This window comes from Camellia sinensis, chromosome 1, assembly GCF_055761805.1.
Source record: "Camellia sinensis isolate YWXY chromosome 1, ASM5576180v1, whole genome shotgun sequence".
Lineage (NCBI taxonomy): Eukaryota > Viridiplantae > Streptophyta > Magnoliopsida > Ericales > Theaceae > Camellia > Camellia sinensis.
Window position 1 is genome coordinate 139652052 of NC_138961.1, and position 144179 is coordinate 139796230.

The 144179-nt window shown below is 40.4% G+C and overlaps 1 protein-coding gene and 3 long non-coding RNA genes across 12 annotated transcripts; all 4 read right to left on the minus strand.

Moving 5' to 3' along the window:
* Positions 1-3081: 3081 nt before the first annotated feature.
* On the minus strand, positions 3082-8039 carry LOC114303196 (uncharacterized). 5 transcript variants are annotated; one of them, XR_014339157.1, is made up of 10 exons: positions 7459-8039; positions 7165-7257; positions 7022-7090; positions 6621-6656; positions 5957-6532; positions 5770-5850; positions 5120-5239; positions 4899-4986; positions 3770-3928; positions 3082-3415 (listed from the first exon to the last, which is right to left on the minus strand). It is a non-coding gene; the product is annotated as an uncharacterized LOC114303196 (long non-coding RNA). The 5 variants fall into 5 exon arrangements; XR_014339158.1 differs by lacking the exon at positions 3770-3928 and having other exon boundaries at positions 3083-3415; positions 7459-8036; XR_014339160.1 differs by lacking the exons at positions 3082-3415; positions 3770-3928 and adding an exon at positions 3953-4287 and having other exon boundaries at positions 7459-8038.
* Positions 8040-20356: 12317 nt separating this feature from the next.
* LOC114266185 (WAT1-related protein At3g30340-like) lies at positions 20357-84433 on the minus strand. 5 transcript variants are annotated; one of them, XM_082885349.1, is made up of 7 exons: positions 84103-84415; positions 83883-83945; positions 48515-48631; positions 29126-29357; positions 27168-27326; positions 20828-20979; positions 20375-20681 (listed from the first exon to the last, which is right to left on the minus strand). In XM_082885349.1, exons 1-7 carry the CDS (start codon positions 84303-84305, stop codon positions 20435-20437), a joined length of 1173 nt encoding a protein of 390 aa, XP_082741475.1. In that variant the 5' UTR covers positions 84306-84415; the 3' UTR covers positions 20375-20434. The 5 variants fall into 5 exon arrangements, with proteins under 5 accessions (XP_082741480.1, XP_082741475.1, XP_082741483.1 ...); XM_082885357.1 differs by having other exon boundaries at positions 20430-20652; positions 84103-84413; XM_082885354.1 differs by lacking the exon at positions 27168-27326 and having other exon boundaries at positions 20357-20681; positions 84103-84433.
* A 1005-nt stretch (positions 84434-85438) lies between these two features.
* On the minus strand, positions 85439-87247 carry LOC145797917 (uncharacterized). The gene is made up of 3 exons (XR_014339161.1): positions 87124-87247; positions 86916-86972; positions 85439-85831 (listed from the first exon to the last, which is right to left on the minus strand). It is a non-coding gene; the product is annotated as an uncharacterized LOC145797917 (long non-coding RNA).
* Positions 87248-90170: 2923 nt separating this feature from the next.
* Positions 90171-91917, minus strand: LOC145790009 (uncharacterized). The gene is made up of 3 exons (XR_014328563.1): positions 91425-91917; positions 90913-91009; positions 90171-90794 (listed from the first exon to the last, which is right to left on the minus strand). It is a non-coding gene; the product is annotated as an uncharacterized LOC145790009 (long non-coding RNA).
* Between the last annotated feature and the right edge of the window lie 52262 nt (positions 91918-144179).

Sequence of the window (144179 nt, forward strand, 5' to 3'; positions counted from 1 at the left end):
GAGAGAGAAAGAGAGAGAGAGATCGATCTGTGCGTATGGATTAAGGGTTGAGAGAGATATCGATCTGTGCGTATGATAGCTCTGATTCAAAATAAGGTTTCGGAGGCGCGTGTTCTTGTTCCAAAAAAAAAAAAGAGGCGTGTGTGGCTACCGCATTCGGAGGCATTTTTCAACGCCTCCCATTGTAACACGGTGTCGTTTTGTTTAATAGAATATGTGGCGTTTTATAAAATGCCGTTAAATACTAATAACAGTGACGTTTAAAAAAACGTTGTTAAAAAAACGCCACCAAATCCCCCTTTTCCTGTAGTGTTAATAAAAATGTGATCAAAATTGTCTCTATTACCAAAATAAGGGAGATATCCATTACACAATTAATGGTTGTGAAAAAGACATCAACAAATTTCTATTTCAAATTTAAAATCTTAGTGTTTAATTTCTAAAATTTTTTGGGGGTGATTTTAAATTGTTCAACAAAATGGGGCCATAACAGAAGAGGGAGGTATGGATGGCAATTTCATCATTTGGTAGAAGGAAGAGGAAGGAGAAAATGAGTTTTTAAATACATATTTTAAATTTCACTCCACACTTTTTAAAATCCTGTACATTTAAGAAAAACAGTAGTACTAGTAACACAAAATGGATTGCAGAATAGTTTACAAAAAATTGTAATTGATGGTTGGAATTAAACACAATTATGATGAGATTTACACAATAAAAATAAATAAATAAATAAATAAAAAATGATGAGATTTACGTTTAAAATAAATTTTAATTATTCAATACACTTTTTATGATACATTATATATTTTTATTTTATGTTCTTAGTGTCAATATATATATATATATATATAAAGAGAAATTAAATGTGTATTTGGAAGCACCCAGAGAAAAACAAAGAGGGAGAGGAATTGATTGCCAATCTCGTCCCATGGTACCTGCAAAAGAAGCAGAGCATTTAAACAAATATTTTATTTTGCTTTATTCTTGTAACGTTTTGTTTCTCTTCATTTTTGTTTTATTATATTCTTTGAACCCAAAGATCAATTCAAGACTCTTCTTGACGAGCCAAAAGGGACAGAACATGAAATATCCCAACCATCTAGAGGACATGTTCAGATTATTACATACAAGTTTTGAGTAATGTTGTTGTACAAACAAGCATTATTCACTACATGAAAAATGGCCTACTGCAATGTTTTTTTTATGGCATTTTGGGAAACGCCATTATAGATGAATGAAAGACAACGTTTTCAAAACGTTGTCTTTAAGCTCAGTTGAACGGCGTCGTATTGGGTGTATATATTGACACCGTCCATACTCCGTCTCTCACTTTCTATGTGTCTCTTCCATAGCTCAGTCTCTTTCTCTCTCGTTCTCTCTCTTCCAAAGCCCTCAACTAATATTCATCGAACCAGATCAAAGACACACACACACTCTCTCTCTCGCTCGCTTGGTTGCTGATTTGGCATTGTATATTCGTTGAACTCTCGATCTCTGTTGCTTTTCATCGATCTGTTGCTGGAGAGCTTTGATCAGTCTTTTCATCGAACTCGAACTCAAACTCGATCTGTTCTTCATCAAATTGTAGATGCAAAATCGATATCATTCTCGAACCAGATCGATCGGTGTTCGAGTTTGAACCAGATCGATCTCTGTTGCTCTACTTTCTCATTGTCAAATCTGCTGATTAACTCTCTAATTTTTTTCATTCTTAGATTAGATCAGATCAGATTGTTGAACCTGATCTATCAAATCTGCTGGTTGTTTTGTTTGTTTTTCATTACTTTGTTTGTTTTTCAAATCAATTAACTCTCTAATTTGCAAGACAGTTTGGGATTAGATAGCTCATACTATAGATGGTCTCATGATCTCAGAATGACAATGTATGAGAGTACTTGGATGTTTGCAATTGATTATGTGTTTGGTAAGTGGGCTTGGTCTATATTTTTTGTGCTTATAATTTTCATTAGCATCTTCATTAGAGAATCTTCATCTTTGATGGATTAGCATGAAACATTGTTTATTAAAGTTTGGGTTATTTTCGTGTTTAGTGAAATTTTTTTGATGATATCGTAACTTATTGTATAGCTAAAAAAAGGAATTATACGTGAAGCTAAATTCTTGATGATATCTATCAGCATTCGTACGTTCGTTCTTTTAAAATATTCAATAATGTAATTTGTAATGTGGTTGATGACAGGGTCTGTGTACTGGGTCTGTGATTTTGCTTACAAGTGGGGGAAGAAGCTCACATGTTTTAGTCTTCAGTGAAGATCTTTTCTTTATATATCTTCTTCCACCCATTATATTCAATGCTAGGTAAATTCTGTTCCTTTCAAACTTTGCTCTCACTACAAGAATTAACAATTTTGGCAACAAAAAAATTGGTCGCTAAAAGTCAATTTTTGGTCGGCAAAAGTTATCCGCGACCAATTTTTTTGGTCGCTACTTTGGTCGCCAATTGAGGGTCGGCAAAAGTAATTCGCGACCAAAATTGTGGTTGGTCGGCAAAAGTTGGATTTCGCGACTAAATTTTTGGTCGCTAAATATTTAATTACCGCGACTAATTTATTTTGTCGCCAAAACACTTTGGTCGCGAAAAGTGATATTTTCCCGACTAAAAAGTTTGGTCGCCAATTGTGACATTCCGCGACCAAAAATTTTGGTCACCAATCGTGACATTCCGCGACCAAAATTTGTTTGGTCGCCAATTGTGACATTTCGCGACCAAAAAATTTGGTCGTCAATTGTGACATTCTGCAACCAAAATTTGTTTGGTCGCCAATTGTGACATTTCGCGACTAATCAATTGGTCGCCAATTGTGACATTCTGCGACCAAAATTTATTTAGTCGCCAATTGTGACATTTCACAACTAATCAATTGGTCGCCAAAACTATAAAAACAAAACCAGATTTTGGTCGCCAATATCCAACAAAATAAACCTGTAATTTATAATAATTCATCCATTTTATTCAATATAATCTGTAAAAAGAAGAAATCATTCAAACCGACAAATAAATTGAGAAGTCAACAATCAACAAAATACATATATCAACCATTTCTGAACCTGTTTAATTAAAATTAGCATCTATTATAAGTTTACATCCACAAATAATTCGAAACTACATATTTCATCTAGCAAAAAAATTTAACACATAACAAATACTTGTTATTATGTTTTAAATTTTTATCCATGTACATCAACCCAAAAATATAACTAGTAGTCTACCAAATATTTTCTATACACACCCATCCAAAAATATAACTAGAGTAGCGTATCCAAAAATATAACTACTAGTCTACCCTAATATTTTCCATATACATCTATACAAAAATATATAATCCTTCCAAAAATACAAAAAGTGCCAATTTGTCCTGTACAATTTAGCTTTGTGCACGAGTTCATCCATCTGTACCAAAAAAAAAGAGAAATAATGTCACTTAAAATTGGACAAATAATGAAAAATGTCCATGAAAAGCAAAGGTCACATTAGCAAATTAAAATGACTACCATTATCAAATTGTAAATAAAACAATAGCATTCTTATGTCTATAGAATAAATTGGATGAGCCACCATTCCAGATCCAATATAGTGCCACACAGCAGAAACCAAACACGGCAACTGAAATTGATCCATATTGTCAATAACTCCTGTCTTCCTCAATGAACCTTTCATGTGAATTAAATTAAACTCCTATTTTGGCAACCTATATATCTAGATTTATAAATAATGAATGAATGGATGATGAACAGGTTTCATTACATGGCAATATCGGAGCAGATGCAAAGGGAGATGCCAATGCCGGAAGATCGGATGAGTGTGGCACTTGACTACCCAGAGGCTGTTCGATTGATTAACCCAACCAATTCACTCCTCAAAGGGGAGGTAGGTAGTCTACTTGTAAAACGGAACTTTTTATACCTGGAAAAAAGTTAAGTTTGTGACTATTGGGTAGTTTTATTTCTAATCGTTTTTATTTAGAGATAAGTATTAGAAAAAGCAAATACTAATATATTACTTTATATTTATCATGCATGTATTGATCAGTGATATAAAAAAATGTTTAAAACAAAAAATAATATATAGCAGCTCTCTAATAAATTTGATACATCGATGATTAATAGTTTGTATTTATAGTTGACTGTCACCTATAAATAATAATTTCGCTTAATTTATCAAACGTAATTTGAGCAAGAACCTCGACTACATCAACAGAATTCTTGCACAACAAAAAGGTCCAGAGATCCAAATATCAGTCTCAAGTTAAAATTTGAAGCTACCTGTGACAAAAACATACAATTGAGAGACGTAACACTCAATAGCACTTGATTCAACAATGTGATGGCATAATAAAGCATTATCAGCCAGCTAATTCATTAACACTACACAAATTGGTTCCACTACTACCAATATCGTCTAACATTATCCTCCAAAAAAGCTAAGATAACCTCAAACCCCATTGGCCTGGTTGTAATTATGTCAAATCCTCAATTTCACTTTCGGTTTTCATTTCAAATACTTCAAGAACAAAAACTACCACAGTTTCAACAAAGTGCCATTTTCAGGCCATGTTCACTAGGTAATGGACTCGAGGTCATGAAAAATGCAGAAAACTAGATGGGCCATTTCAGCAAACCCTACAAAGCGATTAGGATCACCTTGCCTGTGAGGGACTAAGAGCAACAACTTAGTTGTATATAGAAAAAAACAGTTGTGTCTGATCCTTAGTTGTATATATATAAAGCTTACGCAGCCTCTGATTACTAATAACACCACCAACATATTTGATTCTATCATGACAACATACAACACCCACAAGCATGTGAACTACGGTAGTACAGTTAAACTTGAAAAATATATGCATAACTGTTTCCAGGATGTTAAAGATTACCTTCATTTCTCTATAAGAAATCTCATTCATTGGGCACTCAGCTGCAAATTCATGCTTTAGTGACAAAAACAACTCCAACAATCGCTTCCTGAGATATTATTATCAGAAATTATTTTCTTCAAAGAATAAGAAGATGATGAGATGACAACGGTGATGATGATTATACAAATTGTGTTATGCCTTCAGCAAATAAATTATTGGTAGCATGCTTGTTGGCTTACTTGCATAAAGATGATTCAGTAGAAGGGTATATTGCCCCTTTTGCAGAGGTGCCTTGCTTTCTTCCAGTAGTTCCAAGAATGACTTCATGCAAGCCAGACTTGTTCCAGCATATTGAATACCTGTGAATGAATGCATAGCCAGTCTAACGAAAAAGATACAGTCCCAAAATAATTTCTACACCTTGATCTGGTGAAATGAAACAAACTTACCCACATGTTAAAGTTGCCATCCCTATTGGTCAGTTTCTAATTATTGATGGCCACTAATTATTGATGGCCACTACGGAATGTGTGTTTGTGCCTGTGTCTCTGTGTGTGTGTGTGTGTGTGTGTGTGAGAGAGAGAGAGAGAGAGAGAGAGAGAGAAAGAATGAGAGAGAAACACTAATAAATTCTCAGCATTTGCATGATAGGGACCTAAAATCATTGTGTGAGAATTTTGGATTCTATGATTCTGAATGGGACAACAACTAACTACTAAGTAATATATATTCAAATGAAAGCTCTCTGTTAGACTATTACTAGGTGGATCAATGCATGATAGGGACCTAGGATTCTAGGACTCTCTTTGCTATTGTTTACTATTGAATGAATAAAAGAGGCCTCAAAAAAACAGGGGCAAAAAAAAAACAAGGGCTGGGCTGAAGTCACCTTCTTGTTGCTGCAAAAAACAGATGAAATCAACTTCAACAAAAGGGAGGAAATCGACTTCGAGTGGCTCTTCTTGCTACACTGCAAAAAAGAAGAAAAAAAAAATGTAAAAAACCAAGAAGAAGAATCAAAGAAAAAATGAAGAATAAAAACGATGAAGAAGAAGAATCGAACAAAGGACACTCACCGGAATTTACTCAATGTGTAGCATTTTGGGCTTGGTTGTAAGAGTAACTAGGTTAGGTTTGTTATTTTGAAGTGTGTGTTTGAAGATTGGCTTGTGCAAGTTGTTCCATTACACAAAGGCAAAACTGCAAATGTGCCTGAAAGATTGAAAATTTGAAAAGTCATTTGAAATTCTAAATTTGCTTTCCTCCTAACAGAAGAGTTTCAAGCTGTCAACTTTCACTTTCTATAAATATAGTTTATAAAAAGGCATTCAGCTTTCTCAAACATCATGCGTTGTGTTCCCAAAAAAAAAAATCATGTGTTGTGGCAAAAATTGTTCCCTACTGAAACTCTACTTCAGTAACACAATTTACTGTTGTATCTATCAATAAGTGCTCTTTTGACATAAAAATCTATAATTACTCTGACATTAAAAAAAAAATTCAAGAATCACAACTAAACACTGCATTGAATTCCAGCCGGATCTTGGTTCCTTGTCCTCACAGAATGATATCCTCCTGTACACTAACATTAAGGGTCTTGTTTGGGAGCACGATGCTTTTAGTCACCACGACTTTATCTTCAACTGTCACAGCTTCTCTTGCATCAGAGAGAAAAACCCATTATTATGAGATGGCATTCTGCTTCGGACACACGAGACATGAGAAGGATAGGGTGATTACCAAGGATGGTGATTCCAAGCTTGGCATTGTAGTCTCCTTCAGATTGAACCACAAAATCAAAAGTAGGGTCAGTTGTAAAAACTAGAAAGAATGCACAAAGATTTGATCACACCAAGTATCAATACGTTTTTTAGCTTCAGTTGTCACAACAGATCGCCACTAGTGGACTTGGGAAATCTTTTAAAATGCCCGGGATGATAGAATCATTAAAATTTACAAGTGGCAACAAATTATTGACAGAGAGACAAAAAAATCTAGCATGTCAAGAGCTTCAACATATTGACATGTCAAAGACATTTAGAAGCTTTAACTTAATACCACACTGATAAAAAAGGCGAATCAATTGGCACTTTTAGGAATATCAAATGCTTTCAGAACAGTGAAAATGTGATCAAGCTTACCTGGGCACGCGACCATTTCCCAATAGATGATTTCCTTCCAACAATAGCATGCATAACTACTGCATTTTCCTGTCAGGAGATTATTAACATATTAATCTCAGGTCTTAGGTGTAACTGTTCTATAATGTTTTTCAACTCCTTACCTTTATTTAAATATCATCTAAGATGATGCAACTTATAAGCCTTACACCTGCTGCTATACGAACATTTGCTGAGATTGAAACATTAGGGCCAATCTGTTTAAATGAAAATGAACAAATTTAAATATACAAAATGGGAAAGAAAGGCTGAAAATCATGGAAAATATCCAATTTAGGATTCAAAACTAGTTTCAACATTCGGCATGGGTTTCAAAAATACTTGAAAAAGCACAGAAAGATAACCAATACTGTTGAGCAATGTGAAACAACTATTGGAAAGAGATGAGACAAAATTACCTTAGCAGTTGGATGTATTTTTGCAGATGGACGAACATAAACATCACCTTAATTAATTTCCTACTAGCAGCCAAAAACTTCAATTTCACTGACAATGATCGTCTGAAGTTTGGAGGAGCCCAGTATTGTTCCTACGAAGGAAAAAACAATAATCACTATTGGAATGAATATAGAAAAAAGAGGTGAAGGTCAAATCTTATATTAAAACAATGTCTTAGAAAGTATTGGCATGATTAAAAATAGCCCTTGGCAGAGTAGAATGACAAAAAAATATTCATGTATCCGACACAAGGCTTAGTTTGGTTTGGTTTGGTTTATCAGGTACGTGTGCACAGGGTAGAGGCATGCAAACACAAGGTGTTACCCTAAGAAGCATGGACACTTCTAAAAAGGTAACGTATCATGTTTGATACCAACATGACATGACACTCATCAGATACTTCCTAACACTATATACATGAACACAATACAAGTTTGAATGAAATAGCTTGGAATCCAATAATAAAAACAAAAGCAATGTAAATTTATACTTATTTTCCTTCTTTAAACTCTAAAAACTATTATCTTTGACTTAAATGTATTCATATACATGCCGTATAATAATTATTTATCCTAATAATAAATATGTGTTACTTTCTCTCTTAGCCAAAAGTATGACATGCCAAAATCTTGAACTCAGACCAACTTTGTACCTGAATGGTGAGATAGATGGTAGAAAAATAAAAATAAGCACGTGTGAAAAAGTCTAAGAGTAACCAGAGATATGGACAAATAATAACACATCAACTGAGATCAGCCAGTGTAACTTGGAAAAGCTGCAGTTAATTGCTGTAAGTCAAAAGGTCGTTTGGATCATAATCAAAGATAAATGCATTAACACATGGCATTTCACCACTTTAAGAAATGTGAAAAAGATGATCATTATGATGATTTGATGATGATGATGATGATGATGACGACAAAAATGAAAGGAGAAAGGAGGGAACAGGATGCTAAACAAACATGGGTTATGGCTGTGAGAAAGGAAGACAACAGAAGAGAGGACTTCAATTAGAGTTGACTGTATAATTTGTTTTATGACCATTATACCAATTAGTGTGAATTCAATTAATATAGAGCTAACTAGGAGGAGAGAGCAAATTGAATGGAGGCAGTAAGAAGCTGTCAGTTATGCTGTTTAACCCAGAGCCTCCCATCAAACCATCAATAAAATCGTTTGGCCTCCAACTCAATCAACCTTGTTGCTAGATCTTATATATTTCAATTCTCCAGTCTGAAACTAGGGAAAGTGGGGCCGGTTTAAGTTGGGAAAACCACCTGTAATATTGCTCATACTCTGAACCTAGTCTAAAGCCCTTCAATAAATGGATCACCGCGGCCAAAACCCATACGGGAAAGGCTACCATGTGCACCCCAGAAAGGGTGCATATGGTATGCGCCTGATGTAAAAAGTGCAACTTTTATCATAAAATGTATAACTTTTATCACAAAAAGTATAACTTTTTTCTTCACAAAAATTGTAACTTTTTGCTTCTCGCAAAAAGTAGAACTTAAATCACAAAAACATAACTTTAACTTTTAGGGTGCACATCATAACTTCACCATTTATAGCTTTCATTACAAAAATCATAACTTCCATCACAAAAATTCATGACTTCTATCACAAAATCGTAATTTTTCTTACAATGTGCAAGTGCACATTGTAGCATTTCCTGCCTACTTAGAAATGAGTTGGAATGGGCTTAATCAAACAAACCCATTTATAACATGAAAAAGAAACCCAACCAAACTCAAACCCTTAAAATCACTGTCTGATCAAAACAACCATTAAAATCAATGGAAGATTCCACAGGCCAGGTCAATAAATTGCGAACTCTATCCGTTACATTAGTGTGTCAGATCTCAATGCTCAATACTTTTTTAGCAATGTAACATAAATCATGGCCTAGCTAAGTACAAACTACAAAGGGTGAACTAGTCACAATGAAATGAGCTAATGCTAAGTAAGAAGGCCAGTGGAGCACGAAAAGTCTGCCCAGGGTTTTCAAGATGAAGCATTGTTTAGCAATTACAGTTTAAAGAACAATTACGAAGAATAATCTCCACATCTGATGATAAAACACAACAGTCAACAATTTATGTATCTAGTGATTGGTAGGTTGAGCAAGCTATTGATGGGAGAGCCACTTTAGCATGATTCTCTAACCAGAAGGAACCTCTCACATTAATGATCAACTTGAAGGAGACAAAGATGTTAAGGCAGTGCTTTGTTTTTTTTTTTTTTTTTTTCGTTACCATATTACTAAATGCAGTGATATTCAAAAGCAAGATTTTGAGTAACAAATAATAGAATTACAGAGAAATCAATAATTCCTAACAAGAATGCAAACAAACCGTATCACAGCATGAAAATGATTACTTTTTAGTGAGCAAAAATACTCATTTGTTGGATATATTTCTATGTGGATCATTCTATCAAAATACAGCCATAAGCATGCATACATAGTACATAAAAAATATTCAATCAAAGATATCATCCAAACTTTTCAAAAAAAATTACCCAAAAGCATCTTGAGCAAGAAGAAGCCCATAAGCAGCAATTGCTGCAACCAACTTTTCCTGATATTTCCCAACTGACTTATCAATGCATCGATTCAGAACACAACATCCATGCTGATGAGTTGTAATATCAACACAGAACTTTGCAGCAGCATCAAATATAAACTGCCAAAGATTAAAAAACAGAGAAGACAAAGCAGGTAATGAGAATCAAATTAAAGGAATAATTATGTAATCACAGTACAGACTAAAATTAAACCATTTAGGAATGAAGACATATCTGGTCGAAGGCTTTCCACAGGCTCACGCAAATTACAGTTTAAAGGTTAGAACATGTGAAAGAAACCATGTTGTTAACACAAATTACCTAGAATGAAATATTCTATTTTGCTGGATTACTATCAAACTTATATGTTCTCAATTAATATTCCAACTCAGACATAGTAATCCAGTTTATACCACACAACTTTGGCACTGGGGGGCAATTCAATAATAAAAATTAAAAAATTAAAAAAGACAGCAGTCCTTACCTGAGAAATCTTGAGAGTAACAGAAAAAATGGTTGTATGAGTAGAGACGGCAACAGAATGAGTCAATTGTTTCATGCTCCAGCCCTTGGGATATGTTTGAGCCTTACATAACCAGGTGCAAGTTTATTTTATCCTCATTTATTTGCCTGATATTAATTATATATGTTTGTCTCCATATTAGGTACAGAACAATACTTATTTCATTATCTCATCCAATCCCACCCCATGCCAATGCATCATTTTGGGGAAATATTTAAACCTAAATTGGTATTGGATTGGAACAGAAGGGGAAAACCAGCGGGTTTGGCCTGTATTGTTCCAAATCTCTACATTGCCATTACTGAATATAACTAACTATATGCTACAGATGAGATGCAATATCTAAGAGTTCATGCTTCGGTCAAGCATCATTATCCATTCAAGCATCAGATTGCAAATACATTCAAGTTCTTCTCTGATTTTCTTTAATTTTCTTCAAATAGTGAGCAAAATGAAGAAAATAATTAGCCCCAAATCGAAGGAGACAGAGAGGAAGACAGAGACACACACCCACACACATAGAGAGAAAGAGAGAGAGGGTGAAATAAAGGACATACCTACCCGAGACAAAGCGATGGTAGTGCTAACCCTTACGGTGTGCTCGTCTAACCCTTGCGGTGATGCTCCAGTAACAGAGAGGAGGGCAGCGTGAGGCGTGAGAGAGAAGAGACACAGAGGCGTGAGGCGTGAGGCGTGAGGCGTGAGAGAAGAGAAAGGGGGAGGTGATCACCATGTAGATCCAAGAGAGACTCCGAATGATTGATTCAATGTGCCTAGGGTTCGAATCGAACGCAAAGACGAGAGAGAGAGAGTGGTTCGGTGTTGTTTGTTCCCTTGTCTCGCACCTATTTCAAAGAGAGATGAAAGAGGAGAAAATGAGAAAGTGTGAGCTAACAGATTCTAAGATAAAAAATTTCAATTCCCGCCCCACGTTTCAAAATTTCCTCCCAAATTTTTGGCGACCAAAATACCAGATTAGTCGCAGAAAATGTATCATTTGCCGACAAATTTTTTTAGTTGCCAAATCTCAATCAACGGTGACTAAAATATTAGTCGCTAAAAGTGCTAATTTGGCGACTAATTTTTTTTGGTTGCTGAAAATAAGTTTTTGGCGACCAAAATTTTGGTCGCCAAAAAAAATGTGACTTTTCGCGACTAAATTTATAGTTGGTCGGCAAAAGCATACCACTTTCTGCGACCAACTTATTTTTTGGTCGCCAAAATATATTCTTTTGCGACCAATAATATTTGGTCGCCAAAAATAATGATCATTCGCGACTAATTAATATTTGGTCGTCAAATGCCATTTTTTTGCGACCAAAATTTTTTTGGTCGGCAAAAGTGGTCGCCAAATGTGTAAATCCTTGTAGTGTCTTTACTGAGATCTTTGTAATAGCTTATATACCTGTAACCTGATTATAGATTATTGAGTGGGCTTCTCATTATGTTTGTAAGTTGTACCTAATTAGAAGTGTGTTTCTACTTCTGGTTTTGTGGTTGTCATTGATTTAAATTTCTCACTCACATTGCCTCTTTCGTTATTTACAGCTGTTATGTTTACCATTACACTGGCTTAAAAGAGTTTTGTTTTTTTTTTTTTTTTTTTTGGTGTTTTATTACATCTTATCCAGTAATATTCTGCTTTTTAGATCATAATTAATTTACATCTTATCCATTAGATACGCTGAGTAGTTGTGTCAGACAACTCATATATTTGGTGAACTGTAAGAGTGTTACACTTGTATGAATCCACTACTAATAAAATTCTACCCAGGATACCAGGACTACCATAAAATGATAATGAAAAACTGGTATGTTTATGTATCCAGGATTAAATTGCAGTAATATCTTATGATATTGACTAAGATTTAAGGCATCACAAAACTATATTGCGAATAATTGTCAGATCACCAAATGAAGTGTCAATAGATCAATTTTTTTTTTCAAGGAAAGATAGAGGACACTGATTTTAAAACTACTCTAACACAAGCCCTGCATTAGGTACAAGAACATGACTCTAAATATCTGAAGTCTGTCTCTTGTCTATGTGTGCACTCGTGCATGTGGTGTGTTGTCATTTTATAGCATTTATTTTTAGCTTACCAATTACCATTTACCTTCCCTTGGTCTGCTTTATCTATAAACAAACAACATTTAGTGTCGTCCTCCCTAGTCCCTAGTCCCTAGTCCCTACTTTTCAAAGCATACCATGCCATCTCTCTGAAGACTAATCATATGTTTAGTAAATGTCATCAAAATAAAAATTGAGGTTTATCTTCATCTCTAAAATTTTCTTCCTTTGCCTATAAAAATAGCTTTGACCTATATGCTATTACTCTTTTTTTCACATGCTTTTGATTGTGCTCATTAGGTCTGGAAATTTCAATCACCTTTTGATATAGCCCTGTTAGAAACCAAATTGTTTAAAGATGAACACACATGTCAATTGAATATCAGTGCTTGTTTCATGGTCCTCTACATTTCATTCATCTGTGACACTGATTGTAGCTTCTGTTTTGTGCAATCAGGTATCAGCCTTGGCTCATTACTTTCGGAATTTGGTCGAAATCTCATGATGTTCTTGGAGTTGTGGATGATACCAATATACTTTATTTTATAAAAGCGAATGGTGAAGAGATAACCAGAATCACAAAAAAAACATTTAAAAGTGTCTTTACCAATAATGGGCTTGATAGTGCACGATAGCTCTGATATGAACAAATCTTGCTTGTAAGTTTTCATATGACTGTCAGTAGCCCCTGCATAAAAATATGTTGCGCTAAAAGTTTTTGTTTATAAATATTTATTTTCATATCTTAGTTTAATTAATTCTTAAACAGCTCCTTTTTGAGTAGATAGAATCCTTTTACAGGTGTAGCTTTGATGTTCTTACATCAGATGGTTCTCTTCATGAAGTTGAGATCAGTCAGGATCCAAGTGCGTCTGTTTTCTTTGCACACACATCAAATAACAACTCAACTTTAAAGGAGTTCCTGGAGAATATCTTCTTCTTGAATTACCATCCGGAAACTTCTTTGCTTACAATAGTTGGTGGTGCTGTTAGTGCTCCAGTGACCTCTAGTGGTAACACTGGTACCCTTTTTCACTTTATTCATTTTTGTTTTCTTTCTCTAGCATGACTTTACAACAATCTTCTTTTTTGGAAGTCTTGAACTTGGATGGACCACTATCTTACTGAAATCATATCCTGTATAGATGCAATTACTAGTTCAGAACCAGAAAATAAATGGTCCCACCAACAATTTCTATTTAGTAACATCACAAAATGATCAAATATCTTCTGATCATTGATTTTGCTTTTCTTTTAAATAGGTAAATTACTTCCAGAAAGTGCGTCAATATCAGTTCAGTCATTAGGTTGTCCTCAATATCAGTGCTGGGGTCCGAAGTTCTATGCATATGAATTGGATGCAGACTTTTAGATCTGTGTTTCAGGTCTTGGGCTCAGTTCCTAAATGTTCAACTATTTTTTTTTTCTTCATTTTAGTGGAAATTTTTCTTTAGATATTCAATCTGGTATAGAAACACATGAAGAGGAGGATGGTTACATATTATTAGAAAGCTAAAGCCTGTTTTTTTAAATACACATGATTGTTTCGTCAAAAAAAGATATCTTTATAAAGCTATTAAACAGTTGTTCAATTTTTTTTCCCAGGAACCTACAGCCTTTCTCTTTGGCATCGAACCAAGAACCTAGGCTTGGAGCCAGGGTTTTCTACGCAGTTTGAAGGCTTATATTCCAAACCCAAAGGTTATGTAGGGCGATTGACATACCCCAAGGTGATAATCTCACCACAGGGTAAGTTTGTTGCCACTCTCGATTTGAGAGGATGCTTGGTCATTTTTAAGCTGGATAATGAACAATTTTCTCTTTCAAATCTTTCTTGTGGAGACACATTTGACACACAAGTGGCTAGTAATATGTCAACTAGGGGGAGGGAATCATTGAATGATATAGTGGATTTTACTTGGTGGTCTGATTATATCCTTGTTCTTGTAAAAAGAAGTGGCATTGCCACCATGATTGACATTCTTAGTGGTATTAAACTACTGGAGAAAGATCCTTTATACTCTATACCTATCTTGGAAAGAGTACAATAGTTCCCAGGGAACTTGCTTCTTTTAGAAAGTACATCATCTGAGGAGAGCCATGATTCATCCAATAAGAAGGCTGCAACTGACTTGCAACATGTGGATCTGGTCACTGAAGATGAGTATAATCAATTTGACGTTGCTAAACTGTGCTGGAGCTTGATATCGTTCTCAAAGAGGTCTGTTTCTGAAATGTATGACATATTAATTAGTGATCAAGAGTATCAGGCCACTCTGGAGTTTGCTAATCATCATAGATTTGATAAAGATGAAGTGCTAAAGTCACAGTGGTTGTGCTTTGCCCGAGGAATAAATGAAATAAAAATATTTCTTTCAGTTATCAAGGATCAAGCTTTTGTGCTTTCCGAATGTGTGGATGGAGTTAGACCAACAGAAGATGCAGTGAGGGCTTCAATTGCACGTGGTCTCCGCCTCACAAACCAGTATAGATTCTCTGAAACCGAAGTTGATGAAAATAGTCAAATTTGGGAATTTCGTTTGGCAAGACTTAAATTGTTGCAATTCATAGACAAGCTGGAGACATTTCTTGGGATAAATATGGGCAGGTAATACTTAATAGCTCTATCAAGAATTTATTTTTCTCTTGTGCAAAGGTAGCATAATCACCTACTTTTAACCTCTACTCTATTTATATATTTCAGTTTAGGGTTCCATGGAGCCACGTGGTTTCTTGATGTTACAGTAATCAAAAGTTTTGATATGACTATCCACTTATATGTAAAAAACTATGTTTGCAAGTTTATTTATTATTGTTTTTGCTCCCTTTAAGTGGTCTAACTTTTAGAACAAAGTGAATTCCCATGTGTATGCCTGTATGCAATTATCTATTGTGTTGTACTACATGTATTGTTGCACACGATGATCTTTGAATTTGATGGCCAGGTTCTCTCCATATGTTCTTGACATGGATAAGAAGAAATATTTTGTTTGACATGTAATTGTATGGATTTTTTAATGTACAGGGTTGGCACCTTTAAGGTACTTTTGTAATTAAAAAAATCAATGTGTGTGTGCGAAAACGCTGTTTTTTTTTTTTTAATATTCTGCTTTTGATTTAATGAATAATATGGTCTTGGTCTCTGTCAAATAGTTGAATTGGTGTTGAATTATGTCTATGATGTCTCTTAATAATAGTTGAAAATAGATCATTCTTCATCCAATTCTGTCCCTGAACATTAAAGAGTCCCAGGGTGCAACAAGGGCATCCTATGTCGAGGTTTCCTGTCCTGCCATTGCTCCCTAAGGCGTAGGCATTCTAAAATGGCAATAACTTTAGTTACCAGAGAAAATTGTTTTATTTTTTTAATTATGAACCTATTGACTAGCTTGGAAAAGTCTACTGCATCAGTTATTTCCATCTCCAATTTCATCCTTTCAAGCTTAATCTACAATTTGAATTGGAAGTTGACCAGCAAGAGCTTGTTCTTAACAGTTCCTTTGTATCTTTGTGTAGTTGGAGGGTTGGGCCAAGGAAAGAGAAGTTGCTGGATTGAGGGCTAGCTTGAATACATTGATGTCTGAGGTTTGGGCCAAGGAAGGAAGCTGGAGATTCTTTGAGAAAGAAGTGGAAAAAGATTGAAGAATTTGATGGCTGCAGATCTGAACTTGAGTCCATATATAATGCTCTACTTAAGGATTTCTTCTGAACTTGAGTCCATATATAATGCATTGTACAATCATGGTCTTGACTAACTAATGATATCACTGTTGTAGTGAATTTGACTTGTTTTTTTGATGTTTGCCTACTAGATGTTTGTATTGATAATTGAATTGAAGAAGTGCCAAGAGACACATGATCACTAGCTTTATACATTGCTTAAGCACAAATTTCACTGGTTGGATTTTAGCCCAACTTTTTGAACTGGTTGGTCAATGCAGATGACCAGAAAAAAGGCAAAGAAATGAAAATTTTGGGTTCCTAGTTGCTTATAAATCTAGCAATAGGGTTGCATAGAGCAAACATGAGATCCCAAATTGTGAAGCCAGTTTAGCAGCAGCAGCACAGAGAAATATTAGGCCCCCAACCCAAAAAAAAAAAAAGGAATAACGCCACTAAAATGACGTCATTGTACACATTAATTTCCACCACCAGCAGCAGCAACAGCAGCAGGGGGGCAAATAATATTTATAATAAAAAAAAAGGTGGCGTTTTGAAAAAAACGCCACTAAATGACGTCATTGTAACATCACAAGTTAATTTGAGACGGTTTGAGACGGAAGGTGGGACGGATGTTAAAGATTTTACGGCGTTTTAAAAAACGCCATCTAATATTTTTAGCGACGTTTTTTAAACGTTGGAAAGCTATTACAGCGGCCGTATCCGCGACGAAAATATTAAACGTCGCTATAAGATATTACAGCGTTTTTTAGGCTTTTCGCGGCGTTTTAAAAACGCCGCTAAAAAACGAATTTCCTGTAGTGATTACATAAAAATTCATATAAAATAATGTGATATTTTTGTAATTTACACATTTTAAAAATACTACTAACAGTGTGGTTCCATCTATGTAGTTCGATATGATATTTGTATTTGGGTTTATTTTGATCGAGTTTACATCTCTTATAATCTTTGTATATATTGGATTATTTTTGGATTCTGAGATTTATAATGAAGGAATATAGTGTCGATAGAGCTAAGTCATCGTAATTTCATTATTTATGATTAAAATTATTTGTTGTTAATCCTTTGCATGCTAATTTGTTAGTTGGTTTTATTTTTATTTTTTTGTCATAAAATGACTGAGCTTGTGAACGGCCCAATTCGGGTTCATCAGCCTACCATGGGCCTTATTTTGATAATTTAAATTGTAACTCGTTTAAGTTTCAATATAGATAGACTATTCACAAAAAATCAAATTGATTAAATAATTACAAGAATATGGTTTTTTTACATTTATTTGCAACAAAATAGATGATAACTATAATTTTATAAACAAATTATTTTTTTTAAAGGTAAATGTGATTACAATGATCAGATTAGATCAATCTTTTTTCACTTATCAATAAATAATATAATAAATTGAATTATTAAAATAAAATCCGTTTAATAGACTGCCCCATGTCCGAACTGAACTGTCCAATTCTCTTAAGAGGATTGGATAGAAGCTGTAGGCATAAAAAGGACCATTGAACATGAATTTTCATTTTCATGGAGTACATGAATGTTGTCACAAGAAGGCAGGGCAACAACTTTAATGGGTGGCTTTCAATTGACTTTATTGGCTCTCATCACTCCCTGCATTTCCATCTACCTCCTCCTCCACAAAAAATTATCTAATAGGTCACGAAAATTACGTGTTTATGTACCCAACCAACGTTATGTTGTCCTTTGTCTGTCATTTCTTTATTATTAAGCTATATATTCAATTAAACTCTTGCTATTGATTGGACACAACCACCATAAAATTCTTGAGAGAGACGACATAATGGTCCAGACGACATCCCACGTTTATACTCCAAAAATTTATCCCAGCCCAACTCCTTCGACATTTAAAACTCTCCAAATCTTGTGAATCTTCAAAGATTTAGCATTTCTTGAAGAAGCTATGGAGCTTTCTGATCAACAACCCGATCACAACGAGAAGAGGAAGACAAAGAAGAAGAAGAATTTGGAGAAGTGGAGTACTAGAATTAGCTTCTCAGCTGCGTTGCCTGACGAGATTTCTGGTTCTTTTGCTGATAGTATTTGCTTAGTTAAGTACTCGACTGACCCTTTTTCGGACATAAGAGAGTCGATTCTAGAGATAATTCGGAGTGCGGGAGTTCAAGATTGGAAAGAGATGGAGGACTTGGTTTACTGTTACATTGCTGTCAACCCAGCTGAAGTTCATGAGTTCATTGAAGATGCTTTTCTCAGTTTGTGTGTTGGTGATATTTTGTTTGTCGAACAGATCGATTAAATTTTATGGCATTTTCTTGAACTCAAAATGGAGTGATTTGTAATCAGCTTTTCTTGTTCTATGTATGTGTTTTCTTTAACTTCTGGTATGTTGGAGTTCATTTTTAATTTCTTTCCTTTTGCTTATTTGCTGATATACTTGCAAAACAGGAGCACATGGCTCTCTCTCTCTCTCTCTCTGTCTCTGAGACACCATAGCAATTTATTTATTTATTTTTGAATTTGTTATTCAACCAAGGTTTCAGAGAATCGCCTAGAGGATCCAGACTCTTCAAAAAAACATTGTCCTGACGATTCTCGAGAATATGGAGATCATAGCAAAAAATTTTGTGAAATAATTTTGTTTTTTTGGGAGGTGACTTTTTTTTTTTAACTAAATTATTATTTTTTAAATTTGAGTAAATTATATAAATGGTGCTTATAATTTATACGATGTATCAATTTGATCCTTTTTATTTGAATTTGCTCGATTTTGCCTCTTAATTTAACATATTCTGCCATTTTAGTCCAATAAATAACGGTTGTTAAGCTTGGTGGACAGAAAGTCTACACAATGTGTCAATTTGGTCTTTATTGTTTTAATTTGCTCGATTTTAACAAGGACCAAATTGACACATTGTGTAAACTACATGGATCAAATTGACACATAGTTTGATTTTTCGTCCACCAAACTTAACAACCGTTATTTATTGGACTAAAATGACGCAATCCGTTAAATTAAGGGGCAAAATCAAGCAAATTGAAACAACATGGACCAAATTGACATATCGTATAAACCACAGAGACTATTTGTATAATTTACCCTTTAAATTATGTCAAATTTATTTACTTGTTAAATTTTTTTGGGACTTACGCATATGTCTTAATAGATAAACTTATTATCCAATAGATCATGTAATAATTAATGACATTTTTCATCAAATACTATTAAAAAATATCATTAATTGTTAATTTTTACTGATAGTTTAAAAAATCTGTCACAAAAAAGTCACAAATTTTTAATTTTCTGCCACAATTTGAAAAAATCATCACATAAAAAGTCATTACTTATAAGTTTTAGTGATAATTTACAATAATCGTGACAAAAAAAGTCACTAATTGTTAATTTTTAATTTTTAGCGACATGCAGAAAAAGTCACAAAAAATTATTTTTAGCAACGATTTTGCTATGACTAACTCTCAATAGGACTTAATGAGAATTAAATCCAACCATTAGGATCTATTGGTAATTTATCCTAAATTTTTCTCGACTAGGTGATAGTAAACATTTTTAACAATCGATAAATAATAATAAAAAGTCTTGAAAAAATAAAAATAAACCAATTTTCTAAGTTTTTTTTTTTCTTTTTTTGATAAAAAAAATTGACTTGTTTTAGTATTTAGTGATTTTTTTTCTTCAAAATTACGCCCCCCCCCCCCCCCCTCCTTTTAGACCGACCAAAAATGTTTTAAAAATATATATAACTCAAAAGCTAAAAAAATTGCAAAAATATAAAAAAAAAAAAGTCCAAAAAATAGGTTGGCCTTTTAGTTTTAGCCAAATGATTTGTATCAGTATCGATCACAATAAATTTCTTAACTTTTTGATGCATCAAGAAGTCGAATTCACTATTAATTGTTACTAAAAAATCTTATTTTTTATTTGTTAGAGGCATTTTTATAAATAAAAAAAAAAATGTCACTAATTATTAATTTTTAGCGACAGTTAAAAAATTCATCAACAAAAAAAGTTACTAATTATTGACAAATTTAAAAAATCACCACAAAAAACTTATCATAACTTGGAACGAATAGGTCGACTATATCACACGACTAACTATACTCCATGTACTTCCCCGTGGTTTGGGTCAGCACCATCTTCGGCATCAATGGTGCTGATACTGGTAGAAGCACTTGGCATTACTACACCTGTCGATTGCTTCACTACAGATTGATCAGGAACAACAACTACTAGTGATGTTTCATCGAATATTGCTTTTGGTAAAACCATGATTTTTGATTCCTTGTTCTTTCCCCACAAGAACGAGTACAGACCTGATACGATCAACAGCATTCCTAACAAGCTGCAATCATGTCGTAAATTACGGAGAATGAGTTTACACAATTATTGAAAAATGGCTTTGATTTCATAAAGATTTTGATTGTTGAATTAGTCACTTTATTCGAGTTGGTATAATATCAGGTAAAAATTGTTGACTTTAGTAGTTACCTTCCGACAGTGATGGGTTCATCAAGAAAGAGAGTTTCGGCTATAGCTATAAAAATGAGGGCCAAGGGGTTGAACATGGAGGGATAGGTTGGTCCTCGGTGCCTAATTGTCCATGAAATTAAGCAAAATGATGCAGCCGTAGCTAATGCCCCCTGTTAAAAAAAAAAAAAAAAAAAAAAAAAGACTCCAAAATCATACACGCTTCTCTCCGGTTCGAAATCAAATTGGAGGAGGTTGTTGGGCTTCTATGGACTCACCAAAGAGCTCATATCGATGATCTGAATCGTTCAATGTGTAGGGCTACTCAAATATTTTATTTCTGCAAAAAAATATTTTGATCGGTTATCAATAATTACTTGATTCGAACACATTTTGTGTCAACAATAAGTATGATTTTAAAAATAAATTATTAATACAAATATACTCCAATTAAGTACCTATTGATATCCGATTAAAATAATTTTTTTCAAGATAAAATATTTGACAATTCCTACACAATTAATGATTTGAATTATCAGTGTGGGCTCTGTAGTGGGCCATGTACGCCTAACATCATAATTAATTTCATGATTCATATGTGTGTGTATATATATGTTAGAAGTTGAACTCAGGCAATGTGTGTGCAAAAATTATCTTAAAAAAAAAAAAGAAAAACATATAGTTGAACAATTACACAAGGTCAAGGACAATTTAAAATCGAACATCTGAACAATTACACAAGGTCAAGAATTTGATAGTTGTATTTGGAGAGTTTAGTTCTTAATTAAAAAGTCAAAATTATTATAACACTGCAGTTGTGGGAATATATTTTCTGAGTACCAATACGTGGCCAAGGTGACGCCGACATGTCAGCCGAGGTGCCACGTGTCCTGATTGTTATGCCGAGGTCATCTTGGATAGGCCGAGGTTACCTCTGAAGATATAGGAATCCGAGATAAGCGGATGAGGGGCAAGAGTCCTAGAATGAGAGAAGACTTCAGTTTGTATTAAGATAAGACTCTTAGAGAGTTTATCCTAATCGTACTGGGAGTCCAAGATTAGCAGTAATCCTGAGTCCATAGAAGTTAGGCTTCTATTGGGACTAGGTTTATGTTGGCTATACAAGAGAGGCACCTCCATGGGTCTAAGGTATGCTTTTGATACTCAAGCTTGTGAGTTTAGCACTTAATTTATCTTTGAGAGATATACTGACTTGATTGTCGGAGTGCCCCTGGGTGGACGAACCACCGCCGGAGTCTTCTCTTTCTGTTGCAGGTTAGTCAGGTGCCATCTATTCTGCCGGTGCTCTCTAGCTAGATACTAAGATTGCAGTGTGGTCAGAAAATCACCCACACAATTTGGCGCCGTCTGTGGGAAAGAAAGAAGAATAGATGGCCAATGAAAGAAAGAAGAATAGATGGCCAATGACAAACAGAAGGATCAGATTGGAGACAACGCTCCTGCTGGGAGTAGGAGACCTATCAACCTCGACGTTGAAGGGAACGACCGCAACACAGAAACTCGTGACCAGAGTCACGGAGTGAAAGACGTCGGCCAGAAAGGTGACGCACCAAAAACAATAGATCGAAACGGATACTACAACAAAGATGACCTCCAGGTGTGGAAGGATAGAAACCTGCGGAGGAACGAAGACCCTTCCAGAAGGGATGCAAAGACAGGGGGCATGAGCGCTCCCAAGGAGATAACATTCAAGTATAGAAGAACTCATCTTAAGTGAGCAGATCCCGGATTCCAGACCCTGGATCTCAGATCCTAGAAGACATGATCTCGGCCTAGATGAGTAGGTCCGAGAAGATAAGAGCTGAACCTGAGTGAGCAGATCCAAGATTCTAGCAGACAAGATCTCGGCACTTAAGTCCGAGAAGAGAAGAACTCAGTGAGCAGATCTCAGATCCCAGAAGATGAAAAAAGAAAACACGCAAGTTTGGACTGCAGTTAGCCAGGTTGAAGACCTTTTATAAGGTTCGCAAAGGAGTATGTAGAAGTCATGCAGGGGGCAGAGAGAAGAAGAATATGTTTACCACTTGTTAAAATTCTATGTGAATTTACAAGTTAAGTTAAACCAAAATCATTATTTAACACTTGTTGAAATTTGTGTACAATTTACAAGTTAAGTTAAACCAAAATCATTGTTTAACATTTATTGAAATTTGTGGACAATTTACAAGTTGAAGTTAAACCGAAATCATTGTTTAACACTTGTTGAAATTTGTGGACAATTTACAAGTCTTAAACCGAAATCATTGTTTACCACTTGTTGAAATTTTGTATGAATTTATAAGTTGAAGTTAAACGAAGGTCATATTTAACACTTGTTGAAATTCTGTGTAAATTTACAAGTTGAACTTAAACCGAGATGATATTTAACACTTGTTGAAATTCTGTGTGAATCTACAAGTTGAAGTTAAACCGAGATGGTGTTTAACACTTGTTGAAATTCTGTGGGAATTTACAAGTTGAAGTTAAACCGAGATGATATTTAACACTTGTTGTGTGAATTTACAAGTTGAAGTTAAACCGAGATGGTGTTTAACACTTGTGGAAATTTTGTGTGAATTTACAAGTTGAAGTTAAACCGAGGTCATATTTAACACTTGCTGAAATTCTGTGTGAATTTACAAGTTGAAGTTAAACCGAGATGGTGTTTAACACTTGTTGAAATTCTGTGTGAATTTACAAGTTGAAGTTAAACCGAGATGATATTTAACACTTGTTGAAATTCTGTGTGAATTTACAAGTTGAAGTTAAACCGAGATGGTGTTTAACACTTGTTGAAATTCTGTGGGAATTTACAAGTTGAAGTTAAACCGAGATGATATTTAACACTTGTTGAAATTCTGTGTGAATTTACAAGTTGAAATTAAACCGAGATGGTGTTTAACACTTGTTGAAATTTTGTGTGAATTTATAAGTTGAAGTTAAACCGAGGTCATATTTAACACTTGCTGAAATTCTGTGTGAATTTACAAGTTGAAGTTAAACCGAGATGGTGTTTAACACTTGTTGAAATTCTGTGTGAATTTACAAGTTGAAGTTAAACCGCGGTCATATTTAACACTTGTTGAAATTCTGTGTGAATTTACAAGCTGAAGTTAAACCGCGGTCATATTTAACACATGTTGAAATTCTGTGTGAATTTACAAGTTGAAGTTAAACCGATGTGATATTTAACACTTATTGAAATTCTGTGTGAATTTACAAGTTGAAGTTAAACTGAGATGATGTTTAACACTTGTTAAAATTCTGTGTGAATTTACAAGTTGAAGTTAAACCGAGGTCATATTTAACACTTGTTGAAATTCTGTGTAAATTTACAAGTTGAAGTTAAACCGAGATCGTATCGGAAGTAGATTGGTTTAAACACTTGTTGAAATTCTTTGTGAATTTACAAGTTATAGTTAAACCGAGGTCGTATCGAAAGGAAGATGGTTAAACACTTGTTGAAATGTTGAGAATAATTTACAAGCTGAAGTTAAGCCGAGGTTATGATAAAGGATGATGGTTAAAACACTTATTGAAATTTTTGAGAAAAATTTACAAGTTAAAGTCAAGCTCAAGCAATATCTGCGTACTTGCCAAGACTACCAGGTTGTCAAAACTTGAAATATGGAAAACTGAAGTCTTGATAGAAGACATTGAGAAAGTGACAAGTTCTAAGCAACACTTGTGAAAATATTTGTTACAATATTTTCAAGTGTTAGGACAAGGCCGAGATAAGCAAGATTAGAAGTTGAGACAGAGGTATTTTACCCGAAAAGATTGCACAGTCAAGGTGTACTTCGAAGACATGCAAATTATTCTAAGTGTAGAATCATACAAGAGCATAAAAAAGAAGACATTCATTCAAAAGAAGAAATTATAGAAATGCATTTAAAGAAGAAAGAAGGCACTTCGGCCTGAATATTGAAAAATAAATTATTCAGACTACAAAAATGGCACGTCGGCCAGATTAAAAGCATACAGAGAAGGACAAAGTACAAGGTACAAGGAGTAAAAGAAGGAAACAAAACTACTCGGCATCAATGGCAGGATATAGAAGACAGTTGGGAAGACTTCTCAGCAGCCTTCTCGGCCTCGAGCTCAGCATCGATCTCCCGAAGAGTTTAATCAAAGCTCTTCTCGGCGATTGGCACCTCGGAGTTTGAAGGCAAGGATTGAAAACAAGAATCTGGAAAAAGACACAGAAAACAGAAACAAGAATGTAATTCGTAATCAAGAATTGTGATGAAGCTATCAGGAAATCAAGACAAAAAGATTGCACAGGTGTGTCAAGCCAAGAACAGTGGCAGAAATCAACAGATGTGTGAACAGTGTGTATTCAAGAAGATGATTTGGAAACAACGGGTAAAACAGCAATGGTGATTAACAATGAAGCAGAGCTTCTTGGAAAGCAACAAGAAATAAAACCAAGAGGAACAGTGGCTTACCAGAAAGATGGAAGCTAGAATGAGAATTGCCGAAGTCTGACGACGGATGCGAAAATGACAGAATGACGTAAGCTTCACCGGAGGAGAAGAACGAAAACAGTTGCAGAGCTTGAAAGCTTGGAACAATGACAGATTTAAGCAAAAGAACTAGAAAGAGAAAAAGCCAGAGGATTGAATGAAAAAAGAGAAAAATCAGAGTCAAGAAGACGACAAAGTTCAAGAATAAAGCCAAGTGCACATGCACTAAGTAAGTATGTGAAGAACAAGAAAGTAATGACCCAGACACGATGCTAACAACAGAAAGCGGATATGACAAGAACAGTGCCAGACGTTCAAACAATTCAAAACTTGAAAACAGACGAAAATAAAAGACAACAGAGGGCAAGTAAACGGATTCAGAAGAGTTATGGAAGATTGAGCTTAATAAAAGAGTTTTTGAACCTACCAAGAGAAATGAACGCCGATATGAAGATCGCCAGAGTCAAATAGATGACTGGAAGTCGGGAACCCACCGAAGAATGTGAGTGGAGCAGTTGCAAAGCTCTTGGAGTTTACGAATTAATGGAACAAGAACCTCGGCTAGGAGGTGTGATCTCAAGAAGCTTGGAAAGCATGAAGCTTGATACTTGACAGAAGTGGACAGTAAAGTCCAGGGAACTTTGAGGTCGGCAAGTTTGATCTCGGACAGAGGGGCACAGATGAACGAACAGTATAGGTTCCATCACCTCAGAATGCCGAGGTAATAGAACCTAGGGGGCAGTTGTAAGGATATATTTTCTGAGTACCAACACGTGGCCAAGGTGACGCCGACATGTCAGCCGAGGTGCCACGTGTCCTGGTTGTTATGCCGAGGTCATCTCGGATAGGCCGAGGTTACCTCCGAAGATATCGAAATCCGAGATAAGCAGATGAGGGGCAAGAGTCCTAGAATGAGAGAAGACTTTAATTTGTATTAAGATAAAACTCATAGAGAGTTTATCCTAATCTTACTGGGAGTCTAAGATTAGCAGTAATCCTGAGTCCATAGAAGTTAGGCTTCTATTGGGACTAGGTTTATGTTTAGCACTTGATTTATCTTTGAGAGATATACTGACTTGATCGTCGGAGTGCTCCCGGGTGGACGAACCACCGCCGGAGTCTTCTCTTTCTATTGCAGGTTAGTCAGGTGCCATCTATTCTGCCGGTGCTCTCCAGCTAGATACTAAGATTGCAGTGTGGTCAGAAAATCACCCACACAAACACTATTTTTATTAAATTAGTTAAAATTTTGTTATATTTTGACTTGAAAGTTATTTTTTTCTATTTTGGCTATACATCATTTTAAATATATTGTCCAACAAATTCTATATTCTTTCTCCATATTATTTATATATTATTCTTATTCATTTTAATTTAGAATTATTTTTTATAAACTCAATACAATTATTTTCAAAATATGAAAAGTAAATTTTTTTGAATATTTGATTATGTGAAATCACTAGTTATATTTGTTGAGTCAAAATCACAAAAACTAAAAGGACTTACTTGATAGCTAGTTTGATAGAGGTGAAATTTAATGAAGATGCTCTAAGTTACCAAATCACTTTTTTAATTTTTTTTTTTAAATTTTTCATATCTTTCTATAAAAAATAAAAAGACCAATTAAAATAACCAACTTTCAAAGAGGACCTTATTTCTTCGTGGTTTGTCTAGCAATGATTGTTGACTTTTTAATTATTACTATTTTTGTTATTTATTAATTTCTTTATGTATAACCGATAAACTTCATAGAACTTGAAATTATCAAACAAAATCACAAACGTGATTGGATAATTTAAAAAGAATTATTTTTGCAACTGAACAAACAGTAATTAAAAAAAAAAAAAAAAGTTTGAATATGAGAACTATGAGTAAAAATAAAAACACAAACTTACGGAATAAATGATGGTAATGAGTTGGATATTCCATCCCAAGCTCCAGGAAGCCTTGCTTTTACCCAACCATAAGCCAATCACCGTTGATTGCATGAATCCTATTATGCACGTTAACATTGTTGCCCAATATTTATATGGAAATTCTTTAAATAGCTTCGCCTGTAAATGATGGTTACAAAAAGCCAAAACCATATTCCTTATAAATAAATATATAAAAAAAATACACGGTTATTCACTTTCAAAGGAAAATTATACATTTGTCTACTCAAAAGTATATCAAATTTTTTTTTTTTTTTTTCCACACAATAAACATCAACGTATACACATGATGATTATTGTTTGTATGTCCAAATAGAAAAATTAAGGCTATGTTTGGTCTGATCTTAGAAATTTGTTTCAGAATGTTTAAAAAAAAAAAAAAATTTAATTTAGTGCAAGAAAAAAAAGAATCAAAGAACACTTCTTATTTTTATATAATTTTATCTTTTTTGATATGTCAGATATAATTTTAAAATTAAAAAAAAAATCTTTTGAATATTTATTTTTTTCAAATTAATTATTATTTTTTTAAAAAAAAAAAAAAAAAAGCAAACCAAACATAACCTCGGTGTATAGCTTCTGTCCGTCGGGGTGGGAGAGAAGATTGGACTGTGTTATTGAATTCGTGAGAGCCCACCACTAGGAATCAGTTTATTTTTAAGACTTTTATATGTAAATTATCAATAAAAAATAAAAAAACTAAAAAAATATTTTGATTTAATAATTGTAATCATATGATTTTATCACATTTAAAATTAATGATTTATTTTTAAAATTACGTGATTATTATTATTATTATTATTATTATTATTATTATTATTATTATTATTATTATTATTATTATTTTGTGTGTGTGAATACAAGAGATAAATTACATGTTCACAATTATTAAATTAACTATTTTTTTTTTAATAAACAATCTACGTGCAGGAAGCCCACAAGTGCTCGACGGTCCAGTATTTTATGTCAAATGGGAGAAAAAAATTAGTGAAATTCATGTGATGATATATATAGCAACTTTCAAGTTGAGAGCCTCTCTCTCTCTCTCTCTCTATATATATATATATATATATTTTTTTTTTCTCATCCTAAGTTTTCTAGTTAAAGTGGATACTGGGGTAGGGGTAGGGGTAGGGGTAGGGGTAGGGGTGGGGGTGGGGTCTTCGGCAACCTCCGGCCTCCTCTCCCCTCCTCCTAACTCCTTCATTCCCTTCGTTTTTTGTTTTTGTAGTCCAATAACTTGCAAGGTATGGCTTTCCACCTTAGTGAGGTGTTTCTTCTCCTCTTCGCTTCAACACTGGCTATGGCCCTCACTAGATCCGTCACTTCTCCTCTTCTCTATCTGACATCGCCTCCATCTTCTTCCTTGCTCACCATCTTGCTCTGCTAGTTTCTTCGTCTCTCTCCCCAGATTTGTCGCTTGCACCATCTCTTGCTATGCTGAATTTGCTGCCTTCACTACCATCGGATCTATTGCCGCCGCTGCTAGATGTTGTTTGGTTAGTGGGTTTGTGTCTTTATTCTCTGTTTTTTGATTTTTTTGGTTCTTGATTGTGTCTTGTTTTGCTATTGTGTGTGTGAGAGTTCATCAAGGGTGTTATTTTTATGTTTACCCTCTCTGTGGTTGGAATTTATGATTTATCTCAGACATGCTCTATTGTCAAATTCTTATGATCGGCTCTACTTCACAGTACGAGCACAAACACATAATGTGTGTCTAAATATTTTCATAGCTTCTTTCCTGTGTGATTCTTGCTATATTTCTACTTTGTTTGGTGTAAGTTTTAGTTTAGATGGACTCTTATATCTGTCCTTTGGCTTTAATTAATGAAATTTCCTTCGAATTAAAAAAAAAATTCAAATTACATTTGTTAGCCGTTGGATGAATGGAATTGGATTGGGTATATGTATGAATATACCTGGACAACGAACCACGTAGCATAGGATAGAACACTAAACCCCAGGAATAGAGAGCCACGTGTCCAATGATGATTAGCTTTATGGGAGATGATCTGATGATGGGTTGTATGATGTCCAATGTAAAATGATTTACCCTTATAGAGACTAATAGTCAGTGCTCCTGCGAGGCACATGATTGCACCCCCAGTCTTGACCTTTCCAGCCTTTGTACAGAGTCGCAGCTTCTCCATTCTACAATACAACCATCCAACACAAAACAATGTTTTTAAATAGAGAAAATTGGTGAAAAGTCTAATTTAAAAAGGATATAAACTATTAGATTTAATGTAAAATTTTATTTGGCGATAAGGATATGCTAAAAAAATTTGTGGGCACCAAAAAAGTTGTTGGTTGTGACGACCGGCGATAGTAGATGGTGGTGGTAAAGTAGATAAATATGTGATATTCAACATATATGGTATTGAATTAGTGGCATATGTCATATTTCAATAGATAGGTATCTTGGTAAATTTCAACAGATAAAAAAATAGGTTTGGTAAATTTTAACAAATAAACGAATTGGGTGATTTCAATAGATAGGGTGATTGCAACAGACAATTATTTTTTTGGACAAATTGTGTCCTTCTGACCCAAAGAGATTAGAGTTTGGACCTAATGGCCCAAAAGATTCAGAAATAGACTTATGGCTTGAGTGCTCTTTTAAACATATATTACTAGTAGTCCACTTGTGCTATGCATGGAATTGCAAAAAAGAAATCATATCCATCCCACAATAGCTCTCATATCATTGTTATCATTGACCTAAATTACATGCTCAATTTGTATATAATTTATAAATTATGAATGTTGAGAGGGAGATTTGTGTTGAGATGATTGGGTCGGGCCAAATCAGGCTCGTTTTGGGTTAGTCTATGGGTTGCAAGGTTTCAGATGAGCTATCGACATTTAGGCGAGCAAACAACAGACATCGCCAAACTGGGTAATCGTCTCTGCATGTTTGGCCATGCAAAATTAGTTTAGATAGCTTGTTAGAGTGCCGAGGTAAGTCCGCGTGAGGTGAAGAGGCACGCCGAGCTAGGTTAGCTTGGTATGGTGCTTGTTCTTAGAAGCAGCCAGACTCAGTTGACTGCACATTGGGTAAGTGACTGGACTAATGATTTGCCCAGTTACTAACCAAGGAGTTGTGACTTTATTTAGTGATGAGGGCATTAAATGATGGGCATTATCCTTTATGAAGATGATTCCTAGTAGGATTCTACGATGGGGAATTAGAATCCTAATATGATTTTGCCAAGCGAAAATTATAAAAACTCATAGATAACTTAAAAGAAGGTAACACAATTCTATTCACAAGATTCAATAGAGCTTCTATCCATATTGATCTTGAGTACTAACTTAAGCATGAAAGAGGTTTTCCGGCACACACCTGCCGATAACGTATTCTTCTGGTTTTAGGCCATATGACATTGTTTCGAGGAGCGTAAGCTTGATTACCAGGATTATATAAGCGACAATTATTTCGTACTCGTACAATTGGCGTCGTCTTTGGGAAATACAGAGAACAAGCCTTTTGATCAAGCTCCTTTAAAAGATTTTAATAGCAAACAATAAACATCCTCCGTTCTCCACCGTCGATGGCCAGACTCCTAAGGCTAATAGGAGGCACAGAGATTTGCCGTTTGTTGATCCAATGCAAGATCTAGGCACTCAGCCTAGAAGAGGGCCTCATAGTGACGTGTGCGACAAGCGCCTTCATTCTTCTCAATGTTCTCCAACCCTATAAGAACATCAATGACGAAGAATGTCCAATGCCTAAGGCTTGGATAATAGAGTTAGGGAGTGTAATGAGATAATAAGGAAGATAGTGGCGGATATGGAGCTTCTGAAGTGCTAGGTGAGGGGAAAAGGTGTCGTTCGGGATAAAATCCGTGATGACTGCACTCAATCTCATCTTTCTAGGGACCAGATTATACATCCTACGCTACTGCTTTCTGGTAGTAGAAGAAACCATAGGATAGGTGACTCTTAATCACGATCTCTGAGGTCACGTTCGTATCACGCAAGGTCTGAGAGATCTAGGATAGAGATCCTATTCACAAGAGAGTAGCCATCGCCCCTCACATTCTCATTAGATATCGTCTTATTATTCAGAGTTTGCAAGATCAGAAGACTTGAGGACTGTTCTTGATAAAAGGGTTCGAATAAGGGAAATAGACCAAGTGAACCATCCTTAAAGGATGTCATCTTTGTAGAGGTTGACTCCCAAGACGCATAGCATCAAGGTGGCAATGTCAATGCCACGTGTTGTTTATGTGCTAGCGGACAGGGATCTGACAAGATTGTAGAGCACAACATTCTCACCGGAGATCAAGAGCGCACCTCTTCTGTAGGCTTCTACCAACTGAAGTTTTCAATCTATGATGGGAAGTCAGATCCTTAGATGTACCTTAGTCATTTTTGACAAGTCATGGTTATTTATAAAAGGAACGATGTGTTGATGTGGATCTTGTTTTCATCAAGCCTAGGGGATTTAGATTTGGCTTGGTTGGAAAAATTGCCTGAGGGCAGCATTGCCACTTGGGCATAGCTTGTAGAGGCATTCGTTACCAAACTCAAAACAAACACCAAGACGCCCAAGAAGGTTGATCATTTGCTGGCTATTGATATAGGGCCTCAGGAGACTTTGAAGTCATATAACAACAGATATTGGGAGACATTCAATGAAATTGACAAATGTCCTTCTAACCTAGCTATTGCCCAATAAGTGAGGTTTGTCAATCGAACATGGATTGCGAGACTCACTAACAATGACATCTCCCCTGACCATGGAGGCTATAATGGAAATGGTTTACTAGCACATAAGGGTTAAAGAAGATTTTGCTCATGCAAAGCAAAGATCGCCACAGCACTGGCAGACAAAAATTTAGCTAAAGTTAACATGGTTGGGAAAAATGAAAAGCAAGGCAGAAACTATAACAATAAGAATTGCAACAATAATAACCGGGCTAATCCACTTTTGAACAATGAAGAGGAGAAAGCAAGGAAGTTGAAAGCTAGCACTGTTATCACTATGGTATTCAAGAAGCCCATCTACCTTATCATTAGTGAAATTTGAGACAAGTCGTACGTTCGATGGCCAACCAAGTTAGGCGAGGCACAGAAGGGCTATGATGAAAAGTAGCGTTGCACATATCATGATGAAAAAGGGCATCGAATTGAAGATTGTCTACCACTTAAACAACACTTAGAAAAGCTGGTTGCAGTAGGACACTTAAACCGCTTCATCAAAAGTGAAGCTAGGGAAGCCTTCCAAAATCAAGACATGTCGAATGGAATGCCCTTTGACGCCCCTTCTCAAGGAGTTATCAATGTGATCCATGGTATGATTGACCTTGAGCAAGTTTGTAAGAGGTATGATTAAGAAGGCTGCACACATGAGGGAAGTACTCAATGTCCAGTTGACCTTCAAGAAGGGGAAGATAGAGATCTTTCTTTGATAGAGATTTGGCGAGACTACAAAATCCTTACAACGATGAACTAGTGGTAAATTTGTGCATCAGAAATTATGACATCAAGAGGATCTTAATCGACCAGGGTAGCTCGTTTAAGATCATGTACTATGATGCTTTTAAACAACTCAAGTTAGACGAAAGAGGCTTGGCACCTGCCACGTCTCCCTTGGTCGGCTTCAATTCAATGCTCGAATGGCCAGTTGGTAAGATCATACTATCGGTCAAAGTGGGTTCGGTGGTCAAACAAGTGGAGTTTTAGATGTTGAAGGTCCTATCCACTTATAATATTATTCTGGGAAGAGCATGGTTGCATGCCATGCAAGCCATATCATCAACGCACCACCTGGTTCCCAATGCACAAGAGAGGATTGAAGAGGTCCTGGGAGATCAAATTATGTTAAAGCAATGTTTTCCCATTGTAAAAAGGTAGCCAAGTTGCCAAAGGATTTGTTCAGATGATCGAAGAGCCGGAAGACGGGGAGGTTCTTGAAGATGCTAGTAATGAAGCCGAAGAGAAAGTCGTTGAAGAGCTTGTGGAAGTAAGGATTGATGAGAATGATTCGAAAAATTTCTTTTTGTTAGGCTCATCCTTGTTTAGTAATGAAATGAAGGAAATCATGGGCTTTCTAATTTCTAACATTGAAGTGTTTGCTTGGACGCCTTACAATATGCCTAGCATTGATCCAAGCTTGATCTGCCACTAACTCAATGTCAACCTAGATACTAGACCAGTCATTCAGAAAACTCACAGGTCGGCAATGCACTATGCAGAGGTAGTGGCCGAAGAAGTAGAAAACTTATTGGAGGCAATGGTAATTAGAGAAGTCCATTACCCTAAGTGGATTTTAAGCACTATTGTTGTGCTGAAGAAAAATGATTAGTGTTGCATTTGTGTTAATTACAAAACGGTCAACAAAGTGTGCCGAAAAGATAATTTCCCATTGTTAAGGATTGATCAGTTGATAGATTCTACAGTAGGTCATAACTGCCTAAGTTTTCTAGATACATATCGTGGATATCATCAAATCACTATGTACAAGCCAAACCAAGAGATCACTTCTTTCACAACTCGAAGAATGCAGAGGCAACCTTTCAGAGGATGATCACCAAGATATTCACCCCTCTGCTTAGCAAGTCAATGGAGGCATACATTGATGACATGGTGATAAAAAAAGCAAGAACAAGTTCGACCATCTCAACAACCTTTTTGAGATGTTTCATATTTTAAAGACTGATAAACTACGTTCAAATGCATCCAAGTGTGCGTTTGGTGTGAGATTAGGTAAATTCTTAGGCTTCTTAGTGACCAACCATGGAACAGAAGTAGACCCCTCACAAATCAAAGCGATTAAAGAGTTAAAAAGACCAAACACTCCAAAGGAAGTATAATATCTTGCAGGATTGGTAGCCGTGCTGAACAGATTTATTGACTGGTCTTTAGACCATTGTAGATGATTTTTCTAGGTGATAAAATCAAAGTTCAACTAGGATAAAGAATGTGACCGCGCTCTGGAGGATTTAAAGCCGTATTTGTCCTTATTTCCACTTCTAGTGACCCCAAAGCCTGGGGAAGAACTTTATTTGTACCTTGCAGTTTTTTCAGCATGTTGTCAGCGTAGTGCTTGGTCGTACAGAAGGAATACAACACTTGCGAACTTTCTTTGTGAGTAAAACTCTGCTCGGTGCTCAGACAAGGTATCTACCATTAGCGAACCTCACCTTAGTTTTGATGATGGCATCCAGAAAGTTAGTACATTACTTTCATGCATATACGATCATGGTGTTAATTGAATTACCATTGAAATCCTTATTTGGAAGGGCAAATTTTTTTGGAAGGATTTTGAAGTGAGTGGTTGAGTTAGGACAATTCGACATCAAATTCTAAACTAGAACTGCGATAAAGGATTAAGCTTTGCAGACTTTGTTGTTGAGTTCTCCCCAAGAACTCATTCAGTTTGCCCGGTCAACTTGACTAAAGAAACTGTGCAAAGGGGTGTAAGTATCACGAGAATTGCGCATCTAACAACCGCTTTGCAACAAGTTGAAGCCTTGTCACCAACAGAGCAGCCTAACAGTGTGCCACTGAGTTTGGAACTAGTGGAGCAACCTTCTGGACCCAACAACACACTGCTAGGGGAGGAAGAGGTAATCTAAGTAGTAGAAGATCTGATTTGCGATGAAGTGCCTGAAAGGAATATTGTAGGGTCGCCGAGCAAAGAAATCGTTGAACAACCTATCGTAATCCAAGAACCACCGGGTGTTAAGGTCGAAGAAGTAATAGTTATCCCAGACTTAAAGAAATCTTTAAATCCTTCTGAATGCTGGAAGTTGTTCGTTGGGGAGATGTAGAAACTATTATTTGATGGAGCTTCCAACAGACATGAAGTCGGGTCAGGAGTTGTCCTTATTTCACCAGACAGCCTAATTGCAGAGTAAGCAATCAGACTTGGATTCCTAACTTTCAATAATGAAGCCAAGTACGAAGCACTTTCAGCCAGTCTGAAATTAGTCCTCCGCATAAAGGAAACCAAGCTAATGGTGTACAGTGAATCCAAACTAGTGGTCAACTAAATTTCCAGTGAATATGAAGCAAAAGATGACAAAATGGCCAAATATCAAATGCTGGTTAGAGAAGAAATCAAAAAGTTTAATGCAATAAGGGTAGAATAGAATGGAAAAGATGAAAACAACAGTGCCGATGAGTTAGCCCACTTTGTCTCCATGCCTAACACAACAATTCCTAACCATCTATTAATTGAATTCTTGTTAAGACCCAGCATGGAAGAGCGTAAAGCAGCATAAGTGTTATGCATTGAGTTGGGACTATTATGGATGAATCTCATCATCACCTTTTTATAAGACAAGATTTTACCCTCCAACAAGAAGAAAGCACATAAAATCTTAGCAAAACTAGAATAGTTTTGGCTATCTCCATCTAGAGTGTTGTACAAGAAGTCTTTCACTTGTCCATATTTGAAATGTGTTCATCCTAGCAAGGTTGAAGCCTTCTTGTTTGAAATACATGAATAAATGTGTGGAAGTCATATTGCGGGAGATCGCTGGGTTACCGAGCTATTTCTCAAGGCTATTGGTGGCTGTATATGCAAGCCGACGCGTAAAAATACATTAGAAAATGTAAGAAGTGCTAGAAGTTTGCATATAAAATCCATCAACTGGCTAGAGAATTTCTACCTCTGACAAGTCCTTGCCTTTTTGCTTTATGGGGTTTGGATATTATGGGACCTCTTCCAGCAGCACTGGGTAACAGGAAATTCTTTATTGCAGTGACAAACTACTTTACCAAATGTGTTGAAGTAGAAGCACTTGCATCTATCAAAGAAAAAGATGTGGAAAAATTTGTGTAGCGGAATATTATTACCAGATTTGGAGTTTCCAAAGATTTGATCTCTGATAATGGTACTCAATTTGACGGAAAGATTTTCAGAGGATTTTGTGAAGAATTGAAGATTGAGTTCTATAACTCCATATCGGCCTATCCTCAGTCAAATGGGCAGGCGGAAGCTTTAAACAAGGTCATTCTTGATGGACTGAAGAAACTTAAGAAAACTAAGGGAAAGTGGCTTAAAGAATTACCTCATGTCTTGTAGGCAAACCAAACAACTCACAGAAGAAACTCCTTTTGCTTTGGCCCATGGCGTAGAGGCTATCATCCCCCTAGAGATTGGTTTGTCAACCATTAGAAGTGAAAACTTCGATCCTGACTTGAATGGAGAAGCAATTTCTTTGGAGTTGGACCTTGCAGAAAAGAGAAGAAAGAAGGCACTAGTTTACAAAGTTGCCTACGAACCAGAGTTCTCTAGAAAATAAAACAAAACCTTGCATTCAAGACAATTCAAGGTAGGAGACTGGGTTTTGAGTAAAGTCACAAGCAACACTCTGGTGTCTGATAAAGGAAAATTGGGCGCTAATCGAGAAGGACTTTATAAGATTGTGGGTTTTATTGGAAAAGGGGCATACAATTTGGAGGATTTGGATGGTCATGCTATTCCTAGGCTGTGGAACATTGCCAATTTAAAGTTATTTTGTTTCTAACTTTAATTCTTGCACTTTTCAATTTTTATCGTTAATAAATCAGGTAGACAATATTTCGTTTTAGCACTTTGCAATGTTTATTACTATCTTCGGTTGTAATTGATTTAGTACGATTAAGGGGCAATAGATTTGGCTGCCCTTTGCTTAATTGAGAATTTTTGTCGAGCTAGTTTTTTCTAGACGAAGTAGGTTGGAAGATGTTTTAAACTTCAAAACTCTTTGCCAAGCTGGTTTTGCTCGATGAGGTAGGTTGGAGGATGTTTCCAACTTTGAAAATCTTTATTGAACTAGTTTTTGTTCGGCGTAGTAGGTTGGAAGATGTTTTCAACTTCAAAACTTTTTGCCGAGCTAATTTTTTCTTATTGAAACAGGTTGGAGGATGTTTTCAACTGTGAAAATCTTTACTGAGCAGGTTTTTTCTCGGCAAAGTAGGTTGGAGGATGTTTCCAACTTCGAAAGTCTTTGCCGAGTTGATTTTTGCTTGACGAAATAGGTTGGAGGATTTTCCCAACTTTGAAAATTTTTGCCGAGTTGGTTTTTTCTTTTGGTTGGAAGATGTTTTCAACTTTGAAAATCTTTGCTGAGCTGGTTTCTACTCACCAAAGTAGGTTGGAGGATGTTTTCAACTTTGAAAATCTTTACTGAGGTGGTTTCTACTAGCCAAAGTAGGTTGGAGGATGTTTCCAACTTTGAAAATCTTTGTCGAGCTGAAGTTTGCTCGGCGAAGTAAGTCGGAAAATGTTTCCAACTTAAAAACTCTTTGCTAAGCTAGTTTCAACTCGGCAAAGTAAGTTAGAGGGTGTTTTCAACTTTGAAAATATTTCCAAGCTTGTTTTTGCTTGGCAAAGTATGTTGGAGGATGTTTCCAAGTTTGAGAATCTTTGCCGAGCTGGTTTTTGCTTGGCGAAGTAAGTTGGAGGATGTTTCCAACTTCAAAACTCTTTGTCGAGTTGGGTTTTGCTCTGCAAAGTAAGTTGGTGGTTTTTTCCAACTTTGAAAATCTTTGTTGAGCTAGTTTTTGCTGGCGAAGTAAGTTAGAGGTCTTTTCCAACTTTGAAAGGCTCTGTCGAGTTGGATTTTGATCGGCGAAGTAAGTTGGAGGTTTTTCCCAAATTTGAAAACCTTTACCTAACTGGTTTTGCTCAACGTAGTAATGTAAAAGTTTAATTCAACTTAAGGGCTATTTGTCAAGCTGATTTTGCTCGGCAAGGAAGTGAGTTATGTTCTATTTCGTTCGTTAGAAAGCAAATAAGTCAATGGTGTGGCAATATTTGCAAAATATTGAGACTTCCATTCATGTTCAAAAGGTTACAAAATGAAGGGCCTTCTACCCCGTTACATCATTTCCTCTTCAACACTACTTTCAGTGTTTCCACTAGGTTGATTTTCCTTAGTGCTATCCTTACTATCACCTTCTTCTTTGCCATTCGATGCCCGAGTTTTGAATACCCCATTAGTATAGGCTTCCATGTAGTCTGGCAAGAAATAGGTGGGAGGAGTGGTGAATACGTCGGTGTCGAGGCCATGGCCAAGTTTTTCGTAAGCTGCCTTTTAGCCAAATTGAAAGAAGACATCCTTTGTGGCATCAACTTGTTTGCTATAGGTCTCCTTAGCCTCATGAAAGCCTTTATTTTTCAGCAGCTTTGAGTACAACATCCGTAGTAAGCTCTTGTGCGGCTGCTTCTTCATTCAGTTTCTTCAGCTTAGCCAGAGCTCTATCCCTCACCTTTTCAACAATGGCAAGTTGACCAAAAATTTGTGCATTGTTAGCATTGGCTATCTCCAGTGAAGCCTGCGATCGCCTACCTCAGTTTCGATGACAGCAGCATAGTTGGTGTTGTCCTTCAGACTTTGCTTTGCTTTAACCAGCCACTCCATAGTGACATGGGATTTTTGGATGGCCTATAATAAATGCAAAAATTAGCAATCAAAATTGAGCAAAAAATTAGCAATTAAAACTGAGTAGAAAACTAAAAGAATGCTCAATTGAAGAATTACCTTGGCTATGGACTTGATCGTGAATTTGATAAGCTACGTATCAAGATAATGGTTGCACTTCTTCATGTCAGCAGTCATGAGGAAGGCTTTTGAAAAATTGTATCCAAGCAAATGCTCATTGTCCTCAGCAATGGAGTCCGCAGTTATGATAATTTTGCCCCGGTGGGTCAATGATGGTTTCCAAGCTGGGGCAGGAATGGCCTGCTCGACCGGTTGCTTGGTGCTTAGCTCGGTAGTTAATTCCATAGATGGATCAAAGGCGCGCGCCCTCTTTGAAGCATGGTGGGATTTCATGATAACCTGGGGAAGCCAAGACTAGCACAATTCTAGTAGTTTGCTATGTGATTTGAGCTGGTGGAGTGGTGGAAGTGATTGCTTTATCTTTGGAGGAAGTGATTATCCAGTTTTTTATACCTCTACGTTTGGCCATGTCTTTTTCATCAACCAAGCGGATCAAGGGGATTTCTGGTAGAGTTGGGTCTGGAGAAGGAGAGGGTTCAGAAAAAAAAATCAAAACTTTACTCTTAAGCGGTGTAGAGTACCGGTAGTTTGGTTCATAGTTAAGGAGTATGTAGCAGTCGCATTGTTTGTATTTCAGCACGAACCTGATTGCATCTTCATTGGGGAAAGATTAATTCAACTTGAGGTGGTTGAGGTCTACAAAATATCACACATGTTAGTTCAATGGAATGATGAGAGAAAAGTAGAAGCGATCGAGCTATTCATATTACTTGTTGAACCTTTCTTATAATTTATGTATCAACTGGGCACATTGGCCATTTCATAATTGTCAGATACCTAGAGAAATTCATCGTCATGTCCTTGTCCAGACTACTTGTTACCAGGCATTCGCGGTTCTTTTAAGTACCAACGCCACTCATCGTCAGTTCAGCGAAGGGTGTATTAGTGGAATATCTCGGCAAGACCAAGGTTTAGATTTAATCAACAATTGAGCTCCGCTAATACATTTATTATTTTGCATCTGTTAGTGGAGACTTGTGTGGGGCAAAGTCTAGTTTGCCTTAGCAATTTACATATCAAGGGTTGCACATGGAAGTGGAGCCCCCTTTACAATAGATATCACGGTGAAGGGACAAACACCTTCTTGGTCCTAGGGAAGGGTTCCCTCTTTAGCCAACTCGATATGAACATCAACTGGTATGTTGTAGTCTTCACGAAACTCATTTATTGCTCTAGGAGAAACCACTTTGAAAAGGTACTGGCCTACTAAGCTCCGTCCAATTTAATAACTTAAAATAGAGCTGATTACGTGCTTTTTGCTCAGCTGCATAATGTCGTCTAGCTGTGTGTGGTGTCTGCTCGATCTTTGAGAGTCACACAGTGTGTTGGTGTTCCTAGTCAAGCCTAGTATTCTGTACGGTGAAAGTAATGATCTATCACTTTTTCAGGTTGATCAATGGTGTGAGTTGGGTTTTTAGCTCAGTCAAACAAGTGAGTTGGTTTTTAGCTCAGTTCGATTCGTGATATTACTTCCACTCAGTTATAAGTGAAAAGCCTAGTAGTTTACCCTGGTCTGTAGTCCTAAAGTTGAAATTTAGCTTGGTTGGTTTATGGGGCACATAGGTCCTTATGGTTAGTCAGAAACATAGAGTTTGCTTTATCGGTTTACGTTTTGATATCAAAATCAAGGTTTTTGCCCAATTTTTCCCAAATTTTTTAGTGTACATATATCTTAATCTGGGTTATGTGGATTAGAAAGGATAGATTAAGGGTTGTTTTGCCCTCATAATGGTTTAAACTTTCATTTTATCCAGTTTCTATTTGTTATTTGGGTTCCAAGCAGAGTTTAGTATGAGATTTGGAAGTTAAAGCTCAAGAATATTAAGAACTTCAGAAATATGGAACTATAATTTGAAGAAATTACAAAAAATCACTGTTGAACACAGGGATTTGGTTTCTAATTGGTAGAAATGCTCTAACAATGGTGACGATTTGAATGCTGTGTAAAAAATACCCAATTCTTGGTTTGAAAAACAAGAAAACGGTGAAGAACTCTGGCTTTAGGGTTTGTCGTTGGGAAGAAGATGAATAGTAAGGGATTTGGGTTATATGTATTGCTTGTATATATAGAGGAGCCAAAAAGGCGCAATGATTCAAATTTTTGGAAAAAGTACATGACGACTGTAATAGGTGCATGGAACCAGTATCGGTGTGCCACATGTCTTAAACAGGACTTGGTGTCAGAGCTCATATGAAGCACCAATTGGTTTCACCAGATGGTTGTTTAGACTAAGCTGGATTTTCGCCTAGTTGAATAGTGTTAGACTTATTTATTTTGATGATTTAATTGATTCTGTTTTTGATTTATTTGGAAGAGAAAAATATATTGAAATCTTATGTTATATACCATTATATTTTCTTTCCTAATCATATTTTTGGAGTGTAAAAATATGCTTAATCAGGTGTTAATTTTAGCCCAAAACAGAGTCCAAAACAACACCTAAACAGCCTAACACAGCAGCAACCGAAGCAGTCCAGCCCAAAGGGGGGCTGGACGTCCTGGTGGACATCTGGCCGGACATCTAGCTGGACGACCGACCAACGGTTCTTGGCCCAGCTTTGCTCCAGTTCAATTTTGCTGCTCATCGGCTATTAAACCAACAATATCCTCGACAATTGTGGAAGTCATCCTTGACGATCGAAACCCCATTGGACATCCACGAGGACAATCTGACAGACCTCCCTCAAGAACAAAATTGCATTTTGGACATCCAGGTGGACGACCACTCTGTACTTCAATGACTCTTTTTCTAATATAGTTGTCATCAATCAGACCCATCCTTCAACTTCTTCAAGATCTAATCATTTATGGGGAATGCAAATTAGAGTAGAGTAGATTTAACCAAAATCTTATTCAATCTTTTCAACACATGCAACAAACAATGTTCGATGATCTTCTCTTTGATAAAAGGCAAAGCTTCTACTGAACAAAAAAATAAAAATAAAATACAAGCAACAACACAAGCAAGAAAACATTCTCTGATCAATTATCACTCTCATCTTTCTCTATTATCTAAAGTGTTCTTCATATGATTTTTGTTTTCCCTTCATAAATTTCAGTGATTTTTAGCTTTAAGCATATATACCTGTGAGAGTTTTATTTTCCCTGATATAAACTTAGAGCTTCAATCTTTGTAATATTTCTTCAGAGAGTTTCATTTCAAGCATTTTGTGAAAGCAAAACCTATCATTCAAAGATTGTAAGAGTGCGGTACACTCAGGTTTCTTGACTCTTTAAGTGTGATTGAGAATCAGCTAAAGAGGGCAAGGTTTTAGACTTGGTATAGTCTTTGTAAAATATGTGGAGGATTGCTTTATTTGTGAAATTGTTGCTAGCACCCAGTGAAGCTTGAGGAGTGGATGTAGGCTTTGTTAAAGTTGAACCACTCTAAATCTGTTTGTCTCTTCTTCCTTAATCTCTTTACTTAACTATTATAACTATTTACCGTGTTTTCATACTTCATTGTTAAATTTCTTCGTTAAGCATTGTCATCAACAGATATTGATCTACTACTTGGAATTACTTATCTGTTGTCCAAGTTATAATTTTGATTGGGGTATTATTATTTTTATTTATAAAAAACCTAATTCACCCCCCTTCTAAGGTTGTCTTTTGGGTAACAAACAGAGTAATCGCAATTATCCCGAAGCAGACGGAATTAAAGGGGCAAATTGAGAAGTAGACATCGCCAAACTGGGCAATCATTTTCGCATGTTTGGCTAAGCAAAATTAGTCTAGATGGCTTGTTAGAGCGCTGAGCTAAGTCAATGCGAGGTGAAAAGGCACGCCGAGCTAGGTTAGCTCAGCATAGTGCTTGTTTTTAGAAGCAACTACGGATGTGCATGGGTCAATTTGGTTTGGGTTTACCCTTAATCCACCAGTCAAATCGACTCAATCGGGTTACCAAAAAATTCAACCATTATTGATTGATTTATGGTTTGAAATCGATCGAGTCAAATCACTCAGTTTCACAGTTTGGTTGGTCGATTTCGAATCTCTATTAGAGGAGGAAGATAGAGGAAAAAATTGACAAAAAAAATGAGATTTGAATTTTAAATATCAAAATCTTAAAACTCATACAAAGATAAAGATTTGCGAGAGAGATAGTGAGAAGAAAAAATGATGAAAAAGGGGAGACAAAAGATTCACCATACAACTGTCGTTGCACATTGTTGTCTCCAACTCCTACCGTCATCGTCATCTCCAACTTCTTGTCATTAGAGAACCAATATCAAAAGGATTTTTGAAGAATCAAGCAAATAAAACTTATGCTTTTAGCCAATAAAGGACAAGGAAAAGAGAAGATTGAAGAATTGAATTGAAGGAAAGAGATTGAGGAGAGGTTTAGGGTTTCACTGGTCATGATTTGGGGTTTCAATCATTTAGAGAAAAAAACGAAGAAAAGGCAATAAGAGAAAACAAGAGAGAGAATAGATGATTGAATTGATTCTTGGAAATAAAAATTAAAGAAACAGGAAATTTATGAGAGGTTTCAATAAAGGAGATAAGGCGTTTCTGAGGGGAATAGATAAGGGAGAAGAGGGGTTTCTAGGAAGAAAATGAGGAAAAGAGGGGTGGGTTTCTAGGAAGAAGAGAGGTTTCTATCTAGGGGAGAGGTGAAAAGTAACATTGATTAGAGAGAGAGAGAGAGAGAGAGAGAGAGAGTTGAGAGAAAACTCTCTGGAAATAAGGAGTCTTTCTTGGAATATTGTTATATTCTGTAACTTTCTATTTTTTTTATTTGTATATACTTAGTTGGGTCGGTTTCGACGGGTGGTTGAAATAAAAAATTAGTGCTGACTGTGAATCTGAAATATTGCTGTGCATGGAACCACTACTGATCATTCCTTAATTCGAAATCAATCGCTGACTATCGAGTTCGGACAGGTCAGCTGGTGGGTCAGATTCTATTGTTTGATGCACATCCCTTGAAGCAGTAAGGTTCAGTTGATTGCACGTTAGGTAAGTGACTGGGATGGTGATTTGCTCGGTTGTCGGTCTAGGAGTTGTGCTATTTCACCTTCTTTAGTGATGAGGGTGTTAAAGGATGGAATTATCCTTTAGGAAGATGATTCCTGATAGGATTCTACGATGAGGAATTAGAATCCTAATAGGATTCTGCCAAGTAAAAATTATAAAAACTCATAGATAACCTAAAATGAGGTAACACAATTCTATTCACAAGATTCAATAGAGCTTTTTTCAATATTGATCTTAAGTATTGACTTAAGCATCAGAGGGGTTTTCTGGCACACATCCATTGGTAAGCTCATGTGTTCTTGTAATTTCAGGCCATACGACATCGTTTGGAGGAGCGCCAGCTTGATTACTAGGATTATACAAGCAACGATTATTTCGTACTCGTACAAATATAATGAATTACTTAAAAGATTTTTGCACTAGAGGTAGTTTGATAATCTAATTGATAATCAAAATTTATATTACTTAAGGGTAAATTGCAAATATACTCCCTGAGATTTATTTAAAATACAAATTGCTTCCCTTGTTAGAATTTCAATTTTTTTTTCAACTCTATTAAATGAGATTTTTAACTCCTAAATAATGGGTTTTGTTTTATAGATTTGTCTTTTTATTATTGTCAAACGTTAGTAAGAGTGATTCAAACAATTTGATTATATTGATTAGAACAGTATAAGTTTCTGTAAATAACTTATAACATTGCAAATATAATAACATAATTTAAAGGACAAATTGGAAATTTAAACTAAAGAGAAAAACAAATTCAACCAATCATTGCTAGACATATTGACATGTGGAATTCATAATAATTTAAATACTTTAAAATTTGAGAAAAAAATGATTGATAGTTTCAATCTCAAAGGCGTAATAATGTTTTGCTCATATAATAGTATAGATTAATATTAATATATTAGTTTTATTGAGTTTATATCAATTTATCAATGATATGTATCATATGATTTTCAAAACATTAGTACTCAAATTAAGTCACCATAACATTTTTTATGGTAGAAATAATTTGCAATTTTCTTAAATTCAATAAAATTTAGTTATGAGAAACAAAATATTGCAACGAAAAAAGAATGAAAATAATTATTTGGTTTACTAATCAATGAGGTAGAGGTCATGTATATATAATATGTTCATGATACAATTTAGGAAACAATACACACAAAGTAAGATTCCTATAATCAAAATAATTCCTATTCTAATTTCCATATTCAAACATAATATCTTGATTTCTATGTTCAACACTCATCCTCAAGCTGGTTTGAAGATATTCAACAAATGTAGCTTGTCAATGGAAGACTGGGGCAAAGTTGGTCCCATAGATTTTTTGAACATCTCTGCCAACTGTTGAGAAAAAGAGACAAACGATGGACGCACATTGGTAGTCCGAACCTTTCCTCGAATGAAATGTATGTCAACCTCGATATGCTAGGTATGCTCATGATGTACATAATCAGAGGATAACATAATGGTAGATTTGTTGTCGCAAAATAAAGAGGAAGGAACAGTCTCCTCAAAACCCAACTCTGCCCGAATAGAGCGGATCCAAAGAATCTCACGTGTCCCATGTGCCATAGCCCAATACTCAGCCTCTGCAGAAGACCTAGAAATCACTGCTTGCTTTTTTAATTTTCCATGAGATAAGATGATCACCATAAAAAGTACAGAAGCTAGAAGTGGAACTCCGATCAGTCCTAGATCCTGCATAGTCTGCATCGGTGAAACAGGAGAGCCCAGATTGGAGACCAACGGTAAAGAATAATACCAAGCCAGGAGAATTTTTTAAATACCTCAAAATATGATGAACCCTATCAAGGTGCTCATTATGAGGTGCATGCATGAACTAACTCACAACACTAACTGCAAATAGGTCTAATGTTGGTCAAATAAATGAGGCATCCAACAAGACGGTGATACATGCTTGGGTCATCCAGTAATTTAACAAACTCTGATATGAGTTTGACATTAGGATCTAGTATCCTGAAGCAAGTCAAGGTTTCTTCTTTTGAAATAAGGAGATGCCCTCTCTTGAGCAAGCCACCTCAATTCCCAAAAAATATTTGAGACATCCCAAATCCTTAATATCAAAATTTTGGCCCAAGTCCTTCCTTACTTGACCAATGTCGATAGAGTCATCACATGTGAGAATAATATCATCTACATAAACTAACAGGACTATGCACTAACCTGCAGAATTCCAATGAATGAAACAAGTGTGATCGGAGTGGCATTGAACAAAGCACATAGATATAATAACAGAACTGAAATGACCAAACCATGCTCGTGGAGATTGTTTCAGACCATACAAGGATTTGCGTAACCGACACACTTTTTCTGAATACTCCCCCTCAACCCAAAAATCAGGTGGAGGAGCCATGTAAACTGTCTCAAGAAGATCGTCATGGAGAAATGCATTCTTGACATCAAGCAAATGAAGATGCCAGGAATGAGATGCTGCAAGGGAGATAAGGAGATGTACAAAAGTAAGCTTGGTGATAGGGGCAAAAGTGGCACCAAAATCCTTGCTAGGAATCTGTGTGAAACTTTTGGCCACCAAGCGGGCTTTGTAATGGTCAACTGAGCCATCAACAAGGTACTTTATAGTAAACACCCATTTGCAACCAACTGTGCTTTGCCCAGGAGGTAAAGGTACAAGATCCCAAGTGTGATTCTGTTCTAAGGTCACCATCTCAGTCTGCATAGCCGCTACCCATTTGGGATTTTGAAAGGCCTCAGATACAGAACGATGAATGGACTCTGACTCAAGCTTGCCAAGAAAAGAATGGTAAGAAGAGGAAACCTTGTCATAGGAAAGATACTGGGAAATAGGATGATAAGTACTACTCAAATAACTCAAACGATTTGGAGGATGTCTATCTCAACGTGGGTTATAATGAGGAGGTGGAGGAGAAGCTAAAGTAGAAGAGTTACCTGACTCAGAGATCGGAAGAAGAAAGGGGGACAAAGTACGTAGGTAACGGGAGTATACTTGCAATGGAGGAGGAGACAAAAGGTTGAGAAGGAGGAAGGGGGATAACTTCATTCTCAACTTCGTCCAAAATGGTCACCAGGGTAACAGTGGAAGTAATAAGAGGAGAAGCATGTAAAGAAGGGTTAGTACCAAAGAAAGAAAGATCCTCACAAAATGTAACATCCAAAGTGTGGTGAAAGTGACGAGACACAGGGTCATAACACCTATACCCTTTAGGCATGGAAGAATACCCTAAGAAGATACAACGAATAGATTTGTCATCTAACTTTGTGCGAGTAGGACTCTAATTTTGAAAAAAACAAGTACACCCAAAGATACGAGGTGAGAGTGGAAACATAGTGGTGGTGGGCATAAGGGTATGAAACGGAGTGAGTCTATACAACACACGACTAAGGGTCCTATAAATGAGGTAAACAGCAATAAGGACAACCATATGCCAATAAGACTTGGGAACACCCATATCTCAAAGAAGACACCATACAACAGACATAATATGACGATTTTTGCGTTTATTAACACCATTTTGTTCAGGGGTCTAAGGACATGTAAGTTGTTGAATACCGGTTTGTTTAAAATGGGAACGAAATGGATTAGAAATATATTCCCCACCATTATGAGAACAGATAGTCCTAACAACTGCATGAAAATGAGTTTTAACCGTCTATAAAAATTAGACAAAAATGGGAAAGACGTCAGACTTACGACGAATTAGATAAACCCAAGTGCACCTAGTGTGATCATCAATAAAAGTCACATAATATCTTTGACCAGAAAAAAGCAGTGACAAGGGAAAGGTCCTAGACATCAGAATGTATAAGATAAAAAGCACTCAGAGCACAAGTCATAAGGGGGATATAGCTAGCACGGGTATACTTAGACAACTCATAAACCACACAATGAGTTCTTGTACCACGAGGGTGAGAGGAACATTGCCTCAACTCAAGACGAAGTTTGAAGCAATGAGCCTTAACATGACCAAAAAAAAAAAAAAAAACCTAGTTGGAACAGGCTTAATGGATATATTAGCAAAGGATGGATCAATCATGGTGGAAGAAGAGAGGCTAAGAAACACACAAAGATAATAACACAGTCCAAGAAAAAATAAGAAGCCAGAAAAAAACTCAATGGCTTATCTAAATAGATGTTACTGAATAAACCCCGTAGCCCAAAAGAATAAAAGGACAGACAAAGGGGCTTAATATATCAATCCAATCACCCCAAGAAAGGGAGAAAAAAAAAAAGCCACAGACCACCTAAAAAGACAGTCAAAGTACGTAAGACCAGAACAAAGTCTGGTTGGTAGCAACTAGAGCCTCGGTAAGGATATAGAAGGCCTACTGAGGTGAAGATAAGGAAGGAGAGGGGCTGCAAAGGCTGGGTTGAGGCTAGGCTGAGGCTGTTGGAGGGAGAAAAGGAGTTGGAAAGGGTTGTCAGAGGCTAGAGAGGAGAAAAAAGGTAGTTGGTGGTGATGGGTGATTGAGAGAGATGACTAGGAAGGCTCTAATACCAAAAAGAATTAAACAGATTATTTGCCTAACCAATCAATGAGGTAGAGGCCATGTATATATAATATATTCATGATACAATTTAAGAAATAATATACACAAGGTAAGATTTCTATAATTAAAATAATTCCTATTCTAATTTCCATATTTAAACATAATATTTTGATTTTTATATTCAACAACGAATGTTAATGTTAAAAAAAACCTAACAATATTTAAATAATAATAATAATATTCTGTGTGCATAAAAAATTGACAAATAAATTTCAAGAAATTAATTAATGTAGTTAGATCAGACTGTGAAGATGTTATCATACCTGGCTATGATGGAGAAGACAAAAGTGGCAACAGGAATGAGGTTGAGAAAGTTTGTAGCGTATGTCGCTGTAGTGTCTCTTAACCCATAGTAAAATAACCCCATAGCCATTTTTATCCTGCATCATGTACATTAACACATACAAAAAATGAAGAGCTAATGCTTTGTTTATTTCAGCAAAAAATATTTATTTATAGGAAACACGTTTTCATATTTTTAGCAATAACCTTAAAACCAAGATACTGATATTAGCATTAGTGGTGATATTTGATGAAAGGGTTAATCAAGAACTAGAGAGAGAGAGGAGAGAGATATTAGAGAGAAATTCTCAATTCAATTCAATATATCCAAGTCAGTTACAAATGATGTGATACTCATCTATTTATATGATACACTATCTAACACTTGTTATGCACACGACACTACATCATACTCCCTCTCTTAAGAAAAGACATGTCCTCAAGTGAAGACAACAAAATAAAACCAATACTAGACATGAAAGACACAAAAAACCAAAGTACAAGATGACAACTTTTCAAGGAACTAGTCTACAAAGATAGAGGCATCATGAATGGAAGAGGCATCCGGAAAGTAGGGTACAAGGTGTTGGACGTTAAAGGTGTTAGAGAAGCCTAAATGAGGTGGTATATTGACTTTATAAGCATTGTCGTTGATCTTGCTCAACACCTCACAAGGTCCCACATTCTTGTCACTCAACTTAGTGTAGGTTCCATGGGGTATCTCTCTTTGCTCAATGCCACCCACACAAGATTCCCTACTTCAAACACCACTCTTCGTCTATGCACATCACCGGCCACCTTATACCTCACATTAGACCTTTCAATTTGGGCCCTCACTTGAGAATGAATGCTTTTCATAAATGTGGCCATTTCCTCCGCCTTAACGCTTCCTCTCCGTGAGAGTGGCAAAGGTACCAAATCAACCACACTTGAAGGCCTTGTCCCATAAACTACTTCAAATGGAGAAGTATTTATGGTGTGGTTGATAGATGAATTGTAAGCAAATTCAACCAAAGGAAGGATGTCATCCTAACTGTTGGGGTGATCCTCCACAAGGCACCGTAACAAGTTGCCAAGGCTACGGTTCACGACCTCCATTTGACTGTCAGTTTGCGGTTGGAATGTAGTACTAAAATTTAAGTCCGTGCCAATTTTCCTCCACAAAGTTCTCCAAAAGTGAGCAAGGAACTTAGCATCTCTATCGGACACAATAGAAGTAGGCACCCCATATAACTTGTAGACTTCTTTGAAGAAAAGATTAGCAATGTTTATAGCATCGATGGTCTTCTTACAAGGTATGAAATGTACCATCTTAGAGAAACGATCCGCCACTACCATGATAGAATCACTCCGCCTTTGAGTAGGAGGGAGGCCCAACACAAAGTTCATACTAATGCACCGCTAAGGAGCATCCAGCATCAGTAAAGGTAGATATAGCCCCGCATTAATGGCAGTCCCCTTGTTTCTTTGACAAATTTGACAACACTTCACATGACTTTACACATCCTTGGTCATGCCCGGCCAATAATAAACATCTTGAAGCAACCCAAGGGTCTTGTCCTTATCAAAATGCTCCATCTTATGATGCTCAACCAACAAATGTGCCCTCAAGGAACAACTAGGAACACACAGCTTAAGGCCATGGAAGAGGAATCCATCCCTTATCATGTAACTTGGATAAGCCATCCCATCCCCTCTTTGCAAAGCATCAAAGATCTTGGAAAAGTAAGGATCACTTGCATAGAATGTGCGAAATTCATCAAAACCCACAACTTCATTTTTCATTTCAATCAAGAGAGTCATTCGCCTACTCAACCCATCAGTCACCTTATTAAGAACCGCCGATTTATGGCACAAAGAGAATGTGACTTGTTGCAAGTAGGCCACCCATTTGGCATGGCACTTGTTAAGTTGGGATTGACTATTGATGTACTTGAGAGCTTCATGATCAGTGTTGAACACAAACTCTTTGTATGCAAGATAGTAGCTCCAATGCTTGATGGCTTGGATAATGGCATAAAATTCCAAGTCATAAGTGGAATACTTGAGCTCAGCCCCATTTAACTTTTCACTAAAGAATGCAATGAGCCATCCTTCTTGGCTAAGAATGCCTCCAATACCCAATCCCGATGCATCACAATCAAGTTCAAAGGTCATGTCAAAATCCGATAATGCCAAAATTGGAGCCTCGGTAAGCAGCTTCTTCAAAAGATGGAAGCTATCGGCGGTTTCCTTGCTCCACTCAAAAGGTTTAAGCTTGAGAATGTTGGTCAAAGGGGCAGCGATGGTACTAAAGTTGCGGATAAATTGCTAATAGAAAGTGGCCAAACCATGAAAACTCTGTACTTCTTGGATACTAGAAGGAATGGGCCATTCCACAATTTCTTTGACCTTCTCCACATCCATAAGCACCCCACGAGAAGACACAACATATCCCAAGAAGATGACTTGGTCCACGGCAAAGGTGCACTTCTTAGTGTTGCCAAAGAACTTGTCTTGCCTCAAAAGCTCAAAGACTTGCTGAAGCTGGCACAAATGCTCTTCCAAACTTCGGCTATAGATTAAGATATCATCAAAGTAGACCACGACACACACTTTCAAAAGTGGTTGCAACATTTGTGTCATCACTCTCATAAAAGTACTCGGAGCATTGGTAAGCCCAAATGGCATCACAAGCCACTCAAATAGGCCATGAGGCGTTTTAAAGGCCGTTTTCCACTCATCATCGGGCTTGATGCGGATTTGATGATAGCCACTTCTAAGATCAATCTTAGAAAACACCTTTGATCAGGCAAGGCAATCCAACATATCATCCAATCTTGGAATTGAAAAGCGGTACTTGATTATTGATTGCACAGCTATCCATACACATACACCAAGAGCCATCTTTCTTAGGTGTCAAGAGTGCCAGAACACCACAAGGGCTAAGGCTAGGCCAGATATACCCTTTAACCAAAAGTACTTTTACTTGCCGTTACAACTCCTCTTTTCCTTTGGAGACATACGATAGGCCAGTTTGTTTGGAAGCACAGACCCGGGTACCAAATCAATACGATGTTGAATGTCCTGTATAGGAGGCAAATCGGGAGGAAGTTCTTGGGGAAAGGCATCAGAATGCTCTTCTAAAAGAGTAGCCACCTCAACCTTTTGTGTAGAAGCACCCGTGTGTACAACCAGAACCAACACCAATACAATCCCAAAATCCCGACTCTTTTCCATAAACTCCTTGGAAGCAAGCAACGTAGTGGCACTAGTAGATGATTTGGAAACATCCTTGGAAGTAACCTTTTCCTTCATGGAAAGCAAGGTAAACCGGATATCATTCTTGACAACGGTGTAGGTGTTCCATTTGCTATCATGCAAAGATTGCCGATCATATTGCCAAGGTCACCCAAGTAGAATGTGACAAGAATCCATAGTCACTATATCACACCATGCCTCATCAAAGTAATTTTTCCAGATAGAAAATGAAACCAAGCACCGTTTGCTAACCTTGATCTCATTGCCTTTCTTGAACCAAGATAGAGAATAAGGATGGGGATGTTCCTCCACCGGAAGATTAAGGTTGTCCACCATTTCTTGAGAAACTACATTCTTACAACTTCCACTATCAATGATCATATTACAAACACGGCCACCAATGTTACAAGTGGAATAAAAGATATTGGTACGCAACCAATCTTCTTAGCTCTCTAGTTTTGGTGAGAGAAGAGTCTTCTTCAAAATAAGAGTAAGACCCTCTTCTTCATCACTATCTCCACCAATTGTCACATTACCTGAAAGATCAAAGATTGGAGCATCTTTAAAGTCACCATGCTTCTCAACGTCTTCAATGAGAAGTGCCTTGTTCCAGTTATTACCCATTTTCTTGCGGCAACCAGAAATCTATGCCCTGGTTCACCACATCGAAAGCATTTGAATGTCCCACCTTGTGGTGTATGTTGGTTTTCGGAAGCACCATTAAAGCGAGGAGCTTGAGAGGAGGAAGCACTCTTATCCACAAACTTGGAATAAGGATTAACTTTGGCAAAGCTAGGAATGGAAGGACCAGGTCTAAAACCACCTCGGAACCCTCCTTGGGAATATTGTCCTATTTGGGAAGCACGACGACTTTGTTGCTTCTCCACGGCGAAGGCCCGATTAGAAGCTTCGGAAACACTATATAATGTGTGCAAGGCAAGAACATCTTGGATGGAAGATTTCAAGCCGCTCACATAGCGGGCCACCCGTTGCTCCTCACTTTCACTTTCACTTTCACTTAAGTCAACCTGTGCAATGAGTTGATATGAGGCTTTCATGTAGTCATTCACACTAGCATCTTGCTTGAGAACGTGAAGGCGTTGATAAACACTTTAGAGGTAGTTGAATGGTAGAAAATGGCCCATTAACTTCTTTTTCATTTTCTCCCAATCATGGATTTTTTCATTTCCACATCGGTGACGGTTGAGTTGAAGTTGTTCCCACCAAGCGGAAGCTCTCCCCTGCATCCGAATAGCCACAAGTTTAACTTTCTTTTCAACGGAGACCTCTCCATAGTCAAAGATCCGCTCAATGGTGTTGAGCCAATCGATGAACTCATTGGGATTGAGGCTTCCATGAAATTTGGGAAGTTCAATCTTAATATTGTTCTCCCATTTGTGTTCCATCCTACCCACATCCGTTCGACGCCATCGTAGGGCCCAAAAGATATTACCAAAAGAATGATGAGTACCACCTTCGGTTTCATCTGAACTATCACTACCCTCGGTACGAGGTAGGAGACGTTGCACCGTCTCGGTTAACGCGGCAATTCGCTGTCTCATCTCGACCATCTCATTTCTTGGATACGGAATCCCATTACCCCTAACATGATCACCCAAATCCGGGACATAAGCCCTACCACAGCCACCCCAACGACCTCAACCTCGATTAGCCATAACAACAACCCAATATGTTCCCAAAATAGTCCAGATATACAAATTTTGGATAGCTCAATGCCAAACCCAATTCACATATTAGTATAACTCAGTGTAACTATCAACTCACAGCAATGTGAAGTCTCAAATATTCAAGAATCAACAAGACTATAATATCAAGAATTGATTCAAACAGTAACCCAATCTGTATACGGAATTTGAATAGCCCAAGAATTGAAACAAAAATTGAAAATACCTGTGTAGAACCAGAGTACAGAATTACAGATTAAGAATTGAAAAGCATCCCAGTTGCAAGCCACAATGAGCCTTGAATCCAAGAAGTCGCACTGTGGCACTAGATTGAATCACGAAATCGACTGTATCGATGTCAAATCGAAATCGATCTGCCCACCAAGGTTCTTGAGACGACTCCCAGCGAAGAACCCAGGCGAAGATTCAATTAGTGAACTTGAATCGAAAGTTCCAGCGCTGGATCGACAGTGAATCAGCGAAGCCAAATTCATAGTCGAACCCACAACTCAAATCACAATGGTGAATTGTGATGATGGATTGAAATCTGGACTGGATATCGATTTCAGATTTTGAATGAACTCAGGCTCTACGACCGAGAGCCAACTCCAATTACAATTCCATTTGAAGCAAAAATGAACCAGTTTCAAAATCGCCAATCAAATTAGGGCTTCAATTTGATCTATAATGATGATCCCACCAAATTGAGGTTTCGAAGATCAGGCTAGTTTTGAGGTAATGGTCTGTGATAATCAGTAGGTTAGGATCTAAATCTTGATGCTCTGATACCAAAATGATGAAAGGGTTAATCAAGAACTAGAGAGAGAGGAACTTAGAGAGAGATCTAAGAGAGAAATTCTCAATTCAATTCAATATATCCAAGTTAGTTACAAATGATGTGATACTCATCTATTTATAGGATACACTGTTTAACACATGCTATGCACATGACACTACATCAATATTAACTTGTGAGATAAACTTAAAGCTTGCCAAGGTATAATTGCCCACATACTATACTACCAATCATAGAGGCAGAGATTTCGACTATCCACTGTGGCCTTACTATAATTCTTGAGAAAAGCTGGATGGATATGGAAATTGAACTGGACTGCACCGAGGCAATCTAGCTAATTCAAAATGAAGTTCAACAGAACTGCTATTTCAAAGCACTCATTGAAGATGCCAAATTTCTACTTGGACAAACAAATTGTGTTCTTAAGCATATCCATCGCGAGACTAACAGATGAGAGGATGCCTTAGCAAAAACCCATCTGAAGCACTTAGGCCCCTCCTTGTAGCAGATATGGTGGGAACTGTGTATGAGAGGATATAGTCTCTCTTGATTGTTTATTTCTTTGTTGTAAAACTCTGTTTATTTCAATTCCAAAGCAACAATATATATACGCGGACAAATATATATATGCATGACTAGATATATAATTTTTATGCATAAATTACAAAATGAGAGGTTCAATCCATGTTAACTTGTGAGATAAACAAATCAAACAATATACTCGAACATTTTTATGCATAAACGTAAACTTTTAGTCAAAACAAGGAAGACAAATGTTATGTATTAGCTTCAAAAAGGCATACAATATACTCGATTATTTGAGAAAAAGGCCAAATCCGTCTCCATCCCCTATTTCAAACCACCTCTCTGTCTCTCTTGCCTCCCAGAAAATGATGCTGAGCAGAATAGTTCAACTTGTGACCCACTGTGATGGAACCTTTCCAAGAATATGGACCTTCCAAACTATTGGTTTGTAAAGAGATGTAATTGTATCAAATGTTAAAGAATTTTAACACACCCACATCCAAAATGTACTAGGTCACACCAAATTGTTCTGGCTCTTTCAGTAGCCAATCATGTTATGGAATAGATACGTATAATGTCACTGGACCACAAGGGTTTCGATTGTTACTGCTCTCAAAAATTAGTTGAATTTTACATATACGTGTGCATGAATGGAGCCACAAACATTCGAGTGAAGTCTCTTCCATTCGAAATTTCAAACATTTTACTCTTAGCTGAAATGAAAGTCCTCCAAATTTTCCAAGTTCATTTTTAAAAAATAAAACATTAACCAACCAAATCTTTATTGAAACTAAAGAAATTGTTCAAACTTCTTGTACCAATTTAAATGTAATACAAAAGTTTAATGAAACACAAATCATATTTAGAAGAAAATTTAGAACAATTTTTATTTTTTTAGTAATTTGTTAAAACTTTAAGTATATAGTATAATTTTGTCAATTTGTTATGAATGTCTTATTGTGACATATGGTCATCATCTGCTGAATTCTATATAAGCCCAAAAAAAAAAAAAAAAAAAAAAGTTGTGGAAAATAGAAAAAAATTATTTGATAATTTAAAAGAAAAAAATTAAAAGAACTCATTATTTTCATATCATTGTATCTTTTCCATAACCAAGGTTTTGGATTGGAGGGTATTGTTCGGACCCGTGGGATCCACCACGGGTCTTATTTTGATAATTCGAACCGTTCATTTTGTCGAACACTTTGTATATTTCATCCATGCAAAAAATTAGGTCTATCCATAACTATAACTTGTTTAATTTATTGCGTTTGTCATCAAAAAAAAATATATGATTTATTTTTAAAAATATAATTGTCGTTTATTTTTTTTTCTTTTTTGTGTGAAAAACACGGTAAATTAAATATGTTACGATTGTCAGATGACCTAATTTTTTGTATGAATAAAATACACAGAGCACTTAACAATATGAATGGTTTAGATCATCAAAACAAGGCTCGTGGTGGGCTCCACGGGCCCAAACAAGGTCCTCCAGTCTAGATTTTGAGCTAGAGTGGATCTACCTCCATTTTTTAAAATTCAAAAATATTTTGATGTTTATTTTTAATAAACTAGATTATATTTTTTCACAAAAAAAGAAAAAGAAAAAGAAAACAAACAGATGAACATTTATTAAAATACATTTTTGGGGAAATTAAAAAAAGTATCCAAAATTTGACCCTGGTAATAAAATAAATCATGAATTTTTAATTTTTTTAATTTAAACCTTAATCATTTGATTTATTTTCAATTTAAACCATTCAATTTTTTTTATTAATGGTATTTTAATTATTAAGCTTAATAAAGTGTACATAAAATATCTAAAATATAATTTTTTGTTAACTTTAGAAATAAATCAAAATATTAAAGTTTAAAGTTCAAATTAACAAAATTCAAAATTCAAATTTTTTTTTGAGGCACTTTTTCATAAATCTCTTTTCACTTACTTATGTTCCATTTAATCCATATTATTTTCTTATATTCTAATAATCCTTATGAGTGACATAGTTACCAAAATACCCCTAATAATATTCATATTTGCAGTATGAATGTTCCGTGATGTGAATGTTCACACTATCAATATGAATGTTCACACCATCAATGTGAATGTTAACATGTCATGTGAATGTTCACACTATCAATGTGAATATTCACACATCAATGCGAATATTCACATTGTAAAATATGAATGTTCACGTCACTAAATTGTTAATTGTTCAAAAAATATTTGTAAAGGTGTAACAAGCCCGCGGGGGACCTCGCTACAGCTCGGACTCGATTTGTAGTCACGGTTCTAAGTCTGAACCAAAGAGTCCAAATCTGGCAAATCGTTTTGAGAAAACAGATTTTTGAAAGAAGTGCCAAACATGGACTGCTTTGCCAGATACAGAGTCGCCACCTAAATATTTTATTTTGGGAAATTTAGGAAACCCTAACTCGGTGCCAAAAGGCCACGTGTCCGTCATCACCAAAGTTGCCTCGGCTTGGGAACTTGGGTACGATTAGGGAAGGTCACTTCGTGAGCACCCCCGCTCGCCCGATCAAAGATCGGCCTCTACTAACCATGATATCTATTTTTGAAAACATTGTGTGTTCTTATTCCGGTTATTAGCCTAGGTTACTATGTGATGCGTACAGCATACAAGTATAGACTGGATCGCCTGAATTGGAACAAAAACATTTCATGTTCGCTTTTTGAAAATGGTTTGCTACCCGCAGGTAAGCTTGAAACATTTGATGATTTATTCCGATTCAAGTAACCCAACCTTCACCCACAGGCATTTAGGCAGTTATATCACATAAGCAATTAGCCTCATAGTAAGCATGCTATTTATGGCAGTCACTCACACGCATGCAAGGATGTTAAAGCATAAAACTTACCGAGTACTCCAAGCCAAAATAGAAACTCATTAGAAATCATGCATGACCCTAAGTATACAGAAATGCCTAATGCAACACATGCAAAAATGCAAACTATAGCAGGCTCGGCTAACCCTAAAATGGCATATGGAATGCTACAGCTAACATGTATTCAATTTGGAATTGAAAATACAATGCAGTTTGTATGATGCACCGAGCCCGGTGTATGCAAAACAGATGAATGAATGCAAACATGCTATCATATTGTGTGCTAATTGAAATATGCTCTAATCTAACCATCATAAGCAGGTAAATAAAAAGGGAGAAAGACGTGGGGTTGGAAGACATACAACACACACACGCACACTTATTACAGTTTTGCCCCCGCGCAGAGGGTCCGAATAAATATACAGTCCCGAATAAAAGAATATTACAGTCCAAATATTACAGTCCGAATAATGTACAAATTCCTAATTAATTAACAAATTAACTAAGAAAATAAATAAAACTGGCATGCAAGCCAGGGACTGCCTTGCTTCTGATGGGTGATGCATGTCCGGGTTGTCTTGCGCGGAAATCCACCGGGATGCCCCAATTAGCCTCTGTTTAGCAGTTATTCTTGAAACGCGTGCCAAGTCTCAAAAAGTTGCTGATTCTTCATTTTGCTGCAACAGAGAGCAGGAAAGGGGCATAGCAATGTATTTTCACAAATATATGCATGCCTCGATCCTCGTGCCACCAATCACGCATACCGATGCATGCTGGCCGAGGAGTCGAATTGCACAATTCAATATAGGATGAATGCACATGTAAACACAACAAGAACCTAACTCCATCATGGGTAATCCGGAGTGTCGGTGACTAGGGAATTGAGATACATTCCGTCACTCGGAGTACGAAATGCACCTCGTTTCCCGTGCCCGAGCTAACTCCTATTCCGAACACGATGCAATATGCATGACATGCATGAAATGCAACTAAGATACAATTCTAACATACACAATGTTATGAAATGAGATGCCTCGAAATGCGTGCACGCGGGCACGCAAACCGAGGAAATTCATGAATGCGATATAAGATACAACCTAGTATGCACTATGCTGTAAAAATGAGATGTCTCGAAATGCGTGCACACGGGCACGCGAACCGAGGCGATGGTATATGTAATGCAAGTGACATGGAAATATGATATGGGCTTATACCAACATGAGTGAGCCTCAACCACACTCACATAGGATACCGAAGGATGAAAATGAAGTGCCTCGAAATGCGTGCACACGGGCACGCAAACCGAGGCGATGATATATGCAATGCAAATGACATGAAAACATGATATGGGCTTATACCAACATGAGTGAGCCTCAGCCACACTCACATAGGATGCCGAAGGATGAAAATGAAGTGCCTCGAAATGTGTGCACACGGGCACGCAAACCGAGGCAATGATATATGCAATGCAAATGACATGAAAACACGATATGGGCTTATACCAACATGAGTGAGCCTCAGCCACACTCACATAGGATGCCGAAGGATGAAAATGAAGTGCCTCAAAATGCGTGCACACGGGCACGCAAATCGAGGCGATGATATATGCAATGCAAATGACATAGAAATGGAAAGAAATCATTCTAATGGAATTTCAGCACTAAAATATGGGGGAAAACAGTCCCGAAATGAGGCGAAATGACACCAAATACATGGAATAGTCCCGAAATGCGAATTTAGACACCCGAAATGGCCTATAGCTATGCCAAATATGCACGATATGGACATGTAATGCAAAGACAGAAGCTAGGCAGTCCCAGAAAAGGCACTTTCACAGTTATAAACATGGCCAAACAGCAAGCATAGGTAGGGCAAAAATGGCATGCAAAAATAGGGGCCAAGAGAGGGGTAATGAAGCAAGTGATATAAGAAAAATCCAAACTGAAAAATTTCCTTCTACAACATTGAAGAGGGACCAAAAATATGAATGTTTACAGTATATGGAAAGCCTCAAATCAATATACAAACATGCTAAAAAAACGGCACAAGATTGAGGCTCAAAAGGTGCTATGACATGAAGTATACAAAATAATCACCAAACAGAAAAAAAATGTTAATGAAACATGAAGTATAGGCCAAAATAAGGCCACTTTCAGTTCTGTGAAAAAGCCAAAAACAGAAGCAAGGGGGGCTGCCAATTTATGCAAAAATGGGGGCCAAATAAGGGATATAACTACAAGTGGCACATGGAGGCATCAAATGGTGAGGGGTACTTCAACAATGTTGAATAAGGGCCCAAAATAAGCATATTCACAGATTAGATCATGCTCAAAAACAGATTACTCATGGGCCAAAAATAGCATGCAAGGTTATGACATATAAGAGGATCAATGAAGCAAGTGCATCATGGAGGGATCAAACAGGGTTGATTCCTTAATGAAAAGTGAAAATGAGCTCAAAATAAGGTCACTTTCAGTTAGGGCCGGAGCTTGAAGCAATAAGCATATAGGGCTTACAAATGGATCAAGAAAAAGGGTCAAAAGAGGAGAAATGTCACTTACCCTTGAAGACCAAAGCTTTTGCTGCTTCTTGGACCAAATTTGTTGCCTTTTAGCTGCTGGAATTCCTCCTCTTGCTGCCGAAATGGAGTGGTGGTGGTAGAGCTTGGTGGTGATGAAGAAAACAAGGTGTAGGACTTAGGGATTTTTAGGAAAATGAGAGAGATGGAGGGAGCTTTGTGTCTTGAGGCTTAAAGAACAAAATTTCTAACCCCAAAATATGATATGGCTTGCTGGTTATAAGGACCAAAAAGGGGGTGTAAAGGTGGGGGAAAAGGAGGCCAACTTTCCCCCACAAAATATCTCCCGGATATTGATATTTTCTAGGGGATAAAGCTATACAGCTGTAAAGTGAACAGTGTGAGGATCTCGGCCGGCCAGTTATTTTGGTTGCAGGTGGCCGGCCGGCCACACCCCCTAGCCGGCCGGCTAGGGGTCAAAAGGGTCAAGCTGATTTAGTGGCCGGCCACCAACTGATGGTGTCCTCCCATGTGTGTACATCACAAATATGTGGTTCAAAGTTCAAGAAAGTGGCCCCAAGGTGTTCAACATTAGCCCGGAAGGAGGGGTTCAAAAGGGTCAAATGGAATTACTGGCCGGCCACCAACTATTAGGATCCTCCCAAGTGTGTATATCACAAATATGTGGTTCAAAGTTCAAGAAAGTGGCCCCAAGGTGTTCAACATTAGCCCGGAATGAGGGGTTCAAAAGGGTCAAATGGAATTACTGGCCGGCCACCAACTTTTAGGATCCTCCCAAGTGTGTACATCACAAATATGTGGTTCAAAGTTCAAGAAAGTGGCCCCAAGGTGTTCAACATTAGCCCGGAAGTGTGAAAAACGGGCGCCGGAGGGCGTCGGAGGATGTATAACTGGTTGCTGCAACAATTACTGGCCTCCCACCCTTCAGTGACCTCCCCGGTGATAAAACAGAGGTACCTGCCAAAAATTAACGAAAACCGTTGCAAAACGAATGTTCGGGGGCCAAAACGCGCAGTTCGAGGTCCCGAAAATGGGCTGTTAAGCACCGAAAGTGACATTCGGCCACGAAGTGGGTTTCTCAGAACCCAGTGTCCCTCAAAAGGGAGTAAATAGGAAGTATGCCAAAAATCAGAACAAATGGAGATGGTTAGGCGGTCCCGAACCGAGGCACACGGCCAACGATCCCGAAAACCGGGAACCGGACTCCGAAATGGGCAAAATGGCCTGCGGCCACAAAATGTAGCCTACGGACATTGAGAGATGGTCTACGGGACCTCTCCCTTCCCTCAGGAAAAGAAACCAAGAAAATCGAGCCTGGTTCGCAAACCGAGGCAAGGTACAAAAGAGGGTTCGGAAGTTCGGAGGCAGGGCTCACGGCCGCAACTCTGAAACTTCTGAATGAGCACATTATGCAACATCACCAAGCGCTCAATCAGTGACGTCTGAGTCTTAAGGTCGGTCAAAAATGGGGTGTCTACAGTTGCCCCTCTTTGACAGAACTCGAAAGTCACAAGTGACGAGAGTGAATGTCAAAGCCCAGAGACGACCCATTTTTGACAAGGCCGAAAACTTAGACAAACGTACAAAGTAAGCTGAGATGTGCCCGCAGGCAGGGAGGGCAAAATGCAAAGCGATATGCAAGAAGCCGAACATAACTCAATGATCATGCAAATGCAGCAAGCTGTAATGAAGCAAGTATTCGCAAATAGATGCAACAGTTTTAAGCAAGAATGCAAGGCAACAACTACATTTCATGCAGTTAAGAATGCGGAGGATTATTCAATCCCCGCCACGTCTCACTCGGAGAAGATACGATACCTGCGCGATTCGTCTGGTCGCACCAGCCTCAATTGAACCGTACATACAATATCGTGCCTATAAAAGAGAGAAATTACAACAAGTACAATATACTACCAACATATATTTAATGTGATTCCGGAAGTTTGACACACGCAGTGCCGGTGAGTGAATGCATCGCAATGCAAGAGTGGAACATGCGTGACAACGCATGCTCAAGCACAGAAGTATGGTTAACATCAAGGAATGTGCATAATAATGCAAGTATGCGCACGAGAATGCAAGTTATGTGCATGATAGTGCAAAGTAAGCATAAATCAACGTGCCCGTTTGTTACGAAACAACGAGCAATGGGAACGCGTGTTTCGGCGAAGGCAACTCGATCACGGCCTCCGATCCGCTTCCCGGAATGGCTACAACACATTCAAAAAGGATACACCTCGATTTCGATGAACGATGATGAGACATATGTCAGAACTTGAAGCCGAAGTCCCGGCGGATCATTTCGCGACAGAAAGTGCACTTTTCTTGAATTTTTTCAGGTCCCGGGAACTCCAATCTTCCTCAAAATTTGCAGAGAGCTAGGTGGGCATGTGGGGGACACCACCAGCCGTTTATCTTCCCAAGGGGAGGCCACCGGCCACTTTTGCAAAAAGGAATTAGCTGGCCGGCCGGTTTTCCAAAAAGCAAATGGCTGGCCAGCTAGAAAAGGTGGCCGGCCGGCCATATGCCCAAATCCGAGGGCATTTTGGTATTTTCACCTCCTTTCTTCATGCTACTTCATTCCAAGACTTGGAGCCTATATAATGCAGCCGAGATCTTCTCCTCTCTTGCCTCCTACAACATTTTCTTCTCCAGATTTGAGTTCCATACGCGTTTTCCAACGCCCCACGCAAGTTGTTTTCGCAAAAATATTCAGTTTTAAACACTTTGAAGTGATTAGATTTCGGTTTCGGAGCTTCTTTTCTCATTTTCGCCACTTGAGGTAAGTTTGTCTCAATATTTGGAAGATTTTCTCGGGAGTTGACTTTTGTTGACTTTTTCATTTCCCGAGAGTTGACTTTTGTTGACTTTTTCCAATTTTGGCTCATTTTCGCTCATTTTTGCTCCTTTTGCAGATTCTTTGAAAATGGCGGGTAATTCTCCCCACGGCGGAGGCTTTCCAGGTGCCGGAGACGATTTTGATCCCATGACTCTACCCCCGAGGGTCCGCCCTTTTATTCCCGGGAGGTATAATCCGCCAGCACATGTCCTCCCTCGTGCCGTCTTCCGTCACTTCACTAGCTTTGACGAGCGAGCACCTGGGGATCTGCTTCTCCGAGAGCCAGAGCATCACCTCTCTCATGAGGCCCGAGAGGTATTTACTTCATTTTCTGCATTTTTCGTACATTTCGCACCTTTGCCATGCTTGAACACGCAGTTTAGCTTATGACATAGTACTTTGCTTGCATCCTGAACACGTAGTTTAAACACCCGAATTTCTGAACACTTGGCTCATTAATTAATTGCGAACACACAGTACACATTAGTTAAGAGGTGAACACACGGTTCAAACACTGATTTGTCGAACACACAGCCCGAATTCGAAAGTGAACACACGGCCCACACTTTAAATTTTCTGAACACGCGGCCCATATTAGAATAGTGAACACACAGCCCACACTGATAGAAAGTTGAACACACAGCCCAAACTTTAAATTTTCTGAACACGCAGCCCAGATTAAATAGTGAACACGCAGCCCACACTGATTGAAAGTTGAACACGCAGCCCAAACTTTAAATTTTCTGAACACGCAGCCTAGATTAGATAGTGAACACGCAGCCCACAGTAGTTGAAAGTTGAACACGCAGCCCAAACTTTAAATTTTCTAAACACGCAGCCCAGATTAAATAGTGAACACGCAGCCCACACTGATAGAAAGTTGAATACGCAGCCCAAACTTTAAATTTTCTGAACACGCATCCCAGGTTAAAATAGTGAACACGCAGCCCATAGTAGTTGAAAGTTGAACACGCAGCCCAAACTTTAAATTTTCTGAACACGCAGCCCATATTAAATAGTGAACACGCAGCCCACACTGATAGAAAGTTGAACACGCAGCCCAAACTTTAAATTTTCTGAACACGCAGCCCAGATTAAATAGTGAACACGCAGCCCACACTGATAGAAAGTTGAACACGCAGCCCAAACTTTAAATTTTCTGAACACGCAGCCCACACTGATAGAAAGTTGAACATGCAGCCCAAACTTTAAATTTTCTGAACACGCAGCCCAGATTAGATAGTGAACACGCAGCCCACACTGATAGAAAGTTGAACACGCAGTCCAAACTTAAATTTTCTGAACACGCAGCCCATTTCATTTCATCGGCACATAGCCCATTTCACTTCATCGGCACACAGCCCATTTCATTTCATCGGCACACAGCCCATTTCATTTTATTAGCACGCAGCCTAGATTTTCCATTATTGACACATGTATTCATTCTGAATGCAGGTTGGTTCTCGCAGTGTGCGGGGATATGGTTCCACCGCCGCGCGGGACTGGTACGCTGAGCTCCCGGAGGGTGTCCGAGATTTAGTAGACTTGGCAGGATTCGGGGCTTTCTGCATTGGGTTGTCACGTTGTTCTACCAGGAGGACTTTGATGGCAGCCTTGGTAGAGAGATGGTGGGACACCACTAACTCCTTTCATTTCTCTGCTACCGGGGGCATGAGCATGACGCCTCTAGACTTCGCTGTGTTGACTGGCTTGGACATAGGAGGTTGGCCCATCCCCTATGATGAGGATATGGGCGAGTGGGAGGCCGCTTGGACATACCTATTGGGGGCTCGCCCGCCTGTTGACAGGGTTTCTGGGAGAGTCCGATACACTTGGTTCTCTTCCCACTTCCGACGGGCGGAGATGGTGCCCGAGACTCCTGAGGAGACGGAGCAGTACGCCCGTGGTTTCCTTATGTTCCTCTTCGGGACTACCCTGTTCGCCGATAGAGGGAACACCGTCGGGCTATACCTGCTGAGTGCTCTGGTTCACCTATCACAGGTCCGTCGATATGACTGGGGTGGCGCCGGCCTGGCTACCCTTTACTTTTATATGAGCGCGACCTCCCGTGGGCGGGGAGATTTACTTGGCGGCTACTGGAGAGCCTGGGAGGTACTTTTCTGTCCCCTTGATTTACATTTCTGCTCTTCATTACTTGTACATTGCACACACAGCGCACTTTTACAGTCTGTATTTTGCTCTCAGCATTTCGCACTTACATTCTGCACTGCTTTTCTCAGCTATGGGTCTATGTATACTTCCCAGTATTAGCCCCAGAGTTAGAGGTGGCAGGGCTTCCCATGACCCCATATTCACTAGTGTTCGAGGGCCCGCACCGGCCGAGACCCCGAGAGACCCTCATTTACTTGCGACAGTATTTTGACACTGTGCGGCATTCGGAGGTACTTCAGAACTTTCAGTTCCTTTCATTTTCATCTTTGATTTGCTCTGTATATTCCCGATTTCTGATTGGTTTATGCATTTATCATCCGCAGATCTCATGGCAGCCTTGGGCGCCCCTGGGTGATGGTCTCCGACTTCAGTATACCGGAGGGTCGGACATCTCCCAGTATAGGGTCCTGCTCGAAGGGCCGGTTGGCAGGGCATGGTTCCTGGGGGAACGCTTTCTGCGTCAGGTATGGGGGTATCTTTCTCAGGATGCTCCCGCAGTACCCCCAGTCAGTATGCGGACTGCTGACAGGCTCTCTTTCTCGGAGGTAGTCGGCGCTATGCTGGGTAGCAATGCTTTACTATATCTTGAGGAGGGGGACTATGCCACTTACCGTCACATATATTTGATGCCTCCATTGACGGGAGCTCGCACCCCGATGACGAGGCCTGCCGGTATGTCATCCTCGGGCCAGGCCCGAGCTCGGGCTGCAGACGCCCCTTCTACTAGTAGGGCTGGTACATCTAGAGGTGGGGGTAGACCGGTTCCTCCGATTCCGTCGACTTATCCTCATCCTGGATGGCCAGATATGCCGGCTGAGTTGATGGCGTGGCAGTATGGGGCTACCTCTCCGACTCCGATCCCACTAGAGCCTCCGATGCCCAGTGATCGATACACCATTGATCCTGACTCACCGCTGGTATGCTCCACTGTTTTTTTCATTCATTATTCAGATGTTTAGACATTCTTTTGTTCACTGATGATTATGAGCTCATATTTGCAGCCACCGCGAGGGTACATGGAGGAGGTGGTTGGACTGGTGGCCACACTCGAGGACATGGTCCTGCGTAGGGAGGCACAGTTGTCTGTCGCGGGCATTCAGGTACCCTTCAGTTTTCTGGCATTTACCATACTTCTGATGACATGCTGATTTCTACTGCATCGATAGACTACTTGTGTAGAGCACATCTGACACACACCCCACTTGTACACTGCATTTACATGCACCCACTTCACGTAGCCTTTGCTTGTATCTGCATCTGATGTATATATTTGAACTGATGTATTTGAATTGAACTTTTTGTTTTCAGATGCCTTCATGGTCCGGTCAGCCGCAGGCCAGGCCACCTGGGCCTCCTTGGGGAGCTGGGCCATCTGGGCCTTTTCAGGGAGTTGGGTCGTCCGGGCCTTTTCAGGGGGCTGGGCCATCCCGGCCTTTCCGAGGAGCCGGGCCATCTAGGCCTTTTCGAGGAGCTCGAGGAGGGCCTGTCCGCAGACGCAGGGCTCACGTTGTGGAGGCGGAGCCTGATGATGAGGAGGAGGATGTTGAGGAGGAGGAGGAGGCTACCGACCGCCAGTCAGAGACATCTGCTGAGGAAGGGGGCTCCGGTCTGGGTTCGGGGAATAGAGGCGAGGCTGAGGGGGATCCTGAGGATGACAGCTCCGACTCAGATGATGATGATGGTGCAGAGGTTGTCCCGCAAAAGAGGATGAGGAGTGCTTCTCATTCCCGCTCCCGAGGACATTGATGCTGCTGTTTCCTGCTTTATTTTTCTTTTTGCTAGTAGTTTGTAGCACTTTGCACATTGTTAGGCAGTTTTATTTTTTGTAAAACTTGTACCTTTGTTTGTTGTAAAGCATGATGGAATGAAACAGCTTTTGAAAGGGTGTTTGTATTTTAAACTTTAGCATCGTATCGCATCATTTTATTTTGCACAAAAATGAAATTGAATGGGAATGCGCATTGTGTAATCGCCAAGTCAGGTAGTGAACCGACGCAACAAACTAAACAACTCAACTTACTAAGATATAACAGAACCTTTAGCAAGTTTACAACTCGATAAACAAAATGCAATAACGTTGACAACGCAAATAAACAAGACTTAAACAAAGATTGCTTGAACAGAGCGCAATGACTCAAAAACACGAAACACGTCCGCTCGACAAACAACTCGATAAGCAAAACAACAACTCGATAATCAAAACAACAACTCGATAAACAAAACTTGGCAACAACAGAGTGTACTTCGGACGATCTGGGCATCGGAACGCATCCGAAACAGAGGGAAATGAAGGCCTTTGACTCTCCCGTTGCATGGAAATGCTTGAAACTTTCCCTCGAAGGGTAAAACAGGGCCAAGGGGATACACTGCAGCATTGCCGGCCACCTTTGGGAGCCGGCCGGCCAATTTTGTGGAGAGAGGGAGCCGGCCGGCCACTTATGTAAAAAGTAAATGGCTGGCCAGCCAAAAAAGGTGGCCGGCCGGCCACTTATTCCTGCAGACGCCTAGTTTTTGACACGTGTCCCTGTGAATAGTGTTTTTCCCTCTATAAAAGCCTCAACTTCGGGAACATTCATTTCATCTTAGTTTTACACAAAGATGGAGGCGTTTCTCGCGGAAAATCTCATATCTTGGATCTCTTCTCTAGATGGCTCGGAAAAGCTGAACTTCCGGGGTTTCGGTTTGAATGCACTATTCACGCTGAGCCGTACTCCACTGCATCTCCCTTTTCTCCATGCCGCGGCAAGGTTTTGGAACCCAGTGACGCACGTTTTTAGCTTTGGCGGCCAAGAGATGTGTCCCACTTTCGAAGATTTTCAGGTTTTGATGGAGTCTGAATGTTCTGAAGTGATCTTGCCCCAGCTCCGTTTTGGCCATGCCCAGGCTTTAGGGTGGATGTGTGGGCTCACGGCGCCTGATGCTCGATCTCTAATCTGCAGTGGGGAACTGGACATCCTCGGCTTGATCCATCGTTTTTCCGATGCCGGTGACCGCAGCAACCATTATTGGCAGGGTTTCTGGCAACACGCCCTCTGCTTGTATTTGTTGTCTCACTTTCTGCTTTCCTCGGGCTTCGGCGGGGCTAGCATTCGCCTGATTGAAGTCGCCCAAGGCTTGAGAGAAGGAAAGAGCTGTATTGCCATGACCTTGGCCGAGACACTGATGGGCTTAGATTCTGTCTATCGCCGGGAGGCGACTAGGTTTGCTGGGAGTCCACTGCTGCTGCAGGTAATGTTTCCCACCCGACCTTACATATATATTTGCTCACATCACTCGACCCTCAGGCTCGGTTTTTCTCACAAAACCCTTGTCTTACTTTTCTCTCATCGTACATCTCTCTTTTCTTTATTCTCTCATTTTCCATTCCCCCCATAGGTATGGTTAATGGACAAGTTGCAGGTTGTGGACTCTTGCTCTGCCTATTCAGCTCGAGGCTACTTCTTTCGGCAGCGCCTATTCAATGCTCTTGACGAGAGGTGGTGGTTCGATTGGATGTGCAATTTGTTCGCAGATGGCATTGCTTGGCATTGTCCTTGGCTCAACCTCCCGGCAATGAGCTATAGTATGTCTCGGCTGATTGGGATCCAATTGATTGGCCTAACTCACTGCGTATTCTATTTTCCGTTCCGGTTCCTGCGTCAGTTTGGTCATGATCAGACCTGCCCACCGGAGGGGATTGAGTACCCAGCCGCTTTCCCGATCCGGGGTGCACAGCTTGCCCGATATGCCACAGCATGGAGGACTAGAGAGCTCCTGGCCCCTGCTTCCACTTTCAGTTGCACTTTGTCCGATGAGTGCTTGGATTGGCTCAACGAGGAGGCACAGGTTGGGCCTAGCTTGGCTTCAGATGCTTCGTCCAGCTCTGGAAGGGGACGCAGAGATACTTGATTCAACTATGCCCAAAATTTATTGCTTTATTAGTATTTTCAAGTTTTCTTTATGAATGTACTAAAAGAGCAACCTCGATTGTATGCAAGAGCAGGAGAACTCTTTTTTGAAATCAATGAAATTGAAGGTTATGGTACTGAAAATTTTCCGCTTTGGTCCAAAAATGGTCTTAGTCGTAAAAAGATTACTTTGAACAAAGTCAACTTTTATTAAAACTTTTCAAAACTATTTTCGATGTGGATCAGAACTGGACACGTCGAAAATCTGTCACTGAGATGCACAACCCCAGATCCTTGCAACTGGAAAGTTGCCCCTAGTCTGAAGAACAATGCGGCACTTCATAGCAACGGAAAGTTGCCCCTAGTCTGAGTAACTTTGCACCGTCGCGGCAACGGAAAGTTGCCCCTAGTCTGAACAGCACTGTACCGGAGATCGCGATAAATGCTGATGGATAAAGATGACTGAGATGATCAAAATGGACAGAGTTGATCGGGGAAAAGTTTATGGCTGATCTTCAAGGTGAAGTTGCCTACGTATCCCAAAGATGGGAATCAAGCCTTACGTAGTTCAGGCCGAGGTTCACTCGAGTATTTTCACTCTCCTTTTGCGCTCTAACTTTTGCCAAGGCCGCCCTTTGCGGGTTTTGAACCTTGCGAGCTCAGTTTTTATATTTTCTAATTTTTTGTGCTCTGACTTTTGCCTAGGTCGCCCTTTCGGGTTTTCGGCCTAGCGAGCCTCTCAAGGATAATATTTCTTCAATTTGTCCATATTGATCGGTTGTGAGAACTCCAAGCCATCTAGATCCATCAGAACCACAGCTCCACCTGACCAGATAGCTTTGATGATGTAAGGACCAGTCCAATTGGGTTTGAACTTGCCCCTTGGGTCGTGGATGGGAGCTCGGTTGTCTTTGAGCACCAAATCTCCTTCTTTCAGATTCCTGGACTTAACCTTCTTGTTGAAAGCCCGGGCAATTCTGCGTTGATAGCCTTGGATGTGGTACAGTGCTTTCAGTCTTCTTTCATCAAAGAGCATGAGTTCTTCGAATCTGCTTTGCTGCCAATCTGCTTCGGCTATTTGGCACTCAGCCAATACTCGTAATGACGGAACCTCAATCTCAATGGGTAGAACAGCCTCCATTCCATAGACCAATGAATATGGAGTTGCTCCAGTAGAAGTTCTGATTGAAGTCCTGTAGCCCCACAGAGCAAATGGCAGCTTGTCTGGCCAATCCCGATAGGTTCCCACCATCTTCTGCAGTATATGCTTGATATTCTTGTTGGCGGCCTCAACCGCTCCGTTGGTCTGCGGCCGGTATGTAGATGACTTATGGAAAGCCACATTGTATTTTTCCAACAAGTCTATCACTTCTTTCTTGAAGTGGGAACCATTATCTGAAATTATCTCGTTTGGCACCCCGTAGCGACAGATGATGTTGTTTCTGATGAACTTTGCGACGTGCGACGCCTTCAACACTGCGTATGATTGGGCCTCGACCCACTTTGTGAAATAATCTATCGCTACTAGGATAAACTCATGCCCGTTTGACCCTTTCGGGGTAACAGCTCCGATCACATCAATTTCCCAAACCGAAAAAGGCCATGGTGAAGTCATGTTATACAGCTTTGACGGCGGGATGTTCATGCGGTTTGCATGAATTTGACACTTGTGGCATCGCCGAACAAAACTAATACAATCCTCCTCCATGGTTGACCAGTAGTAGCCCTGTCTGAGGATCTTTCTGGCCAGCATTACTCCATTCATGTGTGCACCGCACTCCCCCCCATGGATGGCCTCCATCAGGCGCTTCGACTCTTCAGCTTCTACACAGAGCTTATGCATTCCCAGATGACCCCTTTTGTACAGCTTACCCCCGCAGATAATGAACTAAGCAGCCATTCTTCTGATGGCCCTCTTATCCTTGGCATTTGCCCCTAGTGGAAATGTCTCCTTTTCCAAGAAGTTCCAAATGTCGTAATACCAGGGGTTGCCGTCTTGAACCTCATCTATGGCGGAAATCGACTCGTATGCTGGCGCAAACTTTTGATCAATAATGACTGGACGCATCCGGACTCCGGACGGGATGTCTATCATAGAAGATAGAGTTGCTAGTGAATCTGCGAACCTGTTGTTCTCTCTTACGAGGTGGGTGAAATTTAGCTTCTCAAACCGAGGAATTAACAAATCCAAGGTTTGGTGGTAAATTATCATCCTTTCCTCCTTGACTTTCCAATCTCCTTTTGCTTAAGACACAACAAGGTTCGAGTCCCCAATGACGTCCAACCGTCTTGCCCCTAGTTCTAGGGCTGCTTTCAGACCAGCAGTACATGCCTCATACTCTGCCTCATTGTTCGAGACTTTGAACCGGAGCTTGAATGCTAAAGGGATACGGGAATCGTCAGGCGCTATCAGCAACACCCCTATCCCATACCCATACTGGTTTAACGCTCCGTCAAAGTACATCGTCCAAGTTTCATCTTCGACGTGCAGAATGGCTTCATCTGGGAATAGATACTCAACCGCTTCATCCCCCTCAACCGGGTGGTCGGCAAGGAACTCCGCTACCGCTCTTCCTTTTACTGACTTGCGCGTTACATACTTTAAATCAAATCCGGAGAGCAACAGCAGCCAACGAGCTAGCCTACCCGTAAGTGCTGGTTTCTCGAAAAGATATTTGATGGGATCCAAACGCGAAACCAACATTACAGAGTGAGCTAACAGGTAGTGCCGCAGCTTCCTGGTTGCCCATACCAAGGCCAAACAAGCCTTCTCCAGCGGTGTATAGCGGGTCTCGTAATCCAGCATCTTTTTGCTCAGATAGTAGATGGCTCTTTCCACTTTGTCTTCTGACTCTTGCGCGAGCATGCAGCCCATGGTAGTCTCAGTGACCGAAAGGTACAATATCAACAGTCTCCCCGGCTCTGGTGGTGACAACACGGGCGGGTTCTGTAGATACTCTTTGATCTGCTCAAAAGCTGTTTGACATCGGCCGTCCCATTGGAATTTCTTTCCTTTCTTCAGGAGACCAAAAAGTGGTTCACAAGTCAAGGTTAATTTAGAAATAAACCGTCTTATGAATTGCACTTTACCCAGAAAGCCTCGCACCTCCTTTTCAGTCCTTGGTGGTGGCATTTCTAAGATGGCCTTGATTTTGGAAGGGTCGACCTCGATGCCCCTTTGTGTAATCAGAAACCCTAGCATCTTCCCTGCTGTAACACCAAACGTGCATTTCTGGGGATTCAGTCGCAGTCGAAACTCCCTGATCCTTTGAAAGAATTTTTGTAAGGCGGTGTAGTGGCCCTCTCTTTCTTTGGACTTGACAATCATGTCGTCCACATACACCTCGACCTCTTTATGGATCATATCATGCAATATTGTAGTTGCTGCCCGTTGATACGTAGCTCCAGCATTTTTCAACCCGAATGGCATCACTCTATAACAATATGTACCCCACGGGGTAGTGAACGCAGTCTTCTCCCGGTCTTCGGGTGCCATTACTATCTGATTATAGCCTGAGAAACCATCCATAAACGAAAGCAAGGCGTGTCCTGCCGTGAAATCCACCAATTCATCAATGTGTGGCAAGGGAAAGTCGTCCTTCGGACTGGCCCTGTTCAAATCTCTGAAGTCTACACAGACCCGAATTCTGCCGTCCTTCTTTGGCACCGGAACAATGTTGGCCAACCAAGTTGGGTATTCAGATACTAGCAGGAACCCTGCGTCAATTTGCTTGGTGACCTCTTCCTTAATTTTGAGAGCCCAGTCCGGGCGGATCCTTCTGAGTTTCTGTTTGACAGGGCGGGCCTCGGGATCAAGAGGGATCCGGTGCTGTACAATCTCTGGATCGATTCCAGGCATGTCTTCGTAGGACCACGCGAAAACATCTTTGAAATCTTTTAATAAAGCGACTAAGCGCTCGCGCTCCTCCGAAGACAACGTGGACCCGATCTGGACCAGCCGCGGGTCCTTCTCAGTACCAACATTCACAGTAGTGATTTCATCCATTAAAGGTTTAACAAATCTTTCCTACTCTTGATCAATTAACCGTTGCAAAACTGGGGAAATTTCTCCCTCGTTGTTTTCATCAAAATTTTGAAAATCCTGATTTAAGCAATAAATCAAAGGCACAGAAAAATACTCAGAAACCACATCCACATCATTCCCATTAAATATTTCCAAGCCGTCAGATTCCTCTGTTACAACAGACTCAAAAGAAAATGAAAATGACGACCTAGACAGGACTGTGGCATCCGGGTTATCACCCCCAGGAATACCGGACTCAGACTCAGTCGAGCTGGAATCCGATTCCGACACACAAGATTCAGTGGAATCAGATTCCGGCTCACTACCTGACCCGGAGCTGCCAGATAAAAAGCCTTCTTCATATTGCCAGATGAGAGAAGGTGCGATAGATGCATCCAAGATCGGCGCTGGAAAGCCCGCAGCTATTTCATCTCCAATCATAGAAACCGAAGAGTTATCCCCCAAGCACTCTTGGTCGATCGGAGGATCTAAAAGTAGACTCGCCAGTGCTACCCCCATTTCAAGCTCCGTGCTCTCAGGATCCACTGCTCTACACTGCTCAACCTCAGTTGGTGGGTCTGTCTGCGCTTCAGCAACGTCATCCCCAAATAATTGTATGTCGAAGAAGATTTCAAAACCAGGCACGCGCTTCTTCTCCGTGTTCAGCCATGGCTCTGGGAAGCCGCAGAATGGAAAATCTTCCCCCTCCTGGACGAAGCGTCCGTTTAGGGTACCCCAGATGGGCCTATGCATTAACTCAAATGGCTTCCCAACCTTCTTTGCCCTGGCTCTTCCGGCCATTTCTTTTCCTTTCCTCACCCAGTCCTCTTTGGTGGGCAGATAACCCAGTCCAAAGGTGTGAGGGTTGTGTGGCACTTCGGCCGATACCGCGACACCCTTCCGGCCGCTTCTCCCTAATCCCATCCCGGGGGTATGTTTTAGCTTGTTCATGAGGTAGATAGATTAAGCACTAACGTACATACCCTCATTCACAGCCATGACATTCTGCACCACTTGAGCCTCGGCCAAAGTGAACCCCGATAAAAACACATCCTCCGTGCCGTGCTCGATCTCCAAGACAGGTGTGGACACTTCCGGCGGCGGATGGATTGATGAATTCCCAAAAAAGATCGCTACCCCTTTCCCGTGAGGGTACTTTAGCATCTGATGTAGAGTGGAAGAGACTGCTTTGACCTGGTGCAACCACGGTCGCCCCAAAAGTAGGTTAAAGGTTGCGGGAACGTCCAAGATATGAAATTCAATGCTGTGTTGTCCTGGACCAACCTTGGTTTGAATTTTAACAGTCCCCATCACTTCTCTGCTGGTATTGTCGTATGCTCTGATCACTTGAGTAGTTGGGACGAAGTCCACGGGCTTCAACCCGATTGCATATGCCGTTCTGGTCGGGCAGACATTAATCGCAGACCCGGTATCAACAAGTACCACCGGTATCCACTTATCTCTACATTCCACAGAAATATAGAGAGGTTTGTTATGATTTGTGCCCTCATGCGGTAGCTCCTTGTCCGAAAAGGTTAATGCCGGGGAACCTCCTCCCGGAAAAACCAGCCCAACCAGCTGTTCAGGCGTGGTGTCTATGGAGAGTTTGGACTTGTCCATGGCAGATAGGACAGCTTCTCTATGTACTCGTGATGCCATTAGCAGTCCCCAGATGGAGATGTCTGCTTGTATCTTTTTTAACTGTTTCAGCACAGCTTCATCTTCAATCTGCTTCTCCTTCTGTTTCTCCGCTTCTCTATCCTTCCCGGATGCCTCGGGTTGGTCCAGGTGTGGGGGTTTGAAGTACCGCCCACTTCTCGTCATATGGTCAACCTCATCGAGGTACCAAGTGTTATCCGGTTGATTATTTCCCCAGTCTTCATCCGTGTGGGCAAGACATAAGTCATCGTCTTCCCACCACATTCCGTCGGCAGCCAACAGACACCTATCTGGCTCCGGTTTAGTTGCACTCGCAGTATTCCCTGTCCACATGCTCGCAGCATTCTCCATCTTCGTGCACACAGCACTTTCAGTCCCCTCAGGGCCTTTAGCTTTCCTAATTCTCTCAGCCTCCTCAAACTTTTCTCGTTCCAGCTGCATTAGTACAGCTGTTTGTTCAACAATTCCCGTATCCATAATGCCCATGTCTCGAGCGAAATTCTTAGCACCGGCGCTCTCCGGCGATATAACTTGACTTTCGGCCATTCCGGCCACAGCTGATACCTCTGCCCCTGCCAGGCTCTGTTCTGGTTGGGCTTCCCCCACTTCATCTGGTTGATCCTCGAGCCATCCAGTGGCCTCCGCTGATCCCTCATAATCGTACCAGTTGATTGACGCATCCCCCGGTTCATGGTCATCGAAAAATTGCAAGTTGGCAAAGTCCTCCTCTACGGTTGTCAGATCATCTGCCCATAGCCCAGATTCATCCCCCCGGATCATGCATAGCTCTCCTGTCTCTGGCAATTCTGTACCTAGCCCAATTCGGCTCGTTGATAGGATGTACTCGCTTGGATCATAAGCTCCCCCAGCAAAACTCTGTCCAGTCCCAGATTCAACAATCTCATTCTTTCCCAAAATCTGCCCTGCCCTATCTTCGACGGTCACCACCATCGGTTCTGGTTGGGTTTTGGAGATGTCCACCATGCACAAGAAGTCAGTGCAATCGGGGAGGAGCACCTCCGGCTTGGGTAGGTGGGTGGGCGTAATATAGATGCTAGGATCGTAAGATGCGACCCCAGTATGGATAAAATTGATTCTATTGGGAGGAGGAGCTTGGTTATGTGGTAGGAGAGGGTTGGTTGTGACATTGGGTTTATCAGGAGGCGCGATCACCTGCTTGTCAATAAGATCCTGGATCTCATGACGCAATCTGTAACAACGGTCGGTGTCATGACCGTGTTGTTGGTGATACGCACAGTATTTTGCTGGGTCATAAGAGGGGGGGAGTGGATTCGGTAATGGCTTTGGCTCCAGGGGTTTCAAATGCTTTTTCTTGATTAATATTCCCAGAACTTTGGTCAGGGGCATATATAGTGGGGTAAAGGTTCTTTGGCCTCGCGGTTGGAATCTGTTGGTTTGTGTGTTGCTTCCGGACGCGCTAGAGAAGGGTGTGGCAGCCATGGGCCTTGGAGGGGGAGGGGGACTGGTGGTGACCATACTAACTTCCGAGGCTCTCGTATTTGCAGCGCCACTCGGGCCCGCATTGTTGTTACGGTTGAAAGTCCTCCTCGGTTGTTCTCTGTCGTGGTCAAACAGACCTTGTTTCATTGCATCTTCGATTTGCACCCCCATCTCATGTAAATCTACGAAAGTAGGAAAGGGGACGACAATCATTCTCTGCATCAACTTTGGGTGGAGATTGCGCACAATCATCCGGATTTGATCTTTGTCAGTGGGCCTTAAAGTCATCATTGATGCCTTTGCCCTCCATCGGATTACAAAGTCCGAGAAAGTTTCCTTGGGCTCTTGCCTTGTTGTTTCGAGATCACGGGTTGTGATCTCGATCTGAGTGTTGTACGAATATTGCGCGACAAAGGCCTCAGCCATTTCATCCCAATTCCTTTTCACTTCATCTTGTAACTTTGCATACCAGTGGGCGGCCACACCCGACAGGGTTCGGCCGAATAGTGAAAGCTTCTGTGGTCGTGTTAGGCCCATTGGCCGCAAGATGTCTGCAAACAGTAGGAGATGGACCATGGGGTCGCCGGACCCGTCAAAGTGGTCGATTTGTGGCATTTTGAACCTATCGGGGAGTGTTACGGCCTCCTCGGTATATCCGTCTTCGATATCCGGCATAGCCTTGACCCCTTGGGATTTCTTGAAGAGTTTCTCAAGTTTGCTCAATTTTAGAGCTGTATGATCAACCTCGAACTCGAAGGGAGAGTCGGGGCGATTGGGTGCATGGACCTTGGACAGTTGTGGTGGAAGCGGGGGCGGAGCTGGCCCCGTTGGAAGATTCGTGTCCTCTTGTAAGTTTTGGACATTCGGCAGGGTATTCTGGGCATTTGGTGGGGCGTTCTGAACAGTAGGTGCCTGCTCAGGTAATGGAGCCCCTGCCGGAGGAGGAATTTGGTGTGAAGCAGATGCAGCATTCTGCTGTTGCAATCGAGTAATTAGCTCAGCCTGCTGGGTCATAATCTCGGCCTGCTGCTTGGCGAGTTCATCTCGGCGAACGGCATCCTGCTGCATGGCCCGCATGGTTTCTTGCATTTGGCGCACCATCTCCTCAACTCCTGTTGGCGTTGCCATACTGTTTTGATCTATCTGAACTACTGGCAAATCTGTCTCAATGGGGATCTCAATCCGACTGTCCACTGATGGGGGAAACCACTGTTCTGGTGATCTCTGTTCAGATACACTGCGCTTTTTCTTCTTTCTTCTGGTAACAGGGGGTAGAGAATGGAACACTGGCTGTCCGTCGATTAGATCCTCAGATCGATTGAGTCGACGACCTCGTGTCCAAAGTGCTTGGGGAATGCCTGCTGGGTTGGAAGCAATTGTGCTAGAACTGACCTAGCAAAAGATAAATAAAGCGAAAAGGAAATAAATAAACAGATAAACGGACAGCATAACAGCTTAAAATAAAATGCATGACACACAGCCGGGCATAACAACACACAGTTGATAAGCTGAATACACACTGTCCTCAAACACTGATCATTATCCCTGTATCACTGTTCCCTAAAACAGAATCTGATACCCGCAGATAGCTGATTCTCAAATACTAGCTGATGCCCGCAGGCCTGATACCCATAATACTGAACTGATGCCCGCAGGCTTGATACCCAAACTCATATACTGAACTGATGCCCGCAGGCCTGATACTGACAATACTGAACTGATGCCCGCAGGCCTGATACCCAAACTCATATACTGATACATGCATTCCTGTAGAGACGCATTCTAAAGCACATAACAGATAAGTGAGAGCCAAAACACCCCTATGTTGGGGTAGGGTTTCCCTGTCCTATTTTGTCAGGAACTAGGGTTTCACTACGCACAGAGCGGTTTTAAGCAACCTATAAACGGGTAAGCAACCTGTCCTAATTTGGAATGGTCACTATGGATCCGAATATGCACTAGGTCGAAAGGTCAAAGAGGGTGCCCCGGTAAAACCGGGGTTTGTGTTCCCATACTGGCAGAGCCCACAACCGGTCAGCCTTATGGTCATGCCTTGACAAGACAAGCCTCCGGCAAACCGTTCAGGAATAGCAGATGGCAAACACGGTGTCCTAGGCGCACCAATGCAAATGCAATGCAAAGAAACACACAAGTGTAGTCAAAAACAAATATCATGAGTTCGAGTCAAGTTCTCTAAATCCCCAGCAGAGTCGCCAGAAACTGTAACAAGCCCGCGGGGGACCTCGCTACAGCTCGGACTCGATTTGTAGTCACGGTTCTGAGTCTGAACCAAAGAGTCCAAATCCGGCAAATCGTTTTGAGAAAACAGATTTTTGAAAGAAGTGCCAAACATGGACTGCTTTGCCAGATACAGAGTCGCCACCTAAATATTTTATTTTGGGAAATTTAGGAAACCCTGACTCGGTGCCAAAAGGCCACGTGTCCGTCATCACCAAAGTTGCCTCGGCTCGGGAACTTGGGTACGATTAGGGAAGGTCACTTCGTGAGCACCCCCGCTCGCCCGATCAAAGATCGGCCTCTACTAACCATGATATCTATTTTTGAAAACATTGTGTGTTCTTATTCCGGTTATTAGCCTAGGTTACTATGTGATGCGTACAACATACAAGTATAGACTGGATCGCCTGAATTGGAACAAAAACATTTCATGTTCGCTTTTTGAAAATGGTTTGCTACCCGCAGGTAGGCTTGAAACATTTGATGATTTATTCCGATTCAAGTAACCCAACCTTCACCCACAGGCATTTAGGCAGTTATATCACATAAGCAATTAGCCTCATAGTAAGCATGCTATTTATGGCAGTCACTCACACGCATGCAAGGATGTTAAAGCATAAAACTTACCGAGTACTCCAAGCCAAAATAGAAACTCATTAGAAATCATGCATGACCCTAAGTATACAGAAATGCCTAATGCAACACATGCAAAAATGCAAACTATAGCAGGCTCGGCTAACCCTAAAATGGCATATGGAATGCTACAGCTAACATGTATTCAATTTGGAATTGAAAATACAATGCAGTTTGTATGATGCACCGAGCCCGGTGTATGCAAAACAGATGAATGAATGCAAACATGCTATCATATTGTGTGCTAATTGAAATATGCTCTAATCTAACCATCATAAGCAGGTAAATAAAAAGGGAGAAAGACGTGGGGTTGGAAGACATACAACACACACACGCACACTTATTACAGTTTTGCCCCCGCGCAGAGGGTCCGAATAAATATACAGTCCCGAATAAAAGAATATTACAGTCCAAATATTACAGTCCGAATAATGTACAAATTCCTAATTAATTAACAAATTAACTAAGAAAATAAATAAAACTGGCATGCAAGCCAGGGACTGCCTTGCTTCTGATGGGTGATGCATGTCCGGGTTGTCTTGCGCGGAAATCCACCGGGATGCCCCAATTAGCCTCTGTTTAGCAGTTATTCTTGAAACGCGTGCCAAGTCCCGAAAAGTTGCTGATTCTTCATTTTGCTGCAACAGAGAGCAGGAAAGGGGCATAGCAATGTATTTTCACAAATATATGCATGCCTCGATCCTCGTGCCACCAATCACGCATACCGATGCATGCTGGCCGAGGAGTCGAATTGCACAATTCAATATAGGATGAATGCACATGAAAACACAACAAGAACCTAACTCCATCATGGGTAATCCGGAGTGTCGGTGACTAGGGAATTGAGATACATTCCGTCACTCGGAGTACGAAATGCACCTCGTTTTCCGTGCCCGAGCTAACTCCTATTCCGAACACGATGCAATATGCATGACATGCATGAAATGCAACTAAGATACAATTCTAACATACACAATGTTATGAAATGAGATGCCTCGAAATGCGTGCACGCGGGCACACAAACCGAGAAAATGCATGAATGCGATATAAGATACAACCTAGTATGCACTATGCTGTAAAAATGAGATGCCTCGAAATGCGTGCACACGGGCACGCGAACCGAGGCGATGGTATATGTAATGCAAGTGACATGGAAATATGATATGGGCTTATACCAACATGAGTGAGCCTCAGCCACACTTACATAGGATGCCGAAGGATGAAAATGAAGTGCCTCGAAATGCGTGCACACGGGCACGCAAACCGAGGCGATGATATATGCAATGCAAATGACATGAAAACATGATATGGGCTTATACCAACATGAGTGAGCCTCAGCCACACTCACATAGGATGCCGAAGGATGAAAATGAAGTGCCTCGAATTGCGTGCACACGGGCACGCAAACCGAGACAATGATATATGCAATGCAAATGACATGAAAACACGATATGGGCTTATACCAACATGAGTGAGCCTCAGCCACACTCACATAGGATGCCGAAGGATGAAAATGAAGTGCCTCGAAATGCGTGCACACGGGCACGCAAATCGAGGCGATGATATATGCAATGCAAATGACATAGAAATGGAAAGCAATCATTCTAATGGAATTTCAGCACTAAAATATGGGGGAAAACAGTCCCGAAATGAGGCGAAATGACACCAAATACATGGAATAGTCCCGAAATGCGAATTTAGACACCCGAAATGGCCTATAGCTATGCCAAATATGCACGATATGGACATGTAATGCAAAGATAGAAGCTAGGCAGTCCCATAAAAGGCACTTTCACAGTTATAAACATGGCCAAACAGCAAGCATAGGTAGGGCAAAAATGGCATGCAAGAATAGGGGCCAAGAGAGGGGTAATGAAGCAAGTGATATAAGCAAAATCCAAACTGAAAAATTTCCTTCTACAACATTGAAGAGGGACCAAAAATATGAATGTTTACAGTATATGGAAAGCCTCAAATCAATATACAAACATGCTAAAAAAACGGCACAAGATTGAGGCTCAAAAGGTGCTATGACATGAAGTATACAAAATAATCACCAAACAGAAAAAAAATGTTAATGAAACATGAAGTATAGGCCAAAATAAGGCCACTTTCAGTTCTGTGAAAAAGCCAAAAACAGAAGCAAGGGGGGCTGCCAATTTATGCAAAAATGGGGGCCAAATAAGGGATATAACTACAAGTGGCACATGGAGGCATCAAATGGTGAGGGGTCCTTCAACAATGTTGAAGAAGGACCCAAAATAAGCACATTCACAGATTACATCATGCTCAAAAACAGATTACTCATGGGCCAAAAATAGCATGCAAGGTTATGACATATAAGAGGATCAATGAAGCAAGTGCATCATGGAGGGCTCAAACAGGGTTGAGTCCTCAATGAAAAGTGAAAATGAGCTCAAAAGAAGGCCACGTTTAGTTAGGGCCGGAGCTTGAAGCAATAAGCATATAGGGCTTACAAATGGATCAAGAAAAAGGGTCAAAAGAGGAGAAATGTCACTTACCCTTGAAGACCAAAGCTTTTGTTGCTTCTTGGACCAAATTTGTTGCCTTTTAGCTGCTGGAATTCCTCCTCTTGCTGCCGAAATGGAGTGGTGGTGGTAGAGCTTGGTGGTGATGAAGAAAACAAGGTGTAGGACTTAGGGATTTTTAGGAAAATGAGAGAGATGGAGGGAGCTTTGTGTCTTGAGGCTTGAAGAACAAAATTTCTAACCCCAAAATATGATATGGCTTGCTGGTTATAAGGACCAAAAAGGGGGTGTAAAAAACTTTCCTCCACAAAATATCCCCCGGATATTGATATTTTCTGGGGGATAAAGCTATACAGCTGTAAAGTGAACAGTGTGAGGATCTCGGCCGGCCAGTTATTTTGGTTGCAGGTGGCCGGCCGGCCACACCCCCTAGCCGGCCGGCTAGGGGTCAAAAGGGTCAAGCTGATTTAGTGGCCGGCCACCAACTGATGGTGTCCTCCCATGTGTGTACATCACAAATATGTGGTTCAAAGTTCAAGAAAGTGGCCCCAAGGTGTTCAACATTAGCCCCGAAGGAGGGGTTCAAAAGGGTCAAATGGAATTACTGGCCGGCCACCAACTTTTAGGATCCTCCCAAGTGTGTATATCACAAATATGTGGTTCAAAGTTCAAGAAAATGGCCCCAAGGTGTTCAACATTAGCCCGGAAGGAGGGGTTCAAAAGGGTCAAATGGAATTACTGGCCGGCCACCAACTTTTAGGATCCTCCCAAGTGTGTACATCACAAATATGTGGTTCAAAGTTCAAGAAAATGGCCCCAAGGTGTTCAACATTAGCCCGGAAGTGTGAAAAACGGGCTCCGGAGGGCGTCGGAGGATGTATAACTGGTTGCTGCAACAATTACTGGCCTCCCACCCTTCAGTGACCTCCCCGGTGATAAAACAGAGGTACCTGCCAAAAATGAACGAAAACCGTTGCAAAATGAATGTTCGGGGGCCAAAACGCGCAGTTCGGGGTCCCGAAAATGGGCTGTTAAGCACCGAAAGTGACATTCGGCCACGAAGTGGGTTTCTCAGACCCCAGTGTCCCTCAAAAGGGAGTAAATAGGAAGTATGCCAAAAATCAGAACAAATGGAGATGGTTAGGCAGTCCCGAACCGAGGCACACGGCCAACGATCCCGAAAACCGGGAACCGGACTCCGAAATGGGCAAAATGGCCTGCGGCCACAAAATGTAGCCTATGGACATTGAGAGATGATCTACGGGACCTCCCCCTTCCTTCAGGAAAAGAAACCGAGAAAATCGAGCCTGGTTCGCAAACTGAGGCAAGGTACAAAAGAGGGTTCGAAAGTTCGGAGGCAGGGTTCACGGCCGCAACTCTGAAACTTCTGAACGAGCACATTATGCAACATCACCAAGCGCTCAATCAGTGACGTCTGAGTCTTAAGGTCGGTCAAAAATGGGGTGTCTACAAAAGGTAAAAAGGTCCATAAAATACTTTAAATATGAGAATTACGATTTGGCAGATCAAATGTTCAAATAATAAGACTTATTAGAATACAAGAATATCTTATGGATTAATTGGAATACAAACACTTGAAAAAGATTTTCAAATAAATTTCTCATTTTTTTTTTTTTTAAATTACAAAAACACTTTTAAGATGTGTGAGAGAAAACAAGATGACATGAAAGCCGAAAGATTCAAATGCTTAAATTTAATACAAAAGAGCAGGAATGTTGGACATGGAGTAACCAACGTTGATTCTTAAAAAAATTGACACCAAATTATTAGTTAGTACCTCTTCATCGTGTATGATAATTAGTCTTATAGCATGAACCCCCAGTGCCCCAAAATCATTAAATTTTTCTGTATCTTGAGAATATTTAGCTAGGTCTGTGGGAACATGTTGATTCATTAGTACAAGTGGATCTCCACAAAATTTTATCACGTTTCTATTTTGAAAAAAAAAAAGAAGCCCAAATCCTTGCATATTTTCCAAACTGCCATAAACATTCATCTAAACTTAAAATAAATAGATAAATAACAAAAAAATAAAAAAAATAAAAAAATCCCACCATGCAGTAATCCAAGCCCATTAATTATTTTATACGAGATTTAAGCGTTGTTCAAGTGATTATATTTCGAAGTTTGCAGAACAAAATTTAATATTTGAAAACATGTTGAAGGCTGGAGTGTATTACTTACTGACTTGTAACATCTTAGTGCACGCACACGAAAAAAACAAAACAAAAAAACAATTTTATTTAGAGATAAATAGTAATAAATAAATAAACAAACAAACAAATATGGCTTACCCGGTTAATGCATTCATGAAAAGCCAGAAGGCAATTTTCCCAGTCAATTTCTTTTCTTTGCCTCTGCAATCAGGGCACCATTCTTAATTAATTTAATTATCAACATCTACAATATTAATTAATGAACACACAGAATTAATTAAAATGTAATCATGATGAGAAATTATTATTACTATTACTATATTACGAACAAAACAAAATAAAAAAGAATTAAGCAAACCTTTCACAGAAGAAAGCGAAAGGAACAACACAGATAGCACCCACGACATGGCGGTAGGACATGAGAGCAAAAATGAAGGTGCCCTCGATGAGAATAACCCTAGATAACAGTTGGAGTCCCGTGGCGAACACTTGCACCATTAGCATTCTCAACACTTCTCTTGAATCCCATACCCATTTCTTCACTTCACCACTACCAAACATCTTCCTGTTTCTGTGTCTCAAGAAGAGAAGAAGACGCCGATCAAAAAAGAAGATAAGACTCAGAAACTCTCAAGTCTGCAAAATAGACAATTTTGTATTGTGAGAAAGAGAAGACTGTTTTGATTAATTGACAGCCCTGTTTGGCAAATGGCTTTGGGATATTTTTTTGGTTAAAATTTACAAAAGATAAAAGTTGGTTAAAATAATTAATAAAATAAAATGTCACATTAAATTTATAATTTTTTTTTCTTATAAACATTACATTTAATTATAAAAAAATCTAATCATCTTTCTAAACATAAAAATTTTAACTTATTAAAATAATCAAAAACTAAAATAATATACTAAAATAACAACTTTTCAAACAACCACGCTGTAAAATGCAAGTGAGCGTGTGCGTGTGATGAGATGTGGGAATTTGTACATCTCATGAGACACAGAGACGGTTACAGCTACTATATAACTGTATCTAGTACTGATCAAGTACGGATGAAACACAAAATTAACTATTCAAAAATTATTAGTTCAACATATATTCTTCATTGAAAAATTATCTTGTCTTCTATAAATTTATGTGTCTTTTCAATTTTATTAGTTTCTTTATGCAATATATAAGAAAAAAAAATAATAAGTATATAATCAATAGAATTATAAAGACATACTACGTAACATATGTGACAAATCAATAAAATAATTTTTCGTACTTCACACTATACAAATTTAATATATACAACACAACTACTCACACTGCTGGAAATTCTGGTTTTAGAGGCGTTTAAAAAATGCCGCAATAGGTCTTAAAAACGCCGTTAAATATTTTTGTGGCGTTTAGCACCAAACGTCGAAGATGCGGCCGTCGCTATAACTCTGTGGCGCTTTATAAACGTTGCTATATGCCAATAGGCGGCGTTTTCTAAAAACGCCACTAAAAGTTCTGCCAACGGTAACATGACGTCATCATGCTATTTAGCGGCGTTTTTAAAACGCCGTCGTATAGCTGATGCTATTTAACGACGTTTTTAGAAACGCCGTGATAGCCCCTTTTTTTCTTTTTTTAATTGTGCTAATTTTAGGTTATTTGAACCCAAAAAAAACCTATAATAAAACTGAAAAATAACATTAATATGAAATAATAACTCCCATTCACATAGTAAAATCTTATCAAATGAATTACATTAAGGAGTCACCAAAAAAAAAAAAAAAACATTCACACACAAATCGTTTGAATTACATTAAGGAGTCACCAAGATTGGATGTCCCTCTATTTGAGCCAAAATAGGAATCTGAGTTCACCAAAATACAAATCTGGACATTTGAGCCAACTTGATATTCATATTCTCATTCACAATAACCACATTCACACACATCATTTTCCTACCATATCAACCTAGTTCACCACAATTGGATGCCCCTCTCTATGCATTGCGTCTCTGCAATTATATTCGGAATCTGAGTTTTGTTAACTTGTAATCCAGCCTCTCCATCATTGTCTCCAATGCACTTTTTCCATTTATCGCTGTTGTTCCCTGAACTTAAAAACATGAATACAATTTTTTTTTGGGGGGGGGGGGAGAGAGAGAGAGAGAGAGAGAGAGAGAGAGAGAGAGAGAAGTTGATATCAGTAATCATAAATAATAGAAAATGCATCTAACCGTTGATAGCAATTCCAAAATCTAACAATCTGCCAAGACTGGTACTAAATTTGGCACCAATATTAGCAATGTCAACATGCAACAACTTTAATGGCATCTCCATTAGAGCATTGTGCACTTCATAATTGATGCATATATATTATCATCATGTGTACTTTTAATAACTTTAGTTTCGTTTTTACTTCAGTTGTCAAGCATGTCATCTTTGCTAATATATAAAAGTAGAACACTAATTTTGTGTATATTTTTCATTTCCCTAAACTATCCAAAGAAAATTAAATTATGCATTATTAAAATCCTTTTACTTCTATATTCATTTGAGGGTAAATGTTCAAGTAAACACATTATTCTAAAGAACTCCCCACAACTGCCTAGAACTCCCAGTTAGTTTTAAAAATTCTCTTTCCTAATTAAGAGGCTACTTAGTACACCTCTTTCTCTCTCTCTATGCACTATTGTTAAAAAATTGGCTGACTTAGTGGTTCTTTGTGGCACTTGCACTCATGTAATGAGTGCCACCCCACTAGTTTCTGTAATATTTCTATGCATTTGATGGGGGTCAAATCCTTTTGATGTTATAGGAGTGGCAGCATATCAAGAGGTTTTAGAGGAGAGTTCAGGCATTGGCAAATTATGCTGATGTAGTAAGAGACAAGCAGTTGCAAAAGTAAGAGAGGGAGTGGGGGTGGTTTGAGACAAGCTGTCAATTTGTCATGATAAGATTCCTTCGTAATTGAACAAAACAATGAACACATCGCACAATGGCACAAGGAGATCAATCACCAAAAATAATATAAAATCATATTTAATGATTAATCATTGTAAACTGAGGCCAACAATAAAATTCTCTGTAATTGATCAAACAAATAAACAAATAAACTGTGATAGTCATGTCCATTTGATTTCAATTGAAGTATACTATACAAATACTACTAAAAAGTCAAAAACTTATACGTACCAGTTGAAACTGAGCCATGTGATGTATTACCGCTACATGATGTGGTAGGAAGACTGCCTGATGGATGCCATGATAACAATAAGGGACTTAGGCACAATTGAAAGTACAATAGGCATCCATGAAGTAACTAGTTAGTCTCTATCAATTCATCCTAATTGAAACTATTATAATACTTTTGTTTTTCTCTACTGGTACTCCTGACATTTACCTTGATGAAATTCCGACTACAGATTCTGCTTATATGCTAGTTCCAATAGTAAACCCCACAAATATCAACAAAATCCTAAAAGAACTCTATCCCACTCTTCCCCCCTTTTTTCCTCCCCGACCAGACCATCTTATCATTAGTATCAACCAAATCCTCACCCTCCCTTCGGCTCTGCATTCCCCCTCGGATCTGCACTTCCCTCTCTTCCCTTTGTGTCATTTTAAATGCTAAATCCAATTGGAATGATGTCAGCTTGTGTCACTTTCATATGAACTGCAGGGCAAAATAAAAATCATTAAAATGGGTCCAGCTAAATGTGACTGGAGGAAGCAGGAGGCATATCTATTACATAAGGACTGATCTCTGAACTGCCCATTTTATCATGAAATATGTGTGTTATTTCTCATGGTATAAGTTTCCTTGAACTTACAATACATGCATCTATACTATTTATATTATTATATAATATAATGTGAACACATATTTTAAGGTCTGTCACGCTACCTCTTTGTCCAGAAAAACCATGCCATATGTCTGTGCTTTTCATCATAAAAGGGATAAACATGTAAATATCAAGTTGCCACCGAAGTTCAGAGAAAAATCATGACAGTTTCAACTGCCTACCCTCAACCATATCTCTATTTAAACAGAAATAGAAATTCATATTATGAATTTTACAACAAAAAAAAAGAGGACCAAAATGAATTGCTACGCATTGCATGGGCCCAAATGCTAATATATATATATGTATACACAAGTACATATTTCTTTTAACAAGGTATACTAATTAGGCATTTACATATTTAACATGATATGTACACACAAGTGCAGAATTCAATTAAAGAGAAAGATGATGATGATGAAAGTGAGAAAATGGGTTGACCATGGGGTTTAACATATGGCTAGTTACTGTTCGAGAAAGCTCATGCCCATAGGTGAGAATTATTTTTCTCCAACCACAGAGACAGAGAGCAAGGAAGGTACCCTGAATGAAACAGAAAAGGAATAGATGTAAAAATGAAACTGAACTTACCATTAAATTTCACATTTGGCTGGACAAACTCTGGCCAGGTCATAGCAAATTGGATCAGTTAATAATACACATATTAACTGAACCTAGATCTGGCTTAGACCCAAAATAATTAGGTTCTTTTCTCAGTATCTCAGCTTCTCTAGCTACCTGGATATCTGAAGGCCAAAAATTTTAATGTATAACTTTCCAAATAAAGCGAGGGAGTAATGCTAAGACTATTATAACCAAGACGGAAAGCCAATATGCAGGTGACTTTGCCAGATGGTATATTGTCCTGATGAAGACAAAAAAACATATTAGCTCCACATTGTGAAATGGACAAAATATGCAGTGGTCCTATTTGAATCAAAACACTAACCCGTAATTGGGGAAGATGGGTATAGAATCCAATACCACCACACAGGCATAAGTAATGATTATTGATCCCCAAACTGAAGAATGAGTAAGTAGCAACCACCGCTTAATGTCCATTGCCAAGTGCATATTAACTAGGATAACAACTGCAATCGTCCACAAACTTCCCATGCTCCATATGTCAATAGTGCTCTCCCTATAGGTGAATAAAAGTACATAGAAGAGAACAAGGCTCTGCCCTAGTGTGTCAATCATTGTGATCCAGAAGAGGTACATATTGTAACTCTCCTGTCTATGGCCTACACCATAGAGTTTTGGAAGCTAAAGTAGTGTCTTACCACTCAAGTCCTTGTATAATGTATCTGTGTAGCCAGTCAATATTCCCACACATATAATCAACGACGATCCTTGACCTGAAGCACACATTACTAGTCAGAAACATGAAAAACGATGCACCTCATTATAGGTGCTTTTATAAACAGTATTAATAAAAATATTCTCACTTTTTTTCTTCTCCTTTCTTTACTTTTCTTTTCTTTTCTTTTTTCATCTTCTTTTGGGAAATGAGGGAATTAGATGTTTGTGATCCATAACATCAGCCAATAAAATTAGATGTCAGAAAAACCTCCAAGCTATCCCTGAGAAATTTAGATTTCTATTTTTTGTTTCTTAGAGTTGTAAAAAATTGCACTAATTGAAGAACATGTCTAATAGCCTTGAAATATGTAAATGCATCTTTCAGGTAAATCTTTGTAGGCATGTAGCTAATAAGACCACAACAGTAATCCACCTCCCAGCTCTTTCTTTTCATATGTCAAGGAAGAAAGAACTATTTCGAGGTGTGGTACGCATTCTTGGAAGAGGTGCACTACTATACAAAAACAAATAAAGATAGGTAAAGCTAATAACTTGTGGTCTGAAATACGCTTTTCAGCTTTTGAAGCAGAGTTAGCAAGCGATTCTGATAAAAATTTTAATTTATCAACCTGCATATTAATCAAACACAGTGAAAATGAGAAATGATGAAGTATGTTTTTAAATAAGCATAGAATATAAACAAATCTAATCATTGCCCAACTGCACAATCAACTTTGAGAAATGATGAAGTATGTTTTATGAAAAGATAACACAATGTCCAAATCACATATGCCTGGCAGATGGGATGCTTACGTCAACAAGACAAACCACATTTCTTAAGACGGGCAGACTTACTTGCGGAACCCAAGAAAACACTGTCATCAAGAGGAAAACCATACCTTTTTTGCATGAATCTCTGGAGAATCCCCGTTGTTTAAGAGTTTCTTCTTTAGTAAAAGTTCCTCCAGCCTGGAACACAGTTGAACTTGTTCAAAGGCTTCTTTCAAAGCCTACAGGAAAAACAAAAAACCCATTTGGTTTTATGAGTTTTACCATTTTCCCTAATTCAAAAGGCGTATATAATATATACACACACAAACATAAACTTAGTAAACCTAAAACTCATTCAAAATGAACCTAATGATCAACAATAGAACTCTAGTAACTTTTCTATTAAATAAAAGAACAACACATAGATTGATTTTATTTCATTAGAATAACAATTTCAAGTGTCGCTTGTAGTATTGAAAGATTAAAATCCAAAAACATTACAATCATTCCAAAGGTTTTTTCAAATCAGTAATTGGCCCAGATATGTAATCTCACTATTAGATGTGTGTGAGTATTGAATCAATCTCACCTCTACTGGTGCAACAATTGTTTCTTCAGTTGAGGGCTTTTTGGGCTTCTCTCCATCTAGAATTTTATGTATGTCTAAGACTTCGAAATCTATTATGAGAGGAGATCACAAAACAAGGGAACGAAAAGAATTACAATTTTAGTTTTATCACTTGCACGATAATAATGTACATGCACATGGCCGCAAAAAAAAAAAATCTAATGTATCAAAAAGAAAACTTCAACCTGAGCTAAAACTCAAAAAATCAACATTTCCATAAGTACAACAAAAAACTAATAAGTTACCAATTACAAGGACAACATTAGTATAGTCAAAGCATATGGGAGAACTGCCCCCTTGGTAGACACAGGAACACACCTCAATAGATATGGGCACATGCACATTCACACTTACATATTGAATCTAAGACAAATATATGTAAACTTCATTCTAAAAGGAAAAACAATGACACTTTAACACCCAACTCATGCGGCAGGCAATAAATGTTAACAACCTTGCAATATCAGAATTTAGTTTCAGCCCTGCAATAGCACCTTGACCAAATTGAAGCAGTTCTTCCCGCTTAACCTGAAATAAAAACAAAGGGTGAGGGGCCAAAGGTCAATAAACTCATCAGTTTGGTCTGAAAAAATACTGTAAACTATATAGATGCTTCTAAATGGAGGGATGTGCATGTCGTCTGTACCAGTACTTCCTCCTCATAGCTTGAGAAAGCTTTTGCCAAATTTTGTATGCAGTACATTGTTGTTTTATGAACTTCCTTTCCTCCTGTGAAACAATGCCTAAATACAACCATATTAGGAACATATTTTGCCTAAAATTCCATCAATAACTTTTTACCCATTCAAGAGGAGGGTAGATAACCCTCCAAGAAGCACGAACATGGACAAGTGATGAAATAGACAGACCGACATGGATATTTTCAAAAAACGTAAGACACGACATGTGAAAAATTTATAATTTATAATTTTATATATTTATTATATATCATATATATGGATACATAATTATTATATGCCATATGTATTCAAAGATAATAATTTTTAAAATATGGAGGAGCATAGATATAAATTTACATTGCTAAACAGAGCACATACAACTCATCAATCACTAAAACAGAGAGAGAGAGAGAGAGAGAGAGAGAGAGAGACGGAAATGAAGAGTTTCAGAGAGAGACAGAGAGACGGTGGAGCTCACCTTAGTAGACGATGGTGCAGGCAGTGGAGCTTCGAAATCAAAATCGCTCTGAGATGAAATCATTGAGACCGATCTGAATCTCTACGAATGATAAGGGTTTAGAGAGGGTTGAGAGAGAGAGAGAGAGAGAGAGCTCACCTACCTCGCCGATGCAGATGGTGGTGGCGGTGGAGCTTCAAAATCAGAGATTCAGATTAAATCGAAATCAAAGAAGGCGTGAGGATTCAAAATAAGGGTTTACAAAGGCTTTATTCTCAGATTCAAAATAGGCTTCGAAATTGAGAGAGAGAATCACCGAAACATAAATTTCGAAATCGAAATCGAAATCGAGAGAGAGAACTTCGAAATCAAAATCGAAATCGATCTGTTGAGATTGCATCATTCTGAGATGAATCAGTGAGAGATGAATCGATAAACAGATGAGTCAGCAAGAGATTAGGGCATCTGTTTAGAGAGAGAGAGAGAGAGCGAATGAGAGACTGAACGATAAACAGATGAGTGCGTAAGTGACTAGGGTATTCACCAGCTCGCCTATATAAGAGAGAGGAAGCGCCTTCAAATAGTGAAACGGCGCTGTTTTGATATTAAAAAAAAATGGCGTTTAAAAAACGTCTTTAAAAATTATAAAACGTGACGTTTCATAAAACGCCGTTAAAAAAACGTCGTCAAAACTCATATTTCCTGCAGTGTCACCTAAAAAAATCTGAGTGGATAAGTCTGGATTCTGAGACTTATTAAGTACGGAAACCCTGATTTGTTTATTTATTTACTAGAGTAATTCACGTGCTATGCACAGTTTCAAATAAATAATTAATTAATAATTTCAAAATAGAATTAATTAAATTTTAACTATTTTTATCACAATTTTACTTATGTATTTTTTTTAACACCATTAATACTTTGTTTTAAGTTCTAAATAACAAATACATAATTATAATGTAATTAGTAAAAATTAAATAAAAAATATGGTAAGTTATAAAATTGCACTTTTTATTTTTATTTTTAGAAACAAAAACTACATTATTATTTTCTAAGAGTTTCATAATTTTAATTTGTCATATATTAAATTCGTATGATGATATCGCAAACTATATATAATAATTACCCTCTTTTTTTTCTTTCTTCTTCTTCTTCTTCTTTCTTTTTTTTTTTTTTTTTTTTTTTGTGAAATTCAATCTAGCAAAATTTGTTTAAATCAAAATATTGAATAACCAAATGAAAATGACAAACAATAAATTACCAATGACTCTTATCCTTTTGTCCTTCATAAAATCAGCATTTATTTACCAAGTGCAACTTCTAGATTTTCTCACACTTCCTAACTTTGACAAGTCACATTGGGCCCTTTTCTTGTTTTTCCCCTCTCACCCATCTCGTGACTTTCACAACCCCTCTCATCTAACATTTTTTCTGCTAGACATTTTAACTTCTCTTTGTCAGTGGTCCTTGCCTTGTCACCACCATTTTATGAAAACCCTATGTAACAATCTGTTCTAGGTAACCGCTCGAGTGGTCAATGTACCCAATTGCCCTGTCTCGAGCATATCGCTGGACGAATATGGGAATGATTTTTTGGGTGTCCATGAGCCTGCCATTTTTCGAGTTGGCAAATGTGGAAAAACATGGTTTTGGGTCCACAAGTCTGTTGTTTCAGGAGTTAGCAAATGTGCAAGGGAAAGGTTTTCGGTGCCAATCGCCCCTCCGTTTTTTTTAGAGTCGGCTAATGTTGGAATATTTTCTGTATATTAATCTATATATGTATATGTATGGTTCGCGGCTCTTGCTTAGGACGTCATAGCATATTTACCACCCCATTGTCCAATTGAGACTGGTTGTTTGTATTGAGCATCTTATATCATATTTTAAAAAACTTAGACTTATTTCATTCGTGGCAAGGCATGATCATTTGTGTTTCGATTAATTATATAACTCGTTAATGGAATCTCCTACTGGGCAAGCGCTCATCCCAAAAACTAACAAATTTTCAAGAGATAATGCTACGGCGCTACCAAAGTGAATTGACTAAGGATGAACTTTTGGATGGAAACCTGGAGGTTTTGTGAATGTTATATGTTGAAGCCTTAGGCTACTTTTGTATGGAGTTAGACCTCAAATTTTATTTATTTTTTTATTTTTTTATTTTTGTGTGTGTGTGTGTGTGTGTGTGTGTGCGTGTGTGTGTATTCAAGGACACTCCTTGAAAAGATGTTGCCTTAGTGTATAAATATATATATTTTTTATTTATCTTCTCTTAGCTTTTGAACAGTTATACTTATTTGAAAAATGTAATTAAAGAATGACGTAATCACATGACTTGTTCAAAAGGAAAGAGATAACATATGAGACATGTAACATATTTAATTAATGGTTAACTTGTCTATATTAACTGAAATATTCCTGGAATACTATTGTGGATTGATGACAAAAATTGCGGGGTGTTACAAATTGGTATAAGAGCTAACTGGGTTGTATACTAGGAGCTCGAGGGATTTGGCTTATACCATAATAGGTTTATCATGTTGAGATAGGACGTTAGTACCCTATATGTTATGTGTTTATGTGTTTTCGTGATTATGTGGGTATGGGGTCAAGTTTCTAGGATACGACTTGTGTCCATTGCACTTATCAAAATCCCTTTGGAAAGGCACATGATCAATGCTTTTTCCATTTGAAAGTCCTTGAACATCATGGGACGAGTGGATATCTTATGAGCATAATCCATATGTACTCAGTGTGTTTATGTGCTTATGTGGTTTGCCTTATGTGTAATGAATATGAATAGAGTTGTGATTATTCAAGTGTGACGCATGGGTTAACGTGTGAGTATATGAATTGCGCGTTAATCGTACTCTACCTTTACTCTTATGTAGGATGTCTGAACATAGCAAAGGCCGTGGTAAACCTTGACGGGCGGTTGGGGTATTCTGGCCCAACAAGATCTACCTCTCCAAGGAGAAGAGGTAGGACAAAACAATGGTGTCACACCTCCATCCCAAGATGCAATGGGGGCACTAGCCTGAGAAATGGCTAGGCCTCTTCGAGAGTCCATGGACATACTTCAAGCTGAGCAAGTGGTTAGAACAGTGGAGGAGGAAACTAGAACCTCCTTTTTGAAGAAATAGTTCTTCCGTTCTAATCCCACTGAGTTTACTGGTGGACCCGATCCTTTGAAAACCAATGAGTGGCTAGAAGAAATAGTCAAATCTTTCAAAATCCTAGATATCCGTAAGGGAGAACTCTCTGAGTAGTGCTAGCGGCTTATCAACTGAAAGCCAGTCAATGGTGGAAGACAATGAAGCATAGGGTGGAGCACACTTGCACTCATGCCTTTTAGGAGATGTTTTTACCTCCTATTGCTGGGAAGAGGTTGAGAAAACAATTTTAGGAACAAAGGCAACTAGATACACCTATGACAGAATTTGAGACCACCTTCATGAGTTTGGTACGTTTTGCAGCCGAGCTTGTGGCGATAGAGGAGTGTTGGAGTTTGAAAAGAGGTTAAGGCCAAAGATTTTGATAAAGGTTATTGGCAACATGTTTAGGGAGTATGATAGGCTTGTTGAAGCCACATCTCATGTGGAGATCATTTTGGAGGCCGAAGAGTCTAGATAGAAGCATAAGAGGTCGGGTTGTGCAGAGTCTTGAGGTGACATGGGATCTTCTAAAAAATTAAGGGGTTCTTCTTCTTCTTCTTTCCAATCATTACTATAACATACCAAGTCTTTAGGGTTTGTTTCTTTGAGGAGTTTGGGCAGTACGGGTTTGAGCCGTATTACTTGTTTTAGTTATGACTTGTAGGGTCACAAGGTTTCCAAGTGCAGACAGAGTCTAGGCCAGCAACAATTAGCTCATTTTTAAAGCCAATCTCAGGGAAGGCATCAGTCGTCCACATGCTATCATTACGGATAGTCAGGGCATATAAATTGGTCTTGCCCACAGTTAGCCTAAACAACTAGTGCTTTAGGGTCTAGACAGGTGGGAGGTTATCAGGCAGGTCAAAGTTAGAGGCCAACGCATCAACCATCTCAGTTTGGGCAGACAATGAGAGCAGTGCATGAGGCCACTTTTGCACAGTTGGTGTTATCGGCCTACGTTCACGGAGAGAGCAGGGACCACAGGGCCAAGTTTATGCCATTACTCCATCCGAACAGTCATTTGAACCATCGGTAATGAGATATACTAATCTTATCTTCAATATTTGGGCCAGTGTGCTAATAGATACCGGAGCATCCCACTCATTCATAGCATATGCATTTGCATCCATTTTAGGGTTAGAAAGTGAGCAACTAGAGTCTCCACTTACAGAAGAGTCACCTACTGGGGGTAAAATTGTTTGAATCGAGGATGTCGCGGGTTTGTGATTGAGATTGCTGATCATTGACTCCCTTTCAACTTTATGTTATTCGACATGTTAGGTTTTGATGTCATCCTCGACATCGATTGGTTGTCCTCCTATCATGCCATCATGGACTACTACCATAAAAAAGTTACTTCAAGCACATCGGGTGGTGATTGTTTCTCTTTTCTAGGAGATAAGATTGTTGCCACCATAATATGATCCATGTTGTCCAAGCGAACTTAGTTTCCTTCTTGCAACTTTCATAGATAATGAGTGATATAACTCGAAGTGTATTCCCTAGAGTGGTTTACGAGTATTCATGTCTTTCCAAAGGATCTCACTGAATTACCACCTCACCGTGAGCTCGAGTTCTCTATAGACTTGGTGCCTGGCATGACACCCATCTCCATGTCACCTTATAGATTTGCATCGGTGGAGTTTCTCGTCTTGAAGGAGCAGTTACAAGAGTTATTAGACAAGGGCTTTATAGGCCCTAGTACCTCTCCATGGAGAGCACAAGCTCTCTTCTCCAAGAAGAAGAATGGTTCGTTATGGTTGTGTATCGACTACAGCAAGTTGAACAGGGTCATAGTTAAGAACAAATACCCGTTACCTAGAATAGATGCCCTTTTCGATCAACTCAATGGTTCTCACCGTTTCTCTAATACAGATCTAAAGTTGGGCTAGCATCAGTTACGAGTGAAGGAGGAGGATATACCAAAAATAACCTTTCGTACTCGATATGGCCACTATGAGTTCCTTGTGATGTCGTTTGGCTTAACCAATGCCTCTGCCACTTTCATGGAATTGATGAATCAAGTCTTCCGAGAATATGTCGACAAAATTGTGGTGGTTTTTGTAGACGACATTCTTATTTATTCACCTTCGAAGGAGGAGCACGAGGGGCACCTCCATATTGTCTTGCAGTTGCTTAGGGGACACCGATTGTATGCTAAGTATGAGAAATGTGATTTCTAGCTTTCCGAGGTGCAGTTTTTGGGTCACGCCATTTTTGGCAATAGGGTAATTGTAGGCTCTTCAAAGATTAAAGTCGTGCAGAATTGGGAACGACCTCAGAATGCCTTTGAGATTCATAGTTTTTTGAGTCTTGCTAAGTATTATAGACAGTTTTTGAAAGACTTCTCCACCCCAGCATCTTCGTTGACTAAGTTAACCCGAAAAGGGGTAAAGATTGTTTGGACTGAATCCTATGAGAAATCTTTCTTAGAGCTAAAAACTAGATTAACTATGGCTTCAATTCTAATCATTTTGGAGAGAAAGTTGGGTTACACTGTGTATTGTGATGCTTTTAGGGAAAGTTTGGGGTTGGTATTGATGTAAGAGGGTAAGGTTGTAGCGTACTGTTCACGTCAGTTGAAGATTCATGAGAAGAATTATCCAACTCACAACTTAGAATTAGTAATGGTAATCTTCGCCCTAAAACTTTGTAGGCGCTATCTGTACGAGGAGAAATTTGATGTGTTCCCAGATCATAAAAGCCTTAATTACCTATTTTCTCAAAAAGATTTGAATCAACCTCAGAGAAAGTAGATGAAGTTCATGGAAGATTATTCCTCCGAATTGCATTATCATTCGGGAAAGGCCAGTGTGGTGGTTGAGGCATTAAGTAGAAAATCTGTGAGCTTTGTCGCTAGTCTGGCCATTAGAGAATGGGAAATGTTGGGTGACCTGGGTGAATTTGATTGAGTTTTAGGCGACCTCCTGAGCATGCCACTTTATTTTCTTTCCTTGCACAATCAACGCTTGTCACACGGGTTATGAAAGCATAATGGAGTGATTCGAAAGTGAAGGTGATCCGAGGGAAAATATCCCATGGGAATGAGGAGAAAGGGTTAAGTGTGCATTTTGATTTGATTGTCAAGTATCTAGACCGACTCTTTGTACTAGAAACTTGTAGAGATGAAATACTTTGGGAATTCCATCACTTACGCCTTCCAGTGCATCTGGGAGGCACATAAATGTATTGTGACCTTAGCTATCAATTTCGTTGGAAAGGTATGAAGCGAGATGTAGCACTATTTGTGTCCAAGTGTCTAACTTGCCAACAAGTCAAAGCAAAACACCAAAAGCTAGCCAGGTTATTGCAACCCTTACCTATAGTTGAGTGGAAGTGGAAGTACATCACTATGGACTTTGTTTTAGGCCTTCCTAGAATACAGAGGGGTAACGATGTAGTTTGGGTAGTTATGGATTGACTAAGTAAGTCCGCCCATTTTTTTTCTATGTGTATGAGTGATTCGGTTGATTATCTGGCTGAGCTTTATGTTAGAGAGATTGTTCAGCTTCACGGGGTTGTGGTGAGCATTGTCTCAAATAGAGACTCTCGTTTTGCTGCATGGTTATGACAGAGTTTACAAAGTGTTATGCGTACCCAATTGACTTTTAGTACCATTTATCACTCTCAAACCGACAACCAATCTAAGCACACCATCCAAATCTTGGAAAATATGCTAAGAGCTTGTGTGTTAGACTTCAAGGGTTCTTGGGAGAGCCACTTGCCACTAGCAAAGTTTCACTACAATAATAGCTTCCAAGTTAGCATTGGGATGTCACCTTTTGAAACCTTGTATAGGCATCCATGTAGATCACCGGTGTATTAGACCGAGGTGGGAGATTCACCCATGCTTGGACCCGAGTTCGTTAGCGAGACCACCAAGAAAGTGGCTTTTATTTAGAAGAGGTTGATCACGGCTCAAAGCCGACATAAGAGTTATGCCAACTGGAGGAGAAAGCCCATATCTTTTGAAGTTGGTGATCATGTGTTTTTGAACATATCACCTAGGAAGGGTTTGATGAGATTAGGGTGAAGTGGGAAATTGTCACCTAGGTTCACTGGTCCTTTTGACATTATAGAATGGGTGGGAGAAGTAGCTTATCATCGTGCCTTACCACCACAATTATCTGGAGTATGCTTTACGTTTCTATGCTTCATAAGTGTAAACCTAATCCTTCTCACGTCTTGGATTGGACAAATTTGGAGGTGGATGAAAACGTTTCATATGAAGAGAGACATGTGAAGATCTTGGACTCCCAAGAGCAAGTTTTAAGAGGTAAAACCATTCTTTTAATGAAAGTGTTGTGGCACGACCACGGGATAGAAGAGGCTACTTGGGAAAGAGAAGTCGAGATCCGCGAGAAGTATCCAAATTTGTTTGTTGATAAGTAATTTTGTTGATTTGTCATTTTCCTTGACAATATGTATTTTGACTTGTAAAGTGAAGCAATGAAGAACTGTTACGTTCTTAGAAACTTAGACTTCAATAATTAGTTGAATTGTAACTTGATTTCATTCTCTATTAATGGTATTGTGATTATTGAGATTGTTATTACGATAGTATCCGTTTTCCTTTGGGTTTGTGAGAGTAGTTGTTGATAGAAATCACAAAATTTCAGTGATGAAATTCTTTAAGGAGAGTAGATTGTAATAGTCTATTCTGGATAACCGCTCGAGCTGAGATGTGAGACTTCTAGTATCTTGTTTGTTTGCATGCGGGACCACTTGAGCGGTATTGTCGTCGTTCGAGCGTAAAAACGAGACTCGGAGTATTTTCACTGTAACTCTGCAAAACTTCTGAGACCTTGTATTTACCGCTCGAGCCGTGGAAAGTTCGCTTGAGTGGTTTCTTTGATTTGTGCACTTTGTTCGAGCAGTGAAAAGTTCGCTCAAGCGGTCTGTTCAAGACGACACACTTAAAAGTTGATCTAAACATTTTTTCTCACTTTTTCCACACCTCTTATTTCTCTATCATCCATTTCCGAACCCTAACCCTAAAAATACTTGATTCCTCATAGTTTTACCCAAGATCCACCTTAGATCTTCAAAGAGGGTTGAAGAACAAGCTAAATCCTAAAGTTCTACTGACTGTTTTTCATTTTCTCAAAGTTTAGAGTTGGGTCTTCACTTTTTTGTCTTCAATCTCAAGGTATGGATAGTTTTAACTTGGTATATCTTTGATTTGGAGTACATATGTGTTATTTTCTTAATTATAGATATGTATAAGATGATTTTGTGTCATGAATTGGATTTGATCTATAAGGGGGTTACGCCTCATGATTTTTGAAAAACGTTTCTAAATATTCTTGTTGATTATGGTTATAAATGGAAAATATTAACTCTTGATATGTAAAGGAGGGAAAAGCCCCAAATTTGCTTTAGACCCTAAATTTGAAATTTTGATTATATAAAGGATTTGACCCAATTAACTCTTGAAACATGAAATTGGATGAGTAAACTTAATAATAAGAAGGGATATGAGGTTTTCAAACTTCTTGGCTATTTGTATTGAAAATGTTGAGGTTGTGGAAATTGAGAAGTTGGAGAAATCCTTTCATTGTAGATATTGTTAAATCATGCGTTTGAATTGAATAAACCTTAAGTAAATTGAATTTGAAAACTTACGCATCATGTGCATTATAATTTTCTCATGTGATTTTACAATCTTGTGAATATTTGAAAGTGTCGGAATGGGGTAAATAGCATATGAATCTGGGTAGTTGAGTCAGGGTTCTGGTAATGGGTTGTGTGTTGTATTTGGTACTCGTGAGGGGAGTCAATGTGCCCAATTGCCCTGTCTTGAGTATATCTCCGGACGAATGTGGGAAGGATTTTTTGGGTGTCCAGGTGTCCGTCATTTTTAGAGTCCGTAAATGTGGAAGGGAAAGGTATTGGGTGACTATTGTCCCACCATTTTTTTAGAGTCGGCTAACGTTAGAATATTTTCTGTATATTAATCTATATATGTATGTATGGTTTTTGGCTCTTGCTTGGGACGTCATAGCATATTTACTACCCCATTGTTCAGTTGAGATTGGTTGTTGGTATTGAACATCTTATATCATGTTTTAAAATGACTTGGATTTATCTCATTGGTAGCAAGGCATGATCATTTGTATTTCAATTAATTATATAACTCATTAATGGTATCTTCTGTTGGGCAATCGCTCATTCCAAAAGCTAGCAATTTTTCAGGAGATGATGCTACGACTCAGCAAAAGTGAATTGACTAGGGATGAACTTTTGGATGGGAGCACGGAGGCTCTGTGAATCTTATATGTTGAAGCCTTAGGCTACTTTTGTGTGGAGTTAGACATCCATATTTTCTGGAATACTGTTGTTGATCGATGATAGAAATTGCAGGGCGTTACACCTTAAATGACTTAATACCTATTATGATTTTATAATATGCATAAAATTAATTAATTTTCTCTTACTTTACCCAAAACAAATTTAGTTATATTATGTTTAAAATGATTGATTTTACTTTTGCCAACCTCTATCTTTTTAACAAAGACACACGGGTGAAAAGATCGACGGATCTAGGTGTATGTGAGGGAAATAGGTGAGTTTTAGAGAGAAAATGAGAGAAAATTTTGAAATGTTTAGAGCGAGTGCGATATGAAAACGTCATGTAAAAAGTGATTTTTACGGACTAATATACGCATAGTCCGTTCGAGCACAAGAAGTGACGCTCGAGCGTCCACACACAAAAATGATTATCGCCCGAGTGCAAGAAGCGACGCTCGAGAGCCAAGTCACAATGAAAAGTGTCACCACAGGAAGTGACGCTCGAGTGTAGAATACACACTCCAAGTAGTTTTGTAGATAGAAGACCAACGCTCGAGCGCAAGAATGGGCGCTTGAGTGCACGATTGCTCGAGTGTAGGAAACAGCGCCCAAGCATAGAATACACTCTTCCAGTAGTTTTGCAAGCCTGTAAAAGTACTGAAAGTTCACAAAACCCGCTCAAATACAAGAAGTGATGCTCGAGCAGAGGAGTAAAATTCTGGGCAACAAAAGTTTAAAAACCAAGCTACCAACTTGTTCCAAACGCAACCAATACAACCCAATAGCCAAACTCAAGGAGGAAAAGGAGGAATAAGACAAAGACAACAATACAGAACCATGAAACCTGAGTCCAGAATATCAAATGGGTCGGGTCTAAAACCAAAATCGCTATAATCTCCCCCCTTAAGGAATTTCGTCCCCGAAATTACAATTTAAACTTTAAAACCACGCTTACACCAATTACAACAATGATAATCAATTGATTCCAATACCGTGACCCATCCACAGGTCATTCATTCTCATTAATATGATAAAGCAGTTTGCAATACTGAATATACGATTCACAGTTCCCAAACATACGCAATGTTTATAGTAAATCATCATATCAAAATTTTTAATACATGCTCAAACATTAACAAATAGGTCCGGATACTTCTCACGGACTTCCAACTCAAGCTCCCAAGTTGCTTTCTTAACTCCGTGATGTCACCACAATACCTTAACTAAGGGAATTGTCTTTCCTCGCAAGACTTGGTCTCAAGTAGACACCCCATTTTTGACGGCCCTTAAGACTTGGGCACCATTGATTGATCATGCAATAATGAATGTGTACACTTGTCAAATGCTTGATTTCCTCAACAGGAAACCTTAGTTTTGAAATTACAACCTTTGCGCCTTGTTTTTTGAGCAAAACAATAGTTTTTTAAGGCTGGCTATCCGGGTGCCTACAGACCCACTTGTGGCTCCTGCCGTCCACTATAGTGGTTGGCTGACCACTTGTGTTTTTTTTTTCCATATCTTTTTGCCAGCTGTCTCCACTGGTGCATGTACGATACCAGCTGTGTCTATATAGATATTTCTGAGGTGGTCTCATATATTTCTATATATAGATGACCCCCTCTCATGTTTTTAAGGTTAGAAAATTTTGGAGAGCAAAAAGTTTTGGAAAATATTTCTCTCTCTCTCTCTCTCTCTCTCTTGCAACCTACATAACCTTTCCTAGACACTCTAAACAAAACCTTGAGGGATCTTGGCTGAGGTGCTTAAGCTTGCATTTTTGCACTTGAGAGTGTGCAGATAGTGGTTTGGGAATTCAAGGGACCATTCCTCTTCAAGAGGTATACATTCTAGTCCTTTCGTACCATCTCTTTGTCATCTTTTTCTCGTTGTTTTTGAGTTGTTTCTCAGCTGTATTTTTGGGCTGAAAGTTGTGGTTTAAAGCCATTAAAGGTAGAGGGGTGGATCACCCTTCTTTGAACCTTGTTTCATAGGCTTTTACCCTTGTGTTTCCCACATTTTTATCAACTTTTGTTGAGCTTTTGACCACTAATTTTCAGAGGTTTTCCGAGGCTAAAAATCATGTTTTGAAGTCTCAAAAATGAAGGGGGTAGCCTCCTATCCTTATGCTTGTTGCCTAGCTTAATTGCTTCATATTTTTAGCTTACTCTTTTAGCTGTTTTTCCTTTTAATTCCAGCACTGTTTTAGTGTAAATTAGGACTGCTTTTAAGAGTTAGTTTCATTTATGCTTTGTATTGCATGCTTGTAATGTAATAGTCCTCATAGGCTTAGTGGTTTGGGCCTTAGCCACCAACCTATTTGAGTTGATAGCATTTATTTCTTGCTTTCCATACTTGTGTTTACCACTAACATCTCTGCAATCTCCCTCATTTCTTGGCCTTTTCTCTTTGTTTTGAGAGTTTTCCCAAAAGGAGTGTTGTTTAAGCTTGAAGGGTGATATTGTGCTTAATGGTTTAATCCCTTTGGGGGTTCATTACCAACAGCATGATCTCTCTCTCATGCCGAAAACAACATATGGTTTGGTACTTCCCTCCTTTAGTGGACTTAAAGCTCATTATTAGACTTAATTGACTAATGAATGGAAGGTAATTAACATGGAGTAATAAAATTGGGGTTAAAATGAAGCAAGATAATAAAATGGTTTGGGTTCAATCGGATGATAATTGAACCCATTGAGTCTTGAGTCATTTCATACTTGTTAGTGATGAAAACGGTTCAAGAATCAATGTCAACCCTTTTCCCTTGATCAATCCATCATAGGGAGGAGGTTTTGAGAGTCTTTTACTGTGCATTTATCGAAATTGTATCCCTTGGTGCAAAAGTCATCAAGCAATGAAATTGCGCCGATTGATGGCTTGCGAATCGAACCTACTTCTCATTTTAGTTGTTTGAGGATAAGGAGAGGCAAGGTGAACAAACATCCCTTGAGAATGCTCTATTTGTGCGCTGTTTGTTCTCTATTGCAGTAGGAAAGATCCAACATTAGTGGCTGGCAGGCCACTATTTGTGGCCAGCTAGCCACTACTTCTGGGTTGCCGACCACTTTTTCTAACAAGGTAGTGTCCCTTTTCTAGCAAAGCAGCGCAGAGGCTAAGGTGGAAAAACAATACAATTTTCTAACTGTGCAACAACGGCATTCCGGTAGCAAAACAAAGAGCATTATTGGGTGGAAATCCACATCCATACATGAGTCATCCCTCGATTCTTGGGATCCATTAAAATGATGTTGTAATATTAGTATGTTGTACTTAGAGTAACGGACTTGTAACTAATTAGTTAAATTAGTTAGATTGGTTAGTTGTGTTGTACTTAATTAATTAGCTAAAGTAGTAGTTAATTTGTGGTGTTGTAATAATTAGCTAATATAGTTAATTTATTTCATTTGGGTTTGTAATAGATTAGTTAATTCGTATTAATTAGCTAGGGAATTTATTCGGACCCTCTTATGAGAGGGCAAAACCTGTAATAATGTGTATGTCATCCAACCCTACGTCTTTCTCTCTTTTATTTACTTACTTATAATGGATAGTTTAGAACATCATGTTTCTTTTAGCATTTGCCATGTTTGCATCGACTTATCTTGCATGCATCGAGGCTCGATTCATCATTCTAACAAAGCATTGTTGTTTATTACTTCGTTGAACACGTGTTTAAAACACATGCTATCAAATTGATTCACCTAGTATATTAGTAGCTGATCCTATTAATTGCATCTTGCATGTGTTGCATTAGTCATATTGCATTAATGAGGGGGCATGCATGTTTTCTAATTATTTTGCTTGTTTTGGCTCGTATTAGAGTACTAGATTAGCATTTAATTGCTTTAACATATTGCATGAGTGTGATTGTTGCCATGTCAAACATGATTACCATGAGGCTAAGTGCTTAAGTGCTACAACTCTTGAATGTCTGTGGATGAAGGCTAATTGCTTGAATTGGGATAATATGAGTAATGTGTATATGAAATCACTTTTCCATGTGGTACATATTGAAAACAATTTTCAAAATAAATATGAATCAAAGTGTTCCAATTTTTGAAAATTAGTCTATACTTGTGTGCACATCACATAGCAACAATAGCCTAATAACCGGAACAAGAGCATATAATGTAAATAAGAATCACATCATGATTAGTAGAGGCCGATCTTTGATCGGGCAAGTGGAGTGCTCAATGCATGACCTTCCCGCCTCGTACCTAAGTTCTCGAGCCGAGACACTTTGGTGATGACGGATAAGTGGCTTTTGGCACGAGTCTCGGGTTTTCTAAATTTTCTAAAAATATTTAGGTGGCGACTCTGTATTTAGCATAAAAGTCCATTTTTGGCATTTTGATTCGAAATCAATTTTCCAAAAGAATTGTCGGATTTAGACTCATTTGTGTTTATCTATTTCATATTGCACTTGTGGAATCAGATTTAGAACCACCGGAGTCCGAACTGTAGGGCTATCGTATCCGAAAGGAGCACGAAAAGTCGAGCTACACATATCACGAACCCTGGAAAGTTGTGGCGGCAAGGCCATGCGATAAGCTACCTCTCCAATTCGCTCAAAGATCTCAAAAGGGCCAATAAATCTAGGAGATAACTTCTCACTTTTTCCAAATCTTATCAAACCCCACCTAGGTGATATCCTCAAGAAGACATGATCTCCTACCTCAAAAGACAAAGGTCTCCTCCTACGGTTGGCATAACTTTTTTGATGATCTTGGGCCATAACTAACCTCTTATGGATAAGGGAAACTTTCTTCGTCGTTTCCCAGACTAAATATGGACCCAACATTAGTGCATCACCCACCTTGGCCCAACACACAATGGATCTACACGGTCGGCCATATAAGGCCTCAAACGATGCCATACTAATACTCGATTAGAAGCTATTGTTATAGGTAAACTCCACTAAGGGCAAGTGACTCTCCCACGACCCCTTAAAGTCAAGCACATAACCCCAAGGCATATCCTCAAGGATGTAAATAGTACGCTTCGACTGCCCGTCAATCTGAGGATGGTACACAATGCTAAAAGTTAATTTCGTACCCAAGGCATTCTGTAGGCTCTGCCACAACTGAGCCGTGAAACGTGGATCTCTTCTATCCGAAACAATCATTACAGGGACCTCGTGCAACCTCACTATGTCCCTAATATAAAGGTCAGTGAGATAATCTATCGAGTCATTCAAGCGCATAGGTATAAAGTGCGCCAACCTGGTCAACCGGTTAACTACCACCCAAATTGTATCACTACCCCGTTGAGTCCTCAGAAGGCCTAGAACAAAATCCATCGTAACATGCTCCCATTTCCACTCGGTTATAGGAAAAGGTTGCAACAAATTCGTTGGCCTCTGATGTTCGGCCTTCATTTGTTGACAAGTAAGGAATCTTGATACAAACACGGCCACATCCTTCTTCATTCCCTTTCACCAAAACTGGTGACTAAAGTCGTGATACATCTTTGTGCCTCCCAGATGCACTGCAAGGTGTAGCTCAACTTTGCGTGCCCCCTTTCGAAAGACGAATAAGCCCTACAGTTGTGGTTCTGAATCTGATCTCATAAGTGCAATGTGAAATAGATAAACACCAAAGAGTCCAAATCCAACAAATCTTTTGGAAAATTGATTTTGAATCAAATTGCCAAAAATGGACTGCTTTGCCAGATACAGAGTTGCCACCTAAATATTTTTTGGGAAATTTAGAAAACCCATGACTCGTGCCAAAGGCCATGTGTCCATCATCACCAAGATTGTCTCAACTTGGGAACTTAAATACGAGAGGGGAAGATCATGAATTGAGCACCCACACTCGCCCGATCGAAGATCGACCTCAATTAATCATGACATGAATCTTATTTACATTATATGCTCTTTTTTCGATTTATTAGGCTAGCATTACTATGTGACGCGCACACGCACAAGTATATAATAATTTGCAAGAATTGGAACGCTTGATTCATGTTCGTTTGCAAAATTGTTTCGAATATGTATCACTTGAAAAAGTGATCGCATATAAACATTACTCAAATTATTCCAATTCAAGCTACTAGACTTCATCCATAGGCATTCAAAACGGTTTATCATTTAAGCATTTAGCCTCATAGCAAGCATGCTAGACATGGAAACAATCACACGCATGCGATATGCTAAAGCAAGTAAAGGCTCACCTAGCACTCCAAGCCAAAAAAATGAAAGAGTTAGAAAAATGCATGATCCTAACTATGTAACGTGACTAATGCAACACATACGATATGCAATTACTAAGCTCGGCTACTAATATAGCATATGAATCAATTAAATAGCATGCGGTCTAAGCACGTATTCAAAGAATGTTTAACTAACAATGCAAGTTTGAATGATGAACCAAGCCTTGGTGCATGCAATACAAGTGGATGCAAACATAGAGAATGCTAAACAAAATATGATGCCTTCATCTAACCATCGTAAGCAGGTAAAGAAAAGGGAGAAAGATGTGGGGTTGGAAGACATACACATTATTACAACATTGTGCCCTCACACAGGAGGGTCCGAATAAATAAACTAGCTAACTAATTAAAGCTAAGGTAATTAATTAACTATTGCAAAGCTAAATGAATAATTTAGCAAAATTGCCTAACTAATTATTACAAACCAAACAAAATAATTAGTTAACTACTCTAGCTAATTAATAATTACAATACGAAACGAATTAGCTATTACAGAGCCACTACTTCAAGCACAACATTAATATTAACATCACTTCACGGATCTCGAGGATAGAGGGAGGGTTCATGCATGAGTGCGTTTCTACCTAAAGAAGGCCACTGTTCTGCTACCAGATACCTCTATCGCACAGTAGAGCCCTTACACTGTTTTCCACCTCAAGACCAATTATGTTCTGCTTCAAAAGTACACTGCTGGATTTTGCATAGGTGGCCGACAGGCTAGAAGTGATGGCCTATCGTCCACAAAAGGTGGCCTGCTAGCCACTGTTGCCTGGTTCTTCCTGCTACAACAGAGAGCAAACAGAGCAAGAGCAGGGTATTCTCAAGGGCTGTTTGCACAACTCACCCCTCCTTATCGTTAAACAGCTTAGAGGCGTGGCAAAATTTGATTCACAAACCATTAACGGATGCAATTTCATTGCATGATGGCTTATGAACCAAAAATGTGCAAGTTCAATAAATGTAACAAAACAAAACTCTCAAAACCACCTCTCTATCATGAATGATCAAGGGAAGTAGTTGATAATGATTCTTGAACTGTTTACATCACTAACAAGTATGAAACGACTCAAGAGTCAAGGGGTTCAATTAACGTCCGATTGAACCCAAACCAAGTTATTATCTTGGCCTTTTTTAGTCATCAATTTTATTACTCCATTTTAGTTACCTTTCAATTCTTTAATCAATTAAGTCCAAAAGTGAGTTTAAGTTTTCTAAAGAAGAGAACTGTCAAACTAAGAGTTAGCTTAAGGCATGAGAGAGATGTCATGCCGTTGATAATGAACCCCTAAAAGGGATTAAACCATTAAGCATGACAACCTCAATCTCAAGCTTAAAAGAACAATAGGTTTGAAATAACTCTCAAAACAAAGCAAAAGCCAAGAAATGAGGGAGGTTGTAAAGGTGATTAAAGGTGATCACAAGTAAGGAAAGCATGAAATAAACACCATCAACTCCAATAGGATGGTGGCTAAGGCCTAAACTACCAAACCTATGAGGACAATTGCACTACAAGCATGCAACACAAAGCTCAAATGCAATGAACACTTAAAAACAGTCCTAAAACAGTGCTAAATAAGTCCTAAAACATGCTGGAATTAAGACAAAAATAGCTACAACAATAAGCTAAAACATAGAGCATGCTAGGCTAGTAAACAAACACAAGGAGGGGCGGCTAACCCCTCCAATTTTGGGACTTCAGAACAACATTTTAGCCACTGAAAAAGCTCTGAAAATCAGTGTTTAAAAGCTCAAAAAAAGATGGCGTAAAGATACGAAACACAAAGGTGAAGACTAAAAGAGCAAAGTGGAAAGAAGGGTGAACCACCCCTCCACCTTTTGAGGCCGTAAACGACAAGTTTCAGCCAAAAATAAAGAGTTTATACAGCCCAAAACAAAGGAAAAATAGGAGGAAAACGAGTAAATAAAGCAAGAAGAGAAGCAAAGCTTTATACCTCTTGAAGAGGATAACCAATTCTAGGAAACAAATCAAGGAAAACACATCCTCAAGAGCTCAAAATAGGCTCAATGGTACCTCAACTCAAAGATGGTGCGGTTTGGTTTAGAGTGTATAGGCAAAAGCTTGCAAAAAGCTAAGAAATTGCAAGAGAGAGAGAATTATCGAGAGAGAGAGAGAGAGAGAGAGAGAATTTTTGTTCTAAAAATTCCAACCTTGAAAATGGAAGGGGAGACCTCCTATATATAGAAAACCATGCAACTCCCACAGAAATATCAATGCATACACGTGTAAGAAGGTGCATGCATCTGTGCCAACAGCTGGCACAGCTGGCAGAAAAATATCTGTAAAACACACTTGTGGCTAGCAACCAGAAGCAGTGGCCGGTAGCCAATAGAAGGGGCCGGTAGGCTACAAGTGGTTGCAGGCTTGAAAAACTCTAGTTTTGGTCCAAAAATAAGGCAACGGGTGTGTAGGGTTTGAAAGGCTTAAAGATGTGATGTTCTGCTGAGGACTTCTGAGCACTCGACAAGCATATGCACATTCGTCATTGGGTGTGCAAGTGGTGACGTCCAAGTCGTAAGGGCGGTCAAAAATGGAGTGTCTACACAAGGCGTGAATGGTGAAACTCTTGGAGTACTTCCTCACGACAAGACTCTGGCATGTAAAGACGATCACGATATCTAACACTTGAATTAGGACACACATTCAAGCCTTTCTCTACCTTTCCACTAGAGATCTTTTCCCAGAGGATTTCTACCTGAAGATCACTTTTATGCGCTTCTATCACTTGGTTCACAAGTGTAGGTTGTGTGACCATTGAAAACAAAGTCGTAGACTCCATGGACTCGCCAAGATGCAAGTCAAACTCACCAATAGCATCCAACATCTCTCATTCCTGAATGGCAACACTAGCCACACTACCAATGGATTTTCTATTCAAAGCATTGGCCATAACATTAGCTTTCCCCGGGTGATAGTGTAGCTCAAAGTCATAATCTTCTATAAACTCCATCCACCTCCTCTGCCTCAGAGTCAAGTCTTTCTATGTAAACAGATATTTCAGACTCTTGTAATTAGAAAACACCTCAAACTTCTCACCGTACAAGTAATGCCTCCAAATATTCAAAGCAAAGATTACAGCTGCTAACTCTAGGTCATGAGTAGGGTAGTTCCTCTCATGTGTTTTCAACTATTGTGAGCCATAAGCCACTACCTTCCCTTCCTGTATCAAAACACAACCTAAACCATCCCGTGAAGCTTTACAATACACTGAATAGCCCAAAACCCTTTCCGAAATAATCAATACTGAAACGGTGGTAAGTCTAACCTTAAGTTCTTGAAACAACTTCTCACAAGTCTCACTCCATACAAATTCGATTCCCTTCCTTGTCAGTCTAGTCAACAGTAAGGCTAATCTACAGAAATCTTTCACAAACCGAAAGTAATACCTGGCCAATCTCAAGAAACTATGAATCGCAAAAACATTCTTAGGTTACTCCAAATCTTGTACTGCTTCTATCTTGGATAAATTTATAATCACCCCTACCCCGGATCCCAAACTTAGCATACAGCTTGTGGGCCCTAAGCAACTCAAGCACAACCCACAAGTGTTTCTCGTGCTCCTCCTCGGAGGGTGAGTAAATCAGGATGTCATCTACAAAGAGGGCTACAAAGCGGTCTAGGAACTCATGCAAAATCCGATTCATCAAATCTATCAACACGGCTGGTGCATTGGTTAGCCCAAAAGGCGTCACTAGGAACTCATAATGGCCATACTGCGTGCGGAATGGCATTTTCTGGATATCTTCCTCTCTTACCCTTAACTGGTGACAACCCGATCTTAAGTCTATCTTAGGAAAATAACAAGACCCCTTCAACTGGTCAAACAAATCATCTATGTGAGGCATTGGGTACTTGTTCTTAATAGTTACCCTACTCAACTTCTAGTAATCAATACAAAGTCACAACACCCCATCTTTCTTTTTGGCAAAGAGAGTCGGTGCTCCCCAAGGCGAAGTACTAAGGCAAATAAAATCCTTATCTAGCAATTCTTGGAGTTGAAGCTTCAACTCACTCAACTCGGCAGGTGCAAATCTATAAGGTGCCATTGAGATCGGTGTTGTGCCAAGCACTAAATCAATAAAGAACTCAATCTCATGGTGAGGTGGCAAACTAGTGAGATCCTCAGGAAAAACATCTGGGTATTCACAGACTACTCTCGGTAACTCAACTCGAACCACATCACATTCGTTACATAAGAAATTTGCAAGAAGATAACTAATCTCACTTCGATCACGCAGATCATATACCAGTGATAAAACTCTATCGGCCTTGTCCCCCATGAAATAAAGCAATCATCACTCAATGTACATACAGTAACCTTCTTATGGTAACAATCTATGACAACGTGATACGATGACAACTAGTCTATACCCAATATAGCATCAAAACTAGACATGTCAATCAACACAAATACTAAAGGAAGTTGATGACCAGCAACCTCTATGTCATCCTAACACCCCTGTTCCAAAACAATCTCAATACCAACATGTGACTTTACATTGAAAAGGGATGCTAACCTAGCCAGCTTTAACCCCAAAGCCAATGAAAATGCAAACGAGATAAATGAATGGGATGCACCCATATCAATCAACACATTAGCAATAGAATTACATAACAAAAAAGTACTTCTCACTACAGAAGGTGCTAGTACTAGGTCTGGCGTGGTAACAACATACACACTCCTTATAGGTCTATGCTCAACTTGCTCACCCCTCGGAGCATAAGTCTGATGTACTGACTGAGCTAAGGAGACTCCCTGATTGGCCCTCAAGGCCTGTGCTGACCGTGCAGCCTGGTGGCTCTGTGTCTAGCTAGAACCAGACGCTTTAGGTGTGCTACCCAATTAAGGGCAAAACCTCTTCATGTGTCCTAATTGCCCACACTGGTAACAAGTGGGAGGCTGCCATTTCTTTTGGCTCTGGCTCTGAGAATGAGTCGCAGACGGCATAGACTATTGCCCTCCTCCTCTGTATTGGCAAGTTGATGACTTGTGACCCAACTGGCCACACTTGTATCAAGAGAAACCTCACTGATTACCTCTCCGTGAGCCCAAGCTCGAATTGGGAAGGTGGCTCTAGATTGTGCTGTCTGGGACGATTGCGAGGTGGAACCCATCTGCCTCTTACTACCCCGACTCTCCCCCTGAACCTCATGCTTCCTCCTGAAGCCCCTCATCCGCTCCTCCTCTGCTTGAACTACGGTCTCAAGATGAGTCGCTGCCTCTACAAGGCATCTGTAGTCCCTAATCATTGACCTAGCTACTTTGAAAAGAAGGCCGGTCCTCGGTCGCTTCTAGAACTCGATACAATGGCGTTCCTCTATCGCCACGAGTTCTGGTGCAAATCTAGAGAGTCTTGTGAAAGCTGCCTCAAACTCTACTATTGGCAAACTGAGCTGTTTGAGCTTCAGAAATTGATATCTCAACTTCTCCATAGCAGTGGGAGGTAAATGCATATGCCATGTTCTTGCTAAAACATATTTATGTCCATTTTCAAAATTGTGCAATGCCAAGTTAATATCTTGATTCACAATTTGTTTCCATTTCAATAGAAAATAAGGTGGTGATTCACACTTTGAGAATTTTAAAACAAAACAACCTTTCCCAGAAATTTCGTCTGGAGGAAATCGTAAACCAAGACCCATGTAAACGTAGGCTATACAAGCACTACTATTGCCATTTCACAGGAATTTCGTCCGTGGGATCGGCACCTATGTATACGCGCGATTTTCTTGACTTTCACTTAGGACACACAGGCCAACTTTGTTCAACAACACAATTCATGTTTTCTAAATTTATCCTTTTTCTCAAAACGATAACATTTTCAATGTATAAGTGTGAAATAATGTTCAATGCAAATGAATAAGAAAATAGTTTCAATTTTCCTAATTCACATGCAAATTCTACAACAATCATAGTCATTCCCCACCGATAGCCCAAGACAGATATTTCTAAATAGATAGTTTATATTCCATAAAGGTAAACTTTTCAAATCTCAAGAGGTGAGTGATAATATATATCCAACTCTACCATCATGTAGACCGCCTGGAACTCCACTCCGCGCGAGAGGGCGCGAATCGTCGTTCTTAGCTACTACAGTTCGGACTCATGTCACGGTTCTGAATCTAATCTCACAAAGTGCAATGTAAGACTGATAAATCACCAAAGAGTCCAAATCCGACAAATCGTTTTGAAAAATCGATTTTAATCAAGAAGTGCCAAACATGGACTGCTTTGCCAGATTTCAGAGTCGCCACCTAAATGTTTTGTTTTGGGAAATTTAGGAAACCCTGACTTGTGCCTAAGGCCACGTGTCCTTCATCACCAAAGTTACCTCGGCTCGGGAACTTGGGTACGAGAGGGGAAGGTCATGCAATGAGCACCCCCGCTCGCTCGATCAAAGATCAGCCTCTACTAACATGATATGTTGTTTTTGAAAACACATGTGTTCTTATTCTAATTTATTAGGTAGCTTACTATGTGATGCGCACATCATACAAGTATAGACTAAATCGCTCAAGTTGGAACAAGACATCTCATGTTTGTTTGTTTGAAAATGGTTTGAAGTTGCTACCTGCAAGTAGGCTAAGACGCGGATTTTGCCACTCTCAAGTGGGCTTAAAACTCGCATTTTGATGAATTGTTCCAATTCAAGCAATCCAACATTTATCCACAGGCATTCATGCAGTTAAACACATAAGCAGTTAGCCTCATGGCATGCATGCTATCATGACAACATACACATCTCATGCAATATGCTAAAGCGTAAAAGCTTACCTAGTATTCCGAGCCAAAAAAGAAGCTAGTTAGTAATCAATGCATGATCCTAGCTATGTCAACAATGCCTGATACAACGCATGCAAAATGCAACTAAAGATAGGCTTGGCTATTCTAAGATGTTATGTGAATGCAACTTGATAACATGTATTCAAAATAGTATTGAGATACAATGCAGTTTGTATGATGTACCGAGCCCGGTGCATGCAAGACGAATGAATGAATGAATGCAAACATGCTAGTATAAGGATGCTAATTGAAACATGCCCTAAAACTAACCATCAAAAGCTAGTAAATAAAAGGGAGAAAGAAATGGGGTTGGAAGACATACATCACACACACGCATGCTTAGTACAACAGTTGTACCCTCTCGACGGAAGGTCCCAATAATAAGCTAACTAGCTAATCTAAGCTAATTAAACTAATTATTACAAAACATAACTAATAACTAGCTACAACTAATTATTACAAAACAAGCTAATTAGCTAACTACACTAGCTAATTAAACTCTACAGCATAAATCAATTAGCTAAACACATTAACTAATTAGGTACAAAACCAAAGTACAAGCTAGCTAAGCAAAGCAATAAAAAGGAGCCTCGGGCAAGAAACGCATACATGCTCGGTCGCCTCGTTCGGAAATCCATCACTGTGCCCCAACTTGCCTCTGTTTGCATTTGTTATCAAAACACTGTACAAAGCTCCAGATAGCTTCTACTCCATCATGGAGACCTCCAGGAAGGCTACCGACCACTTACATTTGCTGCAGACCAGAAAGTGGTCGGCCAGCCACTTCCACTGGTCTGCCGACCAAAAAATGCTACCTAACTCCAATTTGCTGCAACAGATAACAAGAAAGGGCACGACAGTGTATTTGCAAGTTATGTGTGCACAACCTCTCTCCCTATCATTTCTTAAGCTCAAGGGAGTGAGGTTCTCGACTCTCAGGCCACCAACAGAGCATCGTAATGCACGATGGCCGAGAAACCAAGATTGCACGAATCAATGTCAATGAATGCACAAATAACACATAAGGGCCTTAAACTCTAAAATGCATGATCGGGGGTCGGTGACCGAGAAATGAGGCACGTTTCATCACTTCAAGTATGAAATGTCCCTCGTTTCTCGTGTTTGGATTAACACCCTACCCAAACACAATGCAATGCAACTCAAGCATGCCAAACTCAATGCAATGCATGCACATGCAAGCAACATGCAAACACAATGCAATACAAAAACATGCAACCAACATGATATTGTACCAATGCTAGGATGGCATGCCCAAGATTCTATCATGCAAACAACGCATGCATGGCAAGTTTAGAAGCTAAGGCATCAAAGTTAGGAACGAGCATCTCACAAGAGGCATGCAAAACAATGCCCAATGGACTTAAACTGAATATGGACAGACCTAAATCATGCCAAAACAGTGGCCAAAATGCTATGAAATGATGGCATGAAAAGCAAGATAATGCATGCACATGCAATGGCTCATCAACTAAGCATGATAGCATAGCTCTCAAACATGATTAAGAAGTGACAAACATGGAAGTGCAACAACACTATATGCACTGAAATATCATGTGAAATGATGTCATGGCAAGCAAACATCTCAAGTATGTCATACTATGGTGCTCAAAACTCATGGCTAGCAAGGCCAATTGCACTACAGCTATGCAATACATGAACCACATGGCCAAGACAACCCAAAATAGTACTAGAGCATGTCAAATCAAGGCTAAAACATGCACAGAGCATAGCCAAAACAAGATAGCATGAAGGGCAGGAAACATGGAGTATGCAAGGCCAATGAGCATGATTACACTACACCTACCAAAACCAAGTATGAGATGGCTTCACCAACAAAAATCAGAGTTGTATTATGGCAAAATAACACCAAAAACACATTGATATGGCAGCCGAAAAGCCTAGGCCAGATGGCATACATAAAGGCTCATACTTTAGGCATAAAGCACCAACCCTCCAAACCATTGAAATAGTGAAAGATGTGAGTGTATGGCCACACTACATGTACTGAAATCACATATCAAATGATGCCAAATCATGCAAATAGCCTAAGCAATGCATGCTAGCGACTTGGAAACTCAAAGCTAATGAGCTAGAATGCATTATGCCTATACAAAGCAAGGCATGCATGACCAAAACAATATAAAATAGAGCTCAAGCATGGTAAAACATGAACAAAAGCTTGCTGGAGTAGAGCCAAAAACATGCTAGAATGATGGTCAAAAGCATGATGCATGTTGGGCTAGTGAATGGAAATGCACTACAAGTGCAAGGAGCATGCAAGAGGTGATCAAACCAACCCTAGACAGAGCTATAACATGCTGAAACAACACCAAAAACATGCTGAGATAAAGCCAAAATGGGGTAGCAAGACATGCTAAAACATGAGGCATACAAGGCTAGTTTGTGAGGATGACACTACACATACAAGAAGCATGCAAGGGGTGACCAAGGCAACCAAAAACAGAGTCATGGAAGGTCTAAAAGGTCACAAAAAAGTACTCAAACAAAGCTTCAAGAAGATAGAAATACATGCTCTTTTGATGAGCCATCAACACAAGCATACAAGAAAAGATGAGGGGGGACAACCCCCTCCTATTTGAGACCTCAAAACCAAGTTTCCACCACTGAAATTCCTCTGGAATTCAGTGGTGAGGAGGCCAAATAAGGATGATGACAAAGGCCTAAAGTGATGGCTCAAAAGCCTAGCAAACAAGGCATGCAAGGGAGTAGATCACCCCCAACACCAAAGAGACCTCAAACAAACATCTTAAATACTGAAAATCGGAACTTTTCACAGTAGAAAGTTAGGCCTAAAACAACATGAAAATAGGGCCAAATAAGCAATGAACACAAAGCTTAAAAGAGGGCTAGAACCACTTCAAGGAAGCAACTCCAACAACTTTTTGAGCTAAAAAACCAACTCTTGAGTTCAAACAAGACCCTCAGGTACCTCAGCAACAAGAGTGTGGTGTTTCACTATGTGTTTGTGTGCAAAAGTGTGAAGAAACTACACTTTCAAGCACAAATATGAGACAAAGGGAGAAATATAGAGATAGATGTGTATGTATAGCTCCAAGCCAAAATTCTGGACCTAAGGCAAGAGAGAGGAGGCTCCCTTTTATAGAAAACCATACAACAAGCTTGTTGAACAAGCTTTTGGCTCCAAGCAATCCCTCCATACACGTGTATGGAGGATGCCTTCTATGCCCAACAGCTGGCACAGTTGGCAAGAAAATATCTGCAGAAAACTGCAGGAAAGCTGCCGACCAATTGAAGTGGTCGGCCAACTACTTGCACTGGTCGGCCGACCAGCACAAGTGGTCTGCAAGGGACCAAGTGGTCGGCAAGGGGGGGAAGGTGGACTGCACCAAGAAAGCAAGGTGGTGGCATGGCTGCTGACCATTTTTGGTGGTCCAAGACCACGAAGACCAGTTAGCCGACTAGAAAACTGGCTGGCAGGCAGGAAAAGTGGTTTTCAGGGAGAGAAACTGGTCTACAACCCCTATTCCAACCTCCAAGCAAGGAAAACAAGGTTTGTGCCAAAAACAAACCATAAAGGATGCAAGACAAGAGTCCGCGGGTCAAGGCACGCAGCCGAAAATCTCGAAAACTAGTCTACGGGCACCAAAAGTGGTCTACGGGAGGGAAAAGTGGTCTAAGCCCACAAAAGATGGTCTACAAGACCTCTGTGTCCCTCTAGGAAGAGGCAACAAGGCATGGTTCAAAAACCAAGCCAAGAGAAGAACGCTAAGCAGTCCCAAGACAAGGCGCGCAGCCAAAGACTACGGAAATCGGAAACTAGCCTATAGGAGAGAAAAGTGGTCTACGACCACAAAAAATGGTCTACAGACCCCTCTCCCCCTCTAAGCAAGGTCAACAAGGCTTGGTCCACAAACCAAGCCAAAACACAAAGAGTTCAGAGGCCCGGAGGCAAGGCACTCAGCCAAAAACTCCGAAAACTTGAAACGAGCACAAACAAGCACAATCATCAAACGCTCAAACGATGACGTCTGAGTCTTAAGGTCGGTCAAAAATGGGGTGTCTACAGTTGCCCCTCCTTGACAGAACTCAGAAATGAAGAAGTGACGGGAGTGAATGTCAAAGCCTAGAGACGACCCATTTTTGACAAGGCCGAAGACTTAGACAAACAGACAAGATAACAAAGAGATGCGCCTGCAGGCAGGGGCAAAATGCAAATGACACGCACAATGCTGAACAGAACTTATGATCATGCAAACAGAGATGTGATGAAGCAATTATGCAAAATAAATGCGACATTTTAAGCAAATGCTATGCGAGCAAGTAAGTATGAACCAAACTACACATCATGCAGAAAAGATGTGAGAAAAACTATACAATTATCACTGTGTCTCACGCAGAGAAGGCTAAAAGCAACTACCGAGAACACCCGAAGTCTCAAACGAAACACCTCTCGGCGTATCAAGTGCAAAAGGAGAAGGACTGTGCAAGGAAGCGCAGTCATCCAAACGTGTGTCAAATGCGAGACGGGAAAGGTACGTCCAAACTCATGCCAAACGTGAGTGGAGAAGGGTTGCGCAAGAAAGCGCAATGCACTAGACAGTGCAAGTATGTCCAAACGCGCCACACGCGAGTGGAGAAAGGTTGCGCAAGAAAGCGCGATGCACTAGACAATGTGAGCATATCCAAATGCGCCACACGTGAGTGGAGAAGGTTGCGCATGAAAGCGCGATGCACTAGACAGTGCAAGTACGTCCAAACGAGCCACACACGAGTGGAGAAAGGTTGCACTAGAAAGCGCGAAGCACTAGATAGTGCTAGTACGTCCAAACGCGCCACACGTGAGTGGATAAAGGTTGCGCAAGAAAGCACGATGCACTAGACAGTGCGAGTACGTATAAACGCGCCACACACGAATGGAGAAAGGTACGTGCAAACGCATGTCAAACGCGAGTGGGAAGGGGTAACAAAACGCGTGTCAAACGTAAACATGTGTGATAGATAGCAGTCAAACTGAACCGGAACTTCTCTAGAATGAACCGTACATACAATATCGTCTTGTTTCACCAACTTCAAATGAATCGTACATACAATATCGTGCCTGCACAAGAAAGAAACTCAACAGGTACAATATAGTAGGAACACATGATCAACGCTATATCAAGATACAATTTCAATACAAGATAAACGTGTGCACATATGATGACGATGGAAAAGTGCATAACAATGCAAGTGAAAAGTGCATAACAATGCAACTGAACGTACGTGACAACGCAAGTGGAGAGGGTGCGTAACAATGCAAGCAAAACGTGCGTGACAACGCAAGTGGAGAGGGTGCATAACAATGTAACCGAAGCGCGCATAACAGTGCAAGCAAAATGTGCGTGACAACGCAAATGAAGAGTGCATAACAATGCAAGCAAAATGTGCGTGATAGCGCGTGTGGAGAGGGTACATAACAATGCAACTGAAGCGCGCATAACAATGCAAGCAAAATGTGCGTAACAATGCAAGTGGAGAGGGTGCATAACAATGTAACCGAAGCGCGCATAACAATGCAAGCAAAATGTGTGTGACAACGCGAGTAAAGTGTGCATAACAATGCGAGAGAAGTGTGCATAACAGTGCAAGATAGGTGTGCATAACAATGCGATGAGTGCAACTTCAATAGCATGTTTGAAACAAAATGCCGAATAAAGAAATACAAGCCTTAACGAGGCCAATTCAAACGCAACCTCCAATTTACCTCTCGGAGGGGTCACAATGTACTCAAAAAGGATATACCTTGCTCTTGACGAGTGACAATGAGCTATGTATCGAAGACTTGAATTGAAGTTCCCGTGGGGACATTTTGAGCCGAAAAGTGTACTTTTCTTGCACTTTCTGGAGAGCTGAGGACTCCAATCATCACAAAAACACACAGGGAGGACAATGGGACCCTGAAAACCACCCAGAAGGGCTGCCGACCACCTAGACGGGCTGCTGACCACTTGTTGACCACTTAAGTGGTCGGCCAGCTAGAAAAACTGGTCGGCCGACAAGTTTAACAAAACAAGGGCATCTTGGTCTTTTGAAGGCCGACTCTTTAAGTACACAACTCCAAAGCATATTTCATCACACCTTCAAGGCCGAAATCACTTGCTTTCCCTCTCTGGACCATTTTTCTTCTTAGATCCAGGCTTTGCACGTGTTTTCCAACGCCCCACGCGAAGTTGATTCGTGAAAAACTTTTGATTCTCTTCGTTTTGAACCGATCAGAATTTGTCTTCACAGCTTCTTTCTCTATTTTCACCCCTTGAGGTATGTTTCTCTCGAAGTTTAGCACATTTTCCTGGGCTTTGACTTTCTTTGACTTTTTCTCTTCCCGAGAGTTGACTTTTGTTGACTTTTTGTGATTTTCGCCCATTTCGCTCATTTTTGCTCATTTTTGCACCTTTTTTAGATGGCTCATGATATTCCACACGACGGAGGTTCTTTGAGAGTAGTGGACGAGCCTGACATTATGTCATTGCCACCAAGGATTCAGCCTTTTGACCCCGAGAGGTACCACCCTCAAGAGCACATCCTACCCCTGAGCACCTTTCATCATTTCACGGACATCGCGCGATGGGCACCCACACTTGCTACTACGGGAGCCGGAGTCCCACTTATCTCATCACGCACGCGAGGTGCGTACTTCACTTTTACATTTTCTGCGATGTATTTTGCATTTCTTGCATACTTCATGCTTTCGCTATGTATTATATCTGCTCGTTCTGAACTCATTTACATACACAGCGCTTCTGCTCGTTCTGAACATAACTCACAACACAGCATCCTGTTCATTTGGCACATAGCTCATACATAACACTCTGCTCACTTGGCACACAACTCACAACACCGCATTCTATTCATTTGGCACACAGCTCATACACAACACTCTGTTAATTTGGCACGCAGCTCTTGACATAGTATTCTGTTCATTTGGCACGCAGCTCACAACACAACACTCTGTTAATTTGGCACGCAGCTCACAACACAACACTATATTCATTTGGCACGCAGCTCACAACACGACACTCTGTTCATTTGGCACGCAGCTCACAACACAGTATTCTGTTCATTTAGGCACACAGCTCACAACACAGTATTCTGTTCATTTGGCACGCAGCTCACAACACAGCATTCTGTTCATTTGGCACGCAGCTCACAACACAGTACTCCGTTCATTTAGCACACAGCTTACAACACAGTATTCTGTTCATTTGGCACGCAGCTCACAACACAATACTCTGTTCATTTGGCGCGCAGCTCAGAACACAGTATTCTGCTCATTTGGCATGCAGCTCACAACATAATACTCTGTTAATTTGGCACACAGCTGATAACACAGTATTCTGTTCAATTGGCACGCAGCTCACAACATAACACTCTGTTAATTTGGCACGCAGCTCACAAGACAACATTCTGTTCATTTGGGCACACAGCACATACACAATACTTTGTTAATTTGGTATGCAGCTCGCAACACAGTATTCTGTTCATTTAGGCACACAGCTCATACACAACACTGTTAATTTGGCACACAACTCACAACATAGTATTCTATTCATTTGGGCACACAGCTCACAACACAACACTGTTAATTTTGTAACTGAATACATCTGTTCATTATACACATAGGTAGCTTCCCGTTTCACACGGGGATATAGGTCGATCATCGCGAGGGAGTGGTATATGGAGCTCCCAGATGGTGTTCGACATATCGTTGATGAGGCAGGGTTTGGCCCATTTTACACATGGTTGTCGCGTCTTCAGGCAAGTAGGACCCTCATGGGCGCATTAGTAGAGAGATTGTGGGACACCACCAACTCCTTCCACTTCTCTGCTACCGGGGACATGACGATGACCCCGTACTACTTTTCAAAGCTGACGGGCTTCGACGTGGGAGGCTGGCCGATCCCATACGATTTTGATATGGGCGAGTGGGAGGCAGCTTGGACTTATCTTCTTGGAGCCCATCGGCCGACCTACAGATCATCATGTATGGTCAGCTACACCTGGTTTACAGAACAGTACAGAGGGACTACGCCCGAGACTGTTGAGGCCATAGAGCAGTATGCCCGGGGATTTCTGATGTTCCTTCTCGGGACCACACTGTTCTCCGACAGGGGGGAACACGGTCGGGCTATATCTTCTCAGTGCTCTGGTAGACCTATCACAGGTCCGACACTTTGATTGGGGCGGCGCTGGCCTTGCTACCCTTTACTGCTACATGAGCGTGACCTCCCGCGGGCGCGGGGGCATAGTAGGTGGCAACTGGAGAGCCTGGGAGGTACATTCTTCCCTCTTGATTTACATTTATGTTTTTCATTATCTGTACACTGCGCACTGCACACATTACACACATTACATTTTGTACTTTGCATTCTGCACGCAGCATTCTGTATTTTCTGTATATTCTGTATTCTCATTACCACTGTCTTGCCTTTCACAGCTGTGGGTTCGCGCCTACTTCCTAATGCTCGCCCCTGATCCGGAGGTCGAGGCACCACTCGATGTGCTATACTCGTGCAGATTCAATGGCGGTGCCGGCCCGGGCCCTGCGAGACATTGCCATATCTCCAGCAGTATTTTGACACCGTACGAGCGACGGAGGTGAACCAGAACTCTCAGTTCTTCATGCTTTCAGCTTTGATTCATCTTTCATATTTATGACAACTGATCAATTTATGCACTTGATATTCGCAGATCACTTGGCAGCCTTGGATAGCCATGCCAGGGTATTCTCGGTTCCAGTTCGCTGGGGCATGGGGCGCCTCCCAGTATAGAATTTTGTTTGAGTAAGAAATCGACAGAGCCTAGTTTCTCGGGGAGCGCTTCATGCACCAGACGATAGGTAATCCCGCTCAGGAGATCCCTTCACCACCTCCACTGGATATGCGGTCCACAGAGAGTCTCACTCCCCAGGAGGTTGAAGACCTCATGCAGGGTGCCAACGCAATTCTTTTCTTGGAGAAGGGGGAGTACACGACGTACCTCCATACATACCTGATGCCCCCACTGACAGGTGCCCGTACCCCCACGAGGAGAGTTGCTGATATGCCATCGTTGAGCTGCGCCCGTGCTGCAGACATTCCTTCGACTAGCAGGGCCAGCATATCGAGGGGTAGGAGTAGGGGGATGCCCCCCACTAGGCAGTGTGCCCGGTGGCCAGATCCTCCAACCGAGCTGACAGGCTGGCGGTATGGGACGCCTTACCAGATTCCACTAGACTCTCCATTGCTCGATCATCAATATGTTAGTGACCCTAACTCACCACTGGTAGGCTCCACAGTTTTCATTTATCATTCAGATATTTAGACATTCATTCATTCATTGATGACTTGAACTTGCATCTATAGCCTCCCAGAGGATATACTGAGGGGTTGCTCGAGGTGGTGGCCTCACTCGAGTTTATGGTCTTGCGGAGGGAGACGCTGTTGTACGCCCACGACATTCCGGTACTTTTCAATTTCCTTGCATTTATCATACTTCTGATGATATACCAAAACTGAACATTTCACTGCATTGATTCACTGCATGTGTAGAGCACATCTGACACATCATATTCACATACTATATCTGCATGCACACATTCTATGCATCATTCTTGCATCTGATATACATACTCTAGCTGATGTATTCAAACTGCCCTTTCAGGTCACACCACTACAGGCAGGCCATCCAAGTCTTGTCGAGTAGCTGAGAGAGAGATCTCGACACGTGGCAGAGGGAGGCGTAGAGCGCCTGTCAGACATGACGACGAGTCCAGCGAGGAGGAGGAGTCGGCGCACCCTCAGTCAGAGACATCTGAGGGCAGAGATGATGACACCGGTTCCGGTTCTGAGGGCGGAGGTGACGTCGAAGAGGATTCTGAGGACGGCGACTCTGGTTCAGACGGAAGTGCTAATGGCGGTGGTGCAGAGGCTGCTCAGCCGAAGAGGGTGAAGAGGGCCTCTCGATCTTGAGCTTGATAGCACTAACGCAACTGCTTTTGCTTTGTTTTCTTTTTGCTAGTAGTTGTAGCACATTGTATAACGTTAGGCAGTTTTATTTTCTTTAAAACTTGTACCTTGATGTAAAAAGAAACAATGATGGAATGAAAACAACTTTTTGTTCAAAAAGTGTTGTATTTGTATTCTAAGCATCGCATCGCATCATTTTGCACAAAAATGAGATTAAATGGAAAGTGAAAATCGTGTATTGCCAAGTCAGGTAGTGAACCAATGTAACAAACTAAACAACTTGAAGCAAAAACAATTCGTTAAACGAATTACAACAACTCGATAAGCAAATGAATGACAACTCGATAAACAAATTGCAACAAGTCGATAATCAAAGAGTAACAACTCGAAAAGCAAAACTTAACAACTCGATAAGCAAATGCATATTGGACAAACAACGCAACAGAACGCATCTGAAACAAAAGTAAACTCAAACCTTCTGCACTCTCTGCACATAGGAAGGCTATGGACTTTCTTCTGGAGACAAACAATAGCTGCAGACCACATTTTTACTCATGGCCGACCACCAAAGAAGGCTGCCGACCACTTTTTTGGTCTACAAACCATAAAAAGTGGCTGGTCGACCAGAAAAAATGGCTAGCCAACCGGAAAAAGTGGTCGGCTGACTAGTTATGCTGGGGACCTCCAGATTCTTGGCACATATCCTCTAAACAGTGCCTTATCCTCCATAAAGGTTCCAGCTTTGTCCTTCCCTCATTCTAACTCAGTTTTGCACCAAATAGAGGCATTTCTTGTCCAAAATCTCATAAATTGGATTGCTAACTTGGATGGCTCGGAAAAGTTGAATTTTCAGGGCTTCAGAATAAATGCACTATTCACGCTGAGCCGCACCCCACTGCGTTTTCCATTCCTTCATGCCGCGACAAGGTGTTAGAATCCAGTAACTCATGTTTTTAGCTTTGGTGGACAAGAGATGTGTCCCACTTTCGAAGACTTCCAAATTTTGATGGAATCTGAGCACGATGAAGAAATCTTACCCCAATTCCAATTTGGCTATGTCCAAGCCTTGGGACGGATGTGCGGGCTCACTTTACATGATGCTCGGTCATTGATTCGGGATAGAGAGCTAGACATTCCGAGCTTGATTCGTCGGATTTTCTGATGCCGGTGACCGCGGTGATCATGACGGGCAGGGTTTTCGGCGACATGCGCTTTCCTTGTGTATGTTGTCTCATTTCTTGCTTGCCCCAGGCTTCGGAGGATCTAGCGTTCGTTCGATTGAGGTTGCCCAAGGTTTAAAAGAGGGCAAGAGCTACATTGCCATGACATTAGCCGAGACATTGATGGGTTTGGATGCTTTCCATAGCCGAGAGACGACTAGATTCGCGGGGAGTCTACTACTGCTACAGGTAATGTTTCCCACCCTATCTCACATATATTTCTCACATCACTCGGCCCTCAAGCTCAGTTTTTCTTTCAAAACTTTTTTCTCACTTCTCTTTCCACGTACACCTCTCTATTCTTTAATCTCTCATTTTTCATCCCTCTCCAGATATGGTTGATGGATAAGTTGAAGGTTGTGGACTCATGCCCAGCATATTCAGCTCGCGACTATTTCTTCCAGTGACGTCTGGTCGATGCCCCTGATGAGGGGTAGTGGTGCGAATGGATGTGCAGTTTGTCTGCTGCCAGCATTGCTTAGCACTGCCCTTGGCTCAATTTACTGACGATGAGCTACAGCATGACTCGCCAGCCTGGGATTCTGTTGATCGGCCTGACACACTGTGTCCTTTATTTCCCATTCCGAATCCGGCATCAATTTGGACATGATCAGACTTGCTCGAAAGAGAGGATAGGGTACCCTGCCTCATTTCCAGTCCGAGGCACATAGCTAGCTCGGTATGCCACAGCATAGAGGACGAGAGAGCTTCTGGCCCCCGCTCCCACTTTCAGTTGCACCTTCTCTGATGAGTGCATAGCTTAGCTTGATGAAGAGGCGCAGGTTGGGCCTATTTTGGCATCAGAGGCATTCACAACTCTGGGAGGGGGCGCAGGAACACCTGACTTATCCATGCCCCGAATTTATTGCTTTAATCAGTACTTTCAAGTTTTCTTTATGAATGTAATAAAAGCAACTTCAATTTGTATTCAAGAGTTGGAGAACTCTGTACTGTAATCAACGTAATTGAAGGTTGCGGGTACTGAAAATTTTCCGTTTGGTCCAAAAATGGTCTAAGTTGTAAAATGATTAATTTGAGCAAAATCAACTTTTATTAAAAATTTTCAAAACCATTTTCGATATGGATCACAACTAGACACGCCCGAGATCTATCGCTGAGATGTACAACCTCAGATCCAATAATTGGAAAGTTGCCCCTAGTCTGAATAGCACTGCACTGGAGATCACAATCGAGCTCTTGAATGCAGAATAGACAAAGATGACCAACAAGATCACACAGATAAAGTTGATTTGGAAGTGTTTATGGCTGGACTACAGAATGAAGTTGTTTACGTATCTCGAAGATGGGAATCAAGCCTTACGTAGTTTGGTTCAGGTTCACTCGTGTATTAACACTCTCCTTTTGTGCTCTAACTTTTGCCAAGGCCGTCCTTTCTGAGTTTTCAACCTTGCGAGCTCAGTTTTTATTATTTCAAATTTTTCATGCTCTAACTTTTGCCTAGGTCACTCTTTCAGGTTTTCAGCCTAGCGAGCCACTCAGGGATAGTATTTCTTTAACTTGTCCATGTTGATTGGCTGGGAGAACTTTAGGCCATCTAGGTCCATCAGAACGACAGCTCCACCCGACCAGATAGACTTGATGATGTAAGGACCAGTCCAATTAGGTCTGAACTTGCTCCTAGAGTTGTGGATGAGAGCTCGGTTGTCTTTGAGCACAAGATCCCAATCTTTCAAATTCCTGGACTTAACCTTCTTATTGAAAGCCCTGGTAATTCTTCGTTGATAACCCTGGACATGATACAGTGCTTTCAGCCTTCTTTCATCAAAGAGCATGAGTTCTTCGAACCTGCATTGCTGCCAATCTGCCTAAGCTATCTGACACTCAGCCAATACCCTTAATGACGGAACCTCAACTTCGATAGGCAGAACAACCTCTATCCCATAAACCAAGGAATACGGAGTTGCCCCAATAGAAGTTCGAATTGAAGTTCGGTAGCCCCAAAGAGCAAATGGCAGCTTATCTGGCCAGTCCTTGTAGGTTTCCACCATCTTTTGCAGAATGTGGTTGATGTTCTTGTTGGCGGCCTCAACAGCTCCGTTGGTTTGTGGCCGATATGTAGATGACTTATGAAAAGCCACGTTGTACTTCTCCAAGAGGTCGATCACCTCCTTCTTGAAGTGGGAACCATTATCCGAAACAATCTCATTCGGGACCCCGTAGCGACAGATGATGTTGTTCCTAATGAACTTAGCAACATGCAATGCCTTCAACACCACGTAAGATTGGTCCTCGACCCACTTCGTAAAGTAACCTATTGCTACCAGAATGTACTCATGTCTATTGGACCCCTTTGGAGTGATAGCCCCAACCACATCAATCCCTCAGACTGAAAACGACCATGGCAAAGTCATGTTGTACAACTTCGACGGTGGAATGTTCATGCGGTTTGCATGGATCTGACATTTGTGGCATCGCCGGACAAAACCAATATAATCCTTCTCCATGGTGGACCAGTAATAACCCTGCCTGAGGATCTTCTGGGCTAGCATCACCCCATTCATGTGCGCTTCGCACTCTTCTCTATGGATGACCTCTATCAGGCGCTTGGATTCTTCAGCATCAACGCATAACTTGTGCATCCCGAGATGACCCCTCTTGTATAGTTTACCCCTGCAGACGATGAACTAAGCAGCCATTCTTTAAATTGCCCTCTTATCTTTGGCATTTGCCCCTGGTGGATAAGCTTCCTTTTCCAAGAAGTTCCAGATGTCATAATACCAAGGGTTCTCATCTTGTACCTCATCTATGGCAGCAATCAGCTGGTAAGCTGGCACGAATTTCTGTTCGATGATGATCGAACGCATCCAGACTCTGAAAGGGATGTCTATAATAGAAGATAGAGTTGCTAATGAATCAGCGAACCTGATGTTTTCTCTTAACAGATAGGCGAAATTCATTTTCTCAAACTGAGGAATCAGAACGTCCAAGGCCTGGTGATAGATTCTCATATTTTCTTCTTTAACTTTCCAGCCTCCTTTAGCTTGAGATACAACAAGGTTCGAGTCCCCGATGACATCCAACAGTTTTGCCCCTAGTTCTATGGCGGCTTCTAGTCCAACAATACATGCCTCATACTCTGCCTCATTGTTCGACACTTTGAATAGGAGTTTGAATGCTAGAGGTATACGGGAATTGTCGGGTGCTATCAACAACACCCATATCCCATACCCGTATTGGTTTGACGCTCTATCAAAGTACATCGTCTAGGTCTCATCTTCGACATACAAAATGCCCTCGTCTGGGAATAGATACTCAGCTGTTTCATCCCCTTCAACTGGGTGGTCGGCTAGGAACTCCGCTACTGCTCTCCCTTTCACTAACTTGCGCATCATGTACTTTAGATCGAATTCGGAAAGCAGAAACAACCAACGAGCTAGCCTACCCGTAAGTGCCGATTTCTCAAAGAGATATTTGATTGGATCTAATCTCAAAATCAGTATTACAGAGTGAGCTAACAGGTAGTGCCTCAGCTTCCCGGTAGCCCATACCAAGGCCAGACAAGCCTTCTCTAACGGAGTGTAGCGGGTCTCATAATCCAGCATTTTCTTGCTCAAGTAGTAGATAGCTTTCTCCACTTTGTCCTCACACTCTTGTGCAAGCATGCAACCCATCGCAGTTTCAGTCACTGAAAGGTACAGAATCAACGGTTCCCCCGGCTCAGGCAGTGACAACACAGGTGGGTTCTGTAAATATTGCTTGATCTGCTCGAAAGCACCTTGGCATCGGTCGTCTCATTGGAACTTCTTTCCTTTCTTCAGGAGACCAAATAGTGGTTCACAAGTCAAGGTTAATTTTACAATAAATCATCTTATGAATTGCACTTTACCTAGAAAGCCTCGCACCTCCTTTCAGTTCTCGGTGGTGGCATTTCTAAGATGGCCTTGATTTTAGAAGGATCGACCTCGATACCTCTTTGCGTGATCAAGAACCCCAACATTTTCCCTGCTATAACACCAAATGTACATTTCAGAGGATTCAGCCGCAACCGATACTCTCTGATCCGTTGGAAGAATTTTTGCAAGGTGGTGTAGTGGCCCTCTCTTTCCTTGGACTTGACAATCATGTCGTCCACGTACACCTCAACCTCTTTATGGATCATATCGTGAAAAATTGTTGTCGCAGCTCGTTGATACGTAGCCCCAGTGTTCTTCAACCCAAACGGCATCACCCTATAACAATAGGTTCCCTACGAGGTGGTGAAAACAGTCTTCTCCCGGTCTTCGGGTGCCGTCAAAATCTGATTGTAGCTTGAAAACCCATCCATGAATGAGAGCAACGCATGCCCAGCAGTGAAGTCCACTAATTCGTCAATATGTGGCAGAGAAAAGTCGTCCTTCAGACTGGCTTTGTTCAAATCCCTGAAGTCCACACATACCCGAATTCTGCCGTCCTTCTTCGGCACCGAAACTATATTGACCAACTAAGTTGGGTATTCAGATACTAGCAGGAACCCTGCGCCAATTTGCTTTGTGACCACTTCTTTGATCTTCAGAGCCCAGTCCGGGCGGATCCTTCGGAGCTGCTGCTTAAGAGGTCGGCCCTCTGGGTCAAGAGGGATCCGGTGCTGTACAATTTCAGGATCGATTCTAGGCATGTCTTCGTAGGACCACGCGAAAACATCTTTGAAATCTTCTAATAAAGCGACTAAACGCTCGCGCTCCTCCGAAGACAACGTGGACCCGATCTGGACCAGTCACGAGTCCTTCTCAGTACCAACATTAATTGTGGTGATTTCATCAACCAAGGGTTTAACAAACCTCTCCTACTATTTATCAAGAAAATATGGAAAAACCGGAGGAATTTCTTCCTCGTCGTTTTCATCAAAATTTTGAAAATCCTGATTAATACAATAAATTAAAGGCACAAAAAAGTACTCGAAAGCCACAGCCGTACCATTCTCATTAATAACATCCAGTCCGCCTGATTCCTCTGTCACAACAAACTCAATGGAAAAAGAAAAAGACGACCTGGACAAGACAGTGGCATCCGAGTTATCACCCCCAAGAACATCGGACTCAGACTCAGATGGGCTGGAACCTGATTCTGACTCCACAGACTCGGTGGAATTAGATTCTGGCTCACTACCTGACCCGGTGCTGCTCGATAAAAAGTCCTCCTCGTATTGCCAGACGAGGGAGGGTGCGATGGATACATCCAGAATGTTTGAAGATAGGCTCACGGTCGCTTCATTCCCGATCATGGAAACTGAGAAGTTATCCCCCAAGCACTCCTGTACGATCTGAGGATCTGAGAGTAGACAAGCCAGTGCTACCCCCATCTCAAGCTTTGTGCTCTCGGAATCCTCCTCCTTGCACTGCTCAGCCTCCGCTGGTTGGTCTGTCTGCTCTTTGGCAACATCATCCCTAGACAATTACAAGTCAAAGAAAATCTTAAACCCCGGCAAGCGCCACCTTTCTGCATTTAGCTATGGCTCTGGGAAGCCGCAGAATGGGAAGTCTTCCCCCCCCTCCCGAACAAAGAGTAGGTTTAGGGTGCCCTGGATAGGTCGGTGCATCAACTCATAATGCTTCCCGGCCTGCTTGGCTCTGGCTCTTCCAGCCATCTCTTTTCTGTTCCTTGCCCAATCCTCTTTGGTAGGCAGATAACCTAAGCCAAAACTATTTGGGTTATGCAGTACTTTGGCCGATGTTGCAATGCCCTTCCGGCCACTTCGCCCTAATCCCATCCCAGGGATGTGCTGAAGCTTGTTCATAAGGTAGACAGACAGTGCGCTAACGTATTGCCCCTCATCAATAGCTAGCATGTTCTGTACAACCCGGGCCTCAGCTAGGGTAAATCCTGATAAAAACACATCCTTCGCGCCATGCTCAATCTCTAGAACTGGTATAGAAACCTTTGGCGGCGGATGTATTGAAGAATTCCCTAAGACGATGGCCACCCCCTTCCCGTGGGGGTATTTCAGTATTTGGTGCAAGGCGGAAGAGACAACCTTCACCTGGTGTAGCCACGCCCGCCCCAGGAGTAGATTGAAGGTTACGGGAACATCCAAGACATGAAAATCAATATCTTATTGCCCCAGACCAACCTGAGTCCGAATCTGTACAGTCTCCATCACCTCTCGGCTGGTATGATCGTGGGCCCGTATCACCTGGGCAGTAGGCACAAAATCCGCGGGCTTCAACCCGATAGCATATGTCGTCATCGACAGACAGACGTTGATAGCAAATCTTGTGTCAATAAGGACCACCGGTATCCATTTCTCTCTACACTCGACAGAGATGTAGAGTGGTTTGTTATGGTTTGAGCCCTCAGGCAGCAGTTCCTTGTCAGTGAAGGCCAATGTCGGGAAAGCTCCTCCCGGAAAAACCAGCCTTACCAGCTGTTCGGGCGTGGTATCAATTGAAAGTTTCACCTTGTCCATTGCAGAAAGGACAACTTGTCTGTGAACTCTTAAGGTCATAAGCAGTCCCCAGATGGAGATATCTGCTTGGATTTTCTTAAGCTATTTCAATACAGCCTCCTCCTCGAGCAGTTTTTCTTTCTGCCTCACCGCTTCTTTGTCCTTTCCAGACGCTTCTGGTTGATCCAAGTGTGGGGGCTTAAAGTACCGTCCACTTCTAGTCATACGGTCAATCTCCTCAACATACCAGGTGTCATCCGGTTGGTTCTGCCCCCAATCTTTGTCAGTGTGGACAAGACGTAAGTCGTCGTCTTTCCACCACATCCCGTCGGCAACCGACAGACAGTTGTCCGGTTCCGTTACAACTGTTCTTGTGCTCACAGCACGTTCCATCTCTGTAGGGGCTTTGGCCTTCCTAGCCCTCTCAAGACCCTCGATCTTTTCCTGCTCAAACTGCTTTAGTGCACCCTCCTGTTCAGTATTTTCTGTACACAAACTGCCCGGATCCTGAGCAAAATTCTTAACACCGGTGCTCTTCGGCAGTTTCTCCTGATTCCTGGCCATTCCAGCCACTGCTGATATCCCAGTTTCTAATTGGCCCTGTTCTGGCTGAAGTTCTTTAACAACATCTAGCTGGTCACTGAGCCACCTAGTATTCTCTGCGGATCCATCCAAGTCGAAACAGTTGATGTCCACATCCCCTGAGTCCTGCTCTTCAAAGAACTGCAGATTTGCGATGTCTGCTTCCAGCTCTGCTGGGTCATCTAGCCCCTGACTAGGTCTATCCTCCCGAACCACACAGACCTCTGCCCTAACTGGCAATTCTATCCTCGGCTTAGCCTGGTCTGTTGATGTGATATAACCACTCAGGTTGTACGCAGAGCTCGCAGAACCCTCAGGCTCTGAATCATCATTTCCATCTGCCCCCAAAGTCATCCCGGTCCTGTCTTCGACAGTCACCACCACTGGTTCAGGTTGGGTTTCGGAGATGCTCAAAATGCACAAGTCTGTGCTGTCCGGGATGAACACCTCAGGCTTGGATAGGTAGGAGGGTGTAATATATATGCTAGGGTCGTATGACATAACCTCAGTTTGGATCAGGTTAATGCGTTTAGGTGGTGGAGCTTGGTCATGTGGTGGGAGAGGGTTGGTTTGGACATTTGGTTTTCTGGAGGTGAGATCACCCTATTGTCAATGAGATCCTGGATCTCATGACACAGTCTATAACACTGGTCGATGTCGTGACCATGCTGTTGGTGAAAGGCACAGTATTTAGCCGGGTTATGGGAGGGAGGAAGTTTGTCTAGTAATGGTCACGGCTCCAGGGGCTTCAAATGCCCTTTCCTGATCAGACCCCCTGAGCTTTGGACAGGGGCATGTATAGTGGAGTGAAGGTTCTCTGGCCTCGGGGTGGATATCTAGCTGTTTGTGAGCTGGTACTAGACGCACCGGTGAATGGTGTGGCGGTAAGTGTTTTTGGAGGGGTAGTGGTGACCATGCCCACATCGGAAGTTCTAGCAGCTGCAGCACTACTCGTGCCTGCATTTGAACAGCGGGTAAATGCCCTCTTGGGCTGCTCTCTCTCGTGGTCAATGAGACCCTGCTTCATGGCATCCTCAATCTGTACCCCAATCTCGTGTAAATCCGCAAAGGTGGGAAGGGATAAGACGATCATCTTTTACATCAACTTAGGTTGGAGGTTGCGCACAACCATCCGTATCTGATCTTTGTCGATTGGCCTGATGGTCATCATAGAAGCTTTGACCCTCCAACGGGTTACAAAGTCGGAGAAGCTCTCCTTTGGTTCCTGTCTGGTTGTCTCGAGATCACGAGTTGTGATCTCGATCTACGTGTTATAGAAGTATTGAGCTACAAAGGCCTTAGCCATTTCTTTCCAATTTCTCTTGATAGAGTCCTCTAGCTTTGTGTACCAAATAGCCACAACACCCGACAGAGTCTGGCCAAAGAGGGAAAGCTTTTGCGATCTGGAGAGGCCCATTAGCCTTAGGATATCCGAGAACAAACGCAGATGGACCATGGGGTCCCCAGAACCGTCAAAACGGTCTATATGCGGCATTTTGAACCGGTCTGGCAAAGTCACCGCTGAATCGGTGTATCCATCCTCTATGTCCGGAATGGAATTAATGCCTTGAGCCTTCTTGAACAGCTTTTCTAACTTGCTCACTTTCAGCGCTGTTGGATCCACCTCGAACTCAAACGGTGTGTCCACGAGATTAGTCGATGCTTTGGACAGCTGAGGTAGGATTGGGGGTGGAACCGGCCCCGTTGGGACGTCCGTATTTTCCTAGACGTTTGTAGTCTCCCCGGGTGTTGGAACCCTAGGTGGGGGAGGAGGTGGGTACGAAGCATATGCTCCGGTTTGCTGTGGTTGTTGTTGTTGCTGAAGTCTGGCAATCAGCTCTGTCTGTTGAGCCACAACCTCTGCCTGTCGTGCGGCGAACTCTGCCTGGCGGGCAACATCCCGCTGCATGGCTTGCATAGTCTCTTGGAGCTGATGCATCATGTCCTCCATATTTTCCAAAGACTGCTGATCTAACTGAACAACAGGTATATCTATCTCTGCGGTAGAAACGGAAACCTCAGCCTGACTACTTACTTGCGAGGTGGATAAGGACCACTGATCTGGTAACCGTTGTACTGATGAACTGCGCCTAACTGACCTCCGTCTAGTAACCGGGGGTAATGAAAGAAACACTGGTTGTCCGTCTATCAGATCCTTGGATCGATGAAGTCTTCGACCTCTAACCCAGAGTGTTTGGCGAATATCTGCCTGGTAGGAAACAATTGTGCTAAACTACCTTGCAAAAAGATAAATAAAGCGTAAATAAGGAAATAAACAACCAGAAAAATGGCCAGCATAACGGCTTACATAAAGACAACACACAGTTGGCAATTGTAAGCTGAATACACTGTTCTCAACACTGATCACTGTTCCCAAATCACTGCCCCAGATCTGATACCCTCAGGTAAAACTGATTTCCCAAAATATCGATGTCCTCAAACTTGATACCCAGACTTGCAAACTGATACATGCATTCCTGTAGAGGCACACTCTAAAAGCACATAGCAAGCAAGTGAGAGCCAAAACACCCCTATGGAGGGGTAGGGTTTCCCTATCCTATCTTGTCAGGAGTTAGGGTTTCACTACACACACAGCGGTTTCAAACAACCTAAAATCGGGTAAGCAACCTATCCTAGTTTGGAATAGTCACTATGGATTCTGATATGCACTAAGTCGAATGGTCAAAAAGGGTGCCTCGGTGAAAACCGAGGTTTGTGTTCCCGTCATGGCAGAGCCCGCAACCGGTCAGCCTTATGGCACGCAGCCTCCGACAAACCATTTAGGAATAGCAGACGGTAAACACGGTGTCCTAGGCGCACTAATGCAAATGCAATGCAAAGAAACACATAAGTGTAAACAATACAAGATATCATGAGTTTGAGTCAAGTTCTCTAAATCCCCAACAGAGTCGCCGGAAACTGTAGACCGCCTGGAACTCCGCTCAGAGCGCGAGGGCGCGAATCATCGTTCTTAGCTACTAAAGTTCGAACTCATGTCACGGTTCTGAATCTAATCTCACAAAGTGTAATGTAAGATTAATAAATCACCAAAGAGTCCAAATCCGGCAAATCGTTTTGGAAAATTGATTTTAATCAAGAAGTGCCAAACATGGACTGCTTTGCCAGATTTCAGAGTCGCCACCTAAATGTTTTGTTTTGGGAAATTTAGGAAACCCTGACTCATGCCTAAGGCCACGTATCTGACATCACCAAAGTCGCCTCAGCTCAGGAACTTGGGTACGAGAGGGCAAGGTCATGCAATGAGCACCCCCGCTCGGCCGATCAAAGATCGGCCTCTACTAACATGATATGTTGTTTTTGAAAACACATGTGTTCTTAATATGATTTATTAGCTAGCTTACTATGTGATGCGCACAACATACAAGTATAGACTAAATCGCTCAAGTTGGAACAAAACATCTCATGTTTGTTTGTTTGAAAATAGTTTGAAGTTGCTACTCGCAAGTAGCCTATGACGCAGATTTTGCCACTCTCAAGTGGGCTTAGAAAACATGGTAATTTGCCACTTCAAGTGGGCTTAAAACTTGCATTTTGATGAATTGTTCCAATTCAAGCAATCCAACCTTCATCCACAGGTGTAGACGTCCCCGAACGTCCCGGGAGAAATCCTGTTTTGTTCATTGGGACTTACTACAGTTTGGACTCAATGTCACGGTCCTGTATCTAATCTCGCGGAGTGCAATGCAAGACCGATGAATCATCAAAGAGTCCAAATCTGGCAAATTGTTTTGAAAAATTGATTTTTAGACAGAAGTGCCAAACATGGACTGTTTTGCTAGATACAGAGTCGCCACCTAAATATTTTATTTTGAGGGAATTTAGGAAACCCTGACTCGTGCCTAAGACCACGTGTCCGTCATCACCAAAGTTGCCTCAGCTCGGGAACTTGGGTACGATTGGTGAAGGTCACTTCCTGAGCACCCCCGCTCTCCCGATCAAAGATCGGCCTCTACTAACTATGATATCGAGTTTTGAAAACATTATGTGCTCTTGTTCCGGTTATTAGCCTAGAATTACTATGTGATGCACACAACATACAAGTATAGACTGAATCGTTTGAGTTGGAACAAAACATTTCATGTTTGTTTATTTGAAAGATGGTTTGATGGTGCTACTCGCAAGTAGGCTATGATGTGAATTTGCCACCCTCAAGTGGGCTTAAGAAAACATGATTTTGTCACTCTCAAGTGGGCTTAAAACTCTCAATTGGTGAATTGTTCCAATTCAAATAACCCAACCTTCACCCACAGGCATTCAGGCAGTTATATCACATAAGCAAATAACCTCATGGTAAGCATGCTACCATGGCAGTCACTCACATGCATGCAAGGATGCTAAAGTATAAATACTTACCGACTATTCCAAGCCAAAGAAAGAAGCTAATTAGAAATCATGCATGAATCCTAACTATGCTGAAATACCTAATGCAACACATGCAAAAATACAACTAAGATAGGCTCGGCTATTCTAAAATGGCATATGAAATACAACAACTGATACACGTATTCAACTCGGAATTGAAATACAATGCAGTTAGTATGATGCGATGAGCCCGGTGTATGCAAGACAGATAAATGGATACAAACATGCGAGCATAAGTATGCTAATTGAAACGTGCCCTAAACTAACCATCGTAAGCTGTTAAATAAAAAGGAGAAAGACGTGGGGTTGGAAGGCATGCATCACACACACACGCACACTTATTACAACATTGCCCTCCTCGGAGGGTCCGAATGAATAGTACAGAATAAACTAGTTAATCTAAGCTAATTAAACTAGTTATTACACAACATTAATTAATTAACGAATTAACTAAGTAAGTAAGGAAACTAGCATGCAAATTAAACAAAATGGACTACCTCAGCTTTGTTCTGAATGACAGGGATGCATGCATGCTCAAGTTGCCTTGTCGGGAAATCCATCGCGATGCCCCGATTTTCCTCTGTTTGCAACTGGTCTCAAAACACTGTACAAAGCTCCAGAAGGCTGCTAACAAGTTTTTGCTGTTGGTTTTTGGTTTGCTGCAACAGAGAGCGAGAAAGGGGCATGGCAAAGTATTTTCAACATATGTGTGCATGACCACTCTCCCCATCATTACACAAGCTCCAGGGGGTGTAGTCCTCGATCCTCGTGCCACTAATCACGCATCTTGATGCATGATGGCCGAGGAGTCGGATTGCACGACTCGATGTAAAATGAATACTCATATAAACACAACAAGGCCTAAACTCCATCATGGGTAATCCGGAGTGTCGGTGACCGAGAATCAAGGCACGTTTCATCGCTTGGTGTATGAAACGTCCCTTCGTTTCCCGTGTTTGGACTAAACCCTATTCAAAACACACTGCAATATATATGGCATACACAATACGACTAGCATACAACCTTAAACGCAATGCAACCTAATCATGCTAGCATGCGAGGGATGATATGCAAACATGCAACTAGCGTACACAATGCTATGAACTAAGAATGGCATACTCAATGCACATGAACTGTATGGCGTACGCAATGCACATACGAAGATGGACATGCACGAAGACATGAACAAGGCATACACAATACGACGATCAAGCATGCGAAAACATGGATATGGCACACATAATGCAAGATGGACTTAAACTAAAATGAATGGGCCTCAGCCACACTCAAATCAGTGGCCATACATGATGAAAATGAAGCAATAACACACATGCAAACATGCACAAATGTAAGGGACCAAACCTAAGGCACAAAGTGCAACTCCACCAAAGCATGGTAAGCATGAAATATGGCATACAGTCACATATTTTCCAGCTCTGAAATGACATGCAAGATGGTCCCGAATCATGCAAACACCTCACACAATGCATGCTAGATGGCCCAAATACCGAAACTAGTGAAGTGGATTACACTATAGGCATGCGAAGCAATACTCAAATGGCCAAACCAGCCCCAAACAGTCCCTATGCAGGCCAAAACAGTAGAAAATATGGACTAAAATGATGGCTCGCAAAGCATGGAAATGAAGCTCATGTAATGGTCCAAAAATGAGGTATTCATGCATAACTCTCAAACACATTTAAAGAGTGGAAAACACAGGAATATGGCATACATATAAGCTCTGAAATGTGATTCACAATGATTCCAAAACATGGAAACACCTCAAAATACGCATGCAATAGGCTTCAAAACTCAAAGCTAAGCAAGGGTATTGAACTACAACCATGCATAGAAAACATCATTCGACCATGACACCCAAAAACAGAGCTAAAGCAGTCCAAAACATGCACAAAATCAGTTTAAGGCATGGCCAAAATTGCTAGAATCAAAGGCCAAAATAGCATGCAATGTAAGCTAGTAAAGAGGATTTGCACTACAAGCATGTGAGGCAATCAAGAGGCCACTAAACCAGCAAAATTCAGAGGTATGACATGCCAAATAAAGCCCAAAAACCCACTGAAACATGGTTAATGCATGCAAGAATGAGATGCTCCTTTGATATGCTATGAAGAGGGTTATTCTACACATGCAAGATGGACATCCAATACGGAAAAACAAGCTCTGGATAGAGCCTATGCAGGTCCTAAAACTCATCAAAAATGGCCTGAAACATGGCTTGGAAGCATGCAAATAAGGGCTCCTTTGTAAGGCCAAAATGCTAGAAAACAAAACAAGGAGAGAGAGGGTCACCCTTCTCTGATTTTGGCACTCAAAATAGCATGCAAGCCACTGAAAATCCACTGGATTTCAGTGGCTAAATGGCTAAACAAAGGCCAACACAAATGCTCTAAGGCATGGCTCAAAACAAGGTAAAATGAAGCATGCAAGGGGGTAGATGACCCCCAACAGAAAAATGATCTTAAACAGACATGTTAAGGGCCTCAAAATAAAACTTTTTTCAGTTTATACCAAAGCTCAAATATGCTTGCAAGTATAGCTAAAACATGAAGCAAATAAAGCCTTAAAAGGGAGAAAGTGTGTTACCCTTGTAGCACAAAAGGACCAGCAACCTCTGGACCACAAAGACAGCCTCTCAACCTCTGAAAATGGCCTCCAAGATGCTTAGAGTGATGGTGGAGGGGTTAGCTTGGGAGATGGTATGCAAAGGTACAAGAACCATGAACTTTTTGAGCTTGGATGTAGAGATATAGAGGGAGTAGTCTTGTATGCCTTAGACAATTTTTTTTTTTGAACCCCCTACAAGGAAGGGGAGCCCTTCCTTTATAGACAAGAAGGACTAAACCTTCTCCTAGAAGCTTAAAACCAAGGGCAAACATCCTTCATACACGTTTATGGAGGATGCAGTCTATGCCTCCCAGCTGGCACAGCTGGAATCAACTCACTGAGACAGAACTGATGGGAGCTGGCCGACCAGTTCAAGTGGTCGGCCGACCACTTGCCCTGGTCGGCCGACCAGGGTCAAAAGGTTCAAGTGGTCGGCAGCCTCCCAGGGTGGTCTCCACATGAAATGCAAGCAAGTGGTATAGTGGGAGACCAGTAAATGTGGCCCCAAAACCAAGGAGACCAGCTTCCTGTCAAGAAAACTGACCGGCGAAGAGAAAGCTGGCCTCCAAGGAGAAAAGGTGGTCTTCCACCCTTGTACCACCTTCCAAACAATGAAAATAGGGTCCATGCCAAAAATGAACCAAGACGGATGCAAAACGAGGGTTCGGGGACCAAAACGCGCAGCCGGGTGCCCCAAAAACTGACTGTTAAGCATTGAAAATGGCGTGCGACCACGAAGGTGGTCTTCCGGGCCATAGGGTCCCTCTAGAAAGAGGAAACAAGGTGTGCCAAAAACCAGAGCAAATGAAGAAAGTTATGTAGTCCCGAACTGAGGCGCACGACCGATGGCTCCGAAAATCGAAAACTGGTCTCGCAACGGTAACAATGGTCTACGACCACGAAAAGTAGCCTACGGCCACTGAGAGATGGTCTGCGAGACCTCTCCCTCCCTTCGGGAAGAGAAAACAGAACCTGGTTCGCAAACCGAGGCAAAGCACAAAAAAGTCCCAAAGTCCGGAGGCAAGGCTCTCAGCCGAGACTCCGTAACCTCAGAACGAGCACAACATGCGCAATCACCGAGCGCTCCATCAATGACGTCTGAGTCTTAAGGTCGGTCAAAAATGAGGTGTCAACAGTTGCCCCTCTTTGACAGAACTCAAAAGTCATAAGTGACGGGAGTGAATGTCAAAGCCCAAAGACGACCCATTTTTGAGAAGGCCAAAGACTTAGACAAACAGGCGAGATAAACAAGAGATGGACCCGCAGGCGTGGGCAAAAATGCAAAATGTTATGCAGGAAGATTTTGATAATTGGACTTATACGCTACGCGAAGCCGATTTGATAATTGGACTTATGCGCTACGCGAAACCGGTTTGATAATTGGACTTGTACACTACGCAAAACCGGTTTGATAATTGGACTTATACGCTGCGCGAAGCTGGTTTGATAATTCAGGATTTATGCAATGCAATGAAATGTAATAGCTAGGAAGTGAAGGTACCTTACAGGGGCAATCGGCAATGACCTACCTCATGCTGTTGGGGACCTTCCCCTTCTTCTCGGTTGAACCGTAGGTACTACTTTTCTCCCTGGCCATTATTGCAGCTTTCCCTATTCTCCAACAGGGTGACAGACTAGGTTGGTTCAGTATCCATAATTGAGGCGCATACACATGCTATCTTAATCTATGGGGCTGCCATATAGATTTCAAGCCGAGGATATACCACTGGGTATTTAAACCAGACTTTAGTCTCCGAAATCCTGAACCTTTGCGTTCTAGGCAAGATCCATTCAAACTCTAGTTTCCACCGTCTCAGTTGGTCTCCTAGGAACTCACCGCAAACACAGGCAGGTGGCTATAGCAGACCAGTGGAAGTCATTCGGGCACGACAAACACCAAAAGAATTGCACCTTTAGAGGATTTGAGGTCTCCTAGACCAGCGAATGCACAAGACAGTGCGAATGAAGATGCATGATTTAAGGTCTCCCAGACCAGAGAGTGCACAAGACAGTGTGATGCTATGCACTAACAAGTGCAAGTGAGGTGCGTAAGAAAGCATGAGCAATGCACCAACAAGTGCAAGTAAGATGCGCACGAAAGCATGAACAATGCAATGCACTAACAAGTGCAGGTAAGGTACGCAAGAAAGCGCGAACAATGCACTAATGAGTGCAGGTAAGGTGCGCAAGATAGCACAATGCAATGCATGCAAAATGCAATGGTGAATGCAAAGAGGAAAATACTAAAACCATGCTGGAATCATGAGAGGAGGAAAAACAAACAATCAGGCGCGCATACGACGCAACCTAAGTCAAATTCCAAACACACTGAAATCACATGAGGAAAGGGACACTCAAACCACGCTGAAATCGTGAGAGGAGGTCCAAAACAAACCGCCCAGCGCGTCTACAACGCAACCTGAGATAAAACCCGCCCTGGCCCGCACATCAGGCGTCCTGAGATAAATTCCAAACATGCTGAAATCGCGTAAGGAACGGAACACTCAAACCATGCTGAAATCGTGAGAGGAGGTCTAACAACCCGCCCAGCGCGTCTACAACGCAACCTGAGATAAAACCCACCCAGGATCACACATCAGGCATCCTGAGATAAATTCCAAACACGCTGAAACTGCGTAAGGAACGGAACACTCAAACCACGTTGAAATTGTGAGAGGAGGTCTAATAACTCGCCCAGCGTATTTACAACGCAACCTGAGATAAAACCCACCCAAGCCCGCACATCAGGCGTCCTGAGATAAATTCCAAACATGCTAAAATCACGTAAGGAACGGGACACTCAAACCATGCTGAAATCGTGAGAGGAGGTCCAAAACCAACCGCCCAGCGCGTCTACAATGCAACCTGAGATAAAACTCGCCGAGGCCCGTACATCAGGCATCCTGAGATAAATTCCAAACACGCTGAAATCGCGTAAGGAACGGGACACTCAAACCACGCTAAAATCATGAGAGGAGGTCCAACAAACTATCAGGTGTGTGTTCGGCGCAACCTGAGAAAGTCCCGGAGGACAACGATCCTAAACGCAGCTCGACGTAAAAGGATAAATGATACAAGATAACACAAGATGCAAATAAACGCAATAAGTGCGATGATACAATACATGTTACCAGCAATGTAGAGCATGATGTTTAGGGAATGCAATAAACAGACAAAGTGGCACTTTAGAAAGCACCTCATTGAGTGAGTAGGGGTAAACCGCTTTACTCTGACGGGGATCTCTTCTTGTATTCTTCGAATACTTACCTTCAACTCACAGTATAAAGGTTCTGAAATGCTGACAAAGAGCTACATTTACATGTAGAAACCACAAATGACATTTTTCATCCTGATCATATTCATAACTTTCCCTAGGAACTCATTGCAAACACAGCCAAGATGCCTCCGGTAGGGAATGGTACTTAGAAAGATCACATCTGATTGCCATTCTGGCTTTGAAACAATCAACACCGTATTCTGTTCACTCTAAACACACAGCTCATACAGCACACTGCTCATTCTGAACACACAGTCGGTAACACTGTATTCTGTTTCTTTTGAACATACAGCTCATAACATAGTATTCTGGTCATTTTGAACACATGGCCCGTAACAGCACACTACTCACTCTGAACACACAGCTCATAACACAGTACTCGGTTTATTCGGTACACAGCTCATTTCGAACATATGGGATGTAGTGATAGAACTTGCAGAAGTTGAAACAAGCTTAGGCACTTCAAATTTTCCCTCTTTTCTTTGGCTTTGCAGCCCAGAACTTTCATAGCTTCAGATGGGTCCTGGTTTTTACTGTTCTCATATGACCCGGGTTGAACCCTGCGGTTTCATGAAAGAACAAATTCTGTTTTGCACAAATGTGGAGAATGGCACGGCACTATGAGCACAAAACGATTTTTTGAAAGTGAGATGAGAAAAGGGTTCTCAACCGGGTATTCAGCCTACAACTGACCATAGCCAAAACGACTCAACAACGGAAAACAAAAGGTAGAACAACCTAAACACAACTCAACAAAGGAAAAACAAGGTAAAACAACCTAAACACAACTCAACAAAAGAAAAACAAGGTAAAACAACCTAAACACATCTATTGGCACTCAAACGACTCAAAACAAGAATCAAAACAAACAAAAACACACAAACACAACACTCAGCTATGTTATAAAGGCAAGAGACCTCTCGGTGCACGAGGAGCCAGTTTCTCCAGGTATTGTTTCCCACCCTTTCTCACTTGTGATTCTCACATCACTCGGCCCTCAAGCTCTATTTTTCTAAAAAACCCCTTTTCCTCACTTTTTCTCTCAGCACACATCTCTCTATTCTTTAATCTCTCATTTTTTATCCCTCCCCTAGGTGGTTGATGGATAAGTAGGAAGTTGTGGGATATTGCCCCTGGTATTCTACCATATTCTTGTTCTTGTTCACAATAGTGAATTTCTCCCACAGAGGGGTTGCGTTACAACTGGGTGTGTAGCAAATCTGCAGCTGACATCGGTTGACGATGCTCTGCTGGGGAGTTTGGACGTGATCAGATCTATCCAGATGAGGAAGTGGAATATCTTGATCCATTCCAGTTCGTGCTTCGTACTTGGCTCGATACCTCGCTGCTTAGAGGATGTGAGAGCTTTCTGCCCTTTTGCAGTTGGCTTCAATGGTACCCTTTTCCGGCAGGTATGAGTGCCCTTCTTGGCGAGTATGTTGATAAAGGGGAAAAGACAGAAAACCTAACTTAACTGTGCCCCTAGTTCATTATTTTGACCATTTTTTTGTTTTTGACGTTTTGCTAAAACAATTTTGACCAACATGAGAGTTAGATTAACATGCTTGTTCGATTTTCTGATTTAAAATCATGCAAGTTAGGTTACAAGCACCGAAAATTTTCCTTTTTGGGTCCAAGAAAATGGTCCAGTTTTGGAAAAAATGGAATAATTTTTGAGAGAATTAGTCAACCTCAGTAAAAAATTCTCAAAAACTATTTTTGCAAATGGCCACTGCTCGACCAACGCAGGATTTACTCTTGAGATGCACAACCTCTGATCCAAAACAATGGAAAATTGCCCCTTGTCTGAACGGCACTGCAGGGAATAGCGCCGCAGCACATGGCAACCAGGCCTCACAGTG

Excerpts from the sequence above, each read along its gene's own strand:
- LOC114266185 (XM_082885347.1), bottom strand. The coding sequence starts at position 77,335 with ATGGCAACGCCAACAGGAGTTGAGGAGATGGTGCGCCAAATGCAAGAA.